Source organism: Zootoca vivipara, chromosome 10 (assembly GCF_965207765.1).
Source record: "Zootoca vivipara chromosome 10, rZooViv2.hap1.1, whole genome shotgun sequence".
NCBI lineage: Eukaryota > Metazoa > Chordata > Lepidosauria > Squamata > Lacertidae > Zootoca > Zootoca vivipara.
In genome coordinates, this window is record NC_142593.1 from 52,085,904 (window position 1) to 52,200,360 (window position 114,457).

The 114,457-nt window shown below is 44.4% G+C and overlaps 2 protein-coding genes across 5 annotated transcripts; one reads left to right on the forward strand and one right to left on the reverse strand.

Annotated features, from left to right (window-relative positions):
* Positions 1 to 36,605: 36,605 nt before the first annotated feature.
* Positions 36,606 to 68,438, forward strand: MEX3C (mex-3 RNA binding family member C). Its single transcript, XM_035100345.3, has 2 exons — positions 36,606 to 39,488; positions 64,954 to 68,438. Exons 1-2 carry the CDS (start codon positions 38,057 to 38,059, stop codon positions 66,180 to 66,182), a joined length of 2,661 nt encoding a protein of 886 aa, XP_034956236.3. The 5' UTR covers positions 36,606 to 38,056; the 3' UTR covers positions 66,183 to 68,438.
* Positions 68,439 to 76,845: 8,407 nt separating this feature from the next.
* On the reverse strand, positions 76,846 to 107,618 carry SMAD4 (SMAD family member 4). Of its 4 annotated transcripts, none has more exons than XM_035100344.3 (12): positions 107,239 to 107,618; positions 92,264 to 92,585; positions 91,793 to 91,967; positions 89,999 to 90,028; positions 87,971 to 88,186; positions 85,340 to 85,459; positions 85,100 to 85,213; positions 84,026 to 84,076; positions 83,464 to 83,641; positions 82,856 to 83,024; positions 80,974 to 81,112; positions 76,846 to 79,976 (listed from the first exon to the last, which is right to left on the reverse strand). In XM_035100344.3, the coding sequence occupies exons 2-12, from the start codon at positions 92,510 to 92,512 to the stop codon at positions 79,765 to 79,767; spliced, it is 1,653 nt and encodes a 550-aa protein (XP_034956235.1). In that variant the 5' UTR covers positions 92,513 to 92,585; positions 107,239 to 107,618; the 3' UTR covers positions 76,846 to 79,764. The 4 variants fall into 4 exon arrangements, with proteins under 4 accessions (XP_034956235.1, XP_034956233.1, XP_088508992.1 ...); XM_035100342.3 differs by having other exon boundaries at positions 83,464 to 83,647; XM_088652866.1 differs by lacking the exon at positions 107,239 to 107,618 and adding an exon at positions 101,502 to 101,688.
* Between the last annotated feature and the right edge of the window lie 6,839 nt (positions 107,619 to 114,457).

Consider the following 114,457-nt stretch of genomic DNA (forward strand, 5'->3'; position numbering starts at 1 on the left):
TATTGTCTTAAAGCTCAAAATGCTGAGCAGGGTTCGAGAGGCCAGTGCAGTATGCAAAGAGCAGAAGAGGCAAGTCATCTCCGTAAAGGTTTACCATATAATAGACACATAACAAAAAGGAAAAGGGATGGGGAGGGGAGGGGAGAGCAAAATAGGCAAATTCAGAAACCTCCAGCTCCAACACTCTCACCCAGCATAGCTGTGCTGGCTGGGGCTGATGGAAATCATAGTCCAAAAGATCTGGAGGTCACCAGGTTGGCAAAATATGTACTATGTGAGGACTGGGACATTCACAGGGAAACCAAAATGCTTGTTTACAAAGCTATTGTACTACCAACCTTACTATATGCTTGTGAAACATGGACCACTTATAAACGCCATCTCCAACTCCTCGAAAGATTCCATCAACGGTGTCTCTGAAATTTTTTACACATCACTTGGGAAGACAGGCGAACTAATATCAGTGTACTGGAAGAAGCAAAGATCACCAGTGTTTCTTCAACATCAACTTCGTTGGACTGGTCATGTTGTGCGGATGCCTGAGGATCGTCTTCCAAAGCAACTACTCTATTCCAAACTTAAAAATTGAAAGCGTAATGCTGGTGGTCAACAAAAGAGGTTTAAAGACTGTCTCAAGGCAAATCTAAAAAAATGTAGTATAAACACCGACAACTGCGAAACACTGGCCTGCGAGCAATCCACTTGGAGAACAGCCTTTACCAAAGGTATCATGGGCTTTGAAGAAACTCGATCTCAGGACGCAAGGGAGAAACGTGCTAAGAGGAAGGCACGCTCGGCAAATCCACACTGTGATCAACTCCTGTCTGGAAACCAATGTCCCAATGTCGTGTTTATGGAAGACAATCTTACTCGGCTACGAGTGATCACCAAAGAAGAAGAAGATGTGATCCTGCAGTTCCATAGAGGTTGCATGTACGGTATGTTGTGGGAGCTGAATGAGAAACACACACACACACACACAGAGAGAGAGAGAGAGAGAGAGAGAGAGAGAGAGAGAGAGAGAGAGAGAGAGAATAGTTTTTTCTTTAAAGTATCTCACAGATCAAATGTTTGGGAGCAGAGCTGAGAAATTAAGCAATGGCTGAATGAAATGTGATTCTCTAGTCCACTTCATCTCTTTTTTCTTCCCGTTTCCTTCATAAACTACTGTGGAGCAGTGAGTCATTTTCTCTTGTTCCTAATTCCAGTCAATTCCTCTTTGCCTACAACTATAAAATTAATATCTTCCTTGCCACCTGCAAGGCATAATGTTCACTCACAGCAGTGACCGAGCACTTGAATTATTTGTACATGCTGCTAACGTAAAAGAGATTTAGTGGGATTAATAAGGAGAATAAATGAAAAATTTGTTAAAAGAGGGCAGGGAAAATAACCTGTGGATGGATCTCTCCTTCACGCTGGTGATTGATTTTCCTCAATTTAGTTCTGAATGAGAGTGTGAATGTTTTTCAGATTTACTTTTGAAAACAACAATTAGAATAAAAGAAGAGGAGGAGGAGGAGGGAAGGAGAGAGAGAAACACAAGCATCAGGATAAAAAATTTTCCTAACATCACTCTAGTATTGAACAAGGGGGAGAGAGAGAGAGAGAGAGAGAGAGAGAGAGAGAGAGAGAGAGAGAGAGAGAGCAAAGGGTGCAATTATTCTGTATACGATCCCTTGGGTCATCTTAAGATCTGTCCATAGTTGTCATGATCTAGTAGGGAGATGGAGTCACAGGCTACAGGATCACCAGGTGGGATGCCAGGGCAGGCTCAGGTCTCAGGTGGTACCTGGTGTGGAAATTGTGAGAGAGTGTTCCACCAACACACACACACATACTGGGATTAAACAAACTTCCTGGTTTCCAAATTTTACCCTCTTTTCTTGTGTATAATTATATTTATCCATTCTATTTCATCTTCTTATTTTTTACTTTACGGTAGTTCATATCACTTCATAAATGTTATAACAATCCTGCTAATGTTTCTAAGTAACTACAGTACAGTGGTTTTTAAGGTATTCTACAATTTTTCTCCATTCTTGATTAAATTTTTCATCATCTTGGTGCCTGATCTTCACAGTCATCTTTGCCATTTCAGCATAGTCCATCATTTTGGTAATCCTTTTGTTAGGACCTTCTCTTCCTTCCACATCTGGGCTAACAACATTCTTGTAGCTGATGTCACATAAATAGTCTTTTTAGATCTCTTGGTATTTCTGAGACCAATGGGTTCTATGTGTCTTAAGCATAAATAACTTCCTTTGGATTTGTGTCAGGAAGTGGGAAGTTCTGAATCCATAAGGTCAGATCCCAGATTTTTTTTTGGACAAATCTGTCACTATTCATGTAGTTTGCAGGAAAGTATCGACGAAGGTTTTCAAGCAAGACTACAAAAAGGGGGGGGAAGGATCAGATTGCATTTAATAACAGCTCCATTCCATCTTGTGGTAAAAGCAGTGCAATTTGGGAAAGACATTTTCATCCAACAAATCAATTGATAACTACATGAAAGGCTTCCAACTTCCCTAGTTTGTATGGGTGGCAAGCTGTTGACGAAGAATGAAATCTTTCTCCTATCCCCAAAATGTAATTACCCATGGAAGATTTATGTTTCATACTCCAATATGCAGAAGCCACTCTCAAGAGACGTTTATAGATCACAATGAAACTTTAGCAAACACAGACAGAATGTAATGGCACACAGATAGGTCACAAAGTGTTGCTCAAAAAAAAGAGCGCAGGATTCATCCCTCGGTGGAATTATTCAAGGCTTCTTGTTGAGAAGGCATTTGCGAACTCCAAAATATGCAGAGCTGCAACAATGGAATAAATAGCAGCAAAATCCTTAGCATGTTAATTCAGAAGCAAGTCCCTCTTTGTTCAATGGGGCTTACTCCCAGTTAAGTGGGCATACAATGCAGACTATCGTGGCTGTTGCCGTGTAGCTCCTTTCACTGATTGACTGAACTGATGTAATGCCCCAAAACATTCCAACGGCTCAAGGACATAGGCGCCATCTCTGGAGGGGCCCTGGGTGCCAAGGCACCCACAAAATTTGGGCGACCCGATGCTTCACGTGTGTGACATCACAAGGTGTGCCAAGTCCCAATGGGGCTTGCCGCAGCCACGGGAGGGTCCGATGGGGCCCCTCATGCTGTGTGACACCCCGTGTGCAAAGCACAGGATGCCACGCTCTCTGGGTACCCCCAATGTGGGGCAGAGCCCGGCACGCCTGCTCAGGGAACAAATCTTTGTTTGCAGTTCAGCTTCTGTCAGGAAAGGAGAAAAGGGTTGACTTCTGTTGAGATTAAAACTTCACAGAGACTGCGGAAGTAGAAGCAGTTTTGTGGTATGCACTGAGAGAAAAGTCCCAGAGTAAGATCAACACTTATCTTACCCTTCCATTATTGTTGTTGTTTAGTTGTTTAGTCGTGTCCGACTCTTCATGACCCCATGGACCAGAGCAAGCCAGGCACTCCTGTCTTACACTGCCTCCCGCAGTTTGGTCAAACTCATGTTGGTAGCTTCGAAAACACTGTCCAACCATCTTGTCCTCTGTCGTCCCCTTCTCCTTGTGCCCTCCATCTTTCCCAACATCAGGGTCTTTTCCAGGGAGTCTTCTCTTCTCATGAGGTGACCAAAGTACTGGAGCCTCAGCTTCACGATCTGTCCTTCCAGTGAGCACTCAGGGCTGATTTCCTTCAGAATGGATAGGTTTGATCTTCTTGCAGTCCATGGGACTCTCAAGAGTCTCCTCCAGCACCATAATTCAAAAGCATCAATTCTTTGGCAATCAGCCTTCTTTATGGTCCAGCTCTCCATTATATTATTATTATTATTATTATTATTATTATTATTATTATTATTATTATTAGAAAAGCACTAATGAGGTGACAGTGAACTAGTTTTCAGTCCTTTGGTTATAATTTATATTTAGCTGCCTTACAAGCAGAGGCGGACCTAGCTGCTCTGACACCGGGAGCAGCGTACATGCTGTGCACGTGGGAGCAGGGCTAGCCGCCCATGGGGGTGGGGCAACTGCCTGCAGGGGCAGGGTGAGCATCCCGGGAGGTGCCACCCATGGTGAGCATCCCGGGGGGGGGCAGTGCAACAGTGTCACCCCCCTTCAGGGATGACACCCAAGGCGGACCGCACTCATCGCACTCCCCTTCCTCCGCCAGTGCTTACAAGCCATTTGCCATTGGAATATGGGTCTGGCTTACCCGTATGCAAAACATACCCATTCACAATCCAGCTTTAACTGCAATGAGAATCTTCCTAGAATAGTTGAGGCCCTCAACAAGCATATACGATGCTCTCTCTCAGTTCTCCTGTAGCCTGTGCACATTCAGCATCCAATAGGCATAGTCAGGAATGGCCTACCCATGAGGCAAGCTGAGGTGACTGCCTCAGGTGGCAAGATCCACGGGGGCAGCAGATTCGGCCTGCAAGGAATGCATCATCGCCTGTGGCTGCCACCACCACAAGATCTGGCACCCCTTTTGTCACGGTCCGGTCGGCGGGCGTCAGGACCAGAGGCAAGATGGTGGTGAAGAAGCAGGGTCGAAGGCAGAGGCGAAGGTCCACGGGGCACGAAGCAGGGCGAAGGCAGGGGACTTCCGGTTCGTCGCGGCGGTGAGAAGGACGCAGGGACTTCGCGTGCCGAGGTCCCTGGCTTCTCGGAGGGGGGGGAAGTCCGCAGAGCGAGCGGACTCCCCGTAAAAGCATCGGATCGAGAGTTCCGATGACTCAGGCGTCCAGCGGCTGCTCCGTTTGGCGGATCCCCCGCCGCCCGAGAGCTCAATAGAGCGATCGTGAGCCGGTGGGGTTGAACCGCGGGAGCCATTTTGGGCCACATCTTACCTCCGGGAAGCGAAGCTCCGAGTCCTGACCCGGCAAGCGGCGGATTCTTCCGATTTGATACTAAAGATTCCTAAAGAAGTAAGTGGAACTTTGATCGGGATCCTAAATTTGCTGATTGGAAAATAGGAGAGACTTAAAGAAACGGAAGCCGGTCTCTTCCTAATGGGAAACTGGGAGGCGTTTGGAAAAAAAAAATCCAAAGCTGAATAACGAAAGAATTTGAAACTGTGGTCCCGAGAGGGAAAAAAGACTTTTTGGAACCATCTCAGCCCCCAAGTCCGGCACCCCTTGAGGTACAGCGGCATTAAGGGGAAGAGTGTTTTGACAGCTGTCAAAAGCTGTCAAACTGTCAAAAGACCGGGTGGATTGATTGTATTGCTGTGAACAGGAAAAATTGTTTGTAAAGGTGAAAGAACTATTTAAATTGGAAGCAAGAATGGATTTGGGACTGAGTTAAGAATCAAGAAAAAGAACAGCCAAAATGGAGTCGATCGTCTGAGAGAGGAATTTTCCAGTACCCATTGTTCCCTACCCCCTGTTTATCTGCGGTTACGAGAGGTATGAAAACAAAGCTGTCTCGAGCCTTCCAGGAGACTGTACTGAACTACTTGCTGTCATGGGAAGATTTCTACAAGGAATGGCAACATCCCAACTTACCACCAGCTGAGTTTGAAGTCCAAGTCCAGGACTTAGAGGATAATTTAAACTTAAATTTGGAGACTGCTGATTCTGAGACTGTGTGTGAGGAGAAACAATTGGAAGAGGACTTGGACTGTGACAAATTTGTTTGGGATGAAGCAAAATATGACTTCCAAAAGGAAGAAAAACAACCAGAACAAGAAGATGAGAGACTAAGGGACTTAAAGTTTAATGGATTTGAAGATCCTGGAGGGGTTAAAATGTGGAGTGGGGTGTTTGAGGGATGGGAAGGACAGGGGCAGGGGGGGGGGCAAAGGCCTGGAGATGGACTTGGGAAAGAATGGGTGTGGGGTAAAAACTTTAGTTAAAAGGTATTGTTTTGGTTTCTGAAAGACGGTCTTCGAAATCTTGGCATGACAATGGAAATGCTGAACCAATTGGGGGAAAAAGACTTAGGGCAGGGGTGTCAAACTCAAATTCATCGGGGGCCGCATCAGCAGTTTGGTCACCCTCAAAGGGCCGGTTGTATCTGTATGACTATGTGTCCACTCTTTATTATTATCAATTATTGTCACTGCATTCAATTATTACTGTTTTTTTGTAATAATGTAAGTAATAACTAGCTCTGAAAGCAGAAACATAGTCAGAATAATGGCAAGTAGATATTCAAATGTACAATTATTGTACAATTTATTGAAAAATGATTTTTGGTAACTACACTGGGTGGTGGAGGCTCGCTAGGGTTTCATGCAGGACCTTTGCAGAGCTACTAGTACCTGGAGATGCTGGGGTCCTTCTGCATGCAGGACAGATGTTCTGCCAGTGAGCCACCACCCTTCACCAAAGGGACTGGCTGAGGTTGACTCACTGGAGCTGCTCTCCTGGTTCCAGGGTTTAAGGGCCAGAAGTATAAAGCAGCATCCTATGTTTCTGAGGAGAGGGAGAGGAAGGGGAGGCAGGGAGGAAGGAAGGAAGAAAAGAGGGAGTGGGAGGGAGAGAGGAAGGAAGGAAGGAAAGAGGGGAGAGAAAGAAGACTAGGAAAGAAGGAAGGGAATAAAGAAGGAAGGAAAAAGAAAGAGGGAGAGAAGACGGAAAGGGAGAAAGAAGGAAGGAAGTAGAGAGGGAAAGAAAGATAAGAATGAGGGAGAGGAAGAAAGATGGGAAGGATGGAAGGAAGAAAGAAAAGAGGGAGTGGGAGGGAGAGAGGAAGGAAGGAAAGAGGGGAGAGAAAGAAGACTAGGAAAGAAGGAAGGGAATAAAGAAGGAAAGAAAAAGAAAGAGGGAGAGAAGACGGAAAGGGAGAAAGAAGGAAGGAAGTAGAGAGGGAAAGAAAGAATAAGAATGAGGGAGAGGAAGGAAGAAAGGGAAGGGGGGGTCGCCACCTTGATTCAGCGCCAGAAAAGAGTGCGAAGGGACCCAGGGGCAAAAAGCATTTCCCGTGCAGCGTGAGGCAGCGGGTGTCCGTTTTAGGAGACGTGCATAAAGCCTCAGAGTTGCATGTTCATGAGGCTGAGCCGCTGCTGAGCTCACGTTCATGAGGCTGAGCCGAGGCAGGAGGAGGAGGAGGTGGAGGTGAGGCAAGAGGAGGAGGCGGCTTGCCGGGTTGGTGCCCGGCAGCGCCGTACGGAGAGTCCTGAGCCTCTGGGACGCAGCAGTGCTCTGTAGCACTTTGAATCCTCCTCCTCCTCCACGCGGCGCTGCTGGGTGTTTTATCTGTGCTTCAGCAGCAGCAGCAGCAGCAGTTTCCAGGCACCGAGCCATGGCAGGAGGAGGAGGATTCAAAGTGCTACAGAGCACTGCTGCGTCGCAGAGGCTCTGGACTCTCCGTGCGGCGCTGCTGGGTGCTGACCTGGCAAGCTGCCTCCTCCTTCTCCTGCTGTGGCTCGGGGCGCTCCACGCAGCGCTGCTCCGGCCGCCTTTCTCCCCCCCCCTCAGGCTCCAGCTGTTTGTCGGCGCTTTGTCGGCTGGGTCCCGCTGGCTGGGGTGCTCGGCGGGCCACATGACGAGGTCTGGCGGGCCGGATTTGGCCCCCGGGCCTTGTGTTTGACACCCGTGACTTAGGGAGAGGAGATGGAATGTAAAAAAGAAAGGGAAAAAAGTGTTATGTTTCCTTAAGGGAGTATAAGAATGGCTTGGAAAGAATTTTTAAGTTACTGTAAATTATTGCAGGTTAAGTGAGGTGTTTAGGCAGAAAGCTGCCTGCCCCCCTCTCCTTACTCTGAGGCACTCAGTGGCAGGGGGTGCCCAGAGGGGTGAGGAGGAAATGGAACCTTGGAAGTGCTGTACCCTGCAGGCACCTCTTGTGGCAGGAGGGGACCTGTGGGAGTGCAGCATGAAAAAGGAGGATTGAGTTAATATTATAAGATTAAGATTTGAAGCTGAGTTGGAAAATTCGCCACAAGTAATCAGAATTTGTAAGGAAAACCATGAGGAAGACAACCGAGGGAGTCGCAATTAAGATGTCAAAATAATAAGAACTGGGAAGTTTGAACTCTTCCCAATTTTCTTTTTGTTTTTTCTTCTTCTTTCCTTTCTTTCTTTCTTTTTTTTTCTCTAGGTTTATTAATATGATTATGAAAGAGTTGGGGGATGCAGATCCCCATAACTTCTTCCTCCCTGTTCTCTCAGTGGCAGGGGGGGGATATGGAGGGAGGAGGGAGGGGGGAAGCAGAACTCAACTCACAATTGGACCCCTTTGTTTCCTAAAGCACACGGGCCCTACTGGTGGCAGAAGTGGACCGGTGGGTGGAGGGAAAATGAAGGGACAGTGTTATATTATATGTCTTGTTTGTGTATTTCTTGTTTGAAAAATTAATAAAAATCTCTTTAAAAAAAAACGAAGCAGGGCGAAGGCAAAGCGAGGGTCCAGGAACAAGAAGCAAGGCGAAGGTCCACGGGGCAAGAGCAAGACGAAGGTGAAGCAAGGGTCCAAGGAGCAAGGAGCAAGACGAAGGATCCAGGAACAAGAAGCAAGGCGAAGGTCCACGGGGCAGGAGCAAGGCGAAGGCGAAGCAATGGTCCAAGGAGCAAGGAGCAAGGCGAAGGATCCAGGAACGAGAAGCAAGGCAAAGGTCCACGGGGCAGGAGCAAGGCGAAGGAGGGGTCCAAGAAGCACGGCAGCAACAAGGCAAGGGTCCAAGGAACAGGAGGCCAGATGCAACCAGGCAGGGATAGCGTTGCTGTGGCAAAGAGCTGAAGGGAAATGCTGGGCTTTTATCCCTCCCAGCTCCTGCCACCAGGTGCAGTGAGATCTCAAGTGGCCTCACCTGGGTGATTACTCCTTGCTTCTCCAGCACAAGCTGAGGACTTCACCTGTGTGGCCACGCCTTGCTTCTCCAGCACAAGTTGAGGCAGGCCCCAGTCCTGCAAAGCACTACAGGCCCCAGAGCCTGACTCCTGCCCATACTCCTGACACCTTTGGCAGCTGCCTCCAGGCCTTTTTTTCAGCCGGAACTCGCCGGAACTCAGTTCTGGCACCTCTCAGGTGGGCGCCATCACCAAGGGAAGCATTCATGGTGAGTGCCAGCACCTGTAGAAAAATAGCACTGGAGACTTCCAATGCACAATGGCAAATAGGATCTGCAGCTGGTCTCCTCTCACCCTTGTTCCCGATGTAGATCTTTATCCCCTCCTTGTTCCTGATGTAGTTCTTCACTCAACCCTTCTTCTCCGAATGGGGAGGCACCATTTTGTGGGTTTGCCTCAGGTGCCAAAATGCCTTGTTCACACACACACACACACACACACACACCTCCCTTTATTCTCCCATTTCTTTCCATTACTATTCAATTCCAGCATAAGGAAGCAGAGGTACAGTTGGGATAAGTTCTCAGAGGCAAGACCTAGGCCTGGGGTCGGCAACCTGCAGCTCCGGAGCCGCATGCGGCTCCTTTACAGCTTTGCCGTGGCTCTCTGCCCCTGCCTGGCTCACGCAGCCTCTTTAACCCTATCGGGGCTTCCTACTCGCCAGCTCCGAAATGGTGGACTTGCCGAGGCTGGAAGAGTTGGGTGACGGAGGCACGGATAGGCCAGCCCTGATGGGGTTAAAGAGACACGCTTGCTGGGAAAGAGAGAGGCGGGCGCGGCTGCGAGAAAGGGCAGCTTTTGAGGAGCCGCTGAAATGGTGTTGTTGCTGCTGCTGCTGCTGCTGCCGCCTCCTCGGGAGGCGGAGGTGGGGCGAGCGGGAGAGGTGTGTAAGGGGTGGGGGCTCGTCTCTTTCCTAGGGGGGAAAGAGGGGTAGGAGGGTGGTCGAGTGCTCTTGGTTCGCTTTATTTATGAGTTCTGTGTAGCAGAGGGGAGCTGGCACTGGAATTTTGTGAATCGGTTAAAATCTCAATTTTATATTAATTGTTAAAGTAAAGCCTCCTTGCTGGCTGCTTTTCATTGATCAGTCCATTGTAACATCAGCGGGTTTGGAATGCACACCTATTGTCTTATCTGATCTCTCCCAATTGAGAGTGTCAATTGAAAGTGTAAACACATAGCACCTTTGAAGTCAGGAGCTGAAAAAGGGGTTTCCTCAGTCTTAGAGTCCCATCTGTTACTCATTCATGAAATGTATAAGGTCCTTTTTCCTGCCCCCTTTTGATGACAGGACGGAGGAAATAACAATTAAATGTTGGGGTGTTTTGACCTTTTGTTTGAATGATAAAAAAGTGGTTTCCTTTAACAAGATCTACCATTTGAAGTGTATTCCACAGGATGCAAGGCTGTTTTCCAATCCAAACCTGATAGTGACTTTTCTCTTTTATTTTCTCTTTCCACCCCTTTCCCCATGCTTCTCTCTCTTTCCCCACACTCCTCCTCCCCCCAAATTCCTTTTAGGATTTTCAGTTTTCGCTTCACTCCCCCCCTCACGGTGTTTCCCTCTCAAACTGTTCCTCCTTTTCTTCTATCCCCCCCATCCTCATTGCATCCTTCTTCTCTCTGCCCCCCTTTGCCACACACACACACACAGAGAGAGAGAGAGAGAGAGAGAGAGAGAGAGAGAGAGAGAGAGAGAGAGAGAGAGAGAGAGAGACTGTTTGTTCCCCTGCCCCCTTTCCTTGCATGTCAGAACTGGAGCTTGAATAAGTTCTTCTTTCTGCTCTGCTACAATATAAACCTACCCTTCACATTCTTGAGCACTGTTCTTTCATTCACCCCCCTTTTTTGCTTGCTTCTGTTCTATAGCTTCAATATCAGCTCTCTCCCCCTTCAATACATACTTCAATACAGTAAATCTCTTGCTGATTGGTGCTGACTCAAAGTCTCTTGGAGGGCACCAGGTTGACAAAGGCTGCTTTACACAGCCAGCGTTCTACACTTCCCCACCTCTACTTGCTCCCCTGTGGTTTGTGTGTGTGCCCCGCCTTCTTCGCCCGCTCTGCCTTTCCCCCCTCCTTCCCTTTGGAAAAGGGAATACTCTTCCATGCCTTTTTTCCTGCTCTGTAACTGGATTAGTTTTGAGCATGGAACAGCTGTATTAAAAATCCAGAGAATGCAATAAAGCATCACTTAATATTTGGTTAAAGGATTATTTCATACAATCATAGAATTGTAGAATGGGAAGGGTCCCCGAGGGTCATCTAGCCCAACCCCCTGCAATGCAGGAATCCTGCCCACAGCTGTGAGCCATCCCTGGGTAGGCTCGAACCACCAGCCTTGTGGTTAACAGCCAGACGCACTGACCCATCAAACTGTAAAGAGCAACTGGTTCTTATTATTAAACAATTCCTGCACCCGACATACAGAGGAAATGAATAATAAGCTATCTCTGTGCTGTGAAAAAACAACAACACCTCTACAGTATTGATTGTTAATTTCTGCCAGGCCAGACTGTTGCTCAAAGGAGCAGGAGTGGTGAAAGAAGTTTGCAACCTTAATTTCATATGAAAACAGCTGTCTGGCAAACTGCTTTCTGAAGCACTTTCCCCCTCTTTTGAAAAGGCATGGGGCTTGGGCCAAGCAGGGAGGGGAGGGACTTCAGGCAGGGAGATGGGTGAGGGGCTGGGTGAGGTGCAAAGAGAGGTCCGTTTCGGTTAGGACCGTTAGGTGTAAAGGGGGCAGGGTTTGGTGAGCTGTGGGGGAAATAGGGTTGGCAAAGGGGATGGCGAGTGGAGCAAGCAGGGGTGGCAGCCTGTATAGGATGAGGGGCTTACATCTAGGCATGCTAGGAAGCCGCTACCCCTTTGGACAGTTTTAGAAATGGAGTCAGGGAACTAGGCTGGGAGTGGAGAACAGTGTGTTCTTTAGAGGCTGCTGGATCAGGCCAATGGCCCATCTAGTCCAGCATCCTGTTCTCACAGTGGCCAGCCAGACGCCTGTGGGAAACCCACAAGCAAGACCTGAGCACAAGAACTGTTAAGTGAAAGTCATTTTTTTCTTCAGATTGACAACTGACTGCACGATCCTGTATATATAGCATTAAGTTAAGAAACAATATATGCAGTGTTATATTTGTTTTAAATGTCGCAATGGTTTTGCGGCTCCCAGTTTTTTTTTTCCTTCAGAAGCGGGTCCAAGTGGCTCTTTTTGTCTTAAAGGTTGCAGACCCCTGACCTAGGCTGAAGCTATCTCCTCTGATCAGAGTTGGCCTGGCTTGTTTTAGTGGTGGGTTTGAAAGTGGTGGGTTAACCTCTGGGGCAGTTCCCACAACTGTGCATGTAAAAACCAGGAATTTCAGACTCGTTGCTAGCAGGTATTTACTTGGTGAAAACAGTTCAAATTCTTTTCAGTAGTGAAAGTCAGCAATGCTAATTGCCCATTCTTGCATTGTAAACCCCAGACCCTCAAAGTCCCCCTATTTTCCACATTTACAGAAGCCATCCCAGTTTCTGATTTGATCCCAGAATGTCCTGCTTTTCCTTAGGGTGTCCCTACTTTTATCAGAGAAATGTTGAAGGTTATGGAGTTCTCTGACCCCTGAGCTATCCAAAGGCAGCCCTGTATAGGGAAGATTTTAAATCTTTAATGGCTTATATATGTGTTGGAAGCCACCCAGAGTAGCAACCCAATCAGATGGGTGGGGTATAAATAGTAAAATTGTTGTTGTTGCTGTTGTTGTGGAACAGGACATCCCTATTTTCATCAGAGAAAATATGTTGGAGGGTACGGATCCCTACATCTTCTACTAAAGAGCAAGGTGCTGAGCTGAGACCAAGACAGGAAAACATAGAACTGTAGAGTTGGAAGGTACCCTGGGGTCATCTAGTCCAACCCCCCTGAAATGCAGGAATCTCAGCTAAAGCATCCATTTTCCAGCTTTCCCTTCTGGCCAGTCTTTCAGGGTCCACATGCCTGAGGCCAAAATGGGCAAAGCAATTTACCTTTGTGGTCAGTTTGGAAATAGCAGATCTAGAGAAAACGGAGCCCCTGAACCCATCACTAGAGCCCATCGATAGACTCAGCCCACTCTGTGTGCCAGCAATAACAGCTGTAAGAGTCAAGTTTTGTTCCACTTCTATCATAATCCCTTGAGATGGGTAACATGTCTTTTGGGGGTCAGCTGCTTACTCCCCAAATCTTCTAGCTCATTCTAAAGGCAAGTGTTGAACACGAATTCCAGCGCTTGGCTAATATTGCTTCCGACACACATTCTTGGATTGTGTTAAATAAACTTGACTTATGAAAGGTCCCTGCGGTTTGGAAACAAAACTGCCGCCCATCAATTCTGCTGCAAAAATACATAAGGAAAAGTTCTCTGAAATGCAAAACTGTTGTATGGTTTGGCGTGAAGAAAAAGGCACTTTTGAGAAGCAGCATGGGCAACGAGTAGAAAAAGGTCAAAGCCTTATTTTTTTATACCCTTATCTCATTTGTTGCAAAACTGGCATGTCGTTACTCAAAAATGTGATTTAAAAAAATGAGGCGATCGCATTCTGTTTTACTGCTGTACAAAATCAATTCTTTTATATTTGAGACACGCAGAGGCCAGCATTGCATATATCTGCAGCCTGGAGAGGGGAGGGGACAACTTAGATGTTGATTGCGTTGGGATGCAACTGATGTAGCAATCCAAAGTCTGCTATCGATCAATGGAAGAGTACCTGATTCAAATCATATCACAGGGTATGGTGTGATGGAGCACAAGGCCACCACCTTGCTGAAACCAAGCAGGTTGGGGTTTGGTGAGCACCTGGATGGGACACCACTAGAGATGGCGGAGAAATCAGATTCAGTTCACAATTAAAGGTGAACCTAGCTGATTCACACTTTCCGAAACAATACGCAAACCGAAGCACAGCTGTCCTTCGAAATTAACACTTCTCTGAATTTTGCAGTGCGGTTCTCCAAACCCAGCAATGTCGACAAAAATGCATGAACTAAAGAATGCATAAAAATGCTTAATGCATAAAAATGCTTAATGTTAGAGGAAATCACTTTGCAAAAATAAAATAAAAAATTGTGTGTATTAAGCAAAATTGCATTCAAAAATGTGTATATTTGGACAAACGTGCACTCAGGTGCTAATGAATTTTCATGAGCACTTTTTAAAATGCAAACTGATATAAGAATGTCAAAAACTTGAACTGAAGACTGGAAGAAGGAGAGGTAAAAAAAAGGGTAAAGGACCCCCTGGATGGTTAAGTCCAGTCATAGACAACCATGGGGTTGCGCAACTCATTTAGCTTTCAGGCAGCGGGATCCGACGTTTGTCCACAGACAGCTTTCCGGGTCATGACAAAACCACTTCTGGCACAACAGGACACCATAACGGAAACCAGAGTGCATGGAAACGCCGTATACCTTCCCGGTGCAGCGGTACCTATTTATCTACTTGCACTGGTGTGCTTTTGAACTGCTAGGTTGGCAGGAGCTGGGACAGAGCAATGGGAGCTCACCCCGTCGTGGGGATTCAAACCACCGACCTTCTGATTGGCAAGCCCAAGAGGCTCAGTGTGAAAATCTACACCTTTTTTTAGATATATGACATCACCTAGCTCCTAGCTGCGATTGGCCAAGCTACGGGGCAGGGCCAGTTCATATTTCCTTTTCTTCAATCCATCCCCCGTATAGCAATGGTGGGCTTTAAGCTTTCCAGCCAGACCTCTACCCTTGCACACCCTCGTGTTTGCGTGAGGGCCCTTCCAAGATGTCCTAGCCACCAGCCTGAATCCAAGAGAATGAGGAAGATGGGGTGCATTTATTTGACCTGCACCAGAACCAGGAGGACCCCCCCCCCCAAACCAGCTAGGGAGACAACTTGCTGTAGTTTTTAGCCCCTCCACAGGCGATGAACAGAGCTGTTGCCCAACCGGCATCCATTCAGCACTGCCCAAGTCACCGGGCGACTTTCTCTAACAACTTCACGGTGAGTTCCGGCACCTGTTTTTCTTGGGGGGAAAAGCACTTCTAAAACAGCACCCTTGTTGGAGCTCAGAGGCCATAATGGGACATATAAGAGGGTGGCCTCTAGGGTTATGTTGGGATTGACCCATTTGGGGCTTCTGCAAAGCTATTGTCATCAATTATGCCCGGAAAAGAACAGAGAACCACTGCAGATGTTAGAGCAGTGATGTAATGCAGTGTTTCTCAACCTTTTTTGGGCCAAGGCACACTTGTTCCATGAAAAAAATCACGAGGCACACCACCATTAAAAAAGTTAAAAAATGTAACTCTGTGCCGCCCTAAATTGACTATATAATTATGACTGTAAGAAACACTTGCCAATTGCTGTGTTGGTTGCAATCTCCTGTAATAAGGCTTCACAAGCTGCTGATTTCTCTGCCAGCACAATCCTTTGCTCAGCAAGTTTCAGGTTCAGCTCATCCAGCCAGCTTCTTTAAGTTTGTCTAAAACCACCCTCCCGTGGTGGTGGCTGTTGAGAGCTGCGCTCGCTCCGCGTCGTGACCCGGCCGGCTTCCTTTCCGGCGGGTAAGTGAAGTGTATTGGCGGCCGCCAGGCACGTGACAATGCAAATCGCCCTTCTTGTCGCCGCACGTCGCGGCACACCAGCCAGCGTCTCGCGGCACACTAGTGTGCCGCGGAACAGCGGTTGAGAAACGCTGATGTAATGTGTTGCCATCCCTTAGCAGAATATGGCCCTCCTTCCTTGCAGTATGTCATCTTGCATAGATTTACAGGGCTGCAGCTTGGATTCATTGCCCGGTCAAAATAGATTTTGTGCCAGAGCCCCATTATTACAGCTGACATGCAATCTTCCATGTTTAAAGTTTCATAGTCCCCGAGCCGACAGGTGAGGTCTTGCTTGCAATAACGAAGGAAGCGCCGTCAGTGAGATGTAATAGAGAGAGAGATGACTGCAAGGGCATTTGTGCAGAACGCGCTGGAAGGAAACCTCGTGGATCCTCCTAAAAGTGGCCGTTTGTCACCAGTTTGGGATGAATTCATGAAAGACATTGTGAAACCATGCTTCGTAACTGGATGCCTCTGGCTGCAGCTCAGCGCTGCATAGCAGACACAGGGTTCCTGTCCCTGTGCTTTGCTAGTTAGCCAGGCATCTTCCAAAAGTTTGTTTTACAAAACATTGTCAGGGAGATGCGGGGCACAGGGTACAAGGCGATGACGTCCCCACAAGGTTTAGGGAGGGCTCAAGTTGTGCGTTTCAGGGTCTGGGTCATGATTTGTGCAACGTCAAAACTATACTTGTGGGGAATGAGCATCACGGTCAGAACTTCACGGACCAGTTTACTCAGCTATTTCATGTTCTTCATGGTGTGACGCAGAATGATCACCTTTTTGAGCTTTGGTTCCCAGATCTATGTCAAATGGCAGCAGGAATCCAGCAATTCACACCACAATCTGGAAGGACCTGGCCTCTTTCTAATAGACAAGAAGATTATCTAATTAATATACCAACCTCTGCTAATCTGGGCCCCTCCAAAAGTGCTGGATATAAAAAGTATATTGGACTACGGCTCCCATTCTGGCTGGGGTGGTGGGAGTTCAAAACATCTGAAGGCTGGTATTTTGATGAAGGCTGGCATATACTTTTTATATCCAACTCTTTTCTGTGCATACTTTCTAGCAAAGTATGTGCTCCTTCATTATTGCATTTGTTTGGTCTCTTTGAAGGACTTTTTTTCCTCTTTGAATTTGCAATTCTGATATACTCCATAAAAGTTTTAAAAGAATAAGCATGTGCTTATTCATGCATATATAAGGGGTCAGCAAACTTTTTCAGCAGGGGGCCGGTCCACTGTCCCTCAGACCTTGTGGGGGGCCAGACTATATTTTGGAAAAAAATATGAGCGAACTCCTATGCTCCACAAATAACCCAGAGATGCATTTTAAATAAAAGGACACATTCTACTCATGTAAAAACACCAGGCAGGCCCCACAAATAACCCAGAGATGCATTTTAAATAAAAGGACACATTCTACTCATGTAAAAACATGCTAATTCCCGGACCGTCTGCGGGCCGGATTTAGAAGGCGATTGGGCCGCATCCGGCCCCCGGGCCTTAGTTTGGGTCCAGCTCTTAGCATAGCTTATATCAGGCTTCCTCAATCTCGACCCTCCAGATGTTTTTGGCCTACAACTCCCATGATCCCTAGCTAGCAGGACCAGTGGTCAGGGATGGTGGGAATTGTAGTCTCAAAACATCTGGAGTGCCGAGGTTGAGGAAGCCTGGCTTATATGATTTAAACAATTACATAATATACAAATAAATGTTCAGTGTTGATGTTGGGATTTCAGTAAATAATTTTTCAAATTATTTGTAGCAAACTTCATTTTATAACCACTTGCCACTATTACTTCGGCATTAAAATTTGATCTCCGATGAGCAACACGGGGTGTTACATTTTAATAAAATCCATTAACTGTTGTTCTCTTACATGAAACGACCACTAGAGGGAAGAAAACACTTGCCGTAGATTTTTCACTCTTTTAAAAACAAACCCACGGTTGAATCCACAATATCTGATGTTCCCATCGACCACTGAATTCCAAAAGGTAGGCTAAATGAGGAGCCAAAATGAGGTCTATGGACTGTTAATTATCTGATCGAAAGCCACCCTCACAACAATATTCAGTGCTTTTTTTCCCTAGAAAAAAGGTGCCGGTCCTCACCATGTAGTTGTTGTTTTTTTTAAAGCAATTTATTAAATTTTTCAAATAAACACATTAAAGACATTAAACAATAACACGACATTCAACAACAAACACAACACACACAATTTTTCTCTTTTTAACATCTATTCACCTATCTCGAATTCCCAATGCTCTGCTGAGCTTTGACTTCCCTCCCTCCCCTCATTTGGTTTTCTCATCCACTCTCTTCTCGCAGTTCCTTTACTCCCTCTACTTAAAGTCATTTCGTAGGATTTATTTCAGTCCTGCAAGTGTCTTTAAACTTCTACAGTTCCTCTCCATATAGTCCACAAATTTACTCCAGTCTTTTTGGAACTTTGCCTCTCCCTGGTTTTGGATCCTGCTAGTCAGCCTTGCTAATTCCGCATAGTCCATCATTTTCGTCTGCCACTCTTCAATTGTCGGTAGCTCCTGGGTTTTCCATTTTGGGGCTAACAAAGTCCTTGCCGCGGTTGTCGCATACATGAATAATACTTGATCTCCTTTTATAATCTCTTGTCCTATATGACCCAATAGAATAGCCTCCGTTTTTTTGGGGAAAGTATATTTAAAATCTTTTTTCACCATGTAGTTGTTACAGTAAGTGGCACACTTTTTAACAACAAAACAAAAAACAAAGCAAAGCAAAGCAACAACAACAACAAATGTGCCGGTACTGCATACCCATGACTGCGAAGCACTGGTGATCTTCAATATTCAGCATCAGCATTTGACAGAATCAAGATTCAATATGTCCCTAACAGATTGGTAACATTGCCATACATCCTGGAAAACCCGGACATGTTCTCTTTTTTGGGGGGGGGGTCCAACATGCCCATCCAGGGGGATTTTTACATTATAAAGGAAATGTCCAGGGTTTGAGGGGGTTTCGGGTTCAGCCATGCATACCATGGCTGCTGCCAGCCTGAGCTGGGGAAAGAGGCACGCAGACATGGCAGCAGCGGCCCCACACGCCCGCACCCAATGCACCATTTCCCCCAGCTCGGGCTGGCAGCAGTTCAGGCAATCCTCTTTTCTGCTCTTCAAGATATGGCAACCCTATGGATTGGATAACTGTGCCTCCTCCTCCTCCTTCCCAGGGCTGGGCAAGTGCTAAGTAGGTTTTGTGAAGGAGGCAGGACCCTGGCAGAGAGCACTCATGTCTCCTCCCCGAAGCCCAGCACTTATTAGGCTTTGGGGGAAAGGTGCCCCCTTGCCTTTGGAGCCTGTGCTGGGGAACCAGTCACGCTTCCCTAAATCTGCCTCTGCCCCAAAGCTTCTGCTGATAGATCTCTGTGTGTCAGGCTGCTGTTACAAGTGTAAGGGGCTGGACCAGTAATAACATAGGGCAACTTGAGGGTTAATCTGTGATGTTTCTTGGATGGCCCATAGAAGCTGGCATCTTCCTTAATGGGAGGCCATTGTCATGCCATCTCAGTGTAGTCAGCACACCTACAGGTCTTAATTACCTTCTCTGGAGGTTCCTATGCTGACATAAGTGTGTTTAATTCATATTATTACGGGCCTTTGATTGTGAAACAGGAGGTGCCCAGGGCACAAACTTCCTTTCCTTTCTTGGGGAAGGAAACATGCATGTAAGACAGGAACAGTTTTCATCTTGAGCCCCTCCCCCCATGCAACACTATACCCACCAACATTTCTCCCAATTAAAATAGGAATGTCCTCTTCTATTCTACTACTACTACCCGACTGACTGCTTTTGTACAAATCTATGGTGCAACTGCATTTGGAATACAGCGCTGTATTCTGTTTTAGGTCACCTCATGTTAAGAAGGATCCTGCAGAGATGAAAAAAGTTAATAGAAGGTCAACCAAAATTATAAAGGGGGTGGAGTTTCTATGAAGAAAGATTGCAGCATTTGGGAATTTTTAGTTTAGAGTAAATGAGAGTAAGTGTCAGGCGTCAGGGAACCTGATCCCCCCACAATAGGCTGCCGGGAATAGATAAGACAGGGATACATTCTTACCAGTGTATTTTATTCAGTATTCACAGAGAGGCTTAGAAATGCAGCTTCTTGGAGTAATGGTGTTGCTCCAAGTAAATCTCCACACACACACACACCTTCTCTCCACTTCCTCAATCATCAACAGCACCACCCACCTTATGGCGGCCGCTTAGGGTCATTTTCTCTGAGCCCTTTGCTCTCCTACTTTCAGTGCCCACCAGGTTCTGGGAGGGGGGTTGTCTGGAATGCTTTCTAGTGATAACGTGTCAGCCAGCTGCTCCGGCTCTGCCTCCTCCTCCTCTTCCATTATTTCCCAACTTTGCCCTTCATCTGCCTCTGAGCTGTGACCTCCCACAAACCCCTGTTGTAAATCTATACTGTCTTCCTCTTCTCTGGAAGGATCAGACTGGGGAGGCAGTTTCCACCACTCTGTCCAGTCCCTGACAGTGAGAGGTGCATACCTGCCAAGTCTACCGCTGAAAAATGCGGGATCAGCAGCAGCGCGGCACCGGAAGTTGCGTAGAAGCAGCTTCTGGGGCCACTCTTCCCATACGTGGGTACCGGAAATCGGGCAGAGCGGCACCAGAAGTTGCTTCTACGCATGCCCGGTGGCCATCTTGGTGGTGGCTGCATGGCGACGGCCATCTTGGAGGCAGCCGCCATGTGGCCACCAACAAGATGGCCGCCAAGCATGCACAGAAGCGACTTCCGGTGCCACTCTACCCAATTTCCAGTGCCCACACATGGGAAGAGCGGCACCCAAAATGGAGGCTACCTGACAGGTAGGAAATCCGGGGGATTTCTGGGATTTGTTCTCCATTCAGGAGAACGGCGGGAAACAGATTAAAATCCGGGGGATTTCCGCGAAAAATGGGATGCTTGGCTAAGGAGAGGTGTCATGATGCAAGTTTATAAACGTGTACATGGTGTGGAGAAAAGGTTTTTTGCATCTCTCATAACACTATGTCAGGAGTCCATGTTCCCAGCTTGATAACACAGTAAGCGTGGATAATTAAAAAGGAGGCTTTATTGCAAAAACAAACAGATAACTCCAGATGGCTCCAACAAAGCCTCCGGCATCATTACTCAAGATGACTCTTCTGAAGACTTCTTCCTGTTACAACAGAAGATATTGACATTACGAACCTTGTCTCTTGTTTTGCTTCCAGTCTAACAGCCCTCCCATTCGCCAGCTCCCCGGACTTATTGGATCAGGTCCAACTTCTTCCCTCTCTGACAGACTGCCCCTGTCTCTATTCACGCCTGTTTGAACTTCCGGAAAACTTTGGCTGTGTTCCAACTCGCTCTCAGTTGTTCCCTCGGCAACCAGCATTCCAGTGCTCGGAGGAGTCAAATCTAAGCCTCTCTGTTCTGCCGCAGGTCTAATGTTCCACTAGGAGCTGGCTCGTTCCTGACACACTAGAACTCGTGGACATCCAATGAAACTGACGGTTGGAAGATTCAGAACAGATAAAAGAAAGTCTTCCTATACACAGCACATTGTCGATCTATGGAACTCCCTGCTCCAGGAAGCAGTGATGTCCACCAACCTGGATGGCTTTAAAAGAGGATTTAGACAAATTCATAGAGAAGTGGGCTATCAAAGGCTCTAGCCATAAGGGCTCTGCTCTGCCTCCACAGCTAGAAGCAGCAATGCTTTTGAATACCAGTTGTTGGAAACCTCGGGAGGAGAGAGTGCTCTCGTGCTCAAATCCTGCTGGCAGGCTTCCCGCAGGCATCTGGTTGGCCACTGTGAGAACAGGATGCTGGACTAGATGGGCCACTGGCCTGATCCAGCTGGCTCATCTTATGTTCTTAGGTTTTAGCAAAATCTGAGCTTCTGAGCCTTATTTGTGGCCCTGTTCATCCTTGATGTTGTTTCTGATACAAACTGTACAATATATAAGTCCATAACAACCTCATTAGAAACTTCACATCCTATATATGTTAAAAGCAGAACCATGCTGGACTGTAGCAAGCTCATCCCTGCTTTAGAAAAAGGAATCTCCTAGGACCAATATCCCCAAGACTGGGTTTCTGCTGTTCTTTGCACTGGCTTAAATTTGTGCTGCAGTGATCCAAGAAATTAACATTTGGTTCTTTCAGGCAGCATAACCAGAGACGTTGCCCGTGTATTGACCCATCAATGAATGTTTCCTTAAAAAAAAAATGCTGCCAGACACAGAATTATATCTTTGCTTATAAAACGCCAATTAAGGATCAATGTTGGCCAATTAAAAAAATTTTATCAGCAAGCTTTAGAATCGGCCAGTGATTAATGGGTTACCAATTAACCTTTTCACCTTTCCCAAGTTAGAGAGTATATATTTTTCCCACGGGCAGGCACTTGTTCAATTAAATATAGATTAATGGTGCCCATTGCTGAGTTTATCATCTTTCTGGCTCCAGGTTCATTCATTATCACACAGATCGCTGTGACAGCCCACACTATCTACAGATGCACCTGTATCTACAGATGCCCCGGGTGTCACCACTGAGGGGGGGTGACAAAATGCCAGGCGTCACTCACCGTGGGGGCTGCAGTGAGCCACGCATCTCTCCTGGGAGTGACACAGTGGCTTGGGCACCTGCAGGCTCCATGCTGCCCCAAACAGTCCGCCCACCGCCTCCCCCCAGCTGTAGGGTAGCTGAGTGGGAGGAGGCAGGCAGACTCCTTGGATGCCCCACAGAGCAACCTGCCCCGGCTCGCCCCGTGGGTGGCTGGCCCCAGGGCCGTCTTAAACGCCCCTGCCGCTGTGGTGCGCTGGATCTCTCCGGCGCCCTCCCGCCCCATTTCCCAGCGCGGTGGGCGGGTGGGCGCAGCGGCGGGCGGGTGGGCAGGCACAGCGCGATCTCTCTGGCGCCCTCCCGCCCCGTTTCCCAGCGCGGTGGGCGGGTGGGCGCAGCGCGGCTCCCACAGGCGCAGCTGCACGGCGGACCGGCGGATCGGCCGGCCAGCGAGCGGGCCCAGCTCGCGGCGCCTTTCTGGCGGGCCGGCGCCATGGTGCCCTGTGCCACCGGGGGTCTACCTAGAGCCGGGCCTGGCTGGCCCTGCCCCTGGACACAGGGCACACACACCGCCCCAGGCGCCCGATCGGCTTGCTTTGCCACTGGTAGGAACACAGGAAGCTGCCTTATAATGAGTCAGGCTACATTGTCTAGCAGCAGCTCTCCACGGTTTCATGCATGCGTACTTGCATAATTGTATTTGTATGCTGCATTCCCACAGTTCCGATCACGCTCAAGACAGACCACAACATGAACACACACAAAAAACCTACAACATAACAATAGTAGTCAAAAACAATAAATGAAACATTACAAAACCAAACTGAACAATTTCTGTGTAAATCACAGCAAAATTTAAAATAAAAATACAAAAAATCCAACAGCAACAAACCTCCCCAGCCCCTTCACCCACTTTTTTCGTATAGGTTTGGCTGCCGATCAAGATATCCTCGCCAAACTTAGCATGAGGGTACCCAAGATGGAAGCAGAGGTCTTCGTCAATGTTTGGGTCCCCGGCGCCATTTTGATTCAAGATGGCAGACAAAAATGTGACTTTGCCATGACTTTGCCCAGTTTCGCAGTGATGGGCCCAAACTCGCAAATTTCACCTTCCAGATATTTTTTGGTTTCTTCAAATTCCTGGGTGGTGCCAAGCAATCCCTGCTGGCAATAAATACATAAATAAGGATGTTCAATGTTTTAAAGGGATTGTTTTATTGTGCATTTTAATGGTGGGTGTTTATATTTTCATGATTGCACGGTTGGTTTTTATACTTGTAAACCACTTAGAAGCCTGTGTTGGCATTCAGCGGTGTATAAATGAATAAATAATAATCCACTTGTAAGGTAAGTCAGCATTTTTATTCACCCTATTGTGGGGTGGAGTTGGGGTTATCAAGAGTGGCTTGCCGAACTCTGTCATGGGTTCGTGGCAGAGGCAAGATTCAAACCGGGGACTCCATGATTCCCTTCACCGGCTCCTGCAGCTGCAAAGAGTACATTAAAAAGAGAGAAGCAGCTCAGAGTATGATATTAAATGCTTATTAACAAGGGGTACATTTTATGCTTCCGACAGCAGCATGCCTCTAATCTATTATACAGCAAGAGGAGAATTAAATAAACCTGAATTCCAAGCATGGCTAGCCTGCCTAACAAACCCCATTCCCCTGAATGCTGAAATAATTAGGATACTGCTCATTCGTAAAATTAAAGCCACAGATGTAAAACTGCAGCTTGTTTTTTGGTCGCCATTCAGAGCAGGGGGAGAAATTACACACTCCTGTGCACAATTCTGTCTGGGGAATGAGTGAGAGGCCGGGATTGCCATGCATGTCACAATTCTTTTCTCTCTCTTCCCAAGATGTGTTTGTGTTTTTTGGTTTTGAACACTCAATAAATGAAAACATACAAACGAAACAAAAAAACAACGGCTGTACCTTGTTGCACGTGGAATAAAATAAGCGGAAAGTTCAGTATACTTTAGCAGTTATCAGAATAAAAGGCTACATGCCTCTGTGGCTCTTATTTCCCAAATGCCCCTTTGATGAATCTATTTCATTATGTCACAATTCTTGTACACGGTATAAGACCCCCTATGCTATCGTATCCAAATTTACAATTGAAGCGCCCAAGGATTAAACTCAGGCTGTGCAAGAATTCATAGAATTCCAGAATTGGAAGGGACCCTGAGGACCATCTAGTCCAATCCCCCGGAATGCAGGAATATGCAGTAGTCCCAAAAGGGGATCAAACCTACAACCTCAAGGACCGCCTCTTTCCATATGAACCTACCCGGACCCTGAGACCATCTTCTAAGGCCCTCCTTCATGTTCCCCCTTCCTTGAGAGATCCGGAGGGTAGCAACATGAGAACGGGCCTTCTCTGCAGTGGCTCCCCCTCTGTGGAATTTTCTCTCTAGGGAGGTTCGCTTGTCGCCTTCATTATACAGTACACCTTTAGGCGCCAGGCAAAAATGTTCCTTTTTAACCAGGCCATTGGTTGATCCAATTTATATCCTACGCCTTTTAAAATGTGTTTTTTGGGGGGGTTGCTATTGGGTTGTTGTTTTAATTTTTATTAGGTATTTTTGTGGTTTTATAGCTTGATTTTATTCTGTGAACCGCCCTGAGGACCCCCTCCCCCAGGTATAGGGTGGTATATAAAGAATAAGGAGGAGGAGGAGGAGGAGGAGGAGGAGGAGGAGGAGGAGGAGGAGGAGGAGGAGGAGGAGGGGAAGCACACTCTGATCAACTCATCCAGGGTTTTGATATAGTGCAGCCCAACAGTGCAGCAAATGGCCAGCAAGCAGCTTCGGTACCCAGAAATCTCAGTTCAAAGGATCTGCAGAACTAGGACAATGTCAGGCAGGCAGCCAGAAATAAATCACATGGAGCACATGAAGTTAACTCTTTATTAGTAGAATTTGCTCCCCACCCCTTCAGGCCTCTTCTGCTCCTAGGAGACCAGAGGGAAACATTTTGCAACATTTTGACTCCCCTCTGCTTTTGCCTCTGCTTCTGGGCAGCTCTCCACCAAAGCCTCTTCCTGCTCACTAAGCCCTGTTACTTCTTCAGCTTCTGAGACCTCCTCCTCCTCCTCTGCTCCCTCTTCTCCCTCTGACCGCTCAGTGCCGTCCCACCACAAGTCCCTGGGCTCTGTGCCTTCTTCCCTTGGGCATTCCCCACCTAGTGCCTCCCACCATTCCTCTGTGTCTAGCCAGTCCACAACAGGCAATCATTTCACTGGACATAGGACAGCCCATTTTCTAAGTATAGCGCTGTATCTTTTCTTTTTCATATGGGCAATAAAACCATTTTTGCGCTTCTCGTGAGCAGCTGGCCATGCTCTGGGAGGTGACAATCGCAACATTTTTAGAGGTTCTGTAGTTCTTTCCCCATGCCTATGGTTAGAGCAGGAACAGAGATAGAACACCATTAAATCACTTTGGGAGATTTGCAAATCATTAGTCCACACGGTTTCCAGTCTATTACAGAAATTCCAGGAAAAGATCTAAGATGCCATTCCTGGAGCTCAAGGGAAGATCCCTTTGTTATACAAATGCCCAGAAGGGTGCTTTTGTGTGGACTCCATCTAACAAAAGGCACTGAATGTTGGACTCAGAAAGTTCTGGAATGCCCCACGGCAGTTGGAAGTCGGCTGGAGGGAATAGGGACAAGCAACTTTTCAAAGAAAAAGGGAAGGGGAGCCAGAAGGGAGTATGCAAAGGACAAGATTGCGAGGTAAGATAAAGTCTGTGGCTCTCTGTGTGTGTGTGTGCGTGTGCGTGTGTGTGCGCACATGTGTGAGTGAGTGACCCGAGTCAGTGAATGAGTGAGTGGAAAAGAGAGAGACTAAAGGAAAGGGATGCAAAACAGGGAACCTTTCTGATGAACTTAAAAGCAATAAAAAAAAATAACTATCACATTTCCAAATTTAGATTATCTTGATCATCAGCCATCCATAACAAAGCAAACTTAAAGGTAGAACTATTGCCCTACGTTTTCCAGGTTCACATTTAGAGCTCCATGTCTGAGTGCTCCTTTTTTTCCTCCCTTGCGCTTTCTGTTAAAACCCGCTCCTTAAAGTTGAAGCACAGCAGACGTCAATTCAGTTTTTCTGAAGATTGCTGTTTGCTCCAATTTAGCAGTAAAGAGCAGGTTTTCACAGGGAAAGCTCCAAAGCAAGAGAGAGAGAGAGAGAGAGCACTCGGGCACAGGGAATTCCTTGTGGGTGTATCTATATATCTATATATCTATCTATATATCTATCTATATATCTATATCTATATCTATATCTATATCTATATCTATATCTATATCTATATCTATATATATATATATATATATATATATATATATATAATTAGTTTGTTTTAATTTTCTGAATATTTTAATTTTGAGGTTGGGTGGTTTGTTTGTTTTTCATTCAAACAGTATAGAAATCTTAGGAAATAAAGCAAATAATAAATAAATTCAGTTCAAATGAGATGCCAGACAGTAATCTGTCTCATGAAAAACACATTGATCTATTGCTTCCCTAAGCAATAGCAGACTTCATTAGAGCGATGAACATATTTTTTAATTCTCTTTTCTTGACCCACCAGTGGCGTCAGTCAGTGGACTGGGGGAGTAGGCTAGTCTCCTAAGTGTTCCCCTAGTGCCTCCTCTTCAAAGCCCTGGACGCTTCTGCCCAGTTTAGGGAAGGAGGCATGATGTCCTTATGCATCCAAGAGCCCTCCCGCCACCTTCAGCTATGCTCACACACACAACATCCCACCACCTTCAGCTATGCTCACACACACAACATTGCCCGCCTGCTCCAATCGCCCTCGCAAGCGGGTACCTCTGGCCCTAATTTTTCCCCTACGAAAAGTTTCACCGCATGCCACTGTTACCCACCCACCCCAAACCACTATTTATTGTAGCAACTATGATGGTGCTCTAAATGTTAAGACTTCTACTGCAATCAGCCCCAGGCAGCCTGCCCAATGGTCAGCGGTTATGGGAGCTGCAGTCAAACATCTGGAGAACAGCAGTTTAACCACCCCTATTGCAGTCGATAAAAAAGGTAAAGGTAAATGACAGAAGCAGCATAAGCCTGATGCCGAGACCAATGTAGCAAGGATTTCCATGCACTCAGCTGTAGCAGTGTTAGCCAATCACATGGCAGAACAGCCATGCTTCTGTTTCAAATAGAAAAGCACCATTCTGCTGGTTGTTCAGCCAGCGGGTGGACCAAGGGGGCGCGGTGGAGGCGGTTCGCCCCGGGTGTCACCACTGAGGGGGGTGACAAAGTGCGGGCGGCACTCACCGTGGGGCCTGCAGTGCCCCCGAGCCATGCATCTCTCCTGGGAGTGACGTGGTGGCTTGGGCGCCCACAGGCTCCACACTGCCCCAAACGGTCCACCCGCCGCCTCTCCCTCAGCTGTAGGGCGGCTGGGTGGGAGGAGGCAAGCAGACTCCTCGGAGGCCCTGCAGAGCATCCTGCCCTGGCTGGCCCCGCCCCCACGGGCAGCTGGCCCCGCCCTTGGCCACCACCCAGGTGCCCGATCAGCTTGCTCAGCAGCAGTGACAAAATACATACTTAGCTCGATGGACCAATAACCTGAGTCAACATAAAACAGTTCCTTGTATCCAGCTGCTGTCTGGAATTGACAGCCTTTGTTTCCACAAAATGTTTTGATGCAGAAGTTTGGGTGGAACAGATAGAACCACTCTGAGTCTGGAAAGGCCTTGTGATCGTTTTGAGTAATAGTCATAGGAAGCAGCCTTATACAGTACTGAGTCAGACCTTTGGCCCATCTAGCTCAGGATTTCCTGTGCCCACATACCCTCCAACATCTGGAGAGTGAAAACTGGGGCACAATCTTCATGGACACCACCTTCCTGATTTTTTTTATGGCAAGAGAATGTCAACCATTTTGATCGCTGTGATCTTGCTCGATTTTGTGCCACAATTCACACCTTTTCCGGGGGGAAATCATGTGAGATCATGCCGACCAAAATGGCTGTGTTCCTTCACAATAAAACAGGGGATGTCCTGGTTTTCCTGGGACGCTTGTGCGGAATAATTATTATTATTATTATTATTATTCATACCCCAGCCATCTGACTGGGTTTCTCCAGCCACTCTGGGCAGCTCCCAACAAAATATTAAAAACACGATAAAACATCAAACATTAAAAACTTCCCTAAATAGGGCTGCCTTCAGATGTCTTCTAAAAGTCAGGTGTCTTCTAAAAGTCAGATAGTTGTTTATTTCCTTGACATCTGATGGGAGGGCATTCCACAGGGCAGGTGCGGAATCAGCACCTGATCCGAGGGAATCAGCAGAAGGCCCTCGGAACTGGACCTCAGTTTCCAGGCTGGACAATGGGGGTGGAGACGCTCCTTCAGGTATACTGGCCTGAGTCCGTTTAGCAGGCATCCCCAAGCACAGTCCTCCAACTGTTTTGGGACTACAACTCCCACCATCCCTAGCTAAGAGGATCAGTGGTTGGGGTGATGGGAATTGTAGTCCCAAAGCAGCTGGAGGGCTGAGTTTGGGGGTGCCTGGTTTAGAGCTTCAAAGGTCGGCAGCAGCACTTTGAATTGTGCTCAGAAACATACTGGGAGCCAATGTAGGCCTTTCAGAAGTCAGGACCAGTGTTATATGGTCTCAGTGGCCACTCCCAGTCACCAGTCTAACATTCCACATCACTGGCAGCGACTGTCCAGGATTCCACACAGGGATCTCTCCCAGCCCTGCCTGAAGATGCCAAGGGCTGAACCTGACTTCACTCTGCCCTCCCAAGTCTCAGAGGTGATGACCACAGACTCTGCATTTACCTGAAGGTTCTCCTTCCACCACGTACTACATACTTGGTTGTTGACCCATAACTAATTATGGATGGTCCATGAGGGCACAGCCCCACCAACCTCAGCCAGCTTCCACCTGTCCTGCCTTCATGTTTGCAACCAGCCCAAGAGCAGGGAGCACAGACTATCAGCTTCCTCTTCCTTGGACTTCCATTGTAAAACTCAGGAGCAAAACTAGAATTTGTTGGTTCTCTGGCTCCATCTGCTATTGGTCTGTCTGCCTTCTATCTTAACAGTTCCAATAGATACCATCCACCATGGACCATAACTATGGAACTGAAAGCCAAACCACCCATTATGCTCCACGAATAGCATGAAGCTACATCTCTCTTTTTTTCCTTCAGTTACAGGCCTATGGGGCAGCTGTTACTAGGATTATTTATTTATTTATTAAAAAGTCAAAAAAACTATTTCTATACTGCTGTAACACATTATATACAGTGGTGCCTCGCAAGACGAAATTAATTTGTGCCGCGAGTTGCTTCGTCTAGCGATAATTTCGTCTTGTGACGCGTGGGTTGCCATGGGGGGGGGGGGAAAAAAAGGCCGAAAAACTTCGTCTTGCGAAGCGCGGCCATTGAAAACTTCGTCTTGCAAGTCACCAAAAACATCGCAGGACGCTTTCGTCTAGTGAGTTTTTCGTTGCGTGAGGCATTCGTCTTGCGAGGTACCACTGTATGTGTGTGTGTGTGTGTGTGTGTAATGTATGCATATATATATATATATATATATAAAATCACAGCCGTTTACAGCAATATAAAAACCCAAAACCACACAGTAAAATCACAAAAAGTTAAAAGCAAAAGAATTACAAACCAACCAATGTGAGTGATGTGCTCTTCATTGCCTGATAGGCCTGGCAGAATAGAAAAAGTTTTCGGATGTTTAAAAGCTGGCACAGAATGACCTTCCCTCAAGGTCCCAGGGTGGGTTACAGTATTAAAGCACACAATTAAAAACATATAGATAAGGAAAGGCGCTAGCAAACTTTGTCCTTCTATCGGAAGAGTTACCAAAGTAGGGAATGGGGCAAACTATCAAGCATTGTCCAGCAGCACGAAACATTTTTAAAGAACACAAACATGGCCTGGATGTTTATTTTAGGTAAATATTGTTAGAGCTGGGCTCTAAGAGCCTGTTCCATGGGCCTACTGACTTTCCCGATTAACCAGTAAGCTTTTATAATCTGCAATTAAATTTTTAATGGATTAGCCATGCAGATGAATCAATTAAATTCCAGGACCTCCAGCTGAGTATTATTTTAGACTGTTAACAGTCTGCAAAGATTTATAAATGAGAGACTCCAGGTCATCCGAGGCTAGTTATGGAGGCAGATCACATAATCCTGGCCTCCTAAATACTTGTGGACATTTCTCCGGATTCCCCATGTGCTCCTAACAGCTGCATTTTCCCCTTGAAAAACTAAACAGCCTTCAGCTGTTGCAGCAGGGGTTTGAATGCAAACAAATTTAGAACAGTTATACAATAGGAAGTCACAAGTGGCAAATGCAACAAGATGCTGCAGTCTCTTCCCGCCCCCCCGCCCCGCCAAAAGCATGCTTCTGTTCAGGATGCCAGCAAGCCTTTTCCTCCCAGCAAGGCATTCCACTCCCCTTTCAAAAACAGTTCAGTTAGGACTGAGCATGCTCAGCAGCCTCTGCAACCTGAAGAGGGGGGTGGCCTCCTTTGGGGTTTTGTTTTCACTGCTTTTCCTTTTGTAGTTCTGCAAACCATAGTATTCCCCAGAGGCATGGGAATATCTTTCTTTCCCAGTGGCCCCATTTTGACTCCAGGCCTGTCGTCACTCAGCACCTGAGTTCAGTATTAGATGGAGTGATAGAAATAGCTACTCTCTCCAGTCAACCATGCAGATTTTTCCTATGAAGAGCTATTGTGTTCCTTTGGTGTCTAAGTTATTGCTTTGACCTTCTGTCAAGTCTCTCTCTCTCTCTCTCTGTGTGTGTGTGTTACCCTTTCTTAGGACCTTCCCCCAACAATTCCTGTGCTTCTTAGAGACAAATTAGTTATAACTTGAACAGCCCGACTTCTTTTATGCACTTAAAAATATACATCCTGTTTTCTCTCCAAAATGTGGCCTTGAAGTGAGTTAAAAGAATGCCTTTGATGTTCTGCCAGGTTGTGTGGATTGTGTCTGTATACATGTGTATATAATTTTAAGGGACATGTAAGTTGAATTGTTTATGTGGATTCACAGCCAGCCATGGTGCACATTCACCAGGCTACGTACTATTCACGAAGATGGAATGTTGTACACTCTCCTGTCATTATGGACATTTCAGATACAGATATACACCCACCCACCACAAACAAGTGAAAAGCTGAAAAGACAAGCATCCCAGCTGGAGTAAAGGGAAATAGGGAGAGACATAGGCAAATGGAAAAAGGATAACAGGCCGGGGGGGGGGGGGAGAGAGAGAAAGAGAGAGAGAGAGACTGTCATTGTCCAAGGCATTTAAGCACACTTCTATTTATTCTGTTGTGTCAACATTTGTTTCATTTCAGCAGTGTCTCAAGAGGCAAATTCAAATGAGCACAAGAGCCCTGCCGGATCAGGCCCATCAAGTCCAGCACCCTGTTCTCACGGTGGCAAAGCAGATGTCCATGAGAAGCCCATAAGGAGGACCCACCTATGATTCCTACCAAACGGTAATACTAAATGGAACAATGTCTTCATGTTTTGTGCAGATAGCAAAACACATCTCTAGCTTTATACATAACTTTTTCTCTCAAAGTGCTAGGACGGACACACCCTCAGTCCAACTATCAAGTTTAGGACAGAACAGTATTTCCATGGCCACTCATGCTCCAAGGCAGCTTCTGTCCATTGGACCGTGCCCATGGCATCACAGCATGCCTTCTTGAACCCACTGTCAATTCAAAAAGCTTTCACTCCATTTTTTTTACCTGTCTTCTAATCCCTCCTTCCACCGTTATGTAGGGATAGCATTAAAGCATTGGTCAAAGTGATGCAAACCCTTCTTCCTTCAACACCATCCTATTTCCTGGTAATATGCAAAGCCATCCTGAATTCTGTGGGGATTCTACTTAACTTTGTTATTCATGTAAAAGCCCACATTTGTGGAATTGGCAAACCACTCAAGCCAGGAAAGTGGTGCATTCTGAAATCCACAGTCCAATTCTATTTGATGTACTCACCTGCAGCAACACCGAAACATCCCAATTTCCATTGAGACACATTGGCACAGAAATCACTACACCCCTTCTGAACCTATCCTCGCTATTTAATAGCAAAACAATCCTTAGAATTAGGCTATTAGTCTTATTGATGTCAGTGGGGCTAAAAGCCTTCTTAAGTGGTTTGTGGGTGTCAGCCAGGATGACTCAAAAGCATATTTGCAGAGCTTCAGGCATGCAGGAAACATAAGACGCGTAGCAAAGGCAATATGTGTGTCATCCTAACTGTTTTATATCACATAAAGTTTGAATAAATATTTATTTTCCAGGGGAAAATGATGAAGGTTGGCTTAAAATAGAGCCTTGCAGATAGTCTGGAAATAGGCTAAGCTCACACCATATTGGGATTTCTCCATAAAGCATTTGTCCACAGGAAAAGGACGAAAATTCAGTCTTCTATGACCTACTTTCCCCTCTAATATTCTCCTATGTAACAGTAACTTTTTAAAAAAGGCTGTGGAACAAGTTAACAAGGGAGGTTGTGTGATACTTATCACTGGAAGACTTAAAATACTAAACTGGATAAACAGCTCTTATGGGAGAGCTAAGGTGTAGTTCTTCTACTCTCACAGTTTAAAAACACATCATCAGCTCAAACTTTGTTAATTATAAAATTATTCAGAATGTTGCAACTCCCAAATTGAGCAGCAGACTCAAGTTGCCAGCCTAAGTAATAGGCCCTCAGACTCACATTTCATCTCAAATTCGTCTCCCAGTACACATTTGCACAAGGCCAAATGGAAAGTGCTTGGGGGCGGGTTAGTGGGGGCATTTTCAATCATATTGCTTGAGGTGCCTTCTCCCTTGGACCCATAAGCACTGCCTTCCCATCGGCAGCATTCTGATATTGGTTCACACAGACCACTCCATTAATGGTAGCTGCTTCATGCAAGCTGTTTTAAATGGAAAACAATTTGTCTGAAGTAGTCACCACTCTAAATCACCAGTTTTCAAACATTGTTGGCTTCTCCACCATGGAACCTCTGTGTACTCCAGAGGACATGGGGCATATTCTAGGGTAGAGCTCTGACCCATATGGTTCGCCATGTGCTCCCTACATCCTCCCTGCGCATTGCAGAGGAGGATCAAGGTTGGTGGGCAACCTGCCCTTACTGATCTCCTCAAGGAACCCGCTTTATGTTTGAAGAATCCCAGCAGTCCCTAAAAAAAAGTCTTTAAAACCACTGGTGTGGTACAGATCTATGGAGAACACTGTAAGCAATTTGCTGGCGACAGTTTTACTTCTCCTTTACATCTGCAACTGGGGCAGTGGATGTGCTGGATTGTTGCATTGTCTCAGTAATGGAATGGATGAGAGCTAACAAACTGAGGCTCAATCCAGATAAGATTGAGGCACTCTTAGTGGTGGTAGGGTTGCCAACTTTGTACTGGCAAAATACAGGACAGGCTGCGGTGGTTGGGGATGTGATTCCTGGCCGCCCCCATCTGTTGCTGAAGTGACTTCAAAGCAACCCATTACAATCTATTTCAGCCTAACATGATGGCCCCTCTGGAATTTGTCACATGCATATGTGTGCACACACATGCACATGAATTTGTAAATCCTTCTGTGCTTGGCTACCCAGAGCTTAAAGACATGACCTCTCACAAACTCTTTCAAACACATGCATTTGGAGAGGATCTGTAACTTGGCGCGCGCGCACATACACACACACACACACACACACACACACGGAGACAACCTAAAATACAGGACAAAACTGTATCAATACATGACATAGTATTTTACACTGGAATATGGGACAATCCTGTGCAGTCATACCTCATGTTGCATCTGCTTCAGGTTACGTCTTTTCAAGTTGCATGGCAACCCCAGAAGTACCAGAACGGGTTACTTCTGGGTTTGCCCTTCGCGCATGTGCAGAAGTACTAAATCGTGCTGTGCCCATGCGCAGACACAGCGCTTCCAGTTGCGAACGCTTCCAGTTGCAGACGTGCCTCCGGGACAGATTACCGTATATTCCGGCGTGTAAGACAACTGGGCGTATAAGACGACCCCCAGCTTTTCCAGTTAAAATATAGAGTTTGGGATATACTCGCCATATAAGAAATACGACCCAGCGCATAAGACGACCCCTGACTTTTGAGAAGATTTTCCTGGGTTAAAAAGTAGTCTTGTACGCAGGAATATACTGTATGTCTGCAACTCGAGGTTCCACTGTATTATAAAGGACAGGTGACAACCCTAGTGGGCCATTCCCTAGATCAGGGCCAGTGCCAGTTAAGTTGCCACACCCAATTTCAAGTGCTGATTTTGGCATATAAAACCTTAAAATGGCTCAAGATCGCCACTCCCCATATTAATGGATCCTATGATCATCCTGAGGACCTTCTTTGTGTGCCTCCTGCATGAGAGGTCTGGAGGAGCGCAACATGGGAACAGGCCGTTTCTGCAGTGGCTCCCCACTTGTGGCATGTTCTCCCCAGGGCGGCTTGCCTGGTGTTTTCATTACATATAATAACATTTATAAACAGGTCATGAACTGATTAAACATTCTATGGCCTTTTTAGATGTGAGGTGTTATTGGTCTGGTTTACGTTCTATTATGTATTTTGTGTTCTGGTTTTTAATTTTTAAGCTGTGAACCACCCTGGGATCTTCAGATGGAAGATGGTTTACAAATTAAATAAATAAAGACGAAAGACATTTCTCCTTTCTGTCACTTTTAAGAACCCTCATGGTGAACAACTTAAAATTGACAAGGGGTAAGAGCTTCCGGATTCAGCGCCAGCGTCGATCGGCGGGGTTTCGTCTCGTCTCCGAGACGGCCCGTCTCTGCTAGGAGTGGGGAGGGCAGCGAGAGCGACGCTGCGCCCCTTAGAACCTCGGGAAGGGCGTCCCGAGGGCAATTTGCTCGGCACAGACCCAATCCGGACTCCCCAACTCTTCGGCTAGCTCTAATAAGAGCTCCGGAGCGAGGAGGGTAGAAGTCGCGGGGGCCATTTTGAGCGGCAACGTTATTCTAGCAGGGAGAAGCTTCAAGCCGAAGGCGGAGAGCGCTGGATTCTTCCGAAAATAAAATGATTGGAAAAGACTGTAAGTAACCTCATGATTTGGATTATTATAAAACAATTTGGATCTGGGAGAGAGGGGAGAAAAGAGGAAGCCACCCCCCCCCACGGCAACAAAAGAGACAGTAAATAGAAACCCGAGGCCATAAACAGAAGATTTACAATTCAAAGGATCCCTCAAAGGCATCAAAGAGAATCTCCCCTTTGATGCAGGGTGAAAAGGGGAGAGAGACTGCGGTTTATGATGCCCTGCAATAAGAGGTACAGCCTAAGAAAAAAAAAAACCTTTCCACTCGGGAGCCGGCAGCCCAGACAACCCAGTGAGTTGTCAGGATTTATGAGTCAAATTTTACTTCACTTTGTATTTCTGGACTTTGTGGAAACTCTTTTTTGGCTTAAGTGTTTGTGAAATGTGAGTTCGAACTTTATGGTTAATAAGACTTGAAGAATGCAGCCAGCTTGTTAAAATGGAGTCGAAAAATAAACTGTGATCATATTCCACCCCACGTGACAAGTTTTGACCTTGGCAGGACTGAAATATGTCAACAAAAAAGTGTTCCCCTGAGTTCCAGCGGTCTGTTTTGACCTTAATGTGGGAAACAAGAATAGAGTTATGTCAAGAGGAGACACGACGGCAAGAGTTACAGGAAAAATTCCAGGAGGTGATGGCGGAATATGATTTTTTAGGAGATGAAGCTTTGGACACTGAAAAAGATGAATGTGAGAATGACAATGATGGGGAAGGAAAAGAAGAAGATGAGGATTGTGATGATTCAACACAAAATGAAGCACACCACGAAAAAAATGATGACTCTACTCTACAAAAAGTTGGATGGAGTGCCCTGCTTTTGAGGGGGGCACGATTGGTATCATTGGAACTCCAGAACGCCCACAGGGAAGAAGGAAAAAATATGCAGAGAAGAGAAGAAATTCAGGGGTCCTGTATGGTGGCCTGGATGACAAAAGACTGTAAACAGGGGGTGGGGTGAAGGGAAAGTGATGTTGTGATTAAGGATGGATTAACAGGTTTATAACTGGTCTGCTGATTTTGGAATTTGCTGGATTGGGGGGGGAAGCCGGCAATCGGGGATGTAAGGTTAAATTGAGAATAGTTATAGTTTTAAAAGTGAATGGATTTTGGAAAATGTGAAAATATGGAGGCTTATAGAGGGAGAAAAAACAAAAAATTAGGCACGGGAAGAGAAAATGGGAGTTTGATTTCTCAGTGATTTGAATATTAGATGAAAATGTTAACAATTGATTTATAAGTTGTATAAGATGCAAAGGTGTATTTTTATAAAGTAAGAAACTGTTGCAGATGATAAAAAAGGGATGAAAACCGGGGAAGGGGGGGGGAGGGGAAGCCCACAAAATATGGTTTTACAATTATGAATGCAAGAAATTTTTTTTGTTTTGTATTGTTTTTTCTTTTTTCTTTTTTTCGCTCTTTCTTTTTTTTCCCCTTTTTTCCTATTTCTATTTTTCTCTCTTTTTTTTGGTATGACAATAGATGGTTGGATGGATGTCCTCCTGCGTACTGCCCTGGTTTGCTGGAGCTCCCTGGTGGCAGGGGGGGGCTTTGGGGTCAGGGGAGGGGGGGGAGGACAGAAACCCAAGCATAAAATGGACCATCTCTGACTGTTCACATACATGGGATACTTCTGTGGCAGGGGAGGACCCATGTGGGTGGGTAGGAAGGAGGTGGAAAAGGGGTTTAAGTATGTACCTTTTTTTTTTGCTTTTTTGTATTTTGTAAAATTAATAAAAAGTATGTACAAAAAAAAAAATTGACAAGGGGTAAAATTGACAAGGGGTAAAATTGACAAGGGGTAAAATTGACAAGGGGACGCGGGTGGCACTGTGGGTTAAACCACTGAGCCTAGGGCTTGCCGATCAGAAGGTCGGCGGTTTGAATCCCCGCAACGGGGTGAGCTCCCGTTGCTCAGTCCCTGCTCCTGCCCACCTAACAGTTCAAAAGCATGTCGAAGTGCAAATAGATAAATAGGTATCGCTCTGTCGGGAAGGTAAACGGTGTTTCTGTGCACTGCTCTGGTTCGCCAGAAGCGGCTTTGTCATGCTGGCCACATGACCTGGAAGCTGTCAATAAAGCGAGATGAGCGCCGCAACCCCAGAGTTGTCCACGACTGGACCTAATGGTCAGGGGTCCCTTTACCTAATTTAGCCCCAGCCTGAAAAAGGCAACTTGACCTGCTCACCCAAGAAACCTTTTCCAGGCAACTCCCCAGGAAGCACTGTAAAACAAAAACAAAACAAAACCCTTTTGTAGAAAGAAATTCACATGCGCTTTCGCAGAAGCTTGTTCTGGAAGGAACTGGGCAAGTTCCCCACACACTCTGTCAGGGCTGGTGCCACCCAGCCATTTATTAAAAAGGAGGCTCAGGCTTTCCTGGGTGGAAGCCATGCCTTTGATCTGGGGAAGCTTCAGGCCCCAAAAGTGCTGGGGGTTGAGAACTGCAAAAAAATAAAAAGTTGTGCGTGTGTGCAGGTGCATGCATTCTGTGCATGTTCAGAGGCACGCTTCAGGGTGTTTGTGTATGAACCTGTCGAATTTATGATTATGATTATTTTAAAAAGATGGCCTATAATCTCTGGACGGGCGCCCTTCCTTTGTCTCCTGCTCTTCCCTCGCTTCACCGCGGCTCCTGCCCTTCAGCCTTCCCTCCCTCAGGCGCCCCTGCCTTTCTCCCTCGTCCCACGCGGGATGAGGGGGGGGAGCGGGAAGCTGGCCGAAGGCCGGGGTGAGTGAGGGGCGGGCCAGGCCAGGCCAGGCCGCGGAGGGCAAGCAGGGCAAGGCCTCGGCTCACCCGGCCGCCGCCGCCTCAGCCTCCCTCCCGCCCCCGTCACAATACCCGCCCGGCCGACCCAACAATCCTGCGGGGCCTGGCGGCGAGATTGGGCCTGAGGCGAGCAAGCGAGGGCGGGCGGGCGCGTGGATGGTGTCTGAGGAGACCAGAGGGCAGGAGGGAGAAGAGCAGCAGGAGGCGCCGCCGCCCTCTCCGCAAACGCCGCCGCCGCCGCCGCCGCCGCTTCCTCTCGCCCCACGCCCCCTTCCCCGTCCAGGCGCGGACGGAGCAGCCGCTTCCCCCTCCCCCTCCACCTCCGCCTCCTCCTCCTCCTCCTGCGGCCGCAGCAGCCGCCGCCTTGCCCGGGCCCTGCCCAAGCGCCGGCTGCTGCTGCTGTTGCTGAGCCGCCGCTGCCACCACCCAATCGCCCGGCTGGGGGAGCGGCGCGGGGCGGGGCTGGAGCTGCCTGGGCCGCCGCCGCCTGCGGCCGCCGCCGCTGCTGCTGGAGGAGCCGGCGGGGGGAAGCCGCCATGGAACAAAAGAAGCGCTGAGCCGAGCGGCGGCCGTGGCGGCGGCACCACCGTCGTCGCCGTCGCCGCCGCCGCTCCTGCTGCCAGCGCCTCGCCTCAAGCCCCGCAAGAGGCGGAGGAGGAAGAAGAAGAGGAGGAGGAAGAGGAGGAGGCCGTCGTCCTCGCCGCCGCCGCGGGAGAGCCGGCAGCAGCAGCAGCAGCATGTCGCCCAGGAGGGCCCAGTAGCCGGAGCGCGTCGCCCCTTCCTCCTCCTTCTCCGCCCGCCGCCGCTGCCGGCGGCCTAGCCGAGGCCATGCCGAGCGGCAGTGCCTCGCCGTCGCCTCAGGAGGAGCCGCCCGAACTGGCGGGGCTGCTGCTGCCGCCCAGGCCGCCGCCGGGCCTGCTGCTCCACTACCACCACCATCCGCTGCTGCTGCCGCCGCCGCCGCCTTCGCCGCCCCTGCCGGACGCGCCGCTGCTGAGGGACCGCCTGGCCGGCTTGGGCCTCGGCGAGGCGGCTCCCGTTCCGTCGCTGGAGCGCCCGGAGGAGGAAGAGGAGGGCGGCGGCGAGGAGGAGGCCCCCGAGGGCGGCGGCGACCTGGAGCTGGACTTGGAGGAGCCGCCTGACGAGGTGGACGACGACGACCGAGGAGGAGGCGGCGGCGGAGAGGACTTGCTGCTGGAGGCCGGCGGCGGCGGCGTCCCGGCGGCTTCTCTCCTGCTGCTGCCTCCGCCGCCGCCGCCGGCCTTACCCCCCGGGCTGGGCTCGGTCATGCTGCCGCCGCCCCTCTCTGCCGGCTCGGCCTTCGAGGCCCAGGAGGCGGCGCTCGGCGGGGCGCTGTACGGGCCCGGCGACGATGCCCACCACGGGGGCGTGATGGCGGCGATGCTCTCGCAGGGCTACGGGCCGCCCGGAGGAGGTGTGGCGGCAGCGGCGGCGGCGGCCGGGATCCCTCCGGTGCCGGCCTTGAACGGCGAGCAGGCGGCGCTGCTGAGGAGGAAGAGCGTCAACACCACCGAGTGCGTGCCGGTGCCCAGCTCCGAGCATGTGGCCGAGATTGTGGGGCGGCAGGGTGAGTGCTTCGTGGGTGGGTGGGGGAGCAGGAGGAGGCCTTGGGGGTGTGGGAGGCTGAGTAGATCGGGGATCGGGGCCCCGAAATTAGATGTCGCTGGGGAAGGAAGAGGAGAGGGTGGTGCGTGGGGGGGGGATTTGGATAAACTGGGTATGGGCGAGGCCTCCCTAATTATTATTATTGTAATTATTGGAGGCTGCCCTGCTCTCTTGTGGCATGGGAAGCACGAGGGGGGGGGCGGGTAGCCTGGCCCATTGAATGCACACACGCGAAATTTGCACGAAGCCAGGAAAGCCAAGGGTACATGCAGTGGGATACAGTACTGGGAAGGGTTGGGTCTGATGGAATGGGATGCACGTGGGGTGACTTGGAGCGAAGGCGAAGTTCGGGGTGTGTGTGTCAGGAAACCCCCGGGCTGGAGAATTGCATTCAGAGCAGGAGGAAGTCGGGTCTGAACCTTGGGATTGTCAAGATGCCAGGTGGGGGTAAAGGAGAGGAGGGGGAAATTGTCTGGAGGATGGGGGGGTGCACAACCTCGGCGATGCAGAATTGAGATGTGCTGGAAGTTGGGGAGACCTCTTGGTTTTGGAACTTGGGGGTTGGGATTGGTAGGTGGCCTGCCCAGTTGCAGGGTTGCTGAATGGGTTACCTTGGTGGTGGTGGTGGTGGGGTAATACCAACAGGTGGGTGAGGAAGTGGTGTTCCGAAATGTGGGGTGGTTTCTGGTGTTTCTGTAGAGAAAGGGAAGCTGCATAAGAGTTATGAGCTGGATTGGGAAGGAAAGGTCCAAGGTATTGTAAAACTAAATGTAGGAGGCCTTTGGACAGGCCTGGGCATGTTCCACAGAAAGCATGAGCAGATTTGGGTGACTTAAATTTTCACAGACAGTAACAACTTAGTTGTATGGGTGGTAGAACTGAGTAGGGCCTGTGGGGTTTGTTTTTTTATGAAGAACAGACACTTAGAAAGAATGTTTGCTTCCATTAAGTGCGGGGTGGGGGGTGGGAATACTATATACTGCTGGTAAGAAAGGATCAGAGATCTTTCAGGAAGCATTATTTTGGAGAAGATGAATAGAATATTTATTGCAGGTAGAACTGTGCACAAAGTCTTATTGTTGCAGAGTTTGGAATGGATGATATCGAAGCCTGATGTTAGGAAAAACTTTCTAAGTAAGCATAACTTAGCAGTGGAAAATACTGCCTGGGGTGTGGTGGAATCTCCAACCTTCAAGCCAGGGGGAGGTTAGGAAAGAATTGAGTTGGGATAGGTGATGAATTCAACGCCTGGGGCTGGCAAGTGGTATGAATATTGAGATGACTTCCTGGTAGAAAGCTGGTGTGATGTTAGTGTACAGTACTAGGGAGACCAGAGGTCAATCCCCAACTTGGTCGTGTAGCTCACTTAATGATGCGCTTGTCACATGCTCAATCTTCATTGTGAGACCAGGTCCCATTTTCCTTGGAAAGATAGACATGTAATGTGATGTGAGGCCATTGCTAATATACACAATGTGGTGTGAGGCCATTGCTAATATACACAAGCACCTTAGCCTGTGGTAAAGGACTCCTACCACAATAAAGGGCCACTTCACTTGTATGATTCTGAGAGCTCTTTCAATGAAAGATTTGATATATATTAACTGCATGCTATGTGGTGATTTGCTATCTGCTGGGATACACTTTGGAAGATGCTGTTTTGTTGCTGTAGGTGGTCTGTAATGCTGTAAGTGGTAATATAAGTGTGGGAGGGGGGAGAACTCTGGCGACAGATCTACTGGAATATAATAATTTATAGTTGAAGGGTTGGCATAATCCAAGCTGGTACAGTATCAGAAGGGTGGGTTAGAAGTTAACTAGCAGAGCCCCTTTGTAAAGATGAGGCACAACCACTTTTCCCACAGCTTGTGCTTTCCTTGTCCCCCCTCCCCATCTACAGTGTAGAGAACTGTATTGCAAGTTTCATAAAAGCACAAAAACAAACTACAGTAGTTGAATTAATGCCACTCATCCTTTCCCATTCTCTGTCAGTTAATTGTCAGATGCTTTCCTGTCACCCCTCCTTCTCTTCAGAGTTATCCCCCCATCTGTCCTTTTTTGTCTGGGAGCACAATAACCTGAAGTTGGTGGGAAGGCGTATTCAAGGACACAACAAAAGCGCCAGGCTGGTGTGACCTGTGAAGCAATAAATAAAAAGCTGAAGCAGACATACTGTGGTTGGCTTTGCAGATACAAGGATAGGCATCATTTGCTGCTATAAAATTTAAGTGCCTGTCCTTTCCCCAAAAGAACTTGATTTTGTTGTTTTTTAAAAACTTTAGCTAGCTCTGATTATAACTGAATATGAAACCTATTAACCTCAGGGCAGATGCTGCCATCAGGCTTACCTCTGTTAGCAGTCAACTGACTTGTTAGGGACTGGCTCAGATGAGCAAAGTTATGCTACTGTGGCTTTTACTTTGACATGCTTCCATTTCTGCTGAATCAGGCTATAAATAAAAAGAAATGGGTTTTACAGTGAGCAGATTTAAGGAGGGAATACATGTATTGTTTCATGTTTGCCTGGCCAACGTCTCCAATCCTCCAGCTTCTGCTTTCTGCTGTTGTTTCTACCAAGTACCCTGTTTCTCAGTTTGTGCTTTTCTGATAAGGACATGACTTGTGATGTCATAAAATCAAGTTATCACTTCCTTGTGGATGGTGTGGTCAGTGATATAAGCATTTCCATTAAACCAAAGTCCTATATAGCATGTGATTTTTTTTGTTATTTGATAAACACTTCAAAAGTTTGACTGTCTTTTGTGCTTTAAAAGTATTTTTAGTCAATCATTGTGCTTCTTAACTGATTAATCAGCTACTTTGAATTTGGTTAATTTGCATATTATCGTTTATGATGATGAAAGTAATTTATTATTTAATAAACGGTACTTGTTGCTCATTATTAGAAAATATTAACAATCCTCTTTCCCTGTATTTCATTCCATATCACAATAACATACCAGAACCAACAGCTTTTCTGCTTCAGGCTAGGTAACCTTTTAAAGATTGCTCCCGTGATGTGCTTATTCAGTAGAGCAGATTGGACTATACTTCCCTCCAACCCGTGTCCATCATGTGGAGAGGAGACTGGCCCACTGACCTTCATCTCTAGCATCCTCAGCTGTCCATGTGGGCAAATTCAAATATATCCAACACTCGTGGTGGGGATCCTCCTGCCCATAGGCATAATTATGCCTGGCAGGCCATTTTGGCCAAGCCATGCCCACCTGCCATACACCTAACTTCATATGTTGTCAGGTATGGGCAGATAAAGGCACAGTGGGGCTGCAAGGACGTCAGTCAGCTGATCAGCGGGACTTGCATAGTCCTGCTGATGAAAGCTCAATAATCAGCTGATTGTTGGAGCTTGCAGAGCACAGGGTTAAGGCTTCCATGCACATGCTATGCAAAAACTGGTCATTGTGATGCCAGCTGATTGACAGGCGGATAGCCCTGTCCACCTGTATAACTTAGCCCACAAGGCTGTGGGAGGTAAGAAGCCCACCAGCCAGCCAGATCCTGTTCTCACTTATGTCCTAAAAATCATCCTTCCGCAACCTAGTGTATTTTAGACTGAAACTCCCATCATCCCCACCCAGTGGTGGGAAATAATGGTAGTTACAGTCTAAAAAGATCTGGAGGGCACCCAGAAGGGAACACTGTCTTATGCACATAAAATTCAATTTTATGAATTTTATTTTATTTATTTTGTGATCAGTTTATTGACAAAATCTGCTGATGAATAATATACGCTTTTAGCTTGTGCACATAAGAAATTATGCACTTAGATAGTACATACATCCCCATGGTTGGGGGCATCAGAGACTAAGTGGAGAGAACATGCATGCTTATACTTCTCTCCACGTAATAGACTGCCTTTGGGGGCATGTAGTCCTGTGGATTTTATTTCCTTGGTAACTGGCAAATGAGAACACTATTTAGAGATTAGAGCTGGCATGGAAGTCTACTTTAAATCTCAGAGGCAGATCACAGAATTGTAGAGTTGGAAGGGATCCGAGGGGTCATCTAGTCCAGCCCTCTGCAATGCAGAAATCACAGCTAAAGGATCTTTGACAACCGCCGAAGGAGGAGAGTGCACCACTTTCCGATGTAGACATCAAACAGCTCTTACTATCAGAAGGTTCTTCCTAATGTTTTGTCAGAATCTCCTTTCTTGTTATTTGAATCCATTAGTTTGGGTTCTACCCTCTGGAACAGGAGAAAATAAGCTTGCAGCATCTTCCATGTGACAGCCCTTCAGATATTTGAAGATGGTATCCTATCCTATAACCTGTTGGTATTATCTTCTCTGGGCTAATTATGCCCAACTCCCTCAACCATTCCTCATAATGCTTGGTTTGCAGGCGCTTAATTATCTTGGTTGCCCTCCTTTGCATACATTGTAGCTTGTCAATATCTTTCTTAAACTCTGATGCCCAGAATTAGCTGTAATTCCGTAAAAGGCTTTATTGAAGTACTGTAATAAAAAAAAATTAAAACCCGTTACAAACTATATGGTAAATAAATAGCTGTCCCTATGACCAAACAGCTCTTCTGCTCTCAAATTTATGCCCTACCGGTATTTACTGCTGTCCCAAGGACCTTACTACATTGCAGAAAAGCAGAAAACCATACTTTCAAAGAAGAAAAATGCATTTTTAAATGTGTACCTTTTATACAAACAAAAGCCGAAGAAATGTGTTGGGTGTTCACAGTTACTCCTGTTAAGAGAATCGCAGGCATTAGAGAATTTAAGAAATTGTGTGACCATTTACAGTGCAACCATGATTCCCTCATACAGCACATCCCCAATATTCCAGCTGGTGTATTTTTCACCCCAGCTGAGCTCTTCTTAAGCTGGTGACATAACTTGGCACATTTGCTTACTTAGACTGTCTGTGTTCAAGCCATACTGGCACAAATCAAAGTGGTGGAGAAAGAGAGAGAGATTAGGGCAAAAAAGGCTTGTGTCAAGTGTGGGATGTTTGCTGGGGTGGGGAGAAGAATAAAACGACATTGCATCCGGAGATTCCTGACTTCATTCACTATTCCTGCCCACCTGTTTGGTGTAATATACACCACCAAAATACAAGTGTAACAAAAATTCAACCCATAGTCATCAATGCAAGGGAAGAAAATGAAGGTTTACAGTGCCACCTATATAGACCATACACACAAGAGAAGTTCGGATGTACCAGTAGTTTAATTTGCACAGAAGATAGGTTGGCTTATCTGCCTCATTAGTATTTTCTGGAGGCTAGAATCCTACGCACAATTTACTTTGGATATAAGTCCCATTGAACTTAAGAGTTGTCTACCTAGAAATAAACTCTTGCATAGAATTGCTTTGCTAGTTCAGTAGCTGTCAAGTAATATCTTCTGCAGCCTGGATTGTAAAATACTAGTTTGTTGATTCTACCAAGAAGTAAGGAAAGAAGTAGCAGCCAATCTAAATACATTGTTTCCCCAATCTGTTTCCAGTTCATAACAAGTGGTTGAACCACCTTTTCACAGTGAGGTGTGAGCTACTGCAAAACAAGCACACTAGAGTATCTGTTGCTTGGCATCTGTCATAAAGGTTGGTATGCAAGTTATGTTAGCTACCTGCAATTAAAAGTTGCAAGATACAATCCTCAAGTGTGGTATATGCTTCTGATATGCTCCTCAATGTTGAGCAAGTAGCTCTTCTCCAGAAGTACTTTCTCAGGGATTCGGTTCCTTCAGACCAGATTCAGAAAATGTTATTTGCGTAAGAATTGAGTCCTGTTCTGTTTCCCCTCCCCCCCCACACCAAAGGCTATTGGTTATTGCAGTTACTTTTCGTACTACATGTTCCTGGTCTTTAGTTTCTGATGCCACTACAGAGTCAGCATAGCTAAGAACATGTCATAAGTAGATTTGTGACTCCACAAAGAAATTCCTGTTTTAAAAAAATATTTTCTGTAAGAGGCATGTGTGAGGAGAGGAATAAACAATAGTGCATCTGTACATATTAAACAGTTCTCAAAATTATATTGTGCTATTTGCACCTAGAAAGCAAAAGTTGGCCAGTTGAGATGTCTGAGTAGTTCTGCATTCAAGACTACACCTGGCCAGCTCAGCATTGGATGCCACCGTGGTAGAATTTAACATTTCTGAAAGTACCTAAAACAGTTGCCCAGGTTCTTATTTCTGCAGCCTTCTGAAGGCCAAGTAGGTGGGACAAAAGAACTGTGTTTCATCCAGAGGCAAAAAAGCAACAACAAAAAACAACCCTACTAACATGAAGGAATCTGAGTAGAATTTGCCTTTAAAAATGGATGGTGCTAAATGGATTTTCCTGTTTCCTGCTTTGCCAGGCATGCTCTGACAAAGTAGCCACAAGAGGCATAGTTAATCCAGGCTAATATACCGGTAACCTCAGGTAACAAACCCCCATGTAGTTTTGTTTTGGGGGAGAGTTATCACCGTTTTATAGTGAATGGCTTGTTCCACTTAAAAATGTGCTTGTCATAAAACATTTTGAGGAATGGTGAAAAATAAATACCTGTTCAGAAGGACATTTTGTTATAATCCTTGCTTACAATGTACAGTACAATTGTACACACCGTGTAAAGTCAGAGCTTGTATTACCATAGCAGGTAGAGCTCCATCCCCCTTGATATGGATGGGCAAAGGGCTATTGGTCTCATTTTGTATGATCAGCTCCATAATATTCTTGCAGTGAAGCTGGTAAACTGTGGGTTGGGTGTTGTAAGTCTTAGGTAGATTTGTAGCTGGGTGTCTGACCATACATAAAGAGTGCTCACTAATGGTTCCATATCCTGGAAAAAAGTGGCAAGTGCGGTGCTTCAGAGTTCTGTCCTAGGCCCATTGTTGTTCAGCATCTTTATTAACTACTTGGATGAAGAAATTGAGGGGATGGTCACCAAATTTGCAGATGGGGGGGGGATAGTTAATGCCACGGAAGACAGGATTCACGATGACCTTAACAGATTAGAGAACAGGACTCACACTAATAATATGAATTTCAATAGGGACAAATGTAAGGTTCTGCACTTAGGCATGAAAAAACAGCTGCACCCATATAAGATGGGGGACATTTAGCTTGGCAGTGTGATGCAGCAGCAAAAAAAGGAAAAGCTAATGCTATTCTAGGCTGCATCAACAGATGTACAGTGTCCCGATCAAGGGAACCTAATAGTACCAGTCTATTCTGCCTTGATCAGACCACACCTGGAGTACTGTGTCCAGTTCTGGGCACTGCAATTTAAGAAGAATATTGACAAGCTGGAATGTGTGCAGAAGAGGGCAGCCAAGATTATCAAGGGTCTGGAATCCAAGCATTGGAAGGAATGGTTGAGGAAGTAGGGTAGCCTTGATGAGAGGAGACTGAGAGGAGATATGATAGCCATCTAAAAAGCCAGACTCAGACTCATTTCCTCTCTGGTGTGGCAAAGTCACAAGCAGGGGAGGGAGCAAAAGCTCTTTTGTGTTTTATTTACATTACTATACATAGTTTATGTTGTGTGCAAACTAGGCCAAAGTAAGTTGTTTCTCCCAACCCAATTTGACAATTCTTTGAGGACAAGTATAGCTTCTATAATGCTATAGAAAGGTAATAAATTGAAGGCACATTACATGTTATTAAAGTTCTCATTTGACATAAATAGTAATTTTATGAAAAATGGATTTGGTTAAATGATGGTTAACAAGGGGGAAAAGGCTCCAAAGGTTTTAAGAACAGTAAATAGCTCCCCTGCTAACTAGGCTGCTCATTTTTACCCATTGTTCCCTTGTTCGTTCTCTGCTGACTGAAAAGTGTTAGGTTTAAAAAGTACTTGAAATTTTAATAGAGGTAATATGGGAGGACCTCTGTGCTTTATAGAGGCAAAACAAAAAATACGATAAAGCTGATTTATTTAGCTGGAAATCGCCATTTAAGTTTGCATTTCTTCAGACAGTCTTTTGTACACTCCACATTTGGGATGGAGGATAAATCAAATCAAGTTCGTAGAAGAGGAGGAGGAGGAGTTTGGATTTGATATCCTGCTTTATCACTACCCTAAGGAGTCTCAAAGGGGCCAACAATCTCCTTTCCCTTCCTCTGTGAGGTGAGTGGGGCTGAGAGACTTCAGAGAAGTGTGACTAGCCCAAGGTCACCCAGCAGCTGCATGTGGAGGAGCGGAGACACGAACCCGGTTCCCCAGATTACAAGACTACCGCTCTTAACCACTATACCACACTGGCTCTCTATCAACAAGTGTTGGCCATTATGGTTATATGGAACCTCTGGATTCAGAGGCAGCATACCAAGATGCTGAGAAGGGCTGCTGTCTTCCTCTTCAGCTTGTGAGCTTCCTGGAGGCATCTGGTTGACCATTGTTGGAAACAAGTTTCTGGGCCTTGATCTGATACAGTAGGGTACCTCTTATATTCTTATAATGACTCCCATGAAATTTGCACTCCAAGAAGCTGAATTCCATAGCATTAGTAATTGGGGTGGAGTAGTTGCAGTAGGAATGATTTGATTTATTTTTTAAGGCAAGGAAACTTTACAATGGTGAAAGATATGTGAGCTTTCTGAAAATAGGGCCAGATGGACATTAAGATTAAGTTCTTGAGAGAGTTACTGAAGAGTCGTAACTTAACAGAAATATAACCTAACCAAGCAAGGTAACTATGCATCTTGATGACAGATGTTTTCCATCCAGAATTAGTGTATATTAAAATATGCTACTGGCATATTCTTGTAACTTCCACTGTGGAATATTAATACACCAGAGTTCCCAGAGTCTGAAACTGAAATGTGTTAGGTATTTTAGATCTTTTTTTTTTTTGGCCTTTGTGTGATTTCAGTGGGTGGGCCTTATGTGTGCACATTCCATTTCTTCAGCTGCCTGCGAATTTATAGCCTTACATTCAGCACCATCAGTACTGAAGCCATTGCTGGCAGGGCTGCAGTAAGTATCTCACAGCTCCATTCACTACAAGCTTTGCTCTGTGTTATGAGGCGCAGAGTCATCCAGAATGATTTGCTGCCAGAAATGGACAGTGTTACGCACACTGCACAGCAAGCAGAGAATTCAGGCCAAGAGCAAGTTTCAATGACCACCTTGAGAATAGGTTGGTGACCGCTGCTTTGTCTCCAGCCCAAATTTGGTGGCTGGTCTCGCCTGCTGCATGTGATGACATCACAGAAACTTGTACAGTAGTACCATTTCCAAAGAAGAGGGCCAGGCAGCCCCCAATTGAAGCTTTCTTCGAATCTGTACAACTCCAAACCTCCTTTGCAATAAGAATAGGAAGGTCAGAAGGGGGAAAATAAACAAAGCCCCAAACCTAGCCTTTGGTTTATTGAACCTCCAGAGCAGAGGTCAAAAATTTAAAAGGAGGCAAACTTCTAAACCTGCTAAAGAAAATACTGTCATGTCTGTCTGTCTGTTTGTATTTTATATACCAGTAAATTATGCCTTTTGAGTGCCAACATCAAGAGGCAGCTGTCGGTATTTGACTCCTGAATGAGTAGGAACATAGGAAGTTGTCTTGTATTGAGTTTATCTAGCTCAGTAGTTTATCTAGCTCAGTATTGTCTACACTGGAAGGCAGTAGCTTTCCAGGATTTCAGCTGGGGTCTCTACCAGCCCTTCTACCTGGAGATTGAACCAGGGGCCTTCAACATGCAAAGCAAATAATCTCTGTCCCTGCCACAAATAAAAATGAATTTCTTTATCTTTGCAGGAATGGGGAGCTCCTCATTCAGAGGATAAAAAAATCACTTCAGCTCGTGACACAGGTGTTCGAATGTGTTAGGACTCGGAGTAATAATAAAATATTGGAGTGCATTTCCAAACATAGGCACTCCAAAGTCAGAGAGGTCAGGGGGAGAGTCCCATATTGCATGCTTAGATCTCGTCATGCATTTCCCTAGATGAGAGTCAACCTGAATATATTTGATATGCTAATTGGGTTGCGAAAAGGTATGTAGTGTAAAACATTTTCAATCTTTTCAGACCCAGTACCCACTTTTAACTCAAACGTGCATTTGGGGGACCCATTTCTTAATCTCTTACCATATATGTGCATGGTGTTAGTTAAAACATTTGATAAGCAGTGATGCATTGGAAACACACACACTTGTGGTGTTTTATCTTATTTGCTAAAATAAATAAACAAGCATTGAAATGCAGACAAACAAGACCCCAGGAGTGTAGAGCCCTTGAAGCTTTCTGTGTAGTGTGTCCAATCTGGCGCTTTTGAAGGGGCGTGGGATTTAGATACTTTGTTTGGTGTAATCGAACATTTAAACCTGACTCAGGGAGGTGGGTGTTCAAATCACCATCCAGCCTGTGACTCTCATAAGGTAACCCTGGGCGTAACCTACTCTACAGGTAATCTGAGCTCTCTGGGAGAAAGGGGTATGCAGATTTGTCAAAATTAAAATGTATTTTTCCAACAATGGTCATAAAGACACATGATAATCATCTTAATAGCGATGGGGGTTGAGAGCCATTGCAAAACTCTGTTGTCCTGCAAACATAGAGGAAGGATTGCTCAAGGCTGTAGATTCTGAGACAAGAAGACGGGCTAGGGGCTGTGTTGTGGGTTAGGGAATTCTGATGATTAAGGAAGTTCTGCCTGTGCTTCCTGCTCACATCCTCTCTGGTTTCAGAGTCTTTTGGCAGGCACTGTCCGCACGTGATTTTAGTTTTGCTTGACAGCTGTGAGGGCTCGAAGCACTTCTCTGTGTATGTTTTTGTTAGGCTTATTTTAATGAAAGCTGAGTTCCCAGAGTCCTCCTAAGAGGCCAAGGCCAAGTGATCTGATCACAGCCATGGAGATTTTGTTTATAACTCTTCTCTCTGTTCCCTAACCTTTGTGACTAATGGCGGTCGGTGCCCTTTCCATGCAGAATGATTGTGACTGTTATCTGAGGGCAAGTTATGAAGCTCATTTGGGCTCAAAAAAAAAAAATGCTGAGACACTTCCTCCAGTGATAGTCTCGCTTAACATACAGTTGTGAACTTCAGATGTAATTCAGCATGTTATATATTGATATGGCATGTTATTTTTTTCATTATCATTCTTACTGGGGGGTGTTAAATAAAAGTTCAGTAACTTGCAGTTCCCTTTCAGTTCTTAGGAAGTTCTGCAACATTTCCCCTGGGACCCCCTGCAACTGTCTTATTTCAATGTTCTGGTTACCTTTTGAAGGTGAACAGATTTGTGTCAGCCACTTAAAAGTCTTGGTAGTAGAAATCCAGAGGCTTGGTGAATTCTAGCTTTTAGAATAGTTTTTCCCATTTGTGATACATTATTATTTCAGGCTTATTTCTGCATCTCTTTAAATAAATTTGTTTAAAATCAGTGCTAAGGTAGTGCTTCAAAAATGCATCAGTACTCACAAATAATGTGCTACTGAGGACTCAGCTATACAGCTGCAAATAAAACGTTTTAAATGTGTTGTAAAAGGTACAACATACAAATGTGACACTAAATGGTGCTGGCGAGCTATGGAAAATTCAATATATTTTTTCAAAACATTTTTTTAAAAAGCATTTCCACAGCGTTTTTCATATGTGTGTAGTTTCCACCTGAGGAGGGATTTCAGTGTTCCTCTGTGCTCCTCCTGCTTGCAGTTGTAACAAGAAAAATAGCACTGTGTTTTTTTTATACTGCGAAATAATATTTACTTATAAGGTAAAGGGACCCCTGACCATTAGGTCCAGTCGTGACCGACTCTGGGGTTGCGGCGCTCATCTCGCATTATTGGCCGAGGGAGCTGGCGTACAGCTTCCAGGTCATGTGGCCAGCATGACAAAGCCACTTCTGGCAAACCAGAGCAGCACACGGAAACGCCGTTTACCTTCCCGCTGTAGCGGTTCCTATTTATCTACTTGCGTTTTGACGTGCTTTTGAACTGCTACAGTAGGTTGGTAGGAGCTGGGACCAAGCAACGGGAGCTCACCCCGTCACAGGGATTCGAACTGCCGACCTTCTGATTGGCAAGCTCTAGGCTCTGTGATTTAACCCACAGCGCCACCTGCGTCCCTAATAGGCAAGTACAAATGGGTGAGTTACCCCTGGACTGTCTCAGAACCAGTTTGATTTGAATCTCCTACCCATACGCAAATGAGAGCGCAGCCAATAGAGAGAAAGAACCGCTGGCTGTATGAAACATTTCCATGCATCTGGTGATCACACGAGACATCAAAGTTAGTCCACATAGTGGGAAACAGGCAGCACTGCCCAAAGTACCTGGTTTGGGGCCACCCCCAGTAGGGACCCTCTTTCCCAGTGACAGTAAGTAGTTGCATCCCACCAGTATAGTGTTCATAAGACTGGACTGTAACACTCACCAATATCTTTTCAGAAGCAATGAATTGTAGTTAAAACAGAACAAAGCAGTGTTTTCTATGTAGTGGAAATAGACTATTCATTTTGTTTATAGCAATTATTTCAGAACTTTAATACATTGCAGTTCCTGGGTAGTTCAGCATAAAAAGGGAGTATATGATCATCGTAAGTACTCTGTGTATGATCCTAGTGAGATACAGAATGACATCAACTAGATTCTACTGCCAGGGATCAAACCATAATATGAGCACATGGACTATTGTGCTGCAGTGATGATTACTGAATATGTTTTCCTCACAGTGATTGCTTTTCAAAGAGTAGCCTTTCATCAAAAGCTCACAAGAGTGACATAAATACGGTTTTTAAGAGATACAGTGGTACTTCGGAAGTCGAATGGAATCTGTTCCGGAAGTCTGTTCAACTTCCAAAATGTTTGGAAATCAAGGCACAGCTTCCAATTGGCTGCAGGAAGCTCCTGCAGCCAATCAGAAGCTGTGGAAGCCATGTCAGACGTCCAGGTTCTAAAGAACGTTCGCAAACTGGAGCACTCACTTCCGGGTTTGCGGTGTTCAGGAGCCAAAATGTTCAACTCTCAAGGCGTTCGTCAACCAAGGTACAACTGTAATTGGGCGGGATTCACCTTACAAACCCCATCAACAGAAACCCTGTGCATCTGGGCTCCCTCCCTTTCACCCCCTGTTCACCCTGAAATTGGCTCTGGAGGGTGTTTGTAGGAGAATCTCCAGCACGGGGTGGGGTGGGAATACTACCGGTATCTGGGAAGGCTGATAAGCTTATGCAAATAAAAACATTTTTAGTATCACATTAAATTCCACCGTAAATGTTTGTATTCAGTTCAGATTTCATTTTAACCATTTTTTTTAAAAATAGAAACTTGTTATAGTTTAAACTTTTAAAATCTGGCAATTTTCATTAAAATAAAACTTTAAAAGTAATCAGTTTTTATCTCTCCTGGCAGTGGGTGGATGAGATAAGGAGGATATGATAATGTGTCCCACATACTAGTTAACTATGTTTAAGGTTGAGGTTTTTTACAATCAGGCGGTTGTGTCCATTTTCTTAAATAAATGAATTCACCCCTACCATTTCTGTAGCTATGACACTTAAGCTGGTAAACATGAATAAACCATAATGCCCAGATCAGTCTTTGTACATAAGCTACTCTATATAATTGCATGGTTATTTCTCCCCATCCCCACCAGTTTAAGTTGAAGTTTTGGAGACCAGTTAACAGGTGTCATTGAACAAGTGCTCCACCTTGTTTTGTGTAATTAAAGTTGATGAATTAATTGCTCCTTTGATTAAAATATACTCACTGTAAGACTAGTTGAGCTAGTATAACCTGGCTTCTGGCCTTTGAATCAGTACAAAATAGTGAAAGTTCCTTTTTGGGCGTAGGGTTGTTATTTAATGAATTTATTATCCCGCCCTTCCTCCCAAAGGTGCTTAGGGTGGCAAGCAAATGCACACTTGTTGTTTTTGTAGAATCAACCTCCAGGCCTTAGGCAGCAGGCTTCCCAAAGCTATGCTACTTAGCTTCCTTTAGCTCAGGCACCCCCAAACTCAGCCCTCCAGATGTTTTGGGACTACAACTCCCATCCCCCTAGTAACAGGACCAGTGGTCAGGGATGATGGGAATTGTAGTCCCAAAACATCTGGAGGGCCGAGTTTGGGGATTCCTGCTTTAGCTGAAGGTGCCGTGGATCGAACCTGGGCCCTTGTGCTTACAGGTGTATGTTCCACCTGCCAACTTATATGGCAGTCACATTTTATTTACAAGAGCTTGGAACCAGAGACGTCTTGCACAAGCAGAAAAGCACTTATGCAAGGCAGTCACCCTGCCAATTTCTCTCTTGTTACCCTACCCTGCTATAGTCCCCCTTACCCAGTCACATGCCATTCCAGAGAGTCCCTCACCCTTCAGAAGCGGCTTTCCAGAGATCCTTGGGATTGCAGTCCAGATAGGTGCCTGAAAAGCCCTGCCACATGAGTGGAATTCTGCTAATATATCTCAAGATCCAATATTTTAATTGCTATGTGTTTCCTCCACAAAGATTAATCTTTTGGTGTGCTTTATTGTAGTGTTTCTTCCAAATTGACCTGATTTGGAGCCAAGTACTTTGTCTTCAGCAGCCTACAGTGAGAGAGAGAGAGGGAACTCTTGGGGATTGTTAGTTACTTAAGAAATGTGCATATATTCTTCTAGTTTACCTCGGCAGTATTTCCATATGTGCTGTTTCCCTGTAGTGTTCTCTATAACGTTACGCATTTCAGCATGGAAATGCTAATACAGTGGTACCTCAGGTTACAAACACTTCAGGTTACAAACTCTGCTAACCCAGAAATACTACCTCAAGTTAAAAACTTTGCTTCAGGATGAGAACAGAAATCGTGCTCCAGCAGCTAAAGTGGTGCTTCAGGTTAAGAACAGTTTCAGGTTAAGAACGGACCTCCGGAACGAATTAAGTTCTTAACCAGAGGTACCACTGTCGTAATTACTTAACAGACATGCCTTGCGGAGACTAGCACTGGCTTGTTATGTGCATCAGTATTCAGGGGGTAACTGCCAGAGTTCCTTTGGGTATTGTTTTTCTCTCTCCTTAGGCTACTCAAAGTTGCCAGTGAACAGACAGTTTTGTTGTCGTATAAAATAACTTGCACTGCAAAACTAGCAGAGCCAAGAAACTAACTTGGTTTGGTTGGTGTTGCTTTTCTCATCACAGGAAAGTGTCCAGACTCCACTCTTGGAGCAGGATTGGAATATCTATGGCATTTGGCATGTGCTGACTACCTGCAAAGTTTAATTTTGTGGGGATTCTTTTGCACCCTGATACCTGTTTCCAATCATAAATGTGGAGGAATATGGGTTGCCTTTGCATGTGGCGTTGCAGACAACCAGCTCCCCATGTGGTTGTGTGCATCTTGCAATCCATTTTATGGGTGGCCGTAATATAATTGTCACTTTTGTTCAGCCTTTACTGTTGGAAAGAGAGAATAGTAAAAACACATGCAAAACAGGCATTGGAGACAAGGCTGTAATGATACAACAGACTGGTGGGTGGGGGATGTATGTATATAGAGAAGGGGGGGCTGCTTTTCTTCTTTGAGACTGTTGTCTGTCCGTTTATTGCCATACAATAAGCCTGATAGCGCATCACATTTTACTGAGGTGCAGAAATGCAAGGAGACAGGTTTGTTGGATTCCAAAATGTGGGAGCTTCCTATCCTTCACACTTTTTTGTGCAACTAGAAAAAAGCCTGCTTTAATTAGAGTTAAAAGATGTCCAGAGACTTTAGCGGTTGCCTTGGCTGTAGCTAGAGACCCAGTGAATTCAGGCACTTCCTAACCTCTATACAAGTTATATATTAAGCCAGCTTTTGTCAACCTGGTGGCCTTCAGATGTTTTGAACTAAAACCCCACCAACCCCCAGCCACCACTGCCATATTGATGCAGGTGCTGATGGGAATTGCCGCCCAAAAGATAGGACACTAGATTGGTGAAGGCTGTATTAAGCTATATACAGAAGTCACGTGTTTGGCCTGCATATCCCAAGGGAAGCTAGCAGAATTTAAGGTGTGCCAAGTCTAAACAGATGTCAGCAAGAGAGGCGAGAGGGCAAGTGGAACAGCCGACTTCTGAACTGCCACTGTTCCAGACCAGAGACTGACGGGTAAGCATGAGTTTTCTTGTTTCAGTTCCTTATTCTTCAAAGACCAGCACTTGCGGTGAGGTCGGCAGCACTTCCTTAATTTGGTCCCTCTTTTCCATGTAAAGAGGAAACAGGTGGGCTTGACTGCTAAGAAGAGCTGTACATTTCAGCAGGCAGTGTGACGTTGCTACGCATGTGAGCAGGCATAGACTCCTGGAGATTAAAGCAATGACTGAGATATGCTCAGTTGGGCTGTTTGGACAGTTTCCTGCCATGTCCTTGCTGTTCCTGAGGACATCACCTGTTGACACAGAGATTCCCTATCTTTGAATAGGAAATAATTTCTTGGTTGTTTAGCAGCAAGATTATTTTCACACTCCACTGCCTTGCAAATATCCTGAACGGTAGTTAATTAATCCATTATACCTTTGGTAAGCTTTGCTCCAAAATTGCTCATCTTTGTGTATGTTTTTTAAAAAAGTAAATTCTGATTCTGGTTTAGAAAGATTTTGGTTGTTGAATTGTTGCTTAGCTTTTGGGTTTGGATGGTTGTTTTCGAAAGATCTTGGGATATACTCTTCAGAAGGAAGCAGTGAGTTAGATCAGGGCGGTCCACTTTTCATACTTGCAGGCCACACACTGCTTTGTTGCACAGAGGGGGTCGAGGCCAAAATGGGGGGGGGGGACCCCACCCTTGTGGTGCCTTCTCAAAGCCAGCTAAGTGAGGTGTCGGGCTTTAGGAAGGAGGCACAAGGCTCTGGAAGGGTTCTAAAGCCTTCCCACCTCCTTTAGGAAGGTAGCACAAGGGCCACATGTTGGACCACACTGAGTTAGATCGTGCGAAATGCATTTTTGTGTTCTCAGCCACTTTTAAAATGTGGACATTTGCAAGGGAAATAAGTAAGCTATAATGGAAGGAGTGTGATAACTTAGGCACAGGCAACAAGTCCATAGAGAAACATTTATGAAAATCAGTGAATATTCAGTAACATTTCATTCTGTGGTGGTGGAGAGACAAACAGATGGAAGAAACATCTACTTTGTTCTCGTCTGACCCTAAACCTGCCATGCTTGATTTCGAGTAGATCTTTTCTTGGCTACATAGTATTCAAGAATATTTATTTTTGGTGTATTGTAATTTGTTTCTCTGAAGTGATGTCTAAATAGAAGGTGTCATTTCTGGAGCTCCTCTAGTTACATAGCAGCCTGTTATTTGCTTTCTACACTTCCAGGAATAATTCTCTCTATGCTTGATACAGGGGTCAGAGATATTGGCATGCCTTGGTACCCAGCCAAAATGTGTTCCTGTTGTTGCCCTATCCCTCCCCTCCAGAGAGAGGAATCCCTCACACCCAAACATGCAAATAATATGGAATGATAACAATAGGTTTTAGATAACATGGCAGTCAAGCTTAGAGTAGGGAATTTCAGCACCCTACTCCGCGATAGATGACTATTGCCAGTTATCCAAGCTGACTTGAGTCCCATCGGGGGGGGGGAGCAGAATATAAATAAATTTATCATCTACTATGCCCCATCTCCTTGTATTTTCTCTTTCCATCATCTTCTGCTCCCATTGACAGCTCCATTAAATATCAAAATCTTTTGAAAGCATCTATGTTGAAAGATGAGTTTATGTAAAGCAAATGCATGCAAATGTGCTTAGCTAAAATAATGTATTCTAACATAGAGTTTGCACTTTCCTGGCAAATAACATTTGTGCAGTGCATGCAACCTACCCACAATACCAGAGAGAGAGAGAGAGAGAGAGAGAGAGAGAGAGAGAGAGAGAGAGAGAGGATCAGCCCAACAGATGCAGAAGGATTAATCTAGCTGATTTGAAGGATTAATCTGTTAATATGGAAATATAACCCAGGATACATGTAGAAAAGTTTAAAACTACAAATACTGCACAGTTAAGGGGGCAGTGAGGGGAGAGAAGCGGTGAACCTACTCAAAATTGTGGTAGGAACAACCCTCATTTATTGCAAGCAGCTTCCACCATTAAATTTTCCTAGTAAGGTGAAGAGCTTGATAATAAGCATCTATTAAGGAAGTACTGCTCCAGAGACCCAGGTGGCGCTGTGGGTTAAACCACAGAGTCTAGGGCTTGCTGATCAGAAGGTCGGTGGTTCGAACAGGGTGAGCTCCTGTTGCTTGGTCCCAGCTCCTGCCCACCTAGCAGTTCAAAAGCACATCAAAGTGCAAGTAGATAAATAGGTACCACTCTGGTGGGAAGGTACACGGTGTTTCCGTGCGCTGCTCTGGTTCGCCAGAAGCAGCTTTGTCATGCTGGCCACATGACCCGGAAGCTGTCTGCAGACAAACGCCGGCTCCCTCGGCCTATAGAGCAAGATGAGCGCCGCAACCCCAGAGTCGGACACGACTGGACCTGATGGTCAGGGGCCCCTTTACCTTTACCTTAAGGAAGTACTGCTCCAGCCCTAAGGAATGTATAAAAGAAAGGAATGTATAAAAGAATGTATTGGACAGAAAGAGGGGTGGGCACATCCCATGAATATTAGCAGCAGCAAAAAGCACCTCACTCTGCGCAGTAACCTTTTGGACATGACTTTGAGAGAGGGCAAAAAGATAAATCCCTTGAGAGTGAGGGCGGTGCTCCTTTGTTCCATCTCAGCCACACCAGCATGTTGTCAACTTTGGCACCATCTTCCTCACTATATGATACCCGCTAGGCAAGGATCATCAATGAGATTATTGCCAGGAAGAAGACTCTGTTTCCTTACTCATTTTGAGGATTTATAGCCCAACTTTTAATTGAGTGGATTAAATTGAATGTTTTCTTTTTTAATGGAATTGAAGGAGGCTAGTAAAAAGCAGCGGACTGAATGGCAATAAGCAGGGTTTTTGTTTTGTTTTTGTTTTAAAAAAAGAATGTTCACAGCACTTGTGGGGGAGAGGAAGGTGCTCTTTAGCTCTATTCCCAAAGCAGTGTTTTCTCCCTGAGCATGAAGCTGGCAAACAATAAGGACACCCCCAGTATGTAATTTGGCCAAGCTTTTACCTGTTTGTACCAGTGGTGGTAGAAGAGAGTTGGAAACAGAAGGCTCACAACTATTTTAAGTCACTATTGGGGTGCGAACAGTCTTGTAAAACTTAGGAGATAGATTGGAGGAAGAGATATAGGCAGAAAGAGAACTGATTTAGGGAATGGGAGCCTGCTCTATCTTATTCTCCCCCCCCCAAAAAAACCCCCAATTTCCCTTGGAAATTATTTTCTCCAGGTGTCTGCTGGCTAGGACTACTTAGCAGTGAAGGAAAATAATAAAAAAAGCCTACTGGACCAGACCAGTGGCCCATCTAATCCAGCACCCTGTTCTCACAGTGGCCAACCTGGTGCCTTTGTGAAGCCTGCAAGCAGGATCTTAGCACAAGAGTACTCTTACCTGTGGTTTCCATCAACTGGTACTTCTGTATGGCTTCCAGAGTTCCCACCACTGAAATGAATTCTGGAACTGTGCTCTGGGAAACCTTGGCTCAAAGAGAAGGTGGAGGAAACAGCAAGATAGTACTAGCTAGCAGCATGGTATCCAGAGCTGGACAATCAGATCTTAGATCTTATTCCACCTACAATGGTTGCTTATTTGCTTCTGAGCACTTTAATGCTGGTGTTAACCTTTAAAGCCTCTACCAACCTAGGTTACCTCAAGGACTATCTATTTCTGTGTAAAGGTGCCTGGTTTTTAAATAAATGTCAGAGGAATCTCCCTTTCTATTACAATGTGAGATTAGGCAGGTAGAAGACACAGGATCTTCTGAAAGCACCAAAACTATGGGATACCCTTCTTGTGGAGATTCATCTACTCATAAACTTTTCATCACAAGCTTTTAATGCTTAACAATTTGCTGCTTTTTGGGAACTTTATGGACTGCCGCTTCTAACGTGATTTTTTAATACCAGTGCTGCTATTTTTAGTACTTTATCAGCTGTAATTGTATTCTACAGAAAGGTAGAATATAATTAAAATTAATAAAACTGAGGGATCTGCTTTTTGCCCTCATCAGCTGCCTAGACACCATTCACTGAGCCATCTTCCAGAGAAATCTGAGGTCCTGGATCTTGCTGCATGTCATACTGGACTGCTGCAGTAGGGAGAAGCAGCACTGGTCTTGGAAGGAAACCAGGGTCTGTTTTACCACCTGAGAAGGCTAAAAGTAAATAAGAGTCTGCCTTGCTTCTTCTCCAAACTTCTGGAGACACTGGAAAAAGGGGAAGCTGCTACTAATGCAGACCTGGAAAGAGGGATTTGCCAAGCATTCAGGGCGTGGACACATATTTCCATACACAACCTCCCTATCTCACACACTGAGGCAGGAGCATTTCAACCAATTCACCACAGATCCACCCAAGCAAATCAGACCAAAACTTATGTGCCACAAAGCATTGTACCTATAATGCCAGCCACCATTGGGGGAAAAAATGCAGGACTTGATTTGTCTGTGGGTCCTATCCAAGTGACTCTTACAAGGTTCCCAGAAAGCTACTTAAAGCAAATAGCTTCAAGCTGACGCAATCACGTAGTCAAGCCACGTGAAGCAGAAAAGCTAACAAAAGTAGTCTGGATCAACAGTCAATCTGAGTAGAGAAATTCTTGTCCAATTCTAATTAGTGGTCAGTGCTGAAAAATGAGCCTATGCTGACTCCCTAGGCAATGGAACTTCCTGAGCGGTTGCATTGGAAGGCAAGCTGCAATATAGTTTGCAGGCTGCTGAACATGGGACTATTTTTATTTTTATTCACAAGTATGGTGATGGAATATTTCACCTAGCAAATAACTAGTCAGCTGCATTTGTGGAGGGGGTTCTCCAACAAATTCTACGGTCAGAAAGGGCAGCAATGGTGCATAATGAGTACCGTGGTTTTTCTGGGGAAAGGCAATGATTAGTTCTCCTGGTTGTATGAGGGATTTGGCACTGAGTAACTAAAGAGAGTTTTCACATACACACACACACCAGAAAGTAGACAAAAGGTCTTACAAATACTGTAGAGGTTGATTGAACCAGAACCCTGACATCTCAACTACACGTGGCCAAAGGCATTGTTATCTTATTATGTCAGAAACAAATTCTAGGGCTGTGATTCAGGGAGAGCAGGGTACAAGACTTGTAATGCAAAAATCAGCAAAATGTTAAAAAAAACACAAATACATCTCTTTCACTTGGAAACTTAGTGAATAATGTTTTCCATCATTAGTTGGGGCTTCCTCAGCTGATGCCTTCTTTATACATACACACCAAAGCAGATAAAAAATAGGTAGCACAACAAAATCCACAAAAAGGGTGAACTAATACCTTCATTAACACTACAGTGCGAATGTGGTTGTAGTTGTTACACACACACACACACACACACAGAGAGAGAGAGAGAGAGAGAGAGAGAGAGAGAGAGAGAGAGAGAGAGAGAGAGAATTCCTTTAGTGAGCTTCCCATATTCCAGGACAATTTCATAACGCAGAAATCTCAAAAGAGGCAATAAAGGCTCTGTACCACTCACCCTTAGATTATAAAATCTACAGTGAGAACATTCAAGATGGCTGCAATAGGCACACATCTTGAATTATCTACAGTCTCTCTCCCCCTCCTGCCGCAGTAGGTAATGGGCACAGCTTCTGTCTTAAGCAGGTCGAGAGGTTATAACGGTTAGTGCCCTCCCCGCTTAACTATGTCATCAACACATCACACAGGTTCCCTCTGGTCCAAACACCCAGTGGCCCAATTCCCTCCTTCCTGAAGCATTGTTTTAGCTACAAGGGGAATGGCCCATTAACAGGTTGCAAGAGGAGCAGAGGCTTTGCCTTGGGATTGCACTTTTCTGAGCCCAATACTTACCTCTCCTTTTCCACCCATGAAATGTCCACATATCCCAGTTTGTGGTGCATTTAGACATAGTAGTAAATATTTTACATGTGCATACTGAAGAAAATAACAGCACTGCTGCCCTCCAGTCCTGAAAACTATATTTGCTTATTCCCTCCATCCTTCTGCAAATAGACCTGGCTGACTAAACTTGGGCATCCTCAATGTGATCTTTCACCTATATAAGAGGAAGAATGAAATGAAAGGGGGCTGGCAAAGTATCAGTTTTTTTAAAAAAAACACTTGAGAAAAGGACTGTGTTTGCTTGCCAAGCTTTTGCTTCTTTTACTAAAATTGTTCATTTTTGTTTAGAATGGTGGAAATATTCAACTCGCAGGCATGCATACATAAATCTTGGTGAATACATTGGAACACAATGTAGTCTCTTGGTGTTCCGCATCCAGAAGTGAGCATGTAGTTCAAGTCCTCAGATAAGGAAAAACAACCTCCCATAGGTGGAGGTCGGTTTATTTGTTTGTACATACAGTTAGCCCATCCTGTACCAGTAAATCGGAATCCCCTATGTAGTTGTAGATCAGTAGCCCTAGCTTTATTCATTAACTGTATGTATTCTTAACATCTGTTTGAGCGTGTCTGGAGACAATATCTTGCTAACAAATCAGCACTGCACAGTTTAACTCAGTTTTTCCAAGCATCAGGTCTATTCTGTCATCACAACAGAAAATGCATGTGGCAATCTCTCACATGTCCAGGAGTTTGGGGGGGGGGAAAGGTGTGGGAGAGTTTCCTTCCTTTATAGTTTTGGGCCTCAGCATCCAGGACAGTGTGTTAGAAGTATAAAATGTAACTCACCCTAGCTTAATACTTTTATCAGGCTATTAGATGGCATGTTGAAGACGTGATTTAATGGAGAAGACAAGGCAGCAGACATGAAGGTCAGCCAGTGGAACTACAGAAGAAGGTTAATGGCCTGTGTTTTGGCCTGGCTGCCTTTACAGTAGTCTATTGCATCTGTATCTTGCTACCAGTTCCTTACAAACTAAACTCATTTAGCATTGATTGATGACGCATTCAGAAGTTTCAGGTGTCGGAGGCTGCGGCTTCCTCTCGATTGCTGTTTCTTCTCTCCAAATAACAAAGGAGAGATTGACCTTGGAGTCTGTAGAGTCAGCTTTCCTGTAAAAGTCACTTTAAGAAAAACTTTTTAATGGTCTTGTTGTGTTGACTTTTCACATAATAGATCGGGACTTGGCATTTTTCAGTGACGTTCCAAACCGCATGCATTTCTCCTGATGAGAAACCTAAAGCGACTGAATAGAGTGTCTTCAGCTTGGGAGGCTTAATTCTGTACTATACTGTATATGTGATGTTTTAATGGTACAACCCTGCATGTGTCGACTCAGAAGTAAGTCCCATTGAGTTCAACAGAAATGTCTTATTTTTGGCAATCTCTATTCCATAATTTCACAAATTCCAATTTCAAGTATCTAAACCCTTTGCCTAACTTTTCTAAACCAAGCTAAGTGGGTAAACTTTGTCAAATATAGTGTATCCCACACTATTCACCCTATTATATTTCTGCACACCGTGAATTTTTTTACTTTTTGAAATTTATTTGCCACCTCAGTTGGAGTTGTAAAATATTAAGTTGCCCTCCAATTCTGTGATCTTCAGATGGTATTATATCCTCAGTGTATCTTTGAATAATTCTTACTGGTGGTGACAATAATGGAAATGTGTGCAGTGATTCTAATCTCAACCATTTCCATCCAGTGCCCTTGAGAACCCCACCACGTATGAAAGCCACATACTCTGTGCTGGAAATGCACTCACTCTGTCATTACCCTTTTCATTTTTGCTTAATTTTAAAGGAGTTAAATGTTTTTTGTATAGAACTTTATAATGATTTTCCTTTAAATCAGTAGGAATTGAGATATTAGAGTCTTTTATGAAAATAGCTTCAACACCCCACAATAATTATTCCATCTAGCTTTTAAACCTATCTATATTTGCTTTTCTTTCCTCAATCATTGTGCTCCAATATATTTTAGATAATTATTCTTTAGAGTTCTGTAATTCTAAAGTTAATTTTTCAAACCCTGTGGTCTATTAATTTCATTTTGCCTTATAAGGTCTTTTAGCCGGCACATTAATTGAAAACATTCAAACCATTGAATTCTATTATTCCATCTTGTGCAAATTATCAAATACTGCAAGACTTACCATATTTTTTTTTGGGGGGGGAGTGATATTTAACAAAAACCCACATTTTTCTAGGCTATGAAATTGTAAATGTTACTGTTTTATATGCCACCAAGCAATATCTGCACTCAACTGGAACTGAACATTTTCCCAGTTAATAAGAAAAGATTATATCATATAATTAACAGAGATATCAGATGACCATCTAGTGTAGTTATACCTTTATTAACACCTTTAATGAGATCTCCAGACCATGTTTATTCTTTTATCGATAGTAACTCTTGAAAAGGCAGCACCATACTATTATTGGACCCAATTTTGTTTGTTTATTAATTTCAGTGAGTCTTCTCTGGGTGTGCTTTTTGTTGCTCACTCATATGTGGTTGTGTTGCATTTTCTGCTCCTGTTGACCTTACAGTAATACCTCGACTTACAAACGGCTCAACAACCGAATTTTTCGACTTACGAATGGGGGTAATGGCCGCGCGCTTACGAATGTCTCGACATCCAGAAAAAAACCCACAGCGGTTTTAGATAGGGATTTTTCGACTTACGAATTTTTAGATAGGGTTGCTTCGACTTAACTAATTTTTCCATTTTCAATGCATTCCTATGGGAAATCCTATGGGACTTATGAATTTTTTGATTTACGAAGGTGCCTTCGGAACGGATTAAATTCGTAAGCCGAGGCACCACTGTATATGGGTTTTACTCATTCTATTGTAAACAGCTTTGATATTCTTCGATGAAAAGCAGTATATTGAAGAAAATTAAATCTCTTGTTCAGTTAAATAACCTTCATGTAGCTTCTGTTTAATTGCTATATACGGAATGGAATGAAACTGTCTGCTACACCATTGATCAATGTGGTTTTGGCTTCAGCCAATTACTTGGAAAATATTTCTTTGAAAACCTAAGTGTGGATATAGTACACTGGCTTTAGAGGTTGTTCTGCATTCCGCCAAGGAACAGAACAAATACAGAAGTTAACAACATTTGTTAGCTTAAGACAATGATTTAGAAGAGGCTTGTAAGTAGTCACTAGGCAGGCAAGGAGGCTTTTGAAAAAGTTAGCTGTCTTTTTCAAATTGCAGCTTGGTATGGATGGGTAGGTTGCTAAAGGTTTCTGTGAGTTGAGTTACTTTGTGATTTAACTGCCGGGTTTACTAAGCACTTGTTCTCAATAGCAACCCTCTTTAATTGGGTAATTGCTGTTTTCACTGTAATGGTGTGATTTTGCACTGATCTAACACTGGGGAGTGGGAGATGTTGAGGATCCAGAGTGTCAGCACAAAGCAATTTTTAGAGGCTAAGTGCTCTTGCATCTTTTCCATTCAAGAGTGCACTAAAGCACTTTTATTTGTGCTTTCTCCACGCAGGTTGCAAAATAAAGGCATTGAGAGCCAAGACAAATACCTACATCAAGACCCCTGTCCGCGGAGAAGAACCCATTTTTGTCGTCACTGGGCGCAAAGAAGATGTAGCCATGGCCAAAAGGGAAATTCTTTCTGCTGCTGAACACTTCTCCATGATTAGAGCTTCACGTAACAAAAATGGCCCAGCATTGGGAGGACTGTCTTGTAACCCCAACCTACCAGGCCAAACTACAGTCCAGGTCAGGGTGCCTTACCGTGTTGTGGGGCTGGTGGTTGGCCCCAAAGGCGCTACAATCAAGCGGATCCAGCAGCAGACCCACACCTACATAGTTACTCCCAGTAGAGACAAGGAGCCAGTATTTGAGGTTACCGGTATGCCTGAAAACGTAGATCGTGCTCGCGAAGAGATAGAAATGCACATCGCCATGCGCACTGGAAACTACATTGAACTGAACGAAGAAAATGATTTCCATTATAACGGTACGGACGTGAGCTTTGAAGGAGGGAACCTGGGATCTGCCTGGCTTACTTCCAACCCAGTACCTCCTCCAAGCCGCACTAGGATGATTTCTAATTTCAGAAATGACAGCTCCAGTTCTTTAGGAAGCGGCTCCACTGATTCCTACTTTGGAAGCAATAGGCTGGCTGACTTCAGCCCAACAAGTCCATTCAGCGCAGGCAACTTTTGGTTTGGAGAAACGTTGCCTTCTGTAGGTGCGGAGGACATTGCAGTTGACTCTCCTGCGTATGACTCCTTGCCGACGCCTTCTCAAACCATCTGGACACCCTTTGAACCCGTTAACCCGCTCTCCAGTTTTGGTAACGAACCTGCTAGTAACGTGAAGGCTCCACGGAGAGGGAGTCAGCCATCCACTCCTCGCCTGTCGCCTACATTTCCCGAAACCTTGGAACATCCGCTGGCAAGGAGAGTCCGAAGCGATCCACCCAGTACAGTCAGCCAGGTTGGCCTTCCGATCTACATCCCTGCTTTCTCCAATGGTACCAACAGCTACTCTTCTTCCAATGGTGGCTCCACATCTAGTTCCCCTCCAGAGTTGAGACGGAAGCATGACTGCGTGATATGCTTTGAGAACGAAGTAATTGCCGCCCTGGTTCCGTGTGGCCACAACCTGTTCTGCATGGAATGTGCCAGTAAGATCTGTGAAAAAGACGCACCCACGTGTCCAGTTTGCCAGACAGCTGTTACTCAGGCGATTCAAATTCACTCTTAAATATATAGAGATATTATATATGGACTTTTTAAACTCTTAATGGCTTGGATGTAATGGTACCCCCTAAGTAAACTTATAATGAACTCAGACTGTTATTGGGCTTTCTTGAGATTAGGCTAATGTTGTTTGAAAAGGCATGTAGTCTCTTTTTTTCTTTTTCTTTTTTGGAAAAGGTATGTACAGTTTAACACTAAGCCTAGCCAGTCTTTGTCCATTTTGGTTGCAGCTGTGGCACCTGTAGCAGAGTTCTGGAATGAAGTTGCGAGACGATAGGCGGGTCAGGAACTTGGAACAGTTTCAGAACAGAATGGAGCGTGAGGCTTCGCAGGTCATGACAGCAAAAGTCTGACACAGCCCTGAATGTAGAAACTGTCGGTTTATAAGAGGGAAGGGTACAAAGGATTATCAATGTATCAAACACACTTCCAATGCTGCCTTCTTTACACTGCCAGTTTTTCAAAACAGGTTTGGGGGCGCTTCCTCCTCCTCCCCCCCCCATTACAACATAGGCTTAATTAACCTAATGTTGCAAATAATTTTATGATGCACAATTTGATTTCCTGGCATTCAGCAAGTAGCGTAGCGGTAACTTTTATTAATGTGATCATTGTTCATAAGGGGGACAGGGGACAGGGCAAAATGGTATGAATAGACCACCTTCTCCTCCAATATGCAAATGGGGCATCTTAAGAGAATCAGGAATGTGTGGGTCTTCCATTGCTGAAGCATGGGACAGTCTGCCTTGCCTCGATCAGTGCTAAGGGCAACGCAAACAAAGAGCCCCCCTCCCCCCCCAGTAGCTGGCCTTCCCATTAATTTCAAGGGAGGGTGTTGGTTTTGCGTTTTGTATCCATAGATTGGCTCACCCCGTTGAGAGTAGGGGGACCCCTCTGCTTGCACTGGAGCACTCACGCTGTGTTCAACCCACACCACACATGGAATCCATGTGAAAAGCTGTGGTGTTTTCCGAGCAGCCTATCAAGTGTCTCTTCCTTACCCCCCCCTTCTCCGCCCCCAGTCTGCTTCAGAGGAGGGGGCGTCTGCTGGGAGGACAGCTGTCGGGTCTTTGCACCCTTTGTATCTGATAGCGAGGATGCTAACATTCCATTGGCTAGTTTGATCAAGCTGTTCTTAAATTAACTATTTTAGAGATTATCAGAGTTCAAAAAATGTGAATCATTTTTATGTTTCAACCATAACTTGCACATTATGTGAAGCATGTATTTTATTTTTAGTAATGTAAAAGGGGGGACGACGACAGAGAATCAGTTACATTATGCTCTTGTATCATTCATGAGAGCAGCTGTGACTGTGGCCCAGCGAGGGGTTTATCTCATTTCAAATCCACCCATCTTCCCCTTTGCAAGTCAATACGAGCTTCTCCCCGTTCCTTTCCTTTGTGTTTTCTTTACATTTCAACCTGTGGATGTTTTCTTGCTTCTTCATACTCAGAATGTTCCCAAATCTGTGCTGGCATTTGAAAAAAGAACACTCAGAAGTTCTGATGGATTTCTTTATTTTTTTATTTCTCTCTCTCTCTTTTCCTTTTGGAGCAATACCTTCTCAAGTTGAAACAAACAGATTCCCCCCCCCTCCCCTCAGTATAGCAAATTCTATGTGTATTGAACTAGTAAATATACAGAAATCTTTATTTTTTATTTCCACTTGAAAGGGTTACATTTCGTATTAAAAAAAGTTTACAGATAACGGTTTTTATTTTATGATTTTTTCCAGTATAAAAGTTGCCTTGATGGCATATTATTATTATAATATTATTATATTATGAAATGCATAACTTTAACGCTAACAGCTTGTAGGATAGTTTAAATGTCAGTATTGAAACCTTAATCTTTAGCTGCAGTCTTGTAGATATGAACAATCTCGTTCACCGAGCATGTATTTTGTACTCTTGCATTGTACACTGCAACTAATAAGCCAAGGAGTCGACAGACATTAGGCGCGTGTACCGTTTCTATAAACCACAGACTCAAGAATGACAAAGCTCTCAATATAGTTTAGTATTTGCTAATTTTACTACACTCTTTTTGTTATGTATATGTAGGGGGGTCATAGGGATTATAAATTCAATTTGAGTAAATTTAAAAAAAGACAAACCATATATTTTATGATAAAGGGCCTTTAACTTATGGTGGCCAAAGCACTGATATTATATATTTGCTGTAAAGAGAATTATAAGAGTTTTATTTTTCTGATATTAAAAGTTACTTAATAAAGACTTGTTTCCATTAACTTGAATGTTTTCTTGACGTTGCTCTTTTCATGGTTTGCATGTCAAAGGACATATTAGAAACCTGTAACTGAAGAATTCGTGGAGGGCAACTGGTGCACTGAAAAGAAAACAAGGGAGGCAAGCAAAGAAAATGTCTCCTGCTACACTATTACCTTGCACACACAGCCCAATTCAGGGCCATTTACCTCCCAATGCCGGGGTCAGCCCCAGACATATTGGCACCTCAGGTGAAGCACAAAATGGTGCCTCCCGCCAGGGAAGAAGGGCTAAGTGAAGATCTACATCAGAAACAAGAGGGAAATACTGTACAGATCTGCACTGGGAACACAGTGGGAGGAGACCAGCGATGCCTATTCACCAAAAGGTGAATTGCTGCCACTATGGCAGCAGCGGCAGTAGGAAATAAATTCCTTGGAGGCGGCAGGAGCAAAATGCCCTGCAGAATAGAAAACCAGGTGCCACTCGTTGCTTCTGTGGGGCTGTAAGCCGCTTTCTGGTACCAAGGTGGAAAGCAGACTTAACCACTTTGTAATATTATCAGGAAACCCGGTTTCTTTTCTCTCTCAACGGACCTGGTACAGCCAGATATCTCAACAATGTGTTTGAACCCCAGCTGTGTGGATTGTGCAAAGGAAGCATTGTTGTGGAAGACCGTCCCCATTTTGGCATGGGATTCAGTCATATTATCAGCAAATTCAGGTTGCCCAATCATAGTCCCATTGGGGAGGGCTTGTGCAACAAACCCGTTTTCCCCCAAGACTGGAAATTTTTGTGAGAGGGAAATTGATAGGGAATGGAGTGGTAGGTGTGAAATGGCCCTGCTTCAACACAATAAGGCTTCAACCAGTGTTGGCTGGGGTTATACTTCCCTTGAAGACTCAGGCTTGCAGTTTGAATGTTCTGGATTTCTCCAGCTTTCAGTGCTGGCCAGGAATGTGTTTGCACAATTACAGCTCATGCAGCAACCCTGCCCTTTCCTTGCAATGTTGGATCTGGCCATGGTGACGCATGCCTTGCTTAGTTACATCCTGCCTGGACTACTGTAATAATGTGCTCTTAAGTGGGACTTCCTTTCTAAAGTGTTCAGAAGATTCAGCTGGTCCAGAATGCTGTAGCCAGATTGCTAAGATCCTCAGGTGAGCATCTTTTCTCAGTCCCATCAATATCGGAGACACATTTTGTGGTGACACACAAGATCTGCAGGTGGCCCGATTGTCATTGTCTTCCAAGACTTACTTTCTGTGTGTATGTGTTGTGGCATGTGCAGATGAGCAACGCATTTCAAACAGGACTTGGGGAAATCACTCAAATGTTCATGAAATGCCATATTTGATACTGCTGCTGCTAAGGCAACACACAGCTCTCTTTTGTAACAGCTTATATTCAAAGCAGTTGAGACTTAATTACCTTTTAGCAACGTTTTACTTTATCTCAGCTGTGGAAGAGGAATATTAAGTCAGATTCAAGTTCTTTCAGGCTTTTTTAAACTGCAAACTGGAGAAACATGCCTTTGCATGCAAGCATTGTCTTTTCGAAAGAAAAGGCAACTGATCTAGACGTGTGCACATTAGCTGTTTAACGAAATCTACTGGCTGCTCCATACTCGTTATGCATTAAATTTCTATACAGCCCTTCATGCAAGGATCACAGAGCGGTTTATAATAAAACAACACAAAAATACATAACATAATAAACATAAACAATCCACTTGCGCGCACACAGAGTTTAATGAATGAAAGGCCTAGGAGAAAGGGGGTTTGTCTAGAGATGACTCACTTGTGTAGGGAGAAACCAGTAGATAGGAAATTGCATCTGATAGTTGTCATGTGTGTGCATTTGTGCATATTTGTTGGAATGTTGACAGTGCAATGCTACTCAAAAGTCCCACTGAGTCCAGTGTGATTTAGGGTGCTTTGACACAGAAATTTGTTGCGGAATCATGCGTGTGTGCACATTTGTGTGGGGGGTGGTGGTGGTTTGCAGAGACCGCAACAAAAAGTTATCCCATATCACACACACACACGATTCAGATTTACCATTTTTTTTTGTTTTTATTTACTTACTGGATTTTTAGCCCCAAATAGCTGTAGGGCACCCGGTTGGTGTGCTAGACCTTTGATTCAGTCATGCCTGGAGAGCAGAATGGACCCTCTTCCCTGCAGCATCTGAATTAATTGCAGAGAGTTGCATGCAGCAGGCTCTCTTCAACACGGTGTGTGTGTGTGTTTACAATATCATACTGGAAGGGCTGAAGCATATGGGATTTGGCATAATTTAGGTTCAAATCTGGCTGCAGGGACCTTTGATCTGTGTTTGGAGCTACAGCAGAGGTACAGTGGTACCTTGGGTTACAAACGCTTCAGGTTACAAACTCCGCTAACCCGGAAGTAGTACGGTACCTCGGGTTGAGAACTTTGCCCCAGAATGAGAACGGAAATCGCGTGGCAGCGGCAGCAGGAAGCCCCATTAGCAAAAGTGCGCCTCAGGTTAAGAACAGTTTCCGGTTAAGAATGGAACGAATTAAGTTCGTAGCCCAAGGTACCACTGTACTTCCAACCCTTTACTCTGACATTTCCTGGGTCTAAATCCTGCTCTTCAACCTCCAGCTACTATTTACCCAGCTGGAAGGGACGTTGAAGAGCAATACAGACAGTACCTATTTTGTTCCTTGCCACTTGGCGCAGCCTCTTTTAAAAACCTGTTAGTGCAAGTTGTTATTTTTCAGGTTTCGGTTGGCTATCCCTCATCTGCAGAAGTGCCAAATCCAATTACACCTTTCCATTCAGAGAAAGGCTTTTGATCCAGAGACTAATGGAAGAGGATTTTCACCAATTTACCCTATAGGCCTTCCTCTCCCCACCTCCATCTGCTCCAGGACCAGGGGAGTTGGGCCCCCCCCCCCAGTTCCGCATTGAAGGCGTTGGGGGAGGGTGTTAGGGGAAATAGAAATCGGCAAAAATCACCTCCCCTGGCCTGTTATCAGAGACCCATTACAGTGGTACCTCTACTTACAAATTTAATGCGTTCCGAACACACATTTGTAAGTCAAAAAAAAATTGTAAGTCGAATCCCATAGGAATGCATTGGGAGAAAAAATTCGTAAGTCGAAGCAACCCTATCTAAAAATTCGTAAGTAGAAAAAATCCTATCTAAACTGCATCCAAGATGGCGGACAGAGCTCTGTTTGTAAGTAGAAAAATTCGTAAGTAGAGTTATTCGTAAGTAGAGGTACCACTGTACCTGAAAGGATTGGGAATCCATTGCATACCAGCATTCCATCAGGTTGTGCAGTTATAGCTGATTGGGGGCAAGAAGCCCACTTGCCCCAAAGGATCAGACTTTATGTGATAAGGAAAAGTGACGGGGGAAAGTATGGGATGACAACGTCATCTAAACTCCCCACAAGCAAAGAATTAATACTTGCATCCAACATCATCTAATCTCTCCAGAAACAAATGTTTATGACTCCTCCAAGTCCACTCTTCTGCAAACCAAAGGACTCTCCTTTTGTAAAAGGGCACTGTTGCGTCGTGTCTCTAGTGCCCATGCAAGCAAAAGAATAAGACCTCATGCCTTTGCTGCGGTTGGAGGATGGATGGCGGGCGGCTAACGGATTGAGGTTGAATCCTGACAAGGAAGAAGTACTGTTTTGGGGGGACGGGGCGGGTGGGTGTGGGGGTAGTTGTGCCCCTGAAGGAGCAGGTGTGCAGCCTGGGAGACATTTTGGACTCACAGCTGTCCATGGAGACACAGGTCAATTCTGTGTCCAGGGCGGCTGTCTATCAGCTCCATCTGGTACGCAGGCTGAGACCCTACCTGCCTGCAGACTGTCTCACCAGAGTGGTGCATGCTCTAGTTATCTCTTGCTTGCAGTACTGCAATGCGCTTTACGTGGGGCTACCTTTGAAGGTGACCCGGAAACCGCAACTAATCCAGAATGCGGCAGCTAGACTGGTCACTGGGAGTGGCTGAGATCATATAACATCGGTCCTGAAAGACCGATTGGCTCCCAGTACGTTTCTGAGCATAATTTGAGTGTTGGTGCTGACCTTTAAAGCTCTAAATGGCCTTGGCCCAGTATACCTGAAGGAGCGTCTCCACCCCCATCGTTCAGCCCGGACACTGAGGTCCAGCTCCAAGGGCCTTCTGGCAGTTCCCTCACTGCAAGGAGTGAGGTTACAGGGAACTAGGCAGAGGGCCTTTTCAATAGTGGTACTCGCCCTGTGGAATGCCCTCCCATCAGATGTCAAGGAAATAAACAACTATCTGACTTTTAGAAGACATCTAAAAGCAGCCCTGTTTAGGGAAGTTTTTAATGTTAGATATTTTACTGTGTTTTTAATATTCTGTTGGGAGCTGCACAGAGTGGCTGGGAAAAGAGCCAGATGGGCAGGGTATAAATAATAATAAAAAATATTATTATTATTTCTGTGCTGTTGTTCTTGTTAGTATTTCACACACTACAGACCACAAGTCTATGATGAAGTGTTGCTCATGTATAATTGGGCAACCGTTTTTGAAAAAAAAAATATTTGAATTGAAGGCACATGCAGACTGGGTTTTTAAATCTATGGAAGGCAGACTATGGAAGACTAAGGCTGCACACACACTATGCCTTTAAAATACACCCTTCAGCCTTCCAAGAGATTTCGTCAATGTAGTTTGCACCTCGTAGTTACAATTCCCACCAACTCTTAACAAACTTACAGTGCCCATAATTCTTTGATGCAGGAAATGGGCTTTGACTTCTGCTTTAAAAGTCTAATATTTCCTAAAGGTTATTTTCATCTGTTGTGCTTCTGTCCGGCTCTTACAAAAGAGGCTTCCAGTGATCTCTTAATCCCAATGAGTGCTACACCTGCCTTGCCCAACAATTCTACAGCATCTGCAGCTTCCAGACCATTTACTAGTCCCAAGGCAATAGTATTTTGCATTCAGGCAGGTGTACCTGAGGACAGAATGTACGAGAACCATCGTACATCAAACAACTCCCATAATTGGTTAGCATGACCGCATCTCCAGTGTCATGGAGTCAGACACTAGTTTTCTTCCTATCTTGCTTTTTCTTCCTATCTTGCTTTGTCAAAGCACAACGCTGTTCCTGTTGAGAATACAACAGAGGTCTGAAATGGGAGTGAGTCAGCCAACTTGGGCCTTGTTTTTCAAGGTGTGGCTATTGCTGTTCCAGAAAGGCCAGCGTCCTTGAAAACAGTCTGTGGGATAATTTCACCAGTGACTCACCTGTACTGCAAATAAAAGAGCCCAAAGGTAATAATTAATGGTATATTGCAACATCTGGATAATTGTCTGCTTTTGTGGCTGATGTGAATGGCAGGAGGGGATTGCAAGGCTGCAAAGACTTCAGAGGCCTGCTCATTGTTAAAATTAATATCCAAGGCCTACTTAACACTGCAAATTTAAGAAGTTGCTATCTAGTATAGTACTTAGGGTGGTAAAACCTTTGCTGATGCTTGGTGCTGCAATTAGAAAATGTTTAGCTGATCAGGGAGCAGTTGGGCAGTCCAGCTTCTTTGAGGGAAGGGCACATTGTCAGTTTGGCGTGGCTGGGATGAAAACCTCCAACACAGGCAGATTGGAAACTCAGGAGAGGATCTCAAGACCTATGGAAATAAAGAGAAAGGGAACTTCTAGGCAACACAGCGGAAGGATGAGAACACAGCAACTCGCAAAAAAGATAGGTGGAGAATGAGACTTGCCAGGTAAGGACAGATAAGGAATTGAAAAGAAATGGTGTTAAATCAGAGTGCTGAAGAAATTTCACAGCATGTAAGATGAAAAGGAGTTGCATGCTAGGGGGCAAAGGAAGAGTACATAGGAGGTTGGGCAAGAGCTGCAGCAGCAAAGGAAAGTGGGACAAAGTAGGCAGTGATCTGAAAAGCAAGAACCTGAGGGAAGAAGTATGTGGTCAAGACAGGAGTGGAAGAAAGGAGGAGCTAAGAACAGAGGAATGGAGTTATGTGCTGTTAGGAAGTGAGCAAGGAAGGGAGAGTTGGAAGACTGGCAATCATGGACCAGGGAGCCAAAGCAGAATAGGGTTGCTACAATTGGAAATTTGACCTGTCAAGGGAAGTCTGCTACGTGGGGTTTTTCACTGCAGTTTTGGGAGCTGACCACAGCTGGGGTTTTTTTAGTGGAAGTGCTTAGATGTGCAACACACACACCCCTCTCACCAGCAGCCCAAAATACCATCTAATAAGAGCTAGGCATGTAAGAATCCCAAGGAAAGGAACTGAATTGCAGAACACAAGTCATGTTGATGTCTAATGGGCATGCTTGACTTCCCCGAGCCTTCAAGGTCTCTAATGTGCATTGACAGTGTGGTACAGTGGTCGAGAGTGTTGGACTAGGACCTGAGAGACCAGGGTTCGAATCCCTGCTTGGCCATGAAGCTCACTGGGGAACCTTGGGCCACTCACTGCCTCTCAGACTAACCAACCTCACAGGGCTGTTGTGCGGATTAAATGAGGGGGGATAACCATGTACACCACCTTGAGCTCATTGGAGAAAAGGTGGGATATAAATGCAATAAATTTATACAGTATTTGCAACTTCTATACAATAGAAGCAATGCTTCTATTTGCATAGAAGACGCAGCCAACAATTGGATGAAGAAATGGCATCTGTGCACCCAGTACATTAATGTTTTGTCTTAAGGGTCAAGCTTCTTGTTGTTTAGTTTAGTCGTGTCCGACTCTTCGTGACCCCATGGACCATAGCATGCCAGGCACTCCTGTCTTGCAATGCCTCCCGCAGTTTGGTCAAACTCATGTTCGTAGCTTCGAGAACACTGTCCAACCATCTTGTCCTCTGACGTCCCCTTCTCCTAGTGCCCTCAATCTTTCCCAACATCAGGGTCTTTTCCAGGGAGTCTTCTCTTCTCATGAGGTGGCCAAAGTATTGAAGCCTCAGCTTCAGGATCTCTGTCCTTCCAGTGAGCACTCAGGGCTGATTTCTTTCAGAATGGATAGGTTTGATCTTCTTGCAGTCCATGGGACTCTCAAGAGTCTCCTCCAGCACCACAATTCAAAAGCATCAATTCTTCGGCGATCAGCCTTCTTTATGGTCCAGCTCTCACTTCCATAGGGTCAAGCTAGATTATTGCAAATAAAGCTTGCTTTCTTCATGAGAAAAGGATGAAGCAGACACATTTTAAGAGACATTTCCTCTGAAACGTGGAAGAGTGAGGACACCTAGTGGCTACTTGCACTGTCAAGAGTTGTTTCAAGCAGCCCAATTATCATCAAAATTTAAAATCTGCCCTGATGGATCATAGCAGAGCCAGCTTCTATTCTAGTAGATAGATGCAAGACAGATCCCAAACCCTCCGGACATTCGTGGTTAAACAGGAACTTTCTGGCCACCACCAGCTGGCATACGGCTCACAGGAAACTCTGGGAGACAAGTTAACATTCACCACAGGTCTCATTGGTCCATTTCATGGCATTAATCTTGCAGCTCTTGACCAAAAGATTTTTATGTGGGCATAAGCTTTCATAAGCACAAACCAGCCAATGAAACACATTTTTTAAAGGTGCCTACAAGAATGCTTGTTCTTTATGTAGTCTGAGACAGACTTGACACAGCTGCACCTTTTAAGGATTTGCAAACTCATGGAATCCACAACTACCATTTCCCCTACCGAGAACAAAGGTTAAAATTAAAACCACTTGGTACAATTGTATTGAAATCTGCAGACAAAATACCTTGGCTGTCATAGACAAAAAGAAAATTATCACAGCAGCTCAGGTGTTCATTTCTCATTCATGATCAAATAATGCAGAAATGGGACTGTTCCCCACAAAATGCATCTCTTACCAATTCCTTTGTGCAGCACAGCAAACTGTTATTTTCAAGCAATGAGTGTATGCTTCAGGGGGCGTTCTTGCTTGTTAAGAATATCCCAGCAGGCAATTATACACAGCCTATCTATTATTTTAGTTTGCAACAGGAATGACATCAGCTCTGGAGGTTTTCGAAAATGGGGAGTGTTTTCTTGTCAACTTTCAAAGACCTGTTGCTGCTTAGTCGTGTCCGATTCTTCGTGACCCCATGGACCATAGCACGCCAGACACTCCTGTCTTGCACTGCCTCCCGCAGTTTGGTCAAAGACCTAGAGCAGAGCTATTTCTCAGGCAAGGGTTTCACAACTGCGAAGGTGCCAGGACCATAATTACCTCACAATTCTGCAGCTGCATTATGCCAAGCACTTCTAGATCCTGGAAGCAAAATTCAGCCTGAGAATTTCAACTTTCACTTATCTATTTACTTTTAAAGAAAAAAGTATCTTGTCCCAAAGACTGTAAACAGAAGCAGGGGATAAGGGAGGTGTCCTAGGCAGGTTTCCCAACATGCCCTGTCTCGTCACAAGAGGAGGAATTATGCAAAACAGGCAAGTATGCAAATTTGCTTTATTTCTATAATTCGTACAGTTTGAAGCATTCCATTTTTCTTCACAATTCTGGGTTTTCATGATATACATAGTCTCCAGGTTGGAAGAAAGTGTTTGGCTCCCCCCCTCCCTTTTACATAAATTGGAACTGGGGGCTACACAGGGCTCTCCTTTAATCACTGACCATTCAAGTAGCCCAATAGTATATTGAGGATAGACTTGGGAGGGAAGCAAAATCTAGCAACTCACACATACTCTTCCCCACAAGGCCTCCCATGCTTTTCCTTTTTTTTGAAAGAAAGCCAAGGCAACTGGTACATTTGCATCTCTGAAGTGAGACTCGCCTAGGAAAACCTGTCTGACTGCGTTGATGCTTCTTGCACTATTTACAGACTTGGAAAAGCTCTAGCACACATTGGGTTCCAGCTGCCCTCCATTCTGATGCCCCGGTGTGCTTGTCAGGCCCTACACTGATGACTAACTCATTCAGAGGCTACATTTGGGGCCGGGTTAACCATTCTGCTGAGCCTGCTTTAGAGCAGCCCCTGTGTTTCAGTTCAACATTGAAGAGCAGGGCAAAAAATTCTCTTCCAGGAATTGCACAGTTTCAAACACCCACACCCCACCCACAAGATGCAAAGCCGTATTTTTTTGCTTAAGCATGGGGGCAGGGAAGAAATTCTACATGAAGAATAAAAAATGCTGAGTACAGTGGTGCCTCGACTTATGAATTTAATCCGTTCCGAAGGCACCTTCGTAAGTTGAAAAATTCGTAAGTCGAAAAACGCCATTGGAAACGTGATTTCCCATAGGAATGCATTGAAAACGGAAAAATTCGTAAGTCGAAGCAACCCTATCTAAAAAGTCGAAAAATCCCTATCTAAAACCGCCATGGTTTTTTTCCGGATGTCGAGACATTCATAAGCACGCGGCCATTACCCCCATTCGTAAGTCGAAAAATCTGGTTGCCGAGTCGTTTGTAAGTCAAGGTACCACTGTACATAATATTACTGAACTTCCATTGGGGCTGTCGCTCATTTAAAGAACTCTTTCGTTGATTAATTGTATGGCTTTTAATAGATTACTCAATTAGGTCTGCATACATTTGCATAGGAATGACATAGTTTTGAAGAAAAACCATGCTTTGTCTTTAGATTATAAAAACAGGCACCATCTTACAGAGCACTCCTTTTTCAGGCAGCAGGGGAGAAGATGCTTCCACTAAATTGGAGGTTGCCACCTAGTTTTATGTACGTACTTCTACTGAAAATGATTATCTTTAAAAATAAAATAAAAAGTTGCCTGATTAATCAGGACACCTTTTCAGATGATCAAAAGCAGGCTTCCTCAACCTTGGCCCTCCAGATGTTTTGAGACTACAGTTCCCATTATCCCTGACCACTGGTCCTGCTAGCTAGGGATCATGGGCGTTGTAGGCCAAAAACATCTGGAGGGCCGAGTTTGAGGAAGCCTGAGCAAAAGTTTTATAATGCTTTGGTTTCATAGAAAACTGGAGGGCGAGGCAGAAAATAAGTCCGGTTGAGTTGAGGAGGGAGACTAATACAGGCAGGAGACTCAGATATCAGAAGCTGGGCTGGCCATAGGGGAGAGATGCTGCAGGCCAAATGTGCTCCTGACTGTTCTGTATGCCTGCTAGCTATGGGAACTGCCAGTGTCCATTCCTGCCACCGTTTGTTCTTATAATACTGGATCTACGTAAAGGGGAAAGACAGCTGACACCACAGGGGTTGAAAGCAAGCCAAAAAGTGGAGAGAAACCCTCGCATTGCTTCCTGCAGAATTTTCAGGCAGAAACCTTATCCAGGACTCCAGATGAAAGGATTCAAAATGTAGGAAAATACTTACGAAAACTGTAGATAAATTTCTATCAGAGTTCTGAGAGTTTTTTCCAGTAGTTTTATTAACTAGAGAAAGCATAATATTTCATCTGTCATACAGCCAATACATTTGCAACTCCTACCTGAAATTCTCTATACAAAGTCAATGCAAATAGATAAAATCATTGATGGGATAAAGAGCTTAAAATAACCAAGAGGTATAAAAACAAGTTTGCCATCTTGCCCTGAGTAGAAATGTTAAAAAATATATATAATCTGGATTCTCGGCGATGCAACCATCAACAGGATTACGAGGTTTTGAGATGGCACGCCAAGTGCAGTAAAACACATATTAATGCTATCTCAACTGTCCAGGTTTACAGCCTTTTCACTGTAGCGGAAATCAGTTGGGAATAGTAATGAAAATATGTATCATTGCACACTGGTTACATAATTTAGCTGGCAGTTCTCCTTGCTGAATATTTTATGTTGCATTTACATTTAGTGCCAGCTTCGAAGCTCATCCGTTTCTAGTGTGTTTCAAATGATTATGTGTACATAAATATTTCACATACAGAGCCTTGCTATGAGACATGCCCCAGTGCTGTAGCAGAGTGCAGCACCAGAAACCATCCCTTTAGAATAATCAACATGATTTTGCTCATTTGGGGTGGATCCAGCTAAGGGGCAGGCTGAAGAAGTGCTTAAGTGGAGCCCCCCCCCCCAAAAAAAATCCATGCCGTCACGAGAATGAAGCAGGGAGGGGGGGGGTCCTCAATCAAGCCAAGTGAGATTTCCTAAGCACAGCAGTGATCACGCCAAGACCACAATCAAAACTTTGTTGCTTGGCGTCAGCTTCCCACAACTACAGAATAAGCCCGAAGGTGTGAAACCATTCAGAGTTCCTGCAGGTTCTGATTTATTTATTTTTTCTGCTGAGAGCAAGGTGGCAAACACATTTTCTCTTTGAAACCTGGTTAAAAGATTAAGCAGAACGGAAGCAAAATATATCTTCCGGTTAATAAAATTGTATTTTACAATCCGCCATCCTCACTCTATAACAACTAAGAACAGCCGCAAGGTCTCAGTCTAGGGGCTGGGGGTCTGCAATAGGCATGGTATGAAGAACTTCGTCTAGGAGCTGCAGGGCCCGATGCAGGTGAATTTCGATCCAACACGGCGTCTCCTTAATGCTCTGCCTCGGGTAATCAGGTCCCCAACCTTTGACAAAGCTCATCCTGAGGATGCACAGGCGGCGAAGGTCATCCACGCCAATTCCAGCTGCAGCTGACAAACCTAAAAAGAGCCAGGGACTACATTAAACACCTGTCTTAGCTTTCGGTTTCAGGTAAGCAATTTGCCAATCTCAACCCAGCTTTTGAGTGGCTTGGGTGCTTTGACAGCAACAATGCTTGCTGCCAAACACTTCCCAGATTTCTGAAAGTATTTAAAATTTGTTTGCTGGGTGAGCAGCAACAGTTTCCAATAGTCTCAAAATGTTTATGCTCTTGGCTAAGGAAAATATGCAACAAATGTGTAACAGCCATTACTGTCCTACTATAATCCTCAAGGCCTAAATCCTGAGGCCAAAGCTCAATTTAACAGAGCCTAGCATTCCAGAAGCATTTCAGAAGAAACTTGCACTATCCCCCAGAATCCATGATTCTTTTGTCCAATCTGGTAGCAGGTCCTAGCTGGTGCTTACCAGCCCCTGCTTCTGCCCCGCAGGGATCTTTTTTAACCACCTACCAGATTTAAAAAGCAGTAGGAGATACAGTATAGCTGTCTCATCTGAACTGCAGCCCCCAGTTTCCTCCTTCATAATATTCCAAGCATTTATCCCTTGTGAATTCCCATGGGAAAGGAATTCTGTAAATGCTTTCACACCCAGCACTCCTGTCAACTCATCATAGGGGCATGTCATGTTGAAAATGGACAAAACAAATTCCCTGATGAAAAATAAGACATTCTACAGCTCTAGTCAGACATCGTGCAAAGCTATGGTTTAACAGGGTTGCAAACCACGGTTTGTTTTGTCTGAACTGACAAACCACAGTTCTGTTAATTTGTCTGCCTCCAGAGGTCACTGCATCTGGAAACAGGAGTGATGAACAAAAAAAGAAACGGAAACAAGTGCACAACTATAAATCATGGTTTGCTTACACATTGGGAAGCTCAAACCACAGTTTGGCATGATCAAACTTAATTTATCCCTGCCAAAATCATTTCAAAAGTGAATTAATAGCAAAGAGAGGTGGGAAAAGCTGGTAATTTACTTTTATGTGCCACTTACTGATGGCTGGAGCGATTCCTCCTACAGATCCAGGCCCAGGAATATTTCCTGCAACTGCAGCAGCTTGAGCAGCAGCTGCAGCCTGTGCTGTAGCAGCCTGCTGTTGCATCTGACGGTGACACTGACGCAAATCGAACACCTTATTAAAAAAGAAACAGCACAGATTACAAATTAAGTCTTCAAAAGAACACCCACCAAAATTAAAACAACTGGGAATTCCCACCACTTAAGGCTTTTACAATGCAGAAAGTGCAGGTAACTCAAAAAATTAGGACAAACTTGTCTGGCTAAGTTTATTTCTAGAACATAAAGTTTACTGTTCTTTCCCTTTGCTGTTCTCCTAAGAATCCTCTAGGATTCTGACGCCACTGGTTGTATGCACTGTGGAAAACACAACAAGGGCTGTGCAAACTGCGAAGGCAGACACCAGGAATCATGCAGAATCATGCACATAAATACCTTCTGTGTAGGGATTGTTACTGCATAGTGTAGCAACTGTTTGTTAAGTTCCTGCCACATGCTTTAGGAACAGAAGACTATGGACCAGACTGAATGATGGTGGCTTCTGTGAAAAGGCACATGGGCAACTTAGGTAGGTGCCAAATCAGACCAAACTATTTGTGCGCATGAGAATTATGATGTATGGCTGGGCAACAACATAAACAACATGCTTACACCACATGATTTGAGGCTATTAAATGTTGGAGAAGCGACATGTTGGAAAGATAGAAGCACACACACACCCGCCCCTGAGGAGGAAGCATTAAGGGTGGAGGTATAGGAGAAGAATGAAGTGAAGGGGGTGGAAGTGAATTTGGGGGAAAGAGTAGGGATCTATAGTAAATTATGTGGGAAACTGCAGCCCAACATAAGCATGCATGAGTGCTAGTTAGCACATGAAGGTTTTAAGACCACAGAGCTCTGCTCCTAGTCTCAGCTAGGTCACACACCCCTCTTCTTCCATAAGGGAATGTGTTTCTATTCCTTTCTCAAACTCTCTTGTTGCCACGTAATCCACTTGGGTCCATGTTCAGACCGCATGTTTGAAATTATATGCTGCATTTTGCACCCAAGAGTAATCTACCTGTGTTCTCCTTGCTGCTGCATGAACCACTTTTGGATTTAGTAATTAAAACATTTTTAACTTATTCATAACAGTGTGTGGACTGTTCATTGCAAGAAGGGTAGAAAGAGGGGAAAGCATTTTATGGTACACTAAACAGGCTATGCAAAAGGGTTTAACAACCAATATTCCACACTGTGCTGCTAGCTAACTGGAGAGTGTGCAGAGCCCCATGTTTTGAATCTAGGCGCCCAGCCAAGTCTTTTGTTAAATACCCACACGTGGGTCAGATCTATTTTCCTTCCACAAATTAAGGGAGGTCAGCCTGATTTCATGAAGTTTGAGAAAGGCCACAAATACATGGTGGCATGAGCATGGTTTGAGTTCTTAAAACAGCTCACATTATAGTTAGAATTAAAATGACAACCTGTCAACATCTCACAAAAATCAACTTGCATAAAATGATTAATTTTGATGTTTGAAGCCATCAAGCCTAATCAAGGGTTTTAAATCTGATCATAGGTCTCATGGTTTACAGAGAGAATGAATGAATCCAATTTCTGTGAGCCCGTCAGCAGACCTCATGGGAATGGTCTCCATCTTCCCACCCCTTCCTAAGACTGCTCTTCATAAGCTTATATTGTAATTCTTATTTTGACTATAGGCTGTTCTTTAAAAATAAAAACTTGTTTCCCTTCTACTTGCAATGCCAAACACAATTACATTGTTTGTGCTAAAAAGAAAAAGAAAAAATTAAAAAAACAAGTCAGGAAAGGCTTCTAGAAAATATTGACTGCCACCCAACAGATTCACACAAACCTTTATATATGCACTTGGATAAATTTTGTGGACTGCATCGCCTGGTGCACGCCCTGCTTCCCGATCTAGGTAGTAACTCTGAACAAAGACCGCATGATCACTGAGGCACCGAACCCACACGTCACCTTCACCTTTGCATTCCAGCTGCACACCTTTGCCTATATGCAACCTGAAAAAGACCAGACCACTCAATGCAAGAAGGGGAAACAGTTATGTAGAAAATCAGTTCAGTTTGTAGGCAGCTTCTAGGCAGCTCCTTCACGGGGAGGGATACTTTAAAAAACAACACACACATTAATTTCCAGTAGGATAGCAGTGCTAATCTGTTGACAGCAAAAACAATGAAGAGTCTTGTGGTACCTTAAAGCAACAATTCCATGTTTAATACTGCACAAAACAACTGTTGATAACACAGGGATCCTGGGATTAGTGCTGCCTTTTGCCTGTCTTGAATACTCCAACATTTAGCTTCATTACATGAAATCTCCCTCTGTACCTGCCTTTTTTCTAAACTAAAACTCCCCAAATGTTGCAACCTTTCCCCATAGATTTGTTCCAGCCCCTTGTTCATTTTGGTTGCTTTCTTTTCCAGAAATAACAAAACATACCTCGCTCTCTCAATGGCTTCTGTTCTATGAACGTTGGAGAGCTGACCGAGGCAAAAGCGATCTCCACCTGAAGGGTCCACATATCCATCAACTGTAACAATTGGGCAGCTTGAAGGTACTTTAAATGTCTCGCCAACTTGGACATCCATCTCAAAATAGGCAATTGAACACCAGTACTCTGGAGCTGATTTTTAACCCCCCCAGGAGTAGGGAGGAGGAAGAAAAAGAAGAGAACTTAATGCAGAGCACCAGGCAAACAAGCAGCAGAGAAGGAGCATAGGGAATCAGCTTCTAGAACATAACTGCTCAAGCTTTTGCTAAATCTCTCCACTGCGTGTCTCTAGAAATAGGGAGCTTATTCAATTTTGCCTTAAAGCTTTCAAAATGTGTTTCTCAGGTTTCTTTAGAAAAGCTTACATATGGTTTTCTAAAGGTTGCCCATTCATCAAATGAATGATAGAAGAGATTTTAAAAGGAGCATGAAGCTGCTTTCAATTTGACATTCTTAGCCCATAGAAGAACACCAATTCAAGTGAACATTCTTTATATGCACTTAACTTACCAGGGTGGTTTGATATAGGTGGCTGGAATGCAAGTTCATTATGAACTGGCCCTAAAAAAAAGCAAAATACAGTCATGATGCTTATTCTTTGTCTACTCTCCTCACAAGTCCCTGCATCCTCCAAAAACAAATGACCACTAACTATTTGGATTTATTAGTTAAAGTAAATAGGGCAGACAGTAGAAATCAGTTGGGGGGGGGGGAGATCATGTACAGTGCAAATTTTATACATAAACTCAGATACCTCAGCCTTTATAGACACACATAGAGAATGCCCAAACGTGTAAGGCAGAAACGACTTGTGGAATAGTACCCCAACCATTGCTCAAAGTGTTGTTTGTACAAACCCTTGCCATTTGTTAAACGGAAGAATAAGAGATGAGCATGCTTACCTGAAACACGCATTGAGTTCTCCTTATTTTGTTTCATTACATTTACATCTCACCTGTCAGGGGGACTCCCTACAGGGAGCCTCCCCCCCATCATCCTGAACAGCACTTCGCCCAGCGAGAGCAGTAGCAGCAGGTCAGGCGGGGGGAATGAGGAGGGGAGCGGAATGGAGGAGGGAAGGCTCAGGGAGGTATCAGATCCCTTGCACTGCCCTAGCCCACAAGTGGAAGAGGGAGCACAGCCACTTCCGGCGCCCAAATTGAGGCGCGCGCCCAAACGCAGGATGAGAGGGCAGCGTTTTGGGGTGCCCAAGCTATTATGCTGGCCCCGGAGCAGAAGGGCACCACTGCCGGATTCTACGAGTGACTAGGAGGTTATGTTTTCTGCTATCTGTGCACTGTAAATAGCATGCACAATAAAACCCTTAAAGAGAGAACGGACTGGAGCGTCTTTACTCGGGAGTAGCCGCAACAATCCCCTGACACCACCCTTCCCATATCATTTCCTTTGGGTGAGAGACAGTGACCTGCCCGAGACCAGACAAGGGACTCTGTAGCTGAGCAAACACCTGAAGTCAGATCTTTCTGGTCCAAGTCTACTGCACCATTACTGCCTCTCCTGCAGCCACCAAAATGCTGCACAAAAAGTAAGTGCATCTCAATGTGGTAATAAAAAGGTGCTTACAGTAATGTCCAGGATGGGGCATAGGCGGATGATGCTGAAGATGTCCATTCTGATGGTGAGGGATGGTGGGTGTGTAGGCGGCAGTTCGACTCCCAGTCCAAGTTGTTGTACTGTCTTAAAAATGCAGAGTAGAAAAGTCTGACCAATTTGCTTCACCTAGGAAACCCCCTCCCCGCTCCATTTCATTTGAAAAACTAGCAGTGCCATAAAACACTGGTGTACGGTATAAATAATACTTACTGTGGTGGTAAGTAGCTGGCTGACCTGTAAAGCCATTCTGCTGTGTCCCTGGCTGAGGCCCTGAAGCAATCTGCAAAAGTCCATCACTGTGGCCACCTGGCAGCATACTGGGGGGTTGACCTGGCAAAATGTAAAACAGTTAACACCTGCCTGAAAATGAGTTATCATTTCATTAGATGAATGTAGCATCACAATTCTGCTTCTTTGCCCTTTATTTGGTAAAATTACTTCTTTGATTTTGGCACCTTCAGGAAGCCATGACACAAAATATGTTTGTTTCATTACTAACACAGTTGCTTAATGCCAAGTAACTTATAAACGGAACTGCTCTGCATGCCCGAAACCTGTAAGGTGTGAAGAGACAAACCAGCACAAGGAGATTCCTTGTTGATATTCTGCAGTGTGTGTGAATGGGCCAGGAAACAGAGTTCTAGGATACCAGGTAAGAGAAGGCTGTGGATCAAACTACATCAGTCCTAAAGGCTGATAGAAGTATGGTCTACACCTTCCCCCACCCCAACGAACTGTAATGCAGTGGATCTTCTTCGATTCCCTATTCTTTCATTTACATGTGTATGGATTAAGGACAAAAAAAGACATTGCTTGGCAGCTTTCTTAGTTATACTTGGAGGTGCATGGGCTTATTTTCTTCCTCTGGGTAGGTTTTAAATGACAGTCTGAAAATCTTAGTATTAACTTTCACATAAGTTAGTTAGTTTGTTTATTCATAATAGTGGTTCTGTGTCTGTTTGTTTACTGAACAAGTGAAGTGCAATGATGTACAGGCAACTCCCCATTTACATCTGCTCTATTTGTGTACGACTTTGCACACATGTGGTGCCAGGATCTCAAAAGTGGAACCTGGAAATGGGGAGCATGTCCTCTTTGGGCTCTGGGGAGGGTCTTCTCATGAGCTGGAGGCCCAGTGGGGCTTTGCTGAGGCCTCCCCACCTAACAGCTGATGAGCAGGGTAGTGCAACAACAGCCACTACCTCATGTGTCAGCTGTGCAAGAGCCAGAGAGGCAGCGGCACTTAGCTGAGCCACACATGCGAGCAGAGGAACAGCGGGGCTTGCTGAGCAGCTCAGGTGACGCGTGGGGGCTGTGCAAGCCCCACTGCCCCTCTGTGATGCTCCCAATAAACATGGTTTCTGTTACACGCAGGGCCTCCCAGAACATAACCCCCTCGTAAATTGGACGTTGCCTGTAATGCAGTTGTAGTAACATACTTTATTGAACAGATAACTTCCTCTTCTCAAATATTTACATACTTCTTGAAAACTCAATGAAACTATTTAAACGAAAAAGAATTAACTTTCACATGTTGATACTCAATAGTAGATACTTTCATGAACAGTGTTACCCAGCATGCACAGAGTAACAGTAATCAGATGAGCAGAACCACTGCAAAGCATTTATTATTATTATTATTATTATTATTATTATTATTATTATTATTATTATTATCATTATCATTATTATTATAGAATTTATATACCGCCCTAAACCCGGGGGTCTTCCATTAACTCTTCACTATCAAGTCACTAAAGCATTTCTCAGTCTTCTGACTTCTGTACTTACTTCAGATAACCGCATACACAAGTTCTCTCTACAACAAGAACTAGAACTGAATTTCAAAATGTTTTCTAATGCTAAACTCTTGACCACATACTTGCACAAACAAATCTGCACTCACACAATCTACACAGTTGTGAGCATGTAATAATAATAATAATAATAATAATTTATTATTTATACCCCGCCCATCTGGCTGGGTTACCCCAGCCACTCTGGGTGGCTTCCAACAGAAAAATGAAATGTGTGTGTGTGTGTGTGTGTGTGTGTGTGTGTGTGTGTGTGTGTAAGTTTTGCCATGCTTCCACTGCTCGTAAATTATCTTCTTCAATCCAATCATTTGCATAACACTAGGAACCAAATGATAGCAGCTTTCGAGACTTACATTCCTACTCAGCTTAAGGGTTACTTAAGAAGCATGTCAAATAATTACAAAGCATATCAAATTTTCCCACTAATTAAATTGCAGTGAAATCAATAATGAAATGTAACAAAATATCAATCAAGGATGTGAAGAGGAGAAAACATTTAAGGTCATTTGAGACTGCGGCTGCATTCCAAACCCCTGACCAGCAGCAGTGGGGTTTAACAGGAGTGGTGCAACCACTGCGGCATCCACAGTCCTGCAGTTCACACTGACCAGAGTGGAAGGGAATCCGCAAGGAGAGAAGAGGGGGAAATGTCTGTATGCTACACTAGCCCCCATGCTAACACAGCGAAAAGGCCAGAATGGGCCACCATCATGTGACGGCAGCACAGCCGGCTCCACCCCCTCAATGTCCCATTTTGGTGTGTTCCACTGGCAACAACCAGCAGGGAGAACACTGGAAGTAGCTTCCATTTGGGCAGGTGCCAGGGGGTGTTCTCCAGTGGAAATGCTCCTGTGCCAGCACAGCCAGGTGGAGGAGCACCACCACCTCATTCAAACCCCCTCCAATACGGTAGATCAAGGTTTGCTCTTTGAACCACATTAGTATTCCAATTTGTAATCTCGCCAAGTTAATTTTGCCAAGTTTTAAAGAAGTTGAAACAAGTTTTGTAACAGAGTTATCTTACTTGTGGAAGCGACAGGAATGTTGGGAAAGTTGGTGGTGCTGGTAGTGCTAGACTCAGAAGGAGCTAACATGGCTGGGGTGCTGTAGGTTTCAGTAGATGCCCTGTTACTAGGCGGATGTTGGATAGTCTGAACTGAATGGCCTTCAGCAGTTGACAGCGATGTCTGCCCCTCAAATTCATGAACATATTCATCTTTCACCAACATGCTTGAGGGTGCTGTGATAAGATAAAAGGTTAAGTTACAAGGAAATATTAAGGGAGGGAATACACTTTTTTTATAAAAAAAATCTCAGAAAGGACAGCAATTGTTGACATTATCCACAGATTAGAAAGAGAAGATACTGTTTTCAATTACAAGGAGGGAAACTTAGGATAAGTGAATTGGGGGAACTCTTCTAACTATAAGGGCAGATCTGTAATAAAGTAAGCTGCTTGGTGAGATATTCAAAATAAGGTTGGACAGGCAACCCCTTTAGGGATGTATTTCCCCCCATTATTTATTTCATAAAATGTATACACCACTTGACTGTAAAAAAAACCCTCAAAGCAGTGTACCAAACTAGTAAAACAATAAAATTATATTTAAAAGTGACTATCTGAAACATTCAACAATTAAGACCAGCAATAAACTAAAAACACTCATCAGCATTCTACATATCTGGGTAGGCTTCTCTAAACAAAAACGTTTGAGGTGCCAAAATTCTTAAAATTCAGAACTGGTATTATGCTTTATGTATGTACAGATTATTCAGTTTTGGAAAGCAGAGCAAACAAAGCAATTCACATCCTTTTCAAATCAAAGCCTATTTGCCTTGTCTATGCCTATTCCAGTCCATTTTGTTGGGCCTCCTAATCCCTTCGATCCACCCCACATTTGTGCTCTAGGGATTAAATCAGAAGTCTCTGGGGCCTGCTTGGAACCCCTAAAAGTTTCAAATGCTTTAGAAAATCAAAATAATACAGATCAACTATAATATGAATAGAGCACAGATACCTCTTTATATTATGTAGGTACAATTCAGCACCATTATCCAAAGATGCACATTCGGATATGCAAATAATTCAGTGTTAAAACAGAAGTGGCCATCAAGAATGCACAAAGCTGATACTGCAGATATACAGACTTCCTACACTTTTTTTTGGGGGGGGGTATTTTCACTTCCCCAGCAGGCAATGGAAATGGATTTAATTCCAGTTTGACAAAACGAAACCATCAACAATTCCTAAACTTGTTTTCAACAAACTTTGCACAGAAAAGAGTTGAAGATATCCAACCGAATTAGAATTTTAACATTTTAGATACATGCAATATCTTATTAAGATTGCTAAATTAACTTTAGTTGATTTAATTTAGTTAGCTACATCCAGTAGCACTGAAATCATTGGTGTAAAATGTCAGTAGACCCCCAGCCTAAGACCCTTTTTCTCTCACGTCTGTACACATTTGTGTGGCCCATAGTACAGGCGATTCCCCACTTACACAGGGGTTACCTTCCAGCAGCCCTCACGCATAAGTGAAAATTATGTAAATGGGGAACACCCTCTAAACACCATTTAAATGCCCTCCCTGACGTGCTCTCTCCAAAAATCAAAAATGTTGTACCCAAAATATCCACAACTGGAATTGAAGCTCTGGGGCTGGCTGGAGGCAGTGCAGGAAAGCGGCAGCTACTGCTGTGCTACCCCGCACATCGGCTGTTAGATGGGAAGGCTGAGCAGCATAAACAAAGCCCCGCTGGACCTCTCTTCTCCTCCTCGGTCCTTTTGGACCCTGGGGAGGGACTCCTAGCAAGCCACAAAAACTCTCCATCTCTCTCCCTCCATTTCCGGGTATGAATTAAATTATGTTACTATTTCCCGGCACCACGCCTATACGCAAGTGGAAGGTGTCTGTATATCAATTAACTTGAGTATTCTCGAAGTAATTTCCCTAGCAATGCTTTGCATATGCTTTAAATTGAAAAGGCATTCACCTTAAGAGATATTGCTGTTTATACTGTACTTCATATGATTTCACGTATAGCTTACCTGAACTCTGCAGTGTCAATCCTGAAAGATCTTTAAGGAGAAAAGAACACATAAAGACACTAATTCAGTTTTAAATACCAATAAACAAATATTTTACTATCTATAAAGCCTATAAACATAAGGTGGGTAAATAACTGCAGCCATACTGTATATGTTAGTGAAGCACAATTAAACATTTCCTTCAATGTTTGTGGAAAACTGGAAAAGTGAAATTACACTCTTAAAATACACATTAAAATAACTTTCTATCACAACTTTTATACTAAACTGGAAAACTGTCCCTTTACCTGTTCACTTCCCTCTAACACCAATACTGGAGTTAAATATGGAATTGTTTCTAAACATAGAAAGGTTTTAGTTGTTTTTATGTATGGTAATGTTTTCATTTTTTTTTGAATTGTTAGAATTGCTTTTAGATAGGAAATTGTATAATTGTTGTTATAGCTGATGCTTTTCATGTGAAATCATTTTGAGATTTCTATGGAAAGCAATTCATAAATGGAATTTAATGAATAAATTACATGATTAAGGTCTTCCCTGCTCAGTCAGTGAGGTAGATTTAATAATACTGTAATAAAAACCCTAAAAGATCTCCAAACTTGGACAAGGGACCAACCCTTCCTCTCCACCACGAAACACCCTTTGGTGTTTAGACTCTCATCCAACCCATCTTAGAGGAACTTTAAAAGATCCTTCAAAAGGAAGGTTCATGAGACACAACTGTTTTCAAAAGCCTTCCTGAATGCTCTCTATACATTTTGTTGGAAGACACCACATTAGCAGTAGGCGCCACCTGTGAGGGATAGCCTAAATCTTGTAAGATAGAACAACATTGCTCAAGGGTCAACTTTCAGCAAGTACAGTACTGCTGTACAGAACACAACCCTGATGCAACAGGTATCCCCATCCCTGCAAGGAAGACACAGCTAGACCAAAAAATGCCAGAATACCACAGTAACCAAAGCCAAAGAAGAATTTCCAAGGTCATCTATGGCACTGGACATCAACTGGTAGCACAGGACCTACTCCCAGGTCATGACCTAATCTAAGGTGGCAGGAGTACCACCATATAAATATATGGCCTTTTTATTTTTAAAAAGGGGGGTCACCAGATGAATTTTAAGGTTGGGTCTTAAGTCAGAAAATGGTGAAGACAACTGCTCTGTGATATGGTATTTCAAATAACCCTGTCCAAAGAGAGGCATAAACTCTCCATGTTAACCGCACAGCTGTTGTAACTTTTCCTCCTAATGTTTTCCCTAAGAGCAGAGAAATATAGATCATCACTCCCTGGTGTAAGATTTGGCCTGCATCCCCACTAAAGTGGGAAGAAGGAAAGGTCTGGGTTGTTCCACTGTCAGGAAGGCCTGTTCTCCCAGCAGTTCTCCCCAAGCGCTGAAGTTACTTTGTGCAAGGGAAAGGCACAAAGAAAGAACTGCTGGCTTAAGTGACAGAAGTGAAGATCAAGAGCACCTGAGGGCTGCAACCTTGCTTCTACCAGCACAGCATTCATGGTGCATTCATGGTAAGCAGCTGCCGCCACAGCAGCAACCTACCTATAGGCTAAAAAGCAGTATATTCCTTCGTCCCTTACAAAAAGCAAATACATGCAACTGGGTTTTGGAGGGATGGGCCCTTGTCCAGCCCCAAGGGTGCTTTGCAATAATCTAGAATCAACTGGCTGCATAAGGTATCATGAAAAGGCAAAGGACAGCAGAGTGAAGAACCTGCAATACTCAAACCTAATGAAACACTAATGAAATGCAGCTCCACATACAGTATGAACATACTTACCAATGCCGGGTGATACAACACGCTCATAATGATATGGATTCACGCAGACACTATCACACTTCAAGTCAAAAGCATACTGACAATATTTGACATGTTTGAGTTCATTTTTGTGAAGATCAGGCCACCTCCATAGCCGTGCATAAATTACATGAGGAAAACCCTTACGACCAGCCACCTAGAAAGATTGAAGATTATGAAAATTTCAAATGAGAATAGAAAAGAGTATCTTCCACGAAATCACAAAGGATGACAAGGATCAGAATCAAATGTCACTAAGGGGTAGCAACACAACACTTTATACCCTGTGAATACCACCACAAGGAACCAACCCCATTTATAAACCCCAAATTGATTTCCATGACACATGGCAAATTATGCTCTCGTACCACTACTCTCCCTGCTTCAAAATGCCCCATACCCTGCTGCTCTCAGAGTAAGGACATTTAAGATATCATATGTGCTTCTACCAACCTGAAGTCTTCCATCCAATGTTCTCTGAATTGTAACACACTTGCTAGGATGAGCTCCATTTGTAGTTATAGCTGTAATCAAAGAATCCAATTCATCTTTTTTCTCCTTCAGTTTCTTTACTAAGCTTTCAATTGCTCGTTTTGCAAATGTTTCACTCTCCCCTCCTTGTCGATGGCACATCAAACTATGAACAATGCTCAGACACGCATCATTACTTGTTGGTGTGTTAGTAATAGACATATTGTCCATTTGGTACAGCTTTTACTTCCAAGACCAAATAATCTTGCCAGTCAGTGGGCCAAGAACTGTCTCCAACATGCACCTAGAAGGAATAGAGCACAAACATCACAATAATGGCCACGAAATGTTTACTGTCTGGGCCACCGGGCAGTATCATGTATGAGAAATGGACATGTTTTTTCCATGTGCAATATTTGAGTGCGTTCAAGCTATTTTTCAAAACGATTATTCAACAGGAAGTAAGCATACTCCTGTTCTTCTGCAGCTATATAACAGCCTTCCCCCAAGTATCTATACTTATTTGACAATGTTTTATTCTGTTCCCTGCCCCCAAAATGTAGCTCAGCAGATCTATCTGGTTTAACCCTTTATGCACTTTGTTTTTCAAAAAGTAACCGCTGTAATAGGATTCCTGCATTGATAAGAGCCAAATCATGCATGTGAGTTTAACTCAATTTTAAAATTAGTATCAGTAAGAAATTGAGTGAGGGGGTGAGGAAGAGCCAATCATTTTCAGTAATCACCACACATATTTTTATAATGTCTAGTTCCGTTCTCAAGAGCCACACTAGATATCAAAGCAGAGGATACATTTAGTGTCTTCCAAATTATGTTGTCTTTTTAATACTTTATTGCTGCCAAACGAGAGATGGGGGGGGGGTTCCAAATCTCACTGGCAAAGCAGCAGGGCAGAGGAAGTGTTCAAAATTTTCCTCATGCACAATTATTGCTTTTCTTTATAAAGGAGGGAAGATAGAGAGATGAAAGCAGCTTGGGAAGCCAATTCTGATTTGATAAAGTCCAAAGGAAAAGTGCCAAGCATTCCACACACCCATACACATCTGCACCAATATTTAAGTTTCCAGGACACACTAACCCCTTTCTGCAATAGAATATAACACAGGCATTTTCATGTATCATCACACAATTACCAGAGAGCAAGTCCATGCCCCTAGCTCAGCCCCTGAAGATATACAGCTTCCACTACATTCTCTATTCCACAGTATTCACATATTAGGCATGCTTCATGATGGATTCCAGCTCTAATGGAAACCTATGCACATAGGCTTTCCCCTTGCAGAAGTCCATGTGCAACTCCGCTCTCTGGTAACTGAGAGTCCTAGATGGCCTCAACAATGGGCTGCATCCAGACTTAGTCATACGGTACTTACAGCAGACTCACTGAAATGAGAATTGAGTTAGTCATAACTTGTTCCTTTGATTTCAATGGGTCTACTCTAAGCATTTAGTCTGTATCCAATCCACTATACCCTGTCAACAGAGTAGCTGTAATTTTTTCCAATTAAGACTTATTGTACAACTGACATTTAACATTCAGAGCAGCCAGGAAGTTATAAAATCACTTCCAAGAAAGCATTAGCAACACACAAATGTCCTGTTGAATCACAGAGCTATCATCAGAATACATTTTATGCATGCGTGGCTTAAAGTAGTCCCCACAAAAATGCCACTTTGAGCTGACCAATGCACTGATTTGGTATGGGATTGTGTCTTTTCAACGGAGGCGTAGGAATTCAAAGCAGATGGCAGTTCTTCCAATTAACACTGCTATTATGGTGCAACATGCTGCCTCTTTTCATTCCTCGGGATATTTCTGTCCCAAAGGGGTATTTGAACAATTAAGAGACAACATTTGTAAGCTGCATTGCAAAGATAATGCCTTGCATGCTTTAAAAGTCATTGCAGATACTGCATAGCTTGCTTTAGCATCTCTTCTACCCTGTTTCTCATATTTTAAGACATACCCATAAATTAAGCCATAGCAGGATTTTTAAGCATTCAAGGAATATAAGCCATACCCCGAAAATAAGACATAGTGATAGGCGCAGCAGCAATGCCGGCCGCGGCAGGAGGAGGAAAAAAATAAGACATCCCTTGAAAATAAGCCATAGTGTGTTTTTTTGAGGAAAAAATAAATATAAGACATGTCTTATAATATGAGAAACACGGTATTTACTGGTGTTTACACGAAAGCAAACAATAAAACAGCGATCTGTGAAAATCACAGGATGTTCTGATGTGTCAATTAAAAGTTAGAAATTCATTCCTTCACTTCCTGATTCCCTCCAGTTGCTGCTGAATAACTATGAACAGCCTCAGCTCCCATGGCCAAATGTCATGTACAAGGAGAGTTGCAGTCCAACAATGAGAGGACCCTAATTTGCTGCCGTTTGCTGCCTTGTGGTGCTGGGACACACATGATTCAGAAGGCGCACATCCATAAAGCCAAAATCCCCTGCATCAACCTTCTTGAACTTTGGGTCCCCAGAAGCAGCTAGACTACAATTCCTTTCACTCTTGATTGGCTAAACTACTGGGGAATTATCAGAGCTGGAGTCCAGAGCTGGGAACCCAAAGTTGAAGAACTGTGCACTTTATTTTTTTTAGAGTTCCAATAGAAAAGACGACAGGCAAAATGCTCTCTGCTAGTGGTGATTCTAGATGGCTTAACTACAGCATGCATGTAAAATCTCCATCTACATATGTCCTTCCAGTATCCTATTCTTCTCAAAGGATCTCTATTATCTACTCTCAGGGTTGACGGGTATGTGTGAGTAAATGCACATCCCCTCAGTCTTGATGCTTAATTCCCAGGGTGCAGTAGTCTTGTGGAGACAGATTCATCAAGGATGGGTAGGATTCATCATGCCAAGAGACCCTAATCAATCTTACACCACCAGTTCCAATTCCTCATCACCCACATCCTCATAAGGACAGATACAAAACCATTATTATACATTTGGCACAAGCGGAAACATGGAAATGTAAAGTGCTTCTCATGATGTGGCCACCAAATGCAAGGTGCTTCAACTTAGATTGCTGTGACATCTGTTCCACAAGCCCTGGCTGGCAGCCAATTAATAATATACTTCATTAATCTAGAGGCCTCAAGCTGCCACTGCATCTATGTGTGAGCTATATAGACTTGAAGGTAGCGAGGTGGGGCAACACAAGTGCAAACTTGTCTTCCATGTTTGCAGGTCTCATTGCTCTACATGTTTCCCTCTTTAACACCCTTCTCCTGTCGGTTGCTTTGTTTTCCTCCTTGCTTCAGGGACCTGATACCTTCACAAGTCTCTTCCTCCTACATCAGGGTTGGCTAACCTGATGCCCTCCAAATGTCATTGGGCTCATATCTCCCATGAACCCTACCCAGCACAATGATCTCCACCCCTGCTGCTCCTCTTCCCTTCCTAGCTACAGTCTGACCCTGGTTCAATATGCAAAATAGACAAACTGAAGTTCAGACCAATAGGTTGACTGACATCCGGCATCGGTTAGTGACCTGACTGTTAGTCTTGGGAGTTGGAATCATGCTTATCACTATAAGAGGACTGATGCGATGGAAGTATTCTCATGCTTACTCAGCCAGTCTTCAGTTGGCTTTCTGGACTATATTTCTTAGGGTACAGCTGTGGCCCTCCGGGTTTCATTGTTTCCCATACCTCTTAGCACTGCCTAAGGCAGCAGGGGCTGATGGGAGTGAAAGTACAACATAGGAACTGCATCACAGTTTGCTTACTGCTGCCCTATGCAATTCATAAAGACCAGAACCAGGCCATTAACTCTTCCTCTTTCTGATCATGTACATAGTATTTCTTCTGCCCAGGCAGACACATGCGGCACCCATGTATTTTATACATACAATCATAGAATTGTAGAGCTGGAAGGGACCCCGAGGGTCATCTAGTAACCCCTTGCAAAGCAGGAATCTCAACCAAAACATCTGTGACAGATGGCTATTCATCCTCTGCTTTAAACATCCAATGAAGGAGAGTCCACCACCTTGAGGGAGCCTGTTCCGCTATCAGCTCTTATCACCAGAAAGTTCTTCCTGATGTTGAGTTGGAATCATCTTTCTTGTAACTTGGAGCCATTGATTCGGATCCTACCCTCTGGAGCAGGAGAAAACAAGCTTGCTCCATCTTCGTGGGACACCTCCTTAGATATTTGAAGATGGCTATCATATCTCAGTCCCCTCTTTTCCAGGTTAAACATACCCTACTCCCCCGTAAAGGTAAAGGGACCCCTGACCATTAGGTCCAGTCGCGGACGACTCTGGGATTGCGGCGCTCATCTCGCGTTATTGGCCGAGGGAGCCGGCGTACAGCTTCCGGGGTCATGTGGCCAGCATGACAAAGCTGCTTCTGGCAAACCAGAGCAGCGCACGGAAATGCCGTTTACCTTCCCGCTGTAGCGGTACCTATTTATCTACTTGCACTTTGACGTGCGTTCGAACTGCTAGATTGGCAGGAGCTGGGACCGAGCAACGGGAGCTCACCCCATCGTGGGGATTGAACCGCCAACCTTCTGATCGGCAAGCCCTAGGCTCAGTGGTTTAACCCACAGCGCCACCCATGTCCCATAGATGACGCTAAATAGACTGTTTTGAAACATATTCCTAGAATTGGTCTCTTCTGTTTTTTGTGTGTGAAGATTTTCTTGATAAATTAATAAGGAAGAGCTAAAATATTCAACACCAGAGTGATGCTGCTACTGAAATATAAGGCAAAACAATAAATACATACCTCAAATGATATGTATTAAACCATCTAATAAACCAAAACTCTGACCTCAACTCATTTCTAGATCAATAATCTAGTACACAGCTTAGATACTTAACTGCTGAAAACATGGCACAAATTCAATAATCACAATCACTGACACCAGCTACAACAAATTTCAAAGCTAGGGGTGAATCGTTCAGCAACTGTGCAGGGCAATACTGTAATGCTTTTAAGATCGTCACGCCACTGGTCTAATGGAAGCCATTCAAGCACTTGAATCAACAAGAGGCTACTGAAGTTTTAATCTAGCTTTTGAGAGCAGTAGCAACCACCACTGCCTTCTCAGCAAATAAAAATAGGATTTTAATTTGTATTCAAAAGGGGGGGGGGGATATTCCACTGCCAGTCAATCAAAGGAAAGCAATTAGACAGCACCCATTAAAATTAATGGACTAGGCTAGTCAGGTCTTTTCAATGGATCAACTCTGAACAGGACTAACATTGGATACAACCCCCAATTTTAACCTTGTGGTGCATAACTACCTCATCCTGCAACATCATACAGTATATGATGTCCAAACTGAGGACACAGATGATGCCTTCCTGGAACAGATGGCCAAGCATTCCAAAGGAAGTGAGATAGTAGTAATGGGGGATTTCAACTATCCTGATATTTGTTGGATGTCAAACTCAGCCAAGAGCATAAGGTCGAACAGATTCCTCACTGGCCTTGCAGACAACTTCATTGTCCAGAAAGTGGGAGAAGCAACAAGAGGATCAGCCATTTTAGATCTGGTCCTAACCAATAGTGATGACTTGGTTAGTGGGGTAGAAGTGGCAGGATCATTAGGTGGGAGTGACCATGCTCTTCTGGAGTTTATTATCCAGCGGAAAGGAGCAACCAAGCATACTAAGGTCCAAATTCTAGACTTTAAGAAAGCCGACTTCAGAAAACTTAGGGAAACGCTGGGTGAAATCCCATGGACAGTAATACTAAAAGGGAAGGGAGTTCATGATGGTTGGGAGTTTGTTAAAAGGGAGATATTAAAAGCACAACTTCAGGCAATACCAATGAGACGGAAACATGGAAGGTGCCTAAAGAAGCCAGGCTGGCTATCTAAAGAACTTTTGACTGAGTTAAGATTTAAAAGGGATATGTACAAAAAATGGAAAAGGGGGGAAATCTCCAGAGAGGAATTCAAACATATAGCCAGCACGTGTAGAGACAAAGTCAGAAAAGCTAAAGCACAGAATGAACTCCGGCTCGCCAGAGAGGTTAAAAGCAACAAAAAGGGCTTTTATGGGTATGTCCGTAGCAAAAGGAAAAACAAGGAAACAGTGGGGTCACTCAGAGGAGAAGATGGTGAAATGCAAACAGGGGACAGAGAAAGGGCAGAACTCCTCAATGCCTTCTTTGCCTCAGTCTTCTCCAAGAAAGAAAACAACGCCCGACCTGAAGAATATGGAGCAGATGATTCAGCAGGGGAAACACAGCCCAGAATAAGTAAGGAGGTAGTACAAGAATACTTGGCTAGTTTAGATGTATTCAAGTCTCCAGGGCCAGATGAACTACATCCAAGAGTATTAAAAGAACTGGCAGAGGTGATTTCAGAACCACTGGCAATAATCTTTGAAAATTCCTGGAGAACAGGCGAAGTTCCAGCAGACTGGAGGAGGGCAAATGTTGTCCCTATTTTCAAAAAGGGGAAAAGAGAGGACCCAAACAATTACCGCCCAGTCAGCCTGACATCAATACCAGGAAAGATTCTAGAGCAGATCATTAAGCAAACAGTCTGTGAGCACCTAGAAAGAAACTCTGTGATCACTAAAAGTCAGCATGGGTTCCTGAAAAATAAGTCATGTCAGACTAATCTGATCTCATTTTTTGACAGAATTACAAGCCTGGTAGATGAAGGGAACGCTGTGGATGTAGCCTATCTTGATTTCAGCAAGGCCTTTGACAAGGTGCCCCATGATATTCTTGTAAAGAAGCTGGTAAAATGTGGGCTAGACAATGCTACCATTCAGTGGATTTGTAGCTGGATTACTGACCGAACCCAAAGGGTGCTCATCAATGGCTCCTCCTCATCCTGGAGAGTAGTGACTAGTGGGGTGCCACAGGGTTCTGTCTTGGGCCCAGTCTTGTTCAACATCTTTATCAATGACTTGGATGATGGGCTTGAGGGAATCCTGAGCAAGTTTGCAGATGACACCAAGTTGGGAGGGGTGGCTAACACCCCAGAGGACAGGATCACACTTCAGAATGACCTTAACAGATTAGACAACTGGGCCAAAGCAAACAAGATGAATTTTAACAAGGAGAAATGTAAAGTACTACACTTGGGCAAAAAAAATGAAAGGCACAAATACAGGATGGGAGACACCTGGCTTGAGAGCAGTACATGTGAAAAGGATCTAGGAGTTTTGGTTGACCACAAACTTGACATGAGTCAGCAGTGTGATGCAGCAGCTAAAAAAGCCAATGCAATTCTGGGCTGCATCAATAGGAGTATAGCATCTAGATCAAGGGAAGTAATAGTACCACTGTATTCTGCTCTGGTCAGACCTCACCTGGAGTATTGTGTCCAGTTCTGGGCACCACAGTTCAAGAAGGATACTGATAAGCTGGAACGTGTCCAGAAGAGGGCAACCAAAATGGTCAAAGGCCTGGAAACGATGCCTTATGAGGAACGGCTTAGGGAGCTGGGTATGTTTAGCCTGGAGAAGAGAAGGTTAAGGGGTGATATGATAACCATGTTCAAATATATAAAAGGATGTCATATAAAGGAGGGAGAAAGGTTGTTTTCTGCTGCTCCAGAGAAGCGGACACGGAGCAACGGATTCAAACTACAAGAAAGAAAATTCCACCTAAACATTAGGAAGAACTTCCTGACAGTAAGAGCTGTTCGGCAGTGGAATTTGCTGCCAAGGAGTGTGGTGGAGTCTCCTTCTTTGGAGGTCTTTAAGCAGAGGCTTGACAGCCATCTGTCAGGAATGCTTTGATGGTGTTTCCTGCTTGGCAGGGGGTTGGACTGGATGGCCCTTGTGGTCTCTTCCAACTCTATGATTCTATGATTCTATGATTCTATGATTCTATATCATTTCCTTTTACTGTACTGACATGGGTGAAATATGCTTATTTAATGTTGAAAATACAATATGATAGGAGAGCAGCTCAGGAATTCCTGGTATTTAAGCTTGCTTGCTAATTTTTTTTTTAAAAAAAATTACCTGTTTTTTATTTGTGTGCACACATGCAGACTCACATTTAACTCTTTCTTACACACATTTAATTCTCAGCTTCCTTCCAAATTTATCTCTATCTATACATGACTGCACTGTAATAGGGCTTATCCACACTTCCCTTTTTCTTTCTAGGCAGAAGTATAATGCTCCATGTCTGAGGCAGAAAAACCCACAAAAACCCACTCTTTAAAGTTCAATCGGAGCAAACATCAATTCAGGTTTCACACAGACTGATATTTAAAGAGTAGAGTTTTGTGGGGAAAGCTCTGGAGACGAAGAAAAAAAGAGGCTGAGAGACTACCGGTAAACTTTAAATCACAAATTGTTGCATGGAAAGAGCAGAGGAAAGGTAAGTGTAGATAAGCCCATAGTTGGCATATAAAGTGATCAATCCTCAAAGAAATATCATCATCATTATATATCCTCCTTCCTCTCAAAGGCACCTACAACAGAGTGACTAAGACTGCAATCCAAACCCAATTACCTAGGAGTAAGCTCCACTGAATTCAATGGGATGTACTTCTGAGCATACGTAGTTAGGATTGTAGCCTAATCTGATATTGGCAACGGTTAAATATACAACAACGCTAACTTTACAAGTTAAAAACTTCTGTAAACCTAGGTAAATAAACATAACAAAATGTATTGATTGTAAAGGCAGCCAACAGTGCAAAAAAACCCACACAATAAAAATGGTGACAGCACAAAAAAAATAAAAAACAGGAGCTTCTAGAACATACAAAACTAAAGGAGTAGAAGCTAAATCAACAGGAATATTCTTTACAAATGTACAACTAATCCAAGCTTTTAAATAGCCACTTGACAGGTCACCTGTCCAGCAAACCCAGTGCTTGTAAATTGGAAATATGTGAGTTCTTCCCCCCCCCCATGTACAGTAGTTGAGATGCCCACATGACTAATAGAGCCATTGCCAATGTTTCTGAAATGTTCACATTGTTTTCACAATTTTGTTGTTTCCTGCCCCAGTCTCCTTTGGAGGAAAATGACTGATAGAAATGAAAATAACAATAATAATCCTAAATTCAGTGGTCCAAAATATGTGGAGGGCACCAGGCTGGGGAAGGCTCATTTAGATTATTCATTGACTGATGTAAATCTGCTTCAATGAGACGTATTCTACAAGTAGACTTAGGTGTGCCTCTCATGGTTCCCTTTCTACCTCAAAAGACCTCCTCTTCTTGTCACCAATTAAAATTTGTTACCTTTAAGTAGCAAGAATTTGTTTTTCAAAAAAAAATGCTTCAGGTGGTTGTATAAAAGGATCATGAAAATATGACTGCAGCATTTATCCATCTGTGCCAAACACTGGAACCATCAACTAAGCACCCAACTCCATTTGATCTTTGTATTCACTCCAGAAGTTATGTGGCTTTTATCCTTGTTAAAAACCTGTGACAATTTTATTTAAAAAATCAAGAAGTTACATCTCACTTTACAGCCACACAAAACATTTACAAGATCACCACAATAAAAACATCATAATTATCTAAAAGTGGCATACAGTAAGAAAAGCTTGCCAAAGAAGCCACAACCATCACATGAAAGCTCAGAGAGAAGTGGGTATCATGATAGCACACCCAACAGTAAAGTGGGAACTACTGAGAAGGTTCTGTTCCTTGTAACAAACCAAACTTTAGAGTCTAAAGGCAGGTGGGTTATCTGGGATGACCTTGAATGCTGCTGAGATTTATGATGTATTGTGTGAGGATGGCAGACAAAAATGATAGACTATGCTGAATTAGCGAGACTTACGAGCGGGATCCGGAACCAGGGGGAAACAAAGTTCCTAAAAGACTGGAGTAAATATGTGGACTACATGGAAAAGAACTGTAGAAGTTTAAAAACTCTTGCAGGGTTGAAGTAAATCCTGCGAACTGAATTTAAGAAGAGGAAATAAAAAACTGCGGGATAAGCTTTGATTAGAAAACCTTATGAGGGGATGGAGGGAAGTCACAGTGAAATACATGCTACTGTGTTATGGTGTTATTTGTTATGTTTAAATGTGTATTAATTGGAAAATCTAATAAAATGTTATTTAAAAAAAATAATGATGTATTGTGTGAGGTTAGGGCAGGGGTCCCCAGACTTACCGGGCTTCGGGCCGGTGCCCACCGCGCCGACCGCGCGGCGGGCCGGAGGGCAGGGGAGTGCGCGCGCAGCGGGCCGGAGGGCGGGGGAGTGCGCGCCCATGCGCATGCGCACACGGTCGGGGAAAAAAATCGCCGAAAATCGCTTGTGCGCATGGGCCTCCCCCGCCCCGGAAGTGCATTGGAAATGACCTCTTCTGGGTCGGGAGAGGCCCATACGCATGCGCACAAAGGATTTTCGGCGATTTTTTGCTGATTTTGAAGATCGCCGCCGCTTACATCAAGGACGCTTACATCAAGGATCATTACTAAGTATCTTAATGTCTGAAGGCACACCACTCCCAGAATGTAAATTCATAAACTGAAAAAATCTCAAAACTCACTTTTAAAAGCTTAGTTTTTAATTCTGTAAAACCTAACTGTTAATTAAATGGGAACTCAGGTCTACTGTGTGATGCTGTTCTGTATGCACATTTGATTTTCTGATGGCATAATGGAAATTCAAAATATGAATTTGATTTGATCAAGGGGAAATCCATGTTAATAACCATACAGTAAAGGGGGGGGGGGAACCAAAGAAATAACAATCTATGTTTAGCCATGGGTCAAAAGCTCTGGGTTTCATTAAAATGTAGCATCAAATTACATTGTGTGAAAGCATGGTTTAGCATCAAAACACAAGAATAAGGAATAAGGAGTACAGTATATTCCTGCGTATAAGACTACTTTTTAACCCAGGAAAATCTTCTCAAAAGTCAGGGGTCGTCTTATACACCGGGTCGTATTTCATATACAGTGAGTATATCCCAAACTATATTTTAACTGGAAAAGTTGGGGGTCGTCTTATATGCCCAGTCGTCTTATACGCCGGAATATACGGTATATACAAACAGGAAAAGTGATGATAAAGATTTCAACACAGCAACATAAATAATGAGATAAGGGACAGCAAAGACTTAAGACATATAAATAAGCAAAAACAGACAAATAAACCAAAATAAGCTTTGAATAATCAAAAGGAATCATTTAACTCTGGCTAGCAATAGGACACTGTTTTGTTTAAGAATGTGAGAAATCCCACATAATAGGGGAGGGGAAGGAATGGAAGAACCGAGCTGGAGAGCAGTGAGAGTGCTTGCAGCATGCAATGTGCTTGGAATAAGAGAAAATAAACAAGTTTCTATAAAGGAATTGAGATTATAATGTCAGAGGTGTCCCTAATACTCAAATAACATTAAATGAGTACACTAAAATGTTATATACTATTACTAACCAGAACATCCTATCCATTAACAAGAAAAGAAAAGAAAATATGTAATAGCAGGATGGGGGGGGGGAATTGTCAGGAGTCAAAGAGTGCTGTAATTTACTGGAAACACTCTCAAATGTTTGGTCCCAGTAAAAAGCCATTCACAACTGAATGGAAGATCACCTTATCATCTGAAAGAAAACAGCAATGCAAGGGTAGCTAAAAGTGTACAGAATTAACTTAATGGACAGTTAGGATAATTTGCTTAAGTGTAGCTATAGCAAGGGAATCTAATCAAAGTCAAAAAGTAAGATGCCTACAAGATTCCCATGTTCTCTGATATCTAGAAAATGGGATCATCCTATTCAGAATGGATAGTAGTTTTTGCATCTAAGGAAAATTCGACTCAGACAGCTTGACTTAGCCCACTCCTAACAGGCTGGTGAACTCACAGTCAATGATGAATACAAGCAGGTGATCAGTTTTTTAATGTCAATGAAAACAATCCTTGGTGCATTAATTGTGGTGGGGAAAGCTATCTAAAGAGAATGCATCCCTAAAGCATGGGTGCTAGTCTCTGGCCCTCTAGATTTTGTTGAACTCTGAACTCCCATCAGTCCTAGCCAGTGTGGCTAATGGTCAGAGATAATAGGAAATGTGGAACAAAACATTTGAAGACCCACAGATCACCCAGCCCTGCCACCAAGTCTATTGGAAATAGCCATCCAGCTCTATCACCCACTGAATGCTACCACCACACTGTCAACCCTTTCAACGGCAGTCACAGTGTCTAACCTTTTCCAATGCCTGGTTGCCTGAAGTTGGCCTTCATTCCCAGAATACTGTCTGCTCGTAGCTTTATTCAACTCTGTTTGCTGGACTTGTTCAAGGATGTGTTATCATCCTACATTACTTCAAACCCACTCCCTTCCAACACCTGCCAGCTCCCAAGGCTACACACTAATCATGACACATGTTCAACACATTTGCTCTAATCCTTGCTATCCATCTCAGTGATATTTTTTTCTGTATTTCTGAGTTTAAGCTTATTTTACATATAGATTTTTCCCGTTCCACCAATATAAGTGGCATCAGGATCTCATGCAGTGCATATGGAACTTGTTCTCACAGGAGGCAGCAATGGCCACCAACTAGCATGGCTTTAGAAGAGGATTAGACAAATTCATGGATGATAAGGCTACCAAGGGCTACTAGCCATAATGACGATGCTCTACCTTCATGGCAGGAGACAGTAATGCTTATGAATAATAGTTGCTGGCAACTTCAGCGCTCTTGTGCTAGGGTCCTGCATGTGGATTTCCACAGGCATCAAGTTGGCTGCTGTGAGACCAGCCTTATCCAGGAGGCTCTTATGTTCTTAATCCACATTTATGATAGCGGAAAAAAGGATAAAATGTGTGTGATTGCATGGGATGGATGACATGCATCCCTACAGATGAACAGTAGAATAAATATTCACAGCAAATCCATCCCTACTTAATATGTGATAGAAAAACATCTTGTAAGCTATTATAAGTTCGTTGCCATTTCAATAGAGCACTTTTACTGTGTAGTATTTTTTATTTACTTAACAAAATGTATATAGCACTTGACTGTAATAAAACCACTCAGTGGTTTATGTACCTCTCAGCAACGCAATGAAGCAAGATTAGTTTTAACACAATGCATTGGGGAAATTATTTTGCACACAACTCTGAGCTACTAAGATTAAAGACAATAGATAACCCACCCTTCTTTTCACAAACTGAGGCTGAAAGGCAATAGCTAGCAATACCCCCAAGGCTAAATCTAGATTTGGAACCTAGATCCAACACTGACTCACATTTCTACAGTACTTCTACATCAGGCTTTGTGTTTTAATAACAATGTGAAGAAGCAAAGTACTTCTTCCAACACTTACTAAAGAACTGAATACAGGTAGGTAGCCGTGTTGGTCTGACGTAGTTGAAACAAAAAATAAATAATAAATTCCTTCCAGTAGCACCTTAGAGACGAACTAAGTTTGTCATTGGTATGAGCTTTCGTGTGCATGTACCCTTCTTCAGATAAAGAACTGAATAGCTTCTATAACCTTGTACCGTATTTCAGTACTTCACAATCCTTGAATGACAAAGACAAGCTTCTTATATTGATTGTACAAAATGCTTCCCACTTACTACCACTAATTCAGCCAGTATTATTCACTTCCAGATCACTTTTTTCGGGCACATCACAGCATGCTTTACAAAGCTTCTCTCTCGACCCACTAATTCACCTCTTGTGGGTGTTTAATCTCCTTCCATATTTTAAATATGGATGGGGGGTATTATCCAGAAAGATATAATAATAGAATTTTAAAACATGACATTCAGGAGCAACTTTTCAGATCAAGTTTTAATACAGCATGAATATCTACAGGTTATAGCCAACTTCTGCATTAACTTACTGTAGACGTATACAGCAACCCACAGAAGCATATGAAGCATTACAGCTAATTATTAAAATTAGTTTTCTGAATTCATTCTTTAAATAAAAATTAACAGAGGTATCCATGCATTTTATAATACCTAAAGACATAACTGTCTCATGTTGCTGAAGGCACTTCATTACTATGGTTACTACTAAAGGCTAACAGGTGGGTTTTTTTAAAATAAAAATGGCATGCGCTTTCACCGACTAGAGCCTTCTTCATCAGATGCAGAAGAACTCATCACAATAAGTCTGCTAGTCTCCAAGGTGCCACACGACTGTTAACCGCAATAATTCAAAAAGAGCAGGCTTGTGGCCCGTGAGAGATTTAGCAGATGTATGGTGGCAAGTTTTTCTTCCCTGCATCCGATGAAGCAGGCGCTATTCCATTAATGCTCATGCAAACAATAAATCTGTTTTAGGTTTTTACGGTGCCACTAAGCTCTTTGTTCTTTTTGCCACAACGGTGTCACCACAAGCTTTATGATACTTTATAAAACTAGCAGGTTTACTGTGGCAAGTGTTCTCGCTCCGTTGCAAACAAAACAAAAACCACTCATGCCATTGCAGGGAGGGGAACCCCCCCCCCAACTTCACGATTCTACCAACTAGTCCCGTTAAGCCTTTAAAAGGTACCATCTTTTTTTGAGGGGGGGGGTCTCCTTCCGCTTCAAGAGCAACAGATGAAAGAAACACTTCTGGAACTCTTACTCCGCGCAAGGGGGGGGGGAATACAATAATGCTTTCTCGAAGCAGATTTGCAGGGGGCTTCCACGTAGAGCCCCCCACCCCCGTCCAGAGCCACTGCTCGGGCTGCAATCCTAGGCAGGTTACTCGAGAGTAACTCAACTGAGTAAACGTGCAGAGTTTCCTTTTTAAATAATTACAAAAGGGGGTCCGGGGGGGTAGGGAAAACAGACCTTCCAGGCTCCCTTTGTCTCTCCTTCTCTGCTCCCGGCAGATTTATTATTACAATCACAGCCTCGCAATGTTTATACACACAGATAGATTACCACTACTCGCCTCTTAACTCAAGAAGGAACTTCAAGGCCGAGTAGTAGTAAATAAAGCGAGCAAGCAAAACAAAAGCCCGAGCGGCGGAGGGGAGAAAAGAAGGGGCTAAGGGGGCGTTACCTGGGCCTCGGCCGGGACCCCGTGTCGGGCGGCGGTGGCGGTGGCAGCAGCAGCAGCAGCGCAGGCGCCGCCGCGGCCTGCCCGCCCGCCCGCCGGTGAGGGGCCTTCCTGGGCGCCCCTAACCCACCTCCTCGGCCGCCCCTCGCGATCGCCTTCCCGCCTCCTCAGCGGACCTGAGGGGGGAGGCTTCCTGAGGGGCGCCGCGGCCTCTCGCTCTGCGCACGCGCACGCAGACGGGGGGGGTGCCGAGGCGCGAGGAGGAGGAGGAGGGAGGAACGTTCCAGCCGCCGCCGCCGCCGCCGCCGCCTCCTACGTAGCGCCGCTGGTTGGCTCGTGTTGTTGTTGGTGCCGCCGCTTGCGCTGCTGCCGCCGCAGACACTACCAGGCAGGTGCCGTAGCGCGCATGCGCCACATCCGGGTTTTTCTCTCTCTTCCCTTCTTCCCTCCTCCCCCCCCCCCGCACCCCGCCTTCCCGCACTTGCTGCTGCTTCTCTCTGTCGCGCCGCCGCCGCCACCCTCTGCTACGGCTCCTTCACCACCTCCCGCAAGCGTGCACACAGCGCGCATGCGCAGTCGAGGGCAAGCCAGGCGACGGCGCCCTAGCTTTAGGTGTGTTTTTTCCTCCTTGGAGAAGAATGCGGGCGGGCGCGCAGGAACTAGGAGAGGAAAAGGGGAGTTGGGTTTTTGGTTTTCAGGAGCGTCGTCAGCATGCGAACAGAACGGGCGGGCGGTTTTGTTTTGTTTTTAAACTTTCTTTGCCCTGAAATTGCTGGCTGGCGAGGAGGGGTCGATTCCTTCCCGGAAATACCGCCGAAAGATTTTGCTCAAAAAAAACCACACCCACCAAACCATTATTATTATTATTATTATTTTTGCAGCGTGCACGGGGTACTGGATTGCTGCTTGCTACCAGGCGACAGCCACCAGTCTTCATCTGCTAGCAGCGCTGGGTTTAGGGCACACACACATTTTCAAGCAGAGGTTGAATGGCCATAAATCATAGGTGACCTAGTTGAGATTCGTGCATTGCAGGGGGCTGGACTATGTTATGAAAAATGTACCCCAAAATGCGTTGCCTTTTAAGAAGGACAGACGCGGGTCGGAAGCTCCAAAATTTGCACTAAGTTCAGCTCCGCCAGGAAAATGACAGAGACCACAGGATGCTGTCAGGAAAAACAAACTGATCCCTTTATTGCAGAATGCAAAGCTACAGCTGTAGGGTCCCTGCCTCTGGAAAGAAGGAAGGAACCCCAGGAAATGGTGAAGCCCCTTTTTATGCCCTCCTGTCCCTGCATGGAAATCTCTGGACTGGGAGGGAGGGGGAGACAAGGGCGACGGGTGGGGGATCGGATTAGCTGGGTGCGGAGATGACTTTTCCTTTCAGATGGAGAGATGTCAATCGCTCTTCTCCTGTCGCTGATGGTGCTCCCTGTTGTTTGGCAGGAAGGGCAATCAGTTGAGATGGGTGCAGAGGTGGGGCAGTTCCTGGCGATTTCCGTGGGGTGGAAGTCCGCCCGGCAGGTGTTTTCCTCCAGGCCATGGAAGGGTGGGCTACGTTGAGGATGGCAATTTATTTGAATAAAGTTGTTCCAGCTAATCCCTCTATTGTCCGCGTGTCCTTGAATGGGTATAGGGTGGTAGTAGGGCAAGGTTCAGGTGGGTTGGGATCATACAGGGTTCATACAGAAAATATACCTGGAAAACATACCTAATACAGGGATTTCTAATTAAAAGGTAGCAGTCCTGACATATACAGTTCTAAGATATAAAACAGCAATTCTAATACAGAGGCAGCGGATAGAGATTTCATGGTAAGAGAACATATAATAGGCTGTATTATTAACTTGAGTAGAAAAGTGTCACTTTGGATTTGGGCGGTTCCCCCCCTTCTTCTGGAACACTGTTTTGTTCTGGGCGGAGGGGAGGTGGAGAGGGGAAATGTGTGAGTTTATGCTAACTGTTGTGCATATGCAGATCCTTAAGCCTTCCTTCAGGCCTAGCGGGAGGGGTGGGGAGACAGGGAAGATGGCATTGAACAGGATTCTGGGTATTGCAGCTGTCAAATTCTGTCACCCCTCTCTGTTCATTAATAATGGTGTCCTGCAACCCCCCCCCAATATGATTTTATAACAACTAGATGATCCTAAGGACCCCTTCATGCAAGTCTGTTTCTATAAAGCAAGGGATCTGAGCCTGGGAACCACCAAATGACGTCCCCCTCCTCACTTTTTGGATGGGATGTAAGGTCCTTACCAGCCCCTGCTCCAGCCCAACTTCAGCTTGGGTGAACAAGCCAAGATAATCCAATTGTACAAAGCTGTGCTTGCTTGCTGGTTGCCAGAGTCCAAGAATTTCCACAGTTCAGAATCCCGTCCCCGCCAATCATAAAACCACCTAGCATTTCATAGAATCACAGAGTTGGAAGAGACTCCAAGGGCCATCCAGTCCAACCCCCTGCCAAGCAGGAAACACCATCAAAGCATTCTTGACACATGGCTGCAATGAGATGCAATAATTGCAAACTGGATCAGGGACCTGCTTGCGGGGAGAAAGTGTTGAACTCATATTGATTAGTTGCAGGAAATTTGACTTGGCTTGGGACACTGAACAAGGAGGAAACCCTGGGGAAACCGAGCCAGGCTATGCTATTTAAAGGGGAGAATGTGCGCAGCAGTTGGGATCTTTGGCCCAAGCCACTCCCTCTTTGTTTGAACATGGGAAAGATTCAGCCTTCATACCTAATGTGCGTGCCAAGTTTAAAATTAGATCAAGGTCATCTGAGCTCGGATGGGATCTCAGGGGAGGCAGAAGTATTTTTAAACTCTGGATGCACTTGGATCCAAAAAAAACAAAAAGGGAAGTAAAAGATATCCAGTTTCGTGACATTTTAGAAGCTGCAGAGGAGATGAACCACATTTCGCAATCCCTCGTGCATCTCACTTCTATGCAGCGGCTTCTGCTGAAGCAGCACGGGGGTTACATTGCCGCAGTTAAAGCGAAGCCCCAACGCTTGGTCATCCAACACAGAGTTGCCTTCTGCTGCATTTCTTTCTACGCAAAACAAAACAGTAATTGGAACACCAGTTCTTGTGGTACTATTACAGGTGCCAAATAAACTGCATTTGTAAGAAATTGATATTTGATTATGGTGGTACTGCACTTTGGAACTCCTTGCCTATTGACATGAGGCAGGCACCTTCACGGTACTCTTTCTGCCACCTGCTAAAAAATATTTGTTTAAACAAGCCTAAGTAGATATCTATCATGTTGGTGTGTGTGTTTAACCTGTTTTTAGTTTATCACCAATTATATATTGTTTCGAATTGTAAAAATAGTTGTTCTTAACCGTTTTGACTGAGGATTTCAGCGTTCCTTTTGTAAACCACTTTGAAGTATCTGACAATCGAGTGCAATATAAATTTTATGAAATAAATGAACCATGGTTTTGTGAGTTGATGTGCTGTCTGTGGATGAGATCGTGCACTTGAGTTCTCCGACTGCACATATTTCCAATCCCTGTTTTATGATTTTGCCACATTGCACAGGTCTGTGTTATAGCAGATGGATCATGGAGTCTGATATCACCTGCAGGCACTAGGGTCTACCCACCTTTCTGTGGGTAAATGCCAGGATCTGTCCAGGTCTTCTTAGGCCCCTATGCCTGGGCAGGACGTCTGGAACACCTTCAGCATACACCCGGGAATCATGGACTCATAACTGGGCTTTATGAGCACCAAATCAGCAGTGAACAGCAGAAGCATTTGTAGAGGTTTCAAAACATTCCTCATTTATTTCTATTAACTACTGCATATTTACAGATCTGGCTTTGTGAGTGTTACAGCCTCTCACTTAGCCATCTTGTCTACAGAAGATATTAAACTGCACACAGCACACAGCAGAGAGCAGAGTCAGGAATGAAAAACAACAAAGTAACAATTCCTAACTGTTCCCTCCCAACAGCAGATATCACCAGATTTTCAGAATGGGAGGGGTGAAAATGCTCACAACCTCCCCCTTTTCATTCTGACCATTATGAAAATCTAGCACAAAAGCAATTTCTTTACATATATACCAAGTTGTTCCTTATTAACAGCTTTAGTCAAAGCATCAGCAGGTATTTCTTTCCCTGGCATATATGAGACTTTTACAACTCCTTTCTGAATGCATTCTCTGGCACGGTGCAATTTGATTAGCAAATGTTTTGTTCTTTGCTTGCACCCTTCTGAATGGATTAGTTCTATGCAGGCTTTGTTGTCCTGATAAACTTGAACTGGACAACAAATTTTTACTCTCATATCCTCACATAGTTGCAACAACCACTCTACATTCATGAGGGAAAAATTTAAAGCGTTGAGTTCTGCTTCACATGAACTCATGCTTATTGTTGCCTGTTTCTTACAAGACCAATCAAATAGGCACTGATTGTACAAATAACACACACCTGAGGTGCTCTTGCCATCAGTTGTATCACTACCAAAACTGGCATCGGCATAGATCTCAAGACCTCCAGATTTTTGGCTAGTAAGCTTCAACCTGTAATGCATAGTGCCTTTTAAATACCTAACTATGCGTTTCAGTGCCTTCCAGTCTTGCACTGTAGGTTGATTTACATATCTGCTGAGCAAATTTACGCTAACAGCAATGTCTGGTCTTGTGCACCTTGCTATAAAACTAAGTTTACCCAAAACACTTCTGAACAATGTAGTGTCAGGAAAAACATTAGCATTAGTATCATGTTGGTACCCTGTGACCATGGGGGTGTCTACAGAATTGGCATCTGTCAGATTTAATTTTTCAATCACATCATTGATCTTACGTGATTGATGCAGCAAAACATCACCTTGCTTATTTCTCTCTACTTCCAGTGAGAGATAATTGCTGACTTCCCCTAGGTCTTTCATATCAAAATGCTTTTGCAGTTTTGCAAGAGTGGTTTTGTAAATATTTGCATCCTTCCAGAAAAACAAAATATCATCCACAAAACAAATGCAGTACAATTTGTGCTGGTTAGATTCTTTAACAAAAACACAAGAATCAGCCTTTCCTTGCTGGAAACCTAAGGAAAACAGCACTTCTGTCAGCTTAGTGTGCCAGCATCGAGCACTTTGTTTTAGACCATACAGGGATTTTTTTAATTTACACACCATTCCCTTTTTTATCTGCACTCCGTCTGGCGGTGACATGTAAATACTCTCATTGAGAATTCCGTACAAAAACGCAGTATTTACGTCGTGATGAGATATGGTCATGCCCTCTTCTGCAGCAATTTTCATCAACAGCCTAACTGTCTCAAATTTGACTGTCGGTGAATATGTCTCATGATAGTCCTGATCAGGAACTTGAGAAAAACCACGTGCAACTAATCTGGCTTTATATCTGACCACTTTACCAGTCTGATCAGTCTTGGTTTTGTAAATCCACCTGCTGTCTACAAGTTTCATGCCTGGTTCTACTGGAACCAATTCCCACGTGTCATTTTGCTTTAGGGAATTCAATTCAGCTTTCATGGCATTAAGCCAAGGTTCGGCATCTTTTTCAGGTAAATTTTGAACCTCTTTGTAGTTAGTTGGTTCAAAAACTGAGTTTGGATTGCTAGTGGCAGCCATATCTGAAATAGCAGCTTTAGCAAATTCTTTAGAAAATCGTTTAGGTGCTTGTCCCTTGGTAGTTCTCTCAGATCTACGCAATACTCTGGGATCCTCTGGGTCTGGTTCCTCCTCCTTGGGAGAATGGTGACCTGTATCTGGCAAAGATTCTACCTCTAGATCAGTGTCAGACCCATCTGATTTCTTAAAAGAGGTCTTTTCATTCTGATCATCTGTATCAGTGTCAGAATCTGTGCTACCATCAGCATCAATTACAGGTTTTGCCTCTTTGTTAATTGGTTTCACCACCTCATCATCTGAAATGGGATGACATTGAAAAATGCCAACTTTGTCCCATTTTGGATTACAATCCATGCTTCTGGTCAGCCTAATTGTGTTTGTGTCTGTCATCAGCACACGATAAGAACCTTTTTCATAACCTAGAAAAATGCCATGTTGACCAGATTTGCTCAGTTTGTCACCTTGCAGAGTGTGCACCCAAACTTCAGAACCGAAAATTTTTAAATGTTTTACAAACGGTTTCCTTTTGAACAGCATTTCGTATGGGGTGCAATCAATGGCTGATTGATATCTGCGGTTGTAAATATAGGTGAAACACGATAGAGCTTCAGCCCAAAAGGGGTTGGGTAGGCCTGAATCATGCAACAGAGTTTTAATTCCTTGTTGCAAGGTCTGGTTTACTCTTTCACATAAACCATTCTGCCATGGAGATCTGGGCGTGGCAGTCATGTGCTCTATGCCCTGTTCTGCAGTAAAGTTTTCAAACTGTTCTGAACAAAATTCTCCACCCCTGTCAGTGAAAAGACAACGTACATGCTCATCGTGAACATTCCTGAGCCATGCACAAAATTTTTGAAACTTAGAGAAGGCTTCAGACTTCTTTTGTAACATATAGACCCAAACATATCTAGAATAGGCATCTATCAGAACCAAAAAATAACATGAGTTTCCTCTAGAGAGCGCTAGAGGTCCAACCAAGTCTGCATGCACAATCTCATAAGGTTTCTTAACCTCCCTCCCAGATTTTGTACCTTTGGGAGCTTGCTTAATTTTGTTCTCTGCACATGAGACACATTTCATATGATAAGGACACTTTTGAACTTTCATGCCCTCAACCATATTTTGCATTTTACCTACTGCCTGGAAATGCAAATGACCAAACAAACGATGATAATCATGAATACAATGGTTATGCAATTTCTCATTCTTATCTACTGATATATTACAGCACGCCTTTTCAGTTTCTTTAGTTGCTCCAGCAGCTGTACCTGTAACAAAAGGCAATACATATAAACCATCAACACACTTAGCATAAAGAATGAGTTTGTTGTCTCGAAGAATTTCACACCGAGAGTTTGCAAACACCACTTTAAATCCTTGAGCGTCTAGCTGAGAAACACTCAAGAGATTATCCTGCAAATGAGGAGCATACATAACATTTTTAACTGTTGCATTAAGGCTCTGCAAAGAAACCGTTCCCTGAGCCAAACTTTTAATAGTCGTTCCATCCGCTTGATGAATTGCTCCTCCCTGTTTCTCAAGATGAAGAAAGAGATTTTTATCATTGGCCACGTGCCTTGTGGCTCCTGAGTCGACAACAAAAACAGAACGTG

Excerpts from the sequence above, each read along its gene's own strand:
- MEX3C (XM_035100345.3), top strand. The coding sequence starts at position 38,057 with ATGGTGTCTGAGGAGACCAGAGGGCAGGAGGGAGAAGAGCAGCAGGAG. Across the intron at positions 39,489-64,953 it reads CGAGATTGTGGGGCGGCAGG|GTTGCAAAATAAAGGCATTG; the intron begins GTGAGTGCTTCG and ends TTCTCCACGCAG.
- SMAD4 (XM_035100342.3), bottom strand. The coding sequence starts at position 92,512 with ATGGACAATATGTCTATTACTAACACACCAACAAGTAATGATGCGTGT. Across the intron at positions 84,077-85,099 it reads GCCCCATCCTGGACATTACT|GGCCAGTTCATAATGAACTT; the intron begins GTAAGCACCTTT and ends GCTTTTTTTTAG. Across the intron at positions 79,977-80,973 it reads AGGAATCGCTCCAGCCATCA|GTTTGTCAGCTGCAGCTGGA; the intron begins GTAAGTGGCACA and ends GGCTCTTTTTAG.